This window comes from Python bivittatus, unplaced genomic scaffold (assembly GCF_059951505.1).
Source record: "Python bivittatus isolate LINGU-HERP-01145 unplaced genomic scaffold, Pbiv_v1 ctg000610_np1212, whole genome shotgun sequence".
NCBI classification, from domain to species: Eukaryota; Metazoa; Chordata; class Lepidosauria; order Squamata; family Pythonidae; genus Python; species Python bivittatus.
In genome coordinates, this window is record NW_028277088.1 from 57,741,901 (window position 1) to 57,886,079 (window position 144,179).

At 39.2% G+C, this 144,179-nt stretch overlaps 2 long non-coding RNA genes across 8 annotated transcripts; both read right to left on the minus strand.

The window, feature by feature from the left end:
* Nucleotides 1-7,829: 7,829 nt before the first annotated feature.
* On the minus strand, nt 7,830-88,933 carry LOC112542415 (uncharacterized). Of its 7 annotated transcripts, XR_015797753.1 has the most exons (10): nt 88,645-88,933; nt 86,791-86,921; nt 86,300-86,358; nt 35,600-35,664; nt 26,862-26,994; nt 26,223-26,249; nt 22,001-22,051; nt 14,264-14,304; nt 12,372-12,422; nt 7,830-11,910 (listed from the first exon to the last, which is right to left on the minus strand). It is a non-coding gene; the product is annotated as an uncharacterized LOC112542415 (long non-coding RNA). The 7 variants fall into 7 exon arrangements; XR_015797750.1 differs by lacking the exon at nt 14,264-14,304; XR_015797749.1 differs by having other exon boundaries at nt 7,830-12,422.
* An 8,648-nt stretch (nt 88,934-97,581) lies between these two features.
* Nucleotides 97,582-120,018, minus strand: LOC148214638 (uncharacterized). Its single transcript, XR_015797755.1, has 3 exons — nt 119,979-120,018; nt 100,455-104,983; nt 97,582-99,814 (listed from the first exon to the last, which is right to left on the minus strand). It is a non-coding gene; the product is annotated as an uncharacterized LOC148214638 (long non-coding RNA).
* Nucleotides 120,019-144,179: the final 24,161 nt, after the last annotated feature.

The window sequence follows — 144,179 nt, forward strand, 5'->3', positions numbered from 1 at the left end:
AAAGCTCTGGTCTCACTATATAATGATGAGATGGAAATAGTTCTTGATGCAGTCCTAGCATGTTCTCTTTGGCACTATGGACCCAGAAATGCTTCCTGGTTTCTGAAAGATCAATGGAAAATGAGTCAAGAGAACACCAATGAAGAGTCTCAGAAATTACTGTGGCATGGATGCAATATGGCCATGAAAAAGACTGAAGAAAGACTCTCTTCCATTTCATCCTTGAGATACTGGCCAGGGTGGATGTTCCATGTAGTAAAGAGGTTAGGATAAGTCTAAGAGCAGAAGAGGGCAGAACACTTAGCCATCTGTTATAACAAAGTTGCTAAGTATTTGAGGCAAAAGTAATTTGCATCAAAGTATAGGATAATCTATTTCTCTCGTTTGTCTTAACCTTAAGTAATTAGAGCCAGAATATTAGTGCCCTTGTGCTCTGGCATTTTAGTAGTAGAGTTCACAATCAAGTCCTTTTCCTTTTGATTTGGCCACTGCTGCTGTGGCTTATTCCACTGAGTTACTTTCTGGTCTCTCTATGCTCTTGAAATATCTGTATTGTATAATCTGCTTCTAGTGCAGGCTTGCTCAGAATGATGGCACAGCTCTTTCACAAGCTCTCTCAAGATCTTGCACAGACTTGGCCAAAGTTCTTGCCTCTCTTTGTTGCCATAATGCTTCCATTGTTGGGTGTGCCCTATTTGCAAAGTCCCTAAGCAGAGGAATCTTTAGAAGATTTATGCAGGTGGGCCATTTACTCCAAAAGTATCTAAGGTACTTAATTATTAAACCCCACACTGTTTTTCTCCTTTCCCCTCCTCTTTGCAGCCATGCTAATTTAGAAATTATATATGTTTGGGGAAGGAGGCACAGACCAAAACATCAACAGAAGTGCAAAATGGCTATACAGCTCCAAATTATAAGAAAACTATTTTTGCTGAAAATTTCCTGAAGCCAATTATTGTTTACCCTACTGAGTTGAGATGAGATGAACTGAGATTGCAGTATCCAAACTGATTTTGTTCTTTTACACACAATAGATTTCTTCATAGAAGAAACAGTCCTTATTTTGTATGTATGTATTTGTTTACAAGAATGCCATTACTCCTGCTATTTCATTTCAGAAGCTGTTTGGTCAGACTTTGTTTTCCCCCCATCTAAACAGGTTGTCTTACATTTCAAAAAAGAGTTTGAATTTGGAATGGGAAGAGATTTCACAAACATCAAGCTCAACTCTATTGAGAATAAAGGTATGCATGCATTATTGTTTATAATACACCCGTTTTACTCTGGATTATTTCTAGATGATGATGTAGAGCATTTACAGTGGCACTTGAAAGATCTGGCAGAAAGAACGCACAGGGAAGCAAGGTGGTATTTTGCACAGACTCCACTTCTCAAATGTTTGATAGTACAAAAGAAAGAGTAACCTTTCATTTTAATTCAACCTCTTCATTTAATAAATTATTTAGTATTTAAATATATGAGATACTTTTGTAAAAAAAAGAAAAGCAGCTGACAGAAGTACAAATGAGGGAACAAGGGGAAAAAACTCTTACCTTAAAACAATTCACAATATAAATTCAAGGTCTTCTCAGGACTGTCTTCTCCAAGCAGAATTGATCCTGCCAAGTGCATTCATCATACGAGAAGCTCTTGATAATCTTGTATTTCCCTTAGATAAAGTGGCCTGAAGCTAAGAAGCCTGCCACCAGCAGTCACCAAAAGCTTTGGCTAGCTAACCTCCTCCTAACTGTTCTCTGGGAATGGCAGCAGCACATACTCAATGCTGCCAAAGTGTCATGCCACTTGTGTGGAGGCTTTGTAGGTCAGTGGTATGTCCTGAGAGCTTGCAAAACACTCTGCCCACTGCCACAGAAAAGGCCAGTGCTTACCAGCACTACAGCTGATGTAGAGGAGGCTACTGAGCACCAAAGGGCCTGGCTGCCACTGCAGGAGATACCACTAAATTACTCTCGATTGTGGTTGGGAGGAGGCAAGTAACTTGCTCTGAGCACTTGCCAAAGGCTCTTTCCAATGCCATAGAGAGGGCATTCATTGCTAGCCTTTTCATTGTCAAGCTTCAACCAGACCAAAGGTTCAAAGGTTCACAGGTAGAGATTCAAGGACATAGTTCTTGATAGGAGAGTTTTATTGCAAAATACAAGAGAGCCATTCATAGCAAGAAAACCAGCTACAGCAAACTGTAAAACCTAATATGATGGAGTAGCCAGTGGAAAAGTCACTCCTATGACCCTCTGGAATATTAAACAGATTTGGCACAATCTGGCCTCAGTTGCCTGTCTCTAGGGCATCTTTTGTACACCCACCCTTGAATCCTGTCAGATAGTGCTTTTCCATGATGAGTGATATTGGTATACCCTGTTACATTTTTGTGGGATCAGTTATTATTCCTAAGAAGTCATTTTTCAGTCCTTTACTTTCCTGATTTATTTATCTACTACTCATAGTCAGTACCAGTCAGCAGCCACTCCTATGGCACTGCTGATGTCATTTTGGCCTTCCCTTTCCTGCTTTCCCATGGCTTCTCCTCCTTTTCTGTTTTACTTTACTTTGCTCAGGAACTGCCTCAGGCCAGGCTCCACCATCTGGCTACTGTTATCTCTCTCTCTGTGCAGTTGCTGCATTTTCCCAGTGTCAGTTTCCATCATCTGGCTGCCTGCTGTCTCTGCAGCTGGTCCACTTTATTATAGCCACCTCTACTAGTACTGAAAATTTTAGTCCCAAGCAACCCATAAGTCAACTTGAGTGCAGATCCATATAGAAATTATGCAGCGAGCTTCTATCTTTCAGGAGGAAAGGAACAATCACATCCAAGATTGGTGTGCTATTAGTTAAAACAAATGGAGACAGCATGCACCAGCTATTCCTACTTTGCTCTGTACCGAGAATGAGTACGGCAGGTGCACTAGGACGAAATATGCTTCTGAAGCAGGAAGCCAAGACATGGAATATTCAGAAAAGTGGAGGTGTAAACATTAAAGAGTTACGCCAAGAAGGGGACTAAAAGCTGCACCCTTAAGCTGTTCTTGTCCTGTGTTCATGCTGGTTTGACTCTAGGTAAACCCTGTATAGACTGAGACAATGGCAGCAGTTTGCAAAGTATTTAGTTTGGACTCAGGTTACCACTGCCTCCATTTGACAATTTTCCTGCTGTTGTGCCCGCCCAACTTTCCACATCTCTATATGTGTTTATATGAATATATGTGTGTGTGTGTAAAATTAAATTGATATGTACAAAGTTGAAGCATCATAAGACAAATATCCAATTGCATTTATTTCAGGAGATATATCTACTTTTATATTATTATATATATAAAACTAAACCTATATATAGAATGTAAAGTCAAAGCATCATATGTATATATGCACAACCACCAATTTTAATTTTAATTTTTTTTTTTTTTACCATCCTGTAGGTCTCATATTAGGAGCTAATATTAGCAGAGATGCTACAATAGTTATAATACTTGCCTAACGGCTACAGGATTGCTGGTTCAAAACCCAGTGGAAACATTTTTTAAAGAAAATATTATTCTTTCCATCGGCTACCTACTTTTCTATTCTGGTTTAAAAAAATCAGTCCACTGGTGCACCATTTCCTCCTTTTTCCAAGCACTGGAATGCAGTGGTGCAATGGTGAATATCTATCTCTGTCTCCACACACACACACAGACACACAAGTGTATAAGTCCCAAAAGACATTAGAGGCCTATATGGTGGCCACTATAGGAATTGGTCTATCAGAAAGTGAAGTGCAGTAGGCAAAGTGGACAGCAGTGTCTGAACTGACATAAATGGAAAAACAGTATTTTGAAAGCAGAGCAAGAAATTTCACCTGAAGGCTGCATTCCCAATGGGGGAATGGTGATTATAGAGTGATGCCTTCCAGAAATGGTTGCTGGATTGTACTGGCAATGAGGCATTCTGGCAGTGAGGACAAGCTCTAAGAATTACTGTTGCTTATCTTTCCTCAGTTTCCCAATGGGAAGCACCACAGTGTCATTCTTTCTCTCTCACACACACAGGCACATGAGAGGGAGGGAGGGAGAGAGAGAGAGAGAGAGAGATAAAGCACAGAGATGAGATAGTATTGGCACATGGACTGACACTTTCCAAAAGCAATATGAGAGCACTTGATAGACTCATGCTTTGGGACTGGAAACAACTTCCCTGCCACACGGCTTACCTCTTCCCTTATCCAGCTGTCTATTAAATGCTAAATCTCAATAGAAATAGAGAAACATCCCAGGCTGAGATAGCTCATTTCAATTTCACTCAGCAAAAAAGCTGTTCAAAAGCTCTGGCATCCTTCTCAATAAAGAATGAATGAGGGGGTTATATAACACCCTAATCCTCTTTAATACTGCCACAGAGCCTATCTCTACAGAGTTACATCAACATATGGCCTTGTGATGGATGGATCAATCTTCTTCAAAATCTTTGCTTCTCTCCACAATATCTTGAGGGCTTTTGAGAAGTTGGCCATGGATTGAGCAATGAAAAAGGTATACAGTTAGGATGAGCAAGGTTCATTCAACTGTTGTTGCGATGGTCATTTGACTCAATCTTGACTCCTTGTGACTACATGGACAGCTCCATTAAGTTTTCTTGGCCCCAATGTTTGAAATGGTTTACCAATACCTTCTTCATAGAGTGACTGGTACAAACTCACCACCCTGGCTTCATGCCCAAGGGAGGACTAAAATTCAGGTTTCCCCACTTCTAGTTCAGTGCCTTTAACCGCTATACCATACTATCTCTCTTCATTCATTTTTCACTCCCTAAAGTTAAAAGGGAGCTCTCAGAATGGTGTAGAAGTTCAACATACAAAAGTGGAATAAACAGTGCAAAATGCCTATGATGGGTCATGGCAGATTCATAAAAATGTGTATTCCATGATTTATTTATTTATTTATCAATTTTGTCACCACCCATCTCATTGCTGTTGCCTACAGTTGTGGCCAGCCAAGTATCTACACAAGGCTTTGGGGGAAGCGTTTTGCTCCACTTTTCTTCCAAAACAACTGTTTCACCTACCTTTAGAAAGATTGGCATGGACATGCATATTTGCAATATTTCAGCTTAAGCCTGTTTCAGAAATTCTGGGGTTATTGCTTGGGGTGAGTGTGAAAGGGAATAAAAAAGGGCCTGGCTGATGCTTAAAGCACTTTCTCAATCTTAGGTAAGAATAAAGGAAAGAAAGACATATCCTGAGGGATTTTTTTTAAAAAAAGCTAATCATGGAAAGTGCTACCTGATTTGGATTGCAAAACTCTAGGCAACTACTGTATTAGATAGCAGCAAAGAGACAGAGAAAGCTCTGCTCCCATCAAGCAGTTGCCTGGAGTTTTCCAGTTCAGGTCTGGTAACCCTAATTGTGGGACTTTGTTTTTTACTGGCTTAAGAATTTCCCCCACCCCTGAGTTAAAGTGCTGTCTGGCCTTGAGCTGGCAGAAAACTAAATTGGCATGAATGTTGCTTTCCCCATTTCCAGTTTTAATTGTCCTCTGCCCTGGTGTCCTGATTTCATGTGTGCAAGCATACTAAGTAAAGTGATTGGAGCCTCCTCCCCGCCTGAGCATCTCCAGCTGTGAGAAATGATCCAGTAATCATTGCATTAGCGTGTGCCTCTATCTATCTATCTATCTATCTATCTATCTATCTATCTATCTATCTATCTATCTATCTATCTATCTTCTTTATCATCTGTCAAATGAAGACTGACTTATTAAGAATGAAAAAGAAATGATGAAAGCATACATGCCCTTCCTTCCAAACTATGCATTTTACTCCAGATCCTGCTCCTATTAAAGTGGTTTATAATCCTGGCTTGTCTAGATGAGAGCAAGATCCCCCTTCCCTTTTGGGTGCAGTTGAACCAGACCTGTAGAATCAAATCAACCTGCAAAGCCATTTCCCCATTCCTTCTGAGTCCGTTGCTTAATGCAAAGGAGCAAGCTCTGTGCAGGCTAAATGACTCACTAATGTCATATGGAAGTATAGAGAAGGTGGCATGAGGAACTGCTGGGTACCAAAGTTTTGTGTAGCTTCAGACTTGCTACAGACTGCTAGATCCTATGCTTTCTGTCCAAGCATGAATCCACAGCTCCGCAGAGTCTGTTGAAAGTGGCATGGCAGGGCCCTCTCCCTCGCTCCCTTCTTGGCTTTTATTCTGCTCTGACTGACCATAATGGAGAAAAGGATGTTTTCTGTTGCTGCTTCAACAAAGCCCTCTTCAAATAAGCCCTCGATAAATAAATAACAAATAAACAAAGCCCTCTTCAAATAAGCCTCTGCATAAGGATAAGGATGAAAATCTCAGGGCATTTTAGAAATGAGGAAGTCAAAAGGGGGAGGGAGAAAAGGTCCATCCTCATGTCCCACCTAATCATAGCATGAACATACCCCTGTAATTGGTTTTTTTTTTCTGCAGCATTCTGATGCCATTGCTTCTGTCTCATCCTCAATTCATTGCTGATGCAGTGACAGCAATGAGTTGTCATTATCTCTTCTTTTAAAGTAGTGTTTTCCCTCTTCTCCCAAAACGGTTTTGGCCATGGATATGATTTAGCAGGCTTCGCTAATGATATGGTTGTGGATGCAGTCAGGGCTTAGTACCCATCCAGCTCCCCTTGGCTACATATCCCCTCCTCTCCAGTCACAAGGAACTTCACTCTATGGACATGTTAGCTTGGGCTGCAGGAACGACCAATCAGCTGGCTTCCGCAGAGGTATCTACCCATGTAATGCCTGGCTGGCTCTTTTCGGAGCAATTTTCAAGTCTTCTTTGGGCTTCTTAAAAACACAGGTTTGCTGCTGGACCTGGTTTTTGCACAAAAGTTGATTCACACCAGGAAAGTCAGCCAAGTTCCAGACTGTCAGAGGGGCAGTAGGAGTTTGTGGCAGAAAGGCCTGAGCTGGACGGAGAGGAACAGGCACCGCCACATCAGCCTGAATCGCCCAATCAGCAGGTCTCTGTTGATATCCACTTCGCTCTCTCCCATCCGCCTCCCCACCAAAGGAAAAACATTCACTATCAAGTGCACATTTAAAAGTGATAAATATTTTAGAAGAGCCCAAAAAAAGAGTTATTGCCTGCAGTAACTGACAATATTAGTAGATGAAACATGAACAGTGTGATTCATATTTTTAATTTAGTTTACAGCCTGGCAAAGCAAAATAGACATATGTTTGATATTAATGCTGCACTCAAATTGTAAAAGAAAAATGGATTTGATATCAACAATTGTCTACTTCATAGTTTTTGGCATGTCATGTTATTGAAAATATTTTATGCCAAATAAGTAATTTATTCACAAAGGTGATTAACAAAATTGAAAGATGTGCATCATAACTAATAAAGCTTCAACCATAGCTTTAAAAACATATGTTGATGATTTTATGTGTGTGTGTGTGTGTGCGTGTGTGTGTGTGCAGTGTGTGAAGTTGGTTCAGCAACTGAACAATAACTGTTGATCCGATAGAACTTTCTTCTGCAATGCCTGAGAACATATTCAGGAGTTTCACTGACATTTTAAAATTGTACCATTTTGATGAGCAATGTTTGTCAAAAAATCTGATAGCATTTTATTCTGAATGCACCAGCACAATGCTGGGCAGAAAATCAGCTGTTTCACAAAAGCTCATTGAAATTTTCCAGAGATCATTATATGGTACTGCTTAAGCCATCACTTGCAATTCACTCTGGATGACGCTATCAACAAAGGAAAAAGAAGTAAAGTACTTCAGGTTATTTTTGGAGACAATAGACTCTATTGTCTAAATAAAAATTAAGCAGAATTCCAGGAAATTGCAGAAGATTTAGAAACTGAAATTAAATTTGAATGTGTTCTATGCTCATGTAGCAAACATGTAGTATAACAGCAGCACTTGCTCTCTGGAGAACATATTTCTGTTCTATATGTATATTATGATAATTAAGAAAGATATTCTGGAGGAGCTTAAGTGATTTAATTCTAGTGATTTATTCTTAAAAAGAGATTTCCATGCATTCAAATACAATAAATCTTAAGAACTTACAAACAGCTGAAAAGTTTATATGACACACTATTAGAGCAATGTTGGCTGTTAAGGAAAATGTTGGTCAACACAAAGTGGAATACAATTCAAAATTAGCAGTTCAAAGAAAGCACCATCTTTTCGAAGGGAAAAAGAAAAACTAACACACTATGTAATTGGCAATTTAATAACTTAATTTGGATTTTAATGGATGAAATAAAAAGAAAATGTATTTTTAGGACATCTCCCTCTGCCTTGTGGACATGACAGAGACTCTGTTCAGCTTCCCTGTTTACATAATCCCATCATTCCTAAGGCAACTATTCCCTTCCCAGAAGTCCCTCCTAATCCTTTCCTTGCCCTAGCAAAAGAAGTATGACTCACCTTAGCAAAGACAAAATGACATTGACTAGAGGCAGCAGAGATCCAGCCCCATGCAATTGTGTAAGGTAGAGGTTCCCAAACTTTCTTGCCAACAGTCCCATCTATTAAGCAGTAAATTATCCCACAGCACCCCTGTGAGACTTCTGCAGTGCCTTGGGGTGCTGCCGCATACAGTTTGGGAACAACAGGTTCTTAAGAGGCAATTAAGAGCACATGCCTAATCTCATCAGTGTTCCTCCTCTCCTTAACAAGAGACAGTGGCTACTTCCAGCACTGCTGCTGGTTTTCCATAACAATAAAACAGTTCTCTTTACACAATCAAACTTATCCAGTTTCCCCTATATCAGGGTTTCCCAAACCCTGAGGTGTTCCTTGGGGAGGTACAGACAGACCAGGGGAGATATGAAGAATCTTTTAGTTACGTTGTTACAATAAATCCACATTTCATTGTATTGCTTCCATTGTTCATTTGTGTTCATTGTGGTGTTTGGATTTTGAGGGGAGGTGCATCCATTAAGATTACACTAAAGGGAGGTGTGATGGGGAAAAGTTTAGGAACCTCTGTCCTATTTGGTCCCAAGATACTGACAGAAATCAGAGCCATAGAATTTCCCACTCTACTATTCAAATTCTTATAAAAGATCTTATCTTTCTATTGTTCTTGTTCCTCTTCCTTTATAATCTGGAACCCAACAATCATTGTCTCAATAAAGTGTGGCCTTCCTCTGCAGAGTTGTGTTCCATTTTTCACCTTCCATGAACACCTTATCAACAAATCATTTTATTTTTAAACTAAGAAACAATGACCAGGAAAACTGCAGTGTTAATCAGTAATAAGAATAGCTTATAAAAGGATATACTTGCCCATGGTTTTAAACCTACTTTAAACCTTTCTGATGTACAATTATCAGAAAGGTTTAAAGTAGATTAGAGATTGTATGGTTTTGAATAACTACATTTATTCCTGACTAGAAACCCCTTATAGACTTTTTGCATGAAACAGAAAAAAATGATTTGTGGTTTTGATGTTTAGAAAAAAACCTAAATAATAGAAAAAGAGAGAGCTTTTCTTTTTGTAACCATGGAGCAAGAGACAATTTTGTAACCATACTTGTATTTGCTTCAAAGAAAATCAGAAGCTTCTTCTATTACTTTTTATCTTTTCTTTTTGCAGTTTTGTCTTTCTTTTTTCTCTCTTTTCCTTTCTTCTTTCTTTACTTTATAGTAGTTTTTGTTAGTTTTTATCTTCTTTTTAAAATCTTAAATAAAATTTGTAAATATAAAAAGCAATAAGCATAGCTTTTAGTTCTTCTTAGTTTGTTGGGTCTAACTGTAGAAATATGAAAAGATTCATATTTTGGATATGGGTAAAGAAGCATATCTTAAGTTGTCATATGAAACTGGACAACCTGGTTACCATCATTACTCCCCTTCTGTAATCAGAGCATTATTGACCCCATTACTGCATATTGTTTAAATTGGGTTACATTTGAATGGCAGCTTCAGATACTACAGTTTTGCTGCTTTTAAAATGGAGTCTGGCTGACCTATAAGGGGTGTCAATCATTCTGATTTGAAAACCATGTGATAACAGCATTCTCTTCTCTAAAAATAAAGGATTGTGAAATAGAAGTTTTTGATACATGTATTCTCAAAATCACGGTGTTATTCCTATGCAAAAAATATATGACAAAATAAACACATTAGTTTTTAATTTATACTCTCATAGAGCCATGTTTCTCTATACACTGTCAAAACCATCAGTAAAAAATAACTCTCTGCAACCAACCGTTTCTTGAATTCTGTAGTGGATGTAGAAAAAGACAGACTTATGAGACTAGCTGAGAAAATGGAGAGAGGAAAAAAAGCAGACCAGGAAAAAGTTTTACTCTTGTTTTTTCTGATTAGCCTTTTTTCTCCTGCTCCATTTTCTCAGCTAGACTCATAAGTTTGTCTCCTTCTAAGCCCACTATAAGCTTCAAAAAATTCTCCAGGAACTAAAATGTGTTCCTTCCTACAGAAATAGAGTTGTTCACTTACAACTACTAGTCTGTATCAGACCCTGATATGCACACACACACACACTTTTCTTTATCTTGCTAGGAATGCAATTACATGTTTAGGATCATATCTCACTGTAATTATGTACGGTAATCTCTCTGTAGCACCACTCTCAGAACTGCAGTAGTTTCTTGCTTTTTGGACTTATTATTTTTGCTATCTATGTGATTTATTTCCCTTCTGAAATGTTTCTGAATGTTTCAGGCTGCTGGGGGATAGAAGAAGAAGAAGGAAGAGGAGGAGGAGGAGGAGGAAGCAGCAGAGGTGGTGGCGATAGTAGCAGTGGCTGTCGCCTCTATGTTCTCTGCTCAGAACACATCTGGAAAAGCAAATGGATGCCTATGTCACTGTCTCTTTTTCAATTGGCTGGAATGGAGAACTTACCCAGAAATTAACATGCTTGAATTTTGGATCAACTCCTAAATAACCTGAGATAGACTTTATAACTTATCCATGAGAACCTATGGGGAAGCACAACCTTGGTATGATGAACATGCTGGAGACCTCACCTTTGCACCAGAGATCAAGTATTAGTCCTTAGAGAAGCAAATTCCAGACTGCTTGAGAAGGGCCATATCAAAAGGTGGCATTTCCAGAAGCCTGATTTAAACCCTGATCTTCCACATGAACTCTCTTAAGCTGTACTACACATGAGCAGGTTTTTAAGGACTGAAGCTGGCAAGGCAATAACTAATAATTCTCTGGCCAGACAAAATAGTTAGTTAGGTAAATATGGAACAGATATATTTGATTCTCAAGACTGGGAAAAGAACAGCAAAAAATAAATATATTTTTCTGCCCTAAAGTCCTAGAAGAACTGGAACCAATAAGGTCAGTTTTGCACAGAAAATATGGTTAGTTGCATAAAAGATCCTTTATTTCTTTTCAGTGTTGCTTTGTTCACTTTTAAGTAGCATTATATCTGCTTCCATTCTAGCTCTTTGTTTAGACCATTTATTTACAGGTATGATTTGTAGCTTGATATTCAGATCTCACTTACAAGTAACCTGGCATAGCTAAACTATTTTCTCAATCTCAGATTTTTATTTTATTCCCTTTATTAAAATCTTCTCTTGTTTCTTATTCCAGTATGAACTTTTGTCCTTAACCCCATGCATTCCAAAACACTTTTGGCTTGGTAACCGTGGTTAAATAGGAAAAAAAATACTGGACCCATTTACTTAGAAGCTTATTCCTGAGAAGGGGGACTTCCAGTTCTCTTCCATTTAGATTCAGGTAAGTGGGTACATGTCCTTATTCAAGAATATCTTGTTGCAGTCTAACTACATCTCAGGTAGAACTCTTTCAGCTGAGGTCATAGCTGCATCCAGAACTTAGAAGTAGTGTGAGTGTGGAGATCCAAGATGATATTTGGTAGGCTTGTGCTGATGCTTGCCTGGGGCACACACAACCAGCATTCCCTCCCCGCTACAAAATATAATGACACATCAAATCACCATTATTTATTTTGCAGTATTTATATGCTGTGCCACTCGAATACATGCACAAAATGCTGTACAGTACATTCTGTATTCAGCTTTTTCCAGATTGTACTTTTTTTCTGCTAGGAGAAGAATTGTGGAGTCCTTGGGGTTCTCTGAGCTTGGTTCTTTTCTTGCAGACGTTTTGTTACCCGTCTAGTCAGGTAACAAAACATCTGCAAGAAAACAACCAAGCTCAGAGAACCCCAAGGACTCCACAGTTCAACCCTGAGCTACATATATTCTCTTCTATTGGTAGTAGAAGAATATTGTGAATTAACTAGACATTCAGGTAGATCATCCACTTATTTGGAGGAAAATCTGTATATGATTCAGGCAAGTGAATATTTCGATCCTGATTGTGATGTGTAATGTCACTGGGATGGAGATCTATGTAGCTGTTTGTACCTGAGATTATAAATGCTTGCAAAGCGAAGTGGTCCAGCTTGTCAACAGCAGCTGTAATGACAATTATGAGGATGAGGAATCTAATCGTTGTTGGATAAGCAGTACCTACCTCAGCATATTTTTTTTGCCCAGCACATTTTTGGACAACTTTTATAGTTTCTGTCACTCAACCATCAGACATATACTTATTCACTGATTTTCTATTCTTGGTAAAGTGGTATATTAAGTATCCTACAGACAGCAAGGGCTATTAATGAGATTATTCATTCTCTCAGTCATTCTCTTCCTCTTTTGTATTAATGAACAAGCTTAACAACTATAAAATAAGTTTGTCCTTAGTTTGCAACTGGTTGAGTAAAACCAAGTTTAAATACTGAACTGCAGGTAATGACATCTTTAAAGGAGGAGCCAGACTTAAACGCTGAACTGCAAACAATTAAATCTTTACTACTTGCAAGATTCTGTAGGGTAGGTTTCTGCAAAATAGCCACTACCTGTCCCAAGCACATCCCATTAGAGATGCTATTATGATACAGGCATCCATAATTGCATTTCCAATATCTTCTCTGAAACTTAGAATAATTTAACAATTTGATTTATATGAGTAGGGTCTAGGGACAAATAAAATTAGCTTTGTTTTTAGGCATGTATTGTTAATGTATTTTGATTCCATAGTCCCATCTGCACTGAATATCTGTCTTAGTAAACTGTAGGACAATTTTCCCAGGAGTGTGTTTGAACTGGAGACCAGGACACATTGCACTGGAGCACAAATTGGTTTGTTGACTGCACTGGAGGCCTGTCAAGACTGGTCTAAAGAAGGGAGGGATTACAGTTATGCAAATTAGAGTCTATGTGTGATTAGATACAGTAGCAACGTATTTGATTGGGTCTAAACAATGGCAAGTATTTGATTGGATATTATGTGCCTAGTGAGGTCGGTGAACAAATAGGGGTAACCATGAGGTAATGAGGCAGGACTGCAAAAAGAATGGGATTTTGAAAGACAAAGAGACAGTATTTCATGAACCTAGTTCTGGGAAAGTGCATTTGGGTTCAGTGTTTTTAGCTTGACACCCAAACCTCTCCTTCATGAGACTTGCTATCTTAAAGACATGCTACTTCACTGTAGTTCTACAGATACAGTATTGCATCAATTCTGCCATAACAGTTGTAATGAAGTGGGGCCTCCAACCATACCAATTCTTTTGGGTCTGGACAGCATAGGTTATTAAACAGATGTATGTTTTCAGGAAGTCAAAAATGAAATGATAATAATCATTACAAGAATTTATTAAAGAATATTGGAGGTCAATAGCATGCAGAGTAATCACTTAATGTTCAGTTCCTACAATCACCAGTCGATCCCGTAGCACAGAAAGCTTAAACAGGTAACAGCCTAAAGAAATTCCTAAGTAGTTAGGATCTCAAGGCTAATAATGAGATTTAACATTAACACATACTAATAACAGTCCACCAATCAATGCATTCAAGCCAGCTGCAAGAAGAGTATAAAAAGGCAAGCAGAGAAAGGAGGAGCTAGTGGGGTATCAAGGTCCTTTTACAGCCTAAAACAGTGTTTCTCAACCTTGGCCACTTTAAGCTGTGTGGACTTCAACTCCCAGAATTCCTCAGCCAGCTTGGCTGGGGAGTTCTGGGAGTTGAAGTCCACACAGCTTAAAGTGGCCAAGGTTGAGAAACACTGGCCTAGAAGAATTCAGTAAAGATCAGATTAAGGAGCTTTAAAGCTGTAGCATTACACAGACACATGTGCTAAGGGAAACATTTTTGAACAGGAACAGCTTAGCTGGGGAATAGCAAAATGAAAAGTTATTTTCTTGGGAGAAAAAGATTCCTGGATTGAGGAAAGAGAGGGAAAGAAACACCTTTACCTGCACAGCTATCTTGGGCATGATGAAAGCTGGCTTACCTTCTTGGGATAAAGAAAAGAAAAAGTGAAAAGGAAAGTTGCTTCATTTCTTCTTTCCCTCTGACTAGCTGGACCAGTGACAGCATTTTTATCTCTTCCTTGGGGAATATTACACATACATTTACATACGTACATATATACATATTTACTTCAGAATGTTAGATCATTAAGTTGTTAAATAGAAGAAAAGAAAACATCTACTTTGTCCTTCCCCTTGGACATGGGGAAGGATAAGAATGAGACTGATGATCAGTGAGATGCAGGGTTCCCTAAGAATGAATGAATGAATGAATGAATGAATGAATGAATGAATGAATGAATGAATTTAAAGTTTGGCAACATCAGCAGGATCTGATGAACCCTACCATTACAAATCAGTCCAATGTCTTAAACTACCATTTACATTCAATACTGGAAAAATAAAAACAAGTATATAAGCTATCTATAACATAGATATATAATCTAGCCTTCCCTTTTTGCTTACAAAGAAAGGGTCAAATTAGCACAGATCTTACTTGATAACTATTTCCACCAGTCTTGCTGTTCTACCTGTAATTTTACAAGGGTTAATTAGAGAAGTGGACATGTCCATTTTTTTCCCTAAAAAGATAATGATGAGGGTCATGAGGGAATTTCAACTTACTTTATCAGACGGGAGGCCATTTTTTTAAAATTTCACACTTCAGGGTATTTTCTTTTGCAGTTCAGTTCATAGAGCAGGACTGTGTCAAATGATGGCTCCTATCAATGTTGCTGAGACAGTGGGGAATCATTCCTTATTTGTCTTCCTGAGCTCTTTAGAAGAAGGGCAGGGTAAACAACTGATTATTAATAACTCTTATTATTAATGCAGGCAAGGTAAACTCTTCTGACTGACTGAGAAGTAATCTAGGGGAATCAGGTAAAGATGGCTGGTTAAGTAAGGGGTCTCTTTTTAGAGAGAAAAGAATTGTAAGAGGAATATAAACATCCTCTGGGAGAATAGATATTAGAATTCAGAATTTAAAGAAGTGAAAAGTGTTTGAGAAGTCTTAAGAAAGACCAAAACAGAAAAGGGAGTTCACCCCAGCATCCCTGAGTTACTAAACAATTGATCTCATCATGGAAGGAAAATTTTGAATGGTTAGCTTGAGTATCCCAGGAATAAAGATGAATTATATTAATACTGTACAGAAACTGAGAGTTGTTGAAATTGCACTATAAGAAACCTAGACTTCTGAGAAAGACTATAACCACATCCTTAAATATCTCTTTCTGAAAGAAATTATTTTATTATTCTTCATTTCTTTTAACTTTCATAAATTGGTGGGGGGAGTATTAAAGGAGTCTGTTTAATGAGCTCTCACCTATTATTGCTCTTGCTGCCAGAAAAAATAACATCATTTAGAATGAAGCAATTTCCTAATGAGAAAAGTTATACTTCGTCTTTGATCATGAAAGATGGCAAAAGTAAGGAAACAGTTCTGGAGGAAAAGATTTCCTCGAAAGAGAAAATAAAATCTGAGCCCTGGACAGAGATGGGGAGGCCTGGAAAAAAGCCGGAAAAATTGGGGAAAAAGCAGGGTTTTTTCCGTTTTTTTTCCAAAGCTGTTTTTTTCCGGAAAATTTTTTTTAAAAAGTGTGTGGAATATGTTCTTTTCCAGTGATAAATAATATATCTATGACATGGTATTCAAACTATATAACATGAAGACCTTAATGAAAGATTTCTGAGACTTTTTGTAAAGTCTTAAATTATTGCAAGTTCTCTCAGCTGAAGACAAGCAAATCCTGGAATAGAATTCAAGTAACACTGTACTTCTCAATGCAGTTCTCAAACAGGAGAAATATGCATGTGTGCCACTAGGGGGCACTGCAGGGAAAAGCCTCCAGTTTAGTTTACTTGTGTACCTTGGACCTCCTACAGTTGAGTAATTGTTGGTATACAGGAGATGATAGTTTCTGTCCTCCTCTCAGGCCTTAACTGACAGGTAAGAGTAAATTTGTCTGGCAAATTAGTTTCACTTTTGTAACCCTTAAATGATTCCTATTAATGTTCTCCACCATCACAGCATAATGTTTACCTATAGTCTGGTCAGTAAATTGGTTTTTCTTTTCCTCCTCTCAGTAAAATGGTGAGACCAACATCTAGAGTTTGGAAACATTTCCACAGTGCAATTTCTGCTGAGAGCAAAGCTGCAATTTGCAAATATTGTGAGAAGAAATATTCTTTTCCAAATGCTACAAGGATGACAAAACACATTCTTGCATGCCAGAGGTGACCTAAAGACATTAAAAAATACTTTATGGAATTAAATGATGAGGACCAGAATGAAAGTGCAAGTAGCTTTTCCTTCCAGAGTTCTAATTCCAGACACACTATTTCTGCTGCTTCTGGGTCATTACAAAGTGTTTCTTCACCAGCATCATCTTCAAGTAAAGAAGTGTTGCAAACCACTGCCTCACAAAAATGCACCATACCTTCATTTATAGATAAAATGACACCTGAAAATCAGGAGAAAATTGATCATGCCCTTGCAAGAGCAATATATGCTTCTGGATCAGCATTGTCAATAACTGAAAATGCATATTGGCAGGAAGCTTTTAAATTATTACGACCATCATATCATTTGCCAAGCAGACATTCCTTGAGCAAGCCTCTTTTGGAGTCAGACTATTGAGCGTGTGATGGAATCTGTAGAAGGAAAAATCAGTGAAGCACTATGTCTTGCAGTACTTACAGATGGATGGACAAATGTTCGGGGAGAAGGAATCATCAACTTTGTGATAACAACACCTCAACCAGTCTTTTATAGAACCATTGAAACTGGAGAGAACAGACATACTGCAGAGTATATCAGCAGTGAAATATGTGCAGTTTTAGAGAAAATTGAGAGTGGTAAAGTATTTGCTTTGCTGACTGACAATGCAAGTAACATGAAAGCTGCATGGGAAATCATAATGGACAAGTATCCACGTATTACTGCAATAGGATTTGCATCTCATGGACTAAACTTACTTCTTAGTGACTTCATGAAACTGGACACCCTTCAAAGGATTTATAGAAGAACTAAAGAAGTTATCAAATATGTAAAAGCTACTCATGCTGTCACCACAGTCTTCAAGAAGAAGCAAGAAGAAAAAAATGCACAGAATAAAATAGTGACACTGAAGCTCTGTAGTAAAACATGCTGGGGTGGAGTGGCGATCTCCTTTGAAAGTTTACTAAAAAACAAAGGAGCTCTTCAAGCAACAGTAATAATTGAGGATCTTAAAATTCCCAGAAATATAAGGAACACTGTGCTTGATGAGGACGTGTTATGAGTTCAGCTGCAGAACTTCCTACAGATTTTAACACCAATTTTTTCAGCAAGCCGTTCATCTGAATCAGACACTGCACTTTTGTCAGAAATTCCTAACCACATGGCTATGATAAAAACATCTATTTTTGAAAACCTAAGTGCATCTCTACTTACAACTGCTGAAAAAAGTAAAGGGAAAGATTTTATTAAGAAACGGGAAGAATTTTGTTGCCATCCAATACATGCTGCTGCAAATCTACTGGATCCAAGATTCAAAGGCAGTGGTGTGAGTGATGAGAACACAGCTGCTGCATTTGACTGGATTACGAAACAAGCTGCGCACTTAGGACCTGATGTTGGAAAAGTACTTTCAGATGTTGCAGAATATAGAACATCTTCAGGGATTTGGGCCAGGAATACATTCTGGGATTCTGCAAAACATATCCCTCCTGCAACATGGTGGCAAGGTCTCTGCACCACACAGCCTCTGACACCTCTTGCATCTCGCTTACTGCAGATTCCTGCATCTTCTGCTGCATGTGAAAGAATCTGGTCTATGTTTGGTAATATTCATACCAAATCAAGAAACAAACTGACCTGTGAAAGGGTAGAAAAGCTTGTTTCAATCTGTGTAAACCTAAAGTTTTTAGAAGTCCATGAGAAAAATGACAGGAGGGGGACGAAGAAGAAGAAGAAACGGAAAATGATAGCAGTAGTTCAGAAAATGAGATAGAATAAACTGCATGTATATGTTGTGTCTTCGGTTTCTTTTTTTTTAAAGCACCACTCAAAGGATAGATCTTCTATGGAGCTTAAATATTGAGGTGGACCTTAACTTTATGTGCTGTTGGTGCTAAGGGGCAAAACTGATTATTTTTTATGTTGATGGTTTCTTGCTTTTTTTGTTGCTTTTGAGGGAAAGGGGGGTGGTTACCTGTTTTATTGCAAGCATAATACTTTTATATACACTGCATTTCACGCAATTTGTAAAACTACCCCACACTGAACTTGTTTTCAATTTTTTCGAAATTTCAATTTTTTCCGGAAAAGAACAGGGGAAAAAAACGTTTTTTCTCATGGCTTCAAAATTTCTGGAAATTTTACATCTCTAGCCCTGGATCACTGTTAGTTCTATAAGGGATTTACCATCAGGGTTTTTAATTATATGGGAAATTTGCATGAATGAAAAATTCCCCACCATAAGTATTCATCTGGGACTCATAAGAAGGAACACACTACACTGAGGGCAGAATCCCACAGTTTCTTTGTATTAATGAGGCTGTTTCACAATAGCAAATTATTTGAATTATTTGGGAAATCTTTTTTAGGACATTGTGGGGTCAAGTTTTATACTCTTCTATATTCCTACTGGTTAAGCTTCAAATGAGTTTTCTGTGGCTTTGGTACCTGTACAGAACCTAGGAGCTTTTCGATTTGTTATTAAAAGAAAAATAGCTCTCTTCCCTCCAGTGGTTCATTCCTGGCGACAGTTTTTTATGTTTTAAATAAGCTACTACTCAGCATAGGAAAGAAAAGTGACTAATATGAACAATAAATAACCATGCTACATTTATTTTAAACTGATCATTTTTTTATCAAGAAACTTAATAATGCTTGAAAGTTCAATATACCTTAAACCACATAATTAAAAGATCATTTCATTATCCCATTCTGAAATAGAGAATAGGGCTGCTTAGCAGTGTTAAACGAGGGAAACTTTCATAAAGTGCATAGTTAGCATTTATCTCATTCTATGCAGCTTTTAAAAATAAATCAATCACTACTTCTACATTAAAAAAAATTAAAACATCTTAATTATTTTACAGTATTATGCTGCTGTGATTGTCATCGGCTACACCTTTGTAATCATATGGCCAGCTTTTCTTACCTGAGAGTGATATGAGCTATAACTAACCTTAACACTTTAATGGTGTTCTACCAGTGGGAAAGTTAATCTTACCTTGGATGACCTGCCCAGGGTATACACTAAGCATTCAAAATCTGACCAATACCTCTACATTTCCGGCAAGAAACTGGAATAGCCCACTACAAAGGATGAACTCTACCTATCCAAAAACTTTTTCATTAAGTTTGATTGTTCCCTGTCCAGGCAACCATTGGCCCCTGTTGATCTTGACTGAGACAGTTGAATTAAGAAACGTGTTAATAGCCCTTGACAAGTCTTTTGGGGTCTTGAACAATAGTTCTTTTCCTATGATAGTAGGAATTTCATTTTGAGTTAAATAGAATGTCAAAGTGATCAATCTTCTGTCAGTGTTTAGCACAGAAGGCAAGAACTGTTGTTACCATATTCTTCTCAAAACTGTTAAGTGAGTAAATCTCTGTTTGAAGAAAGGTTTAACACAAACTTCCAGGTCCAAAATAAAACACTGTGGCCCAATGCCAGGATCATGGGTATCTAGGAACTGGTCAAAATGCAAGCAAAATTCCACATAGCCTATTTATTGTGTCTTGTGTGTGGCCATCATATATGAGAGTGGCTTTATCCTGCTGTGTAAATAAATAACCCTTTCTACTCAAGGATTTTCCGGTTTGTTCTATAAGACAGGTTGAGTCTCACCCTGACTTATATAAGGTAATCACTTAACCTTGGCTCACCTGACCATTCTTCAACCACCTGATCTACAGAATGATAGTCAGATTTCCTGTCAGAATCCTCACAATCAATCAGCTTGCTTGCTAGCTTCATTTCTGCCATTACAAAGAGAAAGGGGGTGGGGGTGGGGGTGGGGGGTGGTTGGGAAAGAATTGAAAGGTGAGCTGTTACAGCCATTAGAAGCAGATGGACTGTTATCTGGTTCTAAGGAAAGCCCAAGGCTGTAGGCCTACCAACATGAGACTGGGAGAGGACTGTGAGCAAAGGGGGGCTGCAAGATGGAAAGGGGTAAAAGCAACTTTTTGGCGCGTGCAGGCTTAGTTTCAGCAGTGCTTTAGATCTGTACACTACTTCTCAATAAATGAACTTTTCTTTGAACCTATGTTGGTTTCAACGGGAGTTGCTTTCATTGGGAACTGAGCATTGCAGTTTCTTACATTTCCATTGTAATAATTAACTTTTAATACTCTGAAAGACATATCATCTTTCAATATGTAACTACTGTTAGTGATTCTAAATGCTCCCAAATGATAATTAAATAGACAAAGGAAAACAAGCAGAGAAGGAAGAGTCCTCCAAATACTATGCACCAAAGATAAAGAAGCTAGAGGTCTTATCCACTCTAGGCCGATGCACTTATGATCAGCCTGTCACATTATCCATATTGCTTATTTGAAAATTCTACAATAGGTTGGGATGGTTGTTTATTCTTACAAAAAAGATAAAGGCTATCAAATACCTTTCATTTATTCAAACAGTCAGCCCCCCGCCCCCGCTTCTTCAGATGTAAACATTTGAACATTACATAATTAGTTGGAAATGGCAGGCTAGTGAAAAATTATTGTAATGAAATCATTCATAGATTTCAATTTTTTTTTACCACAATGCCTGATGCAATTGTGTTTGAGTATGCCCAAAAACCTTCTTTAGCTACTAAAGATGGCCTGGAGAACTTTCCACATAAGTAGGGTTGGGCCAGGGATGCAATAACAGTGCATATTGAAGGGGATGAAAGGGGGGGGGATTTTCTTAGCCTTGCTCTCACTATCTCGCCTCTGTATTTTGCTTGAGCTAGGAAGAAACTGCCTGAAGGACATGTACACAGAAGACCTTGGGGGGGAGGGGGGAGAGTGCAGGAAAAAGGTCTTGAGGGTAAAGGGGGGACACTGGTTCAAACTGCCTTAAACTGCCTTATTAGTTGCAATCTATTGTCCTTGCAATGCTATAAAAACTGGGTTTGAAATCTTGTTGGGGTGTGGAGCTGACCAGAACTTTCGCTGCCTGTGTTTTGGGTTGCTGCCCACCCACCTGTTCACTCGGCCGATTAAAGAGCTCTTTTCTTTTTAAGAGCCTCTGCCTGAATTCCTGATTTTGGATTTTCTGAGATTCAGGTCTACAAACCTTACAATATGATGTTCTTACCAGTCATCCAAGCTTGGTCTCTGTTGCAATAGTTCACAGCTCCTACTGCCTGGTGAGGGGAGGGAGGTTTAGGGATAACAGTAAGGCAACCAGGGGAGTATTAAAATGTGAGGCGGAAATTGGATGGCTGGGATGTGCCACATGGTAAAAGTAGGGATAGGAAGGCACTTTCTGGAGAAAACTGAGCATCAGAGAAGTCTGTTGGGCATCTGACTAAAGGGCAGGAATGAATGGGAAGAAAGTGTAAGTTTAAATGTATATATGTTTTAGAAATGGGAAGAGAGATTATGGATTTTAAAAATATATTTTTGTATTCTGAGGCTCTGAGTTTTAGCTGTGTTATTTAAGTAGAGAAGAAGGGAAGCAGTGGAATAATTACCTGTAACCTCCTTGTCACTCAGTGACAGGATCCCAGTGCTTGCAGTTGATTCTGTAAAACCACATTAAGTAAAAGAGAAAACATTGATACAACACAACAGCATAAGCCTCTCAGAAAACACTGGAGCACTGGTAGCATTACAGCATCAGAGTGAAATGAGTGTTCATAACATAATTTGATGAACAGTTCCCACCATAGAAATGAGGCAGAAAAACTTTAATCAGTTATGAACTGCTGCTCAGCACTTCATTCAATTCATGAAGAATTGCCTTCTTTAATAAGCTTGTATGATGTTCATCAATATTTTTCATCACATGGGATATGCCTACTCAAAATATGCAGTAAAAGTAGTGGTGTCAATTTCCAGTATTTTCTCCTACAGAAACTTTTACTGTAATGGTTTGAAATCTAAACCTCATTCAGGAATGATACAAGAAATGCAGATGCAGTGCAACCAAGAATACTTTAAACTAGGCAAATATACTTGGTATGAATGTTTTAAAAGATTGGAAGAGAAAACTGAAACTGAGAATTTATTTGATCTTAGCGTTTTCTCTACTGTTAAGGATACAAACTTTAGATTAAAAATCGATGTGGTTGAAACTGGTTAATTTTCTAATGTTATTTTGGTCCTGCAGTAGTACTGCAACAAATTAAAAGATATATTAGAGTTGGCTTTTACTTCAGACTGTGACTAGTCACTTCGGCATTCTATTAATTCTTGTACTTATCTCAGTAAACACTGAGGCTTTGGTAATATGCAAAGTTAATATTTAAGTTTTAACAAATTAATTTTAGCAGCCAATGGTGCTGCTTCAAAGCACATAACTCTGTCTTGATTTGACACAGACCAGTGAACTGATTAATCTAAATTATTTTTACTTTTCCTGAAATTCACTTTTTGCTCTTGAGATTCCATTTGGATAATAAGCATTATTTTAGGCATGTTCTTCTTATTTTTATATGTGTATACATCTTGTTGGACTAGATTTTTGCACTGAATTTCAATCAGTCACCAGGCATTTCAAAGATTCAGGGAGGGCTAGATCAGATGATGTCTACTAGGAGAGTAGGCCATTACAGGACAGCTGATGTGAAAAATGAGCTTGTCAACAGGAGGGCTTGCAAAATCATTTCTATAGATAAAGTAATCATACAAAAGTAGAATTGATTCTCATTACTGCACACAAGAATGCGACATTCAGTGGTTGCTAGAAGATTATTTCTAACACACTGAAACCTAAAACTCATTGCCCTAGAAGGGAGGCTCATTGCAATGCAGAAAGCAATCCAATTTTAGGCAAGGCATGCCTCAAGGAGTTTAAGCAATGATTTCTTCAGATTCTGGAACTGTTATTGTTAATTTAAGCTCAGGGTATATAAAATAAGACACGTGGATGGGCTACAAGCTACATTTTTGCCAGATTAAACAGAACAATCTTATATATGCCTATTCAGAACTGAGTCCTTCTAATTCAGTGGTGTCTGCTGCCAGGTTATAGAGTATATGCTTACACAGAAAAATTTACTAGCATTTGTGTGTCGTATCAGGTATCTTTCTGGAAAACACCTGCCCTGTTAGACAAAAGAGAAATGTCCAGAATGATGCATAGTCTGTATTACATTGCATATATTTCTGCCTTTCATTGGAATTCTGCTCTTTGAAATAAATGATGACTGACTACATATTTTAGCTATTTTTTTGGTAAATTAACTGACTCCATTAAAATGATTTAAACAAATCAGTTCTATTAATAAAACAGATGGCAAGACAATCATCATTGTAATCTGGCAAATTACAACAGATTTCCCATTTTTTTCCAGAGGGGACAATAGACACATTTTATACTGAAGTATGTCATGGGCAGGCTCAGGAAATGGCTGTTAGAGGAGGTATTGCCCAGGCCCCAAAATAGCTGCCTTAGTGATCATGTCAGGCACAAAACATCCATATATCACAAGGCAAACTGGTGAAGGTGCCCTGGCAGCCCTGTCCAGAGACTCCCTCCCTCTAGTTTGCTCTGTCTTTTCTGGGCAGGTTGGAAATCAAGCAGTGGACTGAAAGACCCCAACCTCCATTTTACATTTTCCCTTATTAATTCTGGGGGGATAAAATCACCTCCAGATGCTTTACCTGGTTTTAATTGGACATTAAGATCTTTAACCTCAGCTATGGATACCGGCGGCCAACCTGACTTGACCTTGGAGAAGGTCATTAGTAAAATATGAAGAGATGAAATTCATATTTTGTTTACCCCAAACCCCACTCCCATACAATGCTTTTATACAATAGCAACTTTGGTGAAGATTAGTCTGCCCTTCGAAAAAAATCTTTAAAAAACTTTTTAAAAAGTAGTCTGCATCTCTACATCAGAAGTCACTGGAAGACAGATAACTTCTGATTTGCTAGCTAGATCCAAGAGATCAGTGATCCACATTTTGCTTGATTGGGAAAGCTTAGGGCCAGTCTCCCCAAAGAAGCTAGTTTTTATTTATCCTCCATATTTTTAAAAATTAAGAATAGCTCCCAGAAGAAGAAACCAGAAAAAGCCTCTCTTCATGGGATCAATTTAGCAGACACTTTAGGGTTAGTCACATGGTGACTTTTGATGCAGTTAGAAGCATTAGTAAGAACACTGAACTCAGCTGAGGACTACAGAAAGCATATTACGAAATTATAGCTGTTACATAAATTATGTGGCTTACAGGTTATCAGAGAACATTACCAATTTAATTGTAAGTACAGAGGGGACTATTTGTATCAGAATCTCTATAATCCATTTGAAAATCCCCCCTTGTGCAACAATTAATGAGAGAACTCACAGGGATTTTCCCCCTTGTCTCATTTTCCCTTGTGTTCCAATGCCTGTAAGAATGTCTACTCATAACAGATTTTCTAGTTTTTTATAAGAATGGTGTGTACAAAAGATGTGCATTGTTTGTTTAACACTGTAATCATAGCTAATCCTTGCTTTGGAAGTCATTTGCAAAAGAGTACAAAAGGTAAGACAATATAAGATTGTTTATTGCTAGTCACATAAAATGCATAACATATCAGGCTGTAGCAAACACTTGGAAAGGTGCTAGATGGGAAAATCTACAAATCAGCAATCAAAATAATTCTTTTAAGACCATCTGGGAGCTGATTATTTTAATTTTGTCTGATTATTTTGGAAATGTATTTTCCATACAGTGGGCAGCATTCTGGAATGTTGTAAACTGATGCACTATAAAAAGTCAGTTAATTTAGGATTCTGTGGAGACTACCCATGACAGACCGCAACCTGTAAGAGGACAACAACAGATGCTTAACAGCAGTAAGGTATCTTCTTTTCAGTTAAATGGTTGTATATGCAGATGAATTGCTTCAACATGAGGATAATAAAGCTGGAGATTTTATGTTCTGTTATTAGCAATGAGCTGCAAACCAAGAGCAAGAGAAGACACACCCTATGGCTGTACTGTTAAAAATATTGTGACACCAGCTTTACTGCTAGAGATTGTTGTATGAGGATTTTTTTTTTAAAATATGTTCACCCTTTCCCACAGACAACCCGGCTTTTGGTTTGATTTTTTTGCATTTTTGGAATGGAAGGGCAGCAAACATCTGTGTTCAATGTACTAGCAGCTTAATATACTTAGTTTACTGCTCCTTTGTTTTTATAAGTGTGAAAAATTGCACTATGGTAGTTTGGCAATTTGCCATAGCATTTCAGTGTTGCAATCTTGAGGTGCTTTAGCCTTAGCCTAAAATACGGGTCTGGGGCCAGGTGTAGTAGCCAAAGTATAGATATGACATGGATTAAGCATTCTTCAGATGTAATACGAGCAGATATTCTATATCTGGCCTGTAAAAGTCCAGAGGGGCTACTAGATGGCAGTAAGGAGATATAAAAAGCTGTACTGTTTGTTGCCTTCTAGTGCTTGTACATTGTCTTGCAGCTCTAATATGGAATGCCTAGCTACTGATAAGAAAATCCTTGGGGCTTAATGGAACAATAGAGTGTAGAGGAGTCACTGACCTTGTTGGAATGTCCAGGACACCAAAGAAAATATCTGTTGGTAAAATAAGATGGCACACTGCGATGGCATACTTTTCAGAGCAATATGGGTGCAATGCTGATGGAAAATCTCATAAAGTACAGTAGCAAACATGCATTTCTTTCTAACTGCAATGTGTCTCTGTGTTTGTATGAGGGAGACAATCCTTAGCCTTTCTTACCTGCTGTCACCTATGTCCTCCTCATGCCTGTAGAAATATAATGGAGATAGTCAGATCATGAGCTATGGCCTGCTGATTTTCACATTGTTGTCTTGAGCACTGTTTGTCATTGTCTTGATTTTGTCTATTTTTTACCTTTCTTATTTTTGCCAAACAGACTGCAGGTGACTGTACAGCATTCAGTTTGGTTATTCCTGGGTCAGTACAGGAAAATGGGGTGGGGGTGTTACGTGCAAATTATCACATCCTTCTCTAAAGTCTTATAAAAGTGGAAGACAAAGTAGGCTAAAATCAATCAAAAGTATTCCTTCAATCCCAGGGTTCTTATTTGGCAGAAATGTGTCCCAAGCTGCTCCCCACCTCCAATCCCAGTTCCAGGACAGCAAGAAACAATGCAACAACTTTTTTTTTTTTAAATAGCTCCTTTTTCAGCGCTGATATAGGAGCATACTAGGCATTGAAAATAATATTAGTGATCCTGTGATAGCAATAGGAAAATAGATCACTATTCTATGAAAAACCACTTCTACAAGAGAAGCATATTTGCCTTCCAGTGTTCTGGAACAAAATATGAAATAGCACATCATTTCTCAGATGATAAATTTAAAGACAACAGTACTAAAGGTAATTCCTTTGCACCTGTAATTAGATATAAATGTTGCATTCCTCCAGATCTTGAGAAGGTCCAGGGTTTCCAATGCTTCCAGGACAATCTTCATCTAGGGTGGACAATTGTGCAGGCAATGATCTTGTGTGTCTAGATGGAGATGAACTAGTGAAGATATGCAGGAGAAGGAAAATCAGCAGACTAGGACATTATTCAAATAACATTCCAAAATGACCCGAGACTAAATAGTAAATACCTTCAAAATGTTGTACCTATGAAAGGTTCTAGCTGTAAGATGATTAATTGTGGGAAAACTGGATTTTCTATCATATGAACAATACCATGAGAGGAATAACCATATACAGAACTGTTTGCAAACAATTAACTATGTCGTATGAACAACATAATACATTTGGTTATACAGAGAGGAATAGTGCTATAGTAAACTGTGAGAAAAAGCTTTTAGAAGCTGGAAACAAATTAGAAGTTGTTATGAAAAGAAAATTGAGAAATGATTAAAATGAGTTTATTACAATAAACTGAATAAGCTTTTATATAGCAATAGATGTTATACAAAGTTATTTAGGTGCTGAAAAATAATATCAGGGAACCATCAATCAAATTAAAAACAAAAATATCAAACTTTGGTTTGGTTTACTTATAACTAAGGATCTCTTGGAACTTTCTTGCTTGATGATGTAATATTTAATAATTTACATTTGAATATATGAAAAGTTTCCATGGAAACAGATAGTGCTTGAGGGTGATAGGACAAAAATGTCTTTGATGTTTGATCTATGATATCTCATTTTCATCTGCAAGTTGTCATATTACAATTAAGATTTGATGATGTATGAATTGAATACTGATCTTTCAATTTCCAGGCATGACTTTTGATAGCAGCTACAATTAATATCTGATATCCTCAGTGTATTACTTAAGATGAGTTCATTTTAATTCTGTTTATCATTCTCAGTGAATGGTTGAAGTAAGTGCAATAGTGAATGCAATAAATAATTAATAAATATTACTGTCATTTAAAACAGTTGTAAGCTTATTCTTTTAATTCTCAAATTCTTATTTTGATTTAGATTGTGCTACAGGATCTCTTGGGATTAAGTCATTAGAATTTCACCACTAATAATTTGTAAAAAATATATGTGAGAAGGTACTTATCAGTAATAAGTGAAGGAGTATATCTGGAAACAACTGTACTTTACTAGGTATTTTAAAAAAAGGTATTTTTATTGTCTTTTTCCTTTATCAACTTCTCAGTTTAACATTCTGGTATTCCTGAAAGGATCCCATCCAAGTAGTAACGATATCTGATTCTGCTTAGTTTTCAAAGCCAGATAAATTCAGCCAACAGCTAGTGAGACTAGTTATTTTGGACTTAAATCATGGAAAACATAGTAACTTTATGTATGTTGCCCTTAGCAGCTTGGAGAGAGATTGGGACAGGAGTGTAATAAATTATACCAAATAAATATACTAGGCTTTGTTAGTATTTCTGTTTTGATAATCAGCAAAATTACCTGAATGTATAGAACACTACTCTCTAAATCAGTGTTTCTCAATCTTAGCAACATTAAGATGTGTGAACTCCCAGAATTCTCCACACATCTCAAGGTTGCCAAGGTTGAGAAACCCTGATCTAAGTAATTGGATGGAAAGTAACTGGTTTACTAAAGCTTATCTATTTTTTAAATCCCCATAAGGAAGAAAGGATAATAAATTTCATGGAACCTGCAGAAATGATTCTGTCATAAGTGAATGACTCATATGATAATATTACCATGTCATTTGTGCAGTGTGAAGTGGCTGAATGAAGAGTTATCTGGGATTAACAAATTTGGGCTGAAAAAATGCAGACACCCATCAATGATTCAAAATGTTGAATAAATATGTTCCAGAATCAAATGGATCAACATTCCTAGAATAGTACTACTTCAGGCTACCAGATCTAGGATATAAAAATCTGGATTTTCTGTATCCTTTGCTGTCATCTGGCTGTCAACTCAATTTTTGTAGCCTGGAGCTGGTAGTCATAAGTCACCATTTGAACAATTCAAAGTAAACGTTAGTGAGAGAGAGCTAGTTTTCAGATGCTGCCTCAAGCATTAGAGGACCAACCATAGTTCAGATAATACAGATAGATAAATAATACAGGCTACATAATACCAATAATATAACCATTACAGAACACAATCTGCCACTGAAAATGGCAGCTCCACATTTGCTATATGTCATTTTGTTGGAAAGATTAGCAGTGCAAAATGTTTAACAAGATACCACATTGAGAATTTTCCTCCCCTTTGCAATGCACACATACTCTACTTTGTAGGTCAGGCCTACATTTATTATGACAATTCATTTTGCCTAGTTAAATAGATAACAGTTCATATTTAAAATGAGTAAGAATGTACATGGAATTGGTATGATCAGTATTTTTAAATGTTCTTGCAGTTTATGAACAAATAGGTTGATTGGAATACAGTTCTTCAGTTTTTGCATTTCTTCAAAATTCTGTTATGTGTTTTTCTCCCTTCAAGGAACTGTAAAAGTATGCATATAATGATAAAAATCTATATAAAAATACTTATTTTGTGAAAATATATTTTTATATATAACTCAAGGTGGCAAACATACCTAATACTCCTGCCTCCTATTTTCCCCACAACAACAACCCTGTGAGGTGGGTTGGGCTGAGAGATGGTGACTGGCCCAAAGTTAGCCAGCTGCCTTCCACACCTAAGGCAGGCCTAGAACTCAGTCTCCTGCTGTCTAGGCCAGCACCTTAACCGTTATACCAAACTGGCTACAATCAGCATTCCTCTTGATTTGACCCTTATTCACTAAAGTAATATTAGGTGATTTTTTATGATGCCACATGAAAAAAGAAACATCACCAATACAACTTTTGTCCAGAAAGGTACATCCTGGCACAACAGGGACCTGTTCTGGATCAAAATGAAAACTGCATTGCAAATGTGAAAACCTTTGAATTCTATGTTGAGTTCTGTCTAATCCAGCACCCACTCCTCTTCTTTGGAAATCAACACAGTTTTAAGTAGAGAGCATGATCAATAGGGCCATTTCATTTCAAGCTCGAAACCAAATCGGAGTAGTAAATAAAATCCAAATTAAATGTCTTTTCACATAGCACAACATATGCAGAATAAACATATGTGGGAATGAAAACAGAAGCAGCAAATTCAGACACTAATTTATGCACCTTAATTAATGTAGTTGAACAGCGGCTGTGCCAGTTCCACTGCGTGCAAAGAAAGCTCTGTTGTATGGGGGGTGCGTGGCTGGGGGAAACCCAACCTCTATGCAGATAGCTAAATGCATAATGGGTCAAGATGAAGCTTTCTCCCCCACATACAGTGGTACCTCGGTTCATAAACTTAATTTGTTCCATGATTCTGGTCGCGACCCGAATCAAATGTTCCCATAAGGTTCAATGTAAATACGGTTAATCCGTTCTGACCCCTCCGAATTTGGTCGCAACCCGATTTTGGTCGCGTCCTGAATCAAATTTCCCCATAAGGTTCAATGTAATTACGGTTAATCCGTTCTGAACCATATGTTGTTGTTTTTTAAACCGCAAAAATATGAAACAAAATATAGTATGAAGAGAGATAACGCTAACCTTGGTCGATGCGACTTCTGGCGTGGAGGACAGGAAGGCGGGTGGGGAGGCAGTTATTGCTTGAAGGGAGAGTCCCCCTCCCTACAGGAAGCCATGACCATGTGGCATGGGAGGGAAAATGGCCGCGGATCCTCTTCATCACCCGATCCGGCGTTCGCGAATGGAGGCAAAATTTTGCGAACGGAGCTGTTCGTGACCCGAATTGGTCGTGAACAGAAGCGTTCGTGACCCAAGGTACCACTGTATTTGTTCTGTACGTGTATTAATGGGATGAGATAGGATGGAGTGAAGCGATTGAAAATACTCTCAAACTCAGGAACAAAGGCACAGTTCCTAGAGCTTTCTTTATACAAGCAAACAATTCTAAAAATATGATTACATCTGTTCTACCATGTCCCATTACTGATTCTTTGACTTAATTTAAATTGTTTTTGTGGAATAAGAGCCAGTGCATGTCTAGCGCAAGGAGAAGGGCATAAACACTCTACACACATTCTAGCATGGTTTTGATCTGAACACAGTTTAGCTCTCTCATTTTTGGTATGATTAATTCATTTAATCTAAAACAATGACTAATGAGTATGAATTACAGCCAACCACCAAGTGACGTCAGAAATTTAATTGTGAAGGCAGGTGCTTATACTATAAAATTAAAGCAAGTGTTAATGGGCTAGAGAGGGTGGGAGAACTTGGGATGCAGTTTGAGATATTTTTGCTTTCACGTGTATGTAGGAACATAGTAACAGTAATTTTCAAAGCAGCAAATGGAAAGAAAAGCTCACTTTTAAATTATTCAAAGAAAATGTGCAAATAACCCTGTGACAATCTCATTTTGCAATCAGCAGCTGCCTGAATTGATGACAAGGTTCTCCCACACAGAATTTGCTTTCTGAAAATGTGCGTACTGTATTACTAGACATGGAAATATGTCTTATAAGTGCATTATAAAAACAGCAGTCCTGTAGCAAATCCTTCCTTTCTGTAGTATCTGGTACAACTCACTTAGTGTCCTAGTGGACATTACAGTATAGATATATTTTCCCACCTCTACTCAGTGTTGCTAGCCAGTCTTGCTAATTTGAATTGACTTGAAACTACATATCTCATGGTTTAAATATCCAGCCTAATGTTTTAAATGTCTGCTTTCTTCCTTACTTCCTGCTTTTATATTATTTGACCTGAAGAAGATTTCTGGAGACCTTACCCATATGCTTTTCTGTTAATTGGATTGGTCTTTCTAAGGGGTCACTCAGATATGGCTTTACATGGTCTGAATTTTTTTCCCCTACAGGGATCAATATGATTAGGATTGATTTTTGCAAGACTTGTTTGCTGTGAATCCATTGTAGTATCTTCAAAAGAACCACACGTGTTTGATGCACAGTAAGTGACTGTTAAAGACTACGACTGCAATACTATAGTCATTTAAGCTGGGAATTAGTCCAAGTCAGCTCATAAGGTTGTGTATTCATTCCCACTGGCCTGACTTGGACTGATTCACAACACATAGGGTTGTGCAGTTATCACAACACAACATATAGGGTTATGTTGATCCTTTTCCCAAGCTGAAATAACTTATCTTTTTATATGAAGCTAGGTTTTGCTGGGGTTTGGAGTACCAAGATGAGAGATTAGAATACATGGAAAATCAATGTGATGCATAGGGGTGTGTATTTGTGTCTGTCACATTTTTCTTTGAAAGACAAGGTATCACAGCTTTTTAAAGCATCTGTAAGAGGGCAACATGTGTATTAAAATCCATTAGGCTTTAAGTATCGATACTGAGCATCAGACTGAATGACCCTGATGCCATTCCACTTGAAAATGAATTAACACTGGAATATGATCTGTGAGAGAGCATATAGAGAGATATCTGTGGAAGCTTTTTCGTTGCCCTTTCCTCCAACTTTTATGGCTGACTTAATTTTCCTGCTGTTTTTACTTTATCTGTCAAAAAGGAAAGGAAAGAAAGTATATATTAACACTTAGCACTGTAATAAAACCTTCCCATTTCTCTCTTTGCCTCATCCTCATATCCTAACTGTGGCACAAATATGTCTGGCTACCATTTTTAAAAGACATGGCCCCATCACATTGTCTTCATCTCATGTCCTGCTTACAACTGAGGCAACATAAGCTCTATAGCTACCTCCAATTTCCCCCAGTTCCCATTAGTCACATCCCCTCTCTAGTTAGCTTAGACTGTGTGAGACATCTGCCTGCATAATGCTTGACCATGGGTTTAGCTATATTTTGAAAGAGTGCTAGATCTGTTAAAAGAAAAAGAAAAAAAGATTTAGTGCTCTTTGACTTGTGCTCAAAAGCAGGATTAATACTATCTTGAGGCAGCATTAGTCAAACTCCAATTTCCAAAAGAGAGATGGGTTCTCCCAGCTGTATGTCCCTAGTTCTGTCACAACTGACTACACTATGGCTGTACTTTCTATTGTTTTTATTATTACGTGGGGAGTGGGGGGGGGATGGATTTTTACTTATTCCATGAGCTTCTGGGTTCTGCCAGCTACCAATCAATGCACTGGGTTGTGCTGAACATATTTCTGCTTGTATAGTTGCTGCAGGTTCAGATAACAGAGAGGGGATGGACAAGAGACACTGGAACAAAAGCAGTTAACGAAGTTTCATTGAATAATTCTGGATACTTATGTAGGAGAGATCCCCACCCCACCCCACCAACCTCAGCTGCATTGAGCGGAAATAGCAGTGGAAAGGTTTGCCATGGCACACAGATTACAAGGGCTGCCTTTGTTGGGCAGGTTTTATAGCCCTTCAACCTTTTCTCTCTCTCTTTCTCTCTCCTGTACTCCCCCTCCCCGCAAGTTACTTACACTTCTTTCAGGAACATAAGTCAGGAAATAGTTGGATAGTTTAGTATCAGCAGGAGAAGCTTACATATTAGCAAGGATTAGCTATATTGTTAAGGGTCTAGCAGGTATTGGGTGCCTAGTTAAGGCAAAAGCAGGAAATAATTGTCTAACTGGGGTCAGAGCAGGAAGTTTGTTAACTCACAGCTCACACAAAGCAAAGAAGCAGTGCGGTGTGCCAGTTTGGGAAACAAACAGGAAAAGACGAGCTTGTTTAAGTAAGTCTCTGGGTGCTAATTAAAAGTAGGGTTCAGTCACAAGACAGAGCCACTCACCATTTTTATTCTCTAAAAAAGCTCATGGGACACATTTGGAACCCAGGGGTGTTCTTGCAGATAAATATGGTGCTGGAGGCTTGTGGGAATAGAGCTTACAGAATATGAGCAAATTTGAACTTGAAATATTACTCATCTCTATCTTTGAATAGCTATCAAATAGAAGGCACTTCTACACCACCAGTTTCCACCTCCTAATGTCTTAAAAGTGGCTTGAAGTTATCCGTGCCATCTTCCTTGCTTACTCCTAAAATCCTGAGAACACCACAAGTCCATCAGAGAGTGCAGAAACTGGCATACATCAGTATTCTGTCTCTCCCCCATCTTATTTCATGCTGTGCATTTTGAAGTTACATTTTAAAGAGTTGTATAATAGCTTCTTGGCAAGACACTACAGATCAGCTACAGGAAAGGGGGTGGGGGTGGGGTCAAGATTGCACTGAGTCCAGGAATTGGAAAGTGAGTGACTCAAGAGTTTGCATCCTTGGGAGACCACCCTTCCATCAGCTTTCCATAACTTCAGCATAATAAAGCCATTTGAAGTTAAGCACAGCACAGTAGCATATACTGTAGGTGTCTGAGATACCATATACTGTATGAATGTCTGCACATGGTTTCTTTGGTTACCAAATATAAGGCAGGACACCATCCAAAAGCCATTCTTCATCAAGAATCTTCTGGCAGAATCAAGCAGAAAAGTATTTATTTATTTGATAACAATAAAATATCAAAATTTTACCTCCCATATAATTTCCCCTTTCCACAAGAAATATTCTCTTGTTCAACTAGTTGAGGCCAAAAAGTGCAATAGTGATGAGTTTGTGAGTTTTTTGCACAAGTGGAAGAGTCCTTTATCACAAATTCCCTTCACGATAGCCTAGAAATAGACAGTTTTGCATTATAAATGCAGCTTGTGTAGCTTTGCCCACAGACACTGGAGAAAAGGCTTCCCCAAATTCTTCCGTTTCACTGCAATGTGTTTCTGTATCAGAGTTGTGACAATTTCCCATGATGGTCAAAGGGGAGAACAGCGGATCAGAGATAAAGCAATCAGCGCATGATTGGGAACTCCCAGCTTTGCGAGCAACAGAAAGACCCAACAACTATAACAACAACGCCATCGATAGAAAGCAATCAAGAATACAAAAGAGCTGGACTGAATCTGCCATTTGAGTAAAGGGGGGGATTACTGTGGGTAATCTGTAACCAAGCAACAGGGGCTAAGCACGGAACGGGGAACTATAAATTGTATTGTAAAATGTGTCAACCCAGTCCTGGCTTTGTCTGTAATTACATACATTACACTTGAGTAAACTTCTTTGCTGAACACACGTGTCACGAGAGTTTCTCTGAGTCGAACGGGATAAACCTTACAGATTGGTGGTATCAAAATACAGCTACTGGGCTTTGGGCAGAATTAGTTCTAATAATTACCATGTAGATTTACAACCCACTCTTCAAAGGCTTTACTGGGATAAATTACATGAAATGTTAAATCACATAAAATATCTAATACAGTAAATTGAAAGATACACTAAGGAAATGTTTTAACAGGTCATTGGAAAGTTTACCAAATAGCTCAGTGCCTAAAGAAAAATCCAGAAGAGAGCAAGCAACCAAGAGCAAGCAAACATGAGAAAGGCAGTCCAAACGTTGAACATGCTTCAACGATCTTCAATGAGCATTGTCATCTGTAAAGTGCAGTGGCCTTTGCATAGATACTGCAATAAATTGATCTGGGTTATTTTCAAATTATGAGGTGATTGAAGGCCTTCCCTTTCTGTTTGTTTTCTTCTTTCTCCCTTACAGTTTAAAAAAAAAAAGCTGCAGGATGGCCAGCTCAATAAAAGCTGGTCTGAATAATTTGACCAAGTCTCAGTCAAGACTGACAATTGCCCAAGTAAAGGTTATACCTGGACAGGGAAACTAATGGAATCTAGGCATCTGTGAAAGTTTACCTTGTCATAGCAGCGATCTGAAGGTTATTTCATCCAGCCCTAGAAGTCCTCATGAAGGGGTCATTCTGAATGGGTGAGGGAAGCAGAACAAATAGGAGAGTAAATGGATTTATGGCAAATGGATTTCTATGCAAAAATTTGTATTTTACATTAATAGCTTGATATAAACATATTTATGAAGGCATACTGATTTCAGTTCAGTATCCAAAGAAAGTGTTGATACATAATACATTTATTCTCCATAAATCCACACTAGAAAAAGCCACACTTCTGGATTCACAAACTGTTTTGCAGTATCTTATCAATGCATATTGCCTATCATTTTTTCAGCAGCATATTTATCAATAGCATTTAAAGCAGGAGTGGACCAAATACAGTTCTGGGTGTTGGGTCAGGGAACACACATGCCTTATATATTCATCAGAACTTCTCAGGATACTTCATCCAGAATGTTTTGCACCAGTTTCCATTATATTGCAGCTAAGCTAAAATAAATTCACTGAGCTGTGGAAGAGGAACAATCTCATGAAATCACAGGGTAACATAGTCAATTATTTGCAGTAATGCAAATAATTCTGGGTCTTTTTGTGTATGACTTATTTTTCTAAAGTATACTTTTCTGGCCTAGTGGCTTTTGCTAGAGCTTTGGCTTAGCTCTTTTTGCTTCAGGTGGTGTATTTAGGCAAAATTATTCTTTTTGCCACAACTGTTTTCCTTCTGGGGGCATAGAATTATTTGTGCAAACTATTGGGGAAGAGATATTAATTAAATTCTATCCAACTTATTGCCATGTCTAATATAAGGAAATCCAGCTGCTGGATAGCTCTGATATTAGTAGCTTCCTATGCAGAGTCATATTTGCTACGTACCATATCTTGCTAATCTTACATAAACTTGTAGTCCTAGTTAGCCCAATGATGTGTTTTGTCTCTTTTTTACTGATCTGGTTGCAAAAGATCACATAAACGTTGCTAGGTGCTATATGAGAATCCTGTTGTTCATATACCTTTTTTTTTTTTTTTTACACTTTATTCTTGCAACCGAAAGAAGATGTAAGTGGAATGTGAGATACCATTATGGTGAGCAATTACAGTACTTCTATAGCACTGTTCCTAAAAGCACTGAACTGTTTGCTAATGCTGTTTCAGCACCCCTAGCTAACCATCCCTCCAATTTCTGAAATGTGTTCTTAAAGGAATAATTTAGCAAACCAAAACTAAATGAGGAAATAGAAAAGGAAATATTGGGAATGGAAGGATACCCTTCTCTGTTCTCCAACTTTGCCATGATCACTGTATGTTCTTGGAGAATAGAACAGAAATACATGCTGGCTTTGCTGAAGTGAGAAGAAGAGTGTTTTCCAACCACTTCTATTCTCTTGCTGTCTTGGCACTCACGTGTACCTCGCAGCCTCCTTTCCCCCCATTTCAGTTTGAACTATTTTTCACTGCTAACTTGGAACACCTTTTTATTCCAGGATAGGCAGCCTTTGAGGAGGGCATCTATGTATGAAAGAGCAGAGAACAGTTTCTTTCTTCTCATGATCCTCCCCACCTTTCTCTTTAAGGAAGTTTAACATTCCTTTGGGTCTGGTATGACAGACCCAAAGAAGTGACACACCCTTGGGTCTGCTTGTTACTTTTGATGTGGGGACTCCCCATTCAGACCAGGTGAATGGGCAGGCCATTTTCAATCTGGCTATTTGTCTCTATTACCTCAAGGCATTGCCTATAAATACATCCCAAAGAACCCAAATTATGAATCAGAAAGATTTATAGAAAGTTATTATGAAAAATGCTAGAGATGCTGTGGAAATCTGTTTAGTATCTTGCACAAGTAATAATAATTATTATTTTCACATGATCCATACTTTGTGGCTGAATTTTTAAAGCAGATTGTATCAGCGCAGTAATTCCTATCTACATCTAGCTTTACTTAATGTGATTATATAGGTCTACCAAGTCTGGGTTGCTAAAAATCCAGGGGTGTTTGATTTTCTTTGCTGCTTTCTAGTGTTTATCTTGGTTTTTTCAGCCCTGATCTGGTAGCCCTAAAATAATTGCCAGGATTAGTTTTTAAAATTACCATATGCATCACCTGATTCTGTCTGTTCTGCTGGAGGATTTTTTCATTTTTTGTTGCAATGTTTTCAGTACCAGCTGGCTTTGATCTGTATTAAGGCCAGGATACAGAGTACAGTTTGAAAACATTATTTTCAAACTGACTTCTGGGGAAGAAATGGCAGACTAAAGATGGCTCCATGAAAACCAGAGCCAATGATTGCAGCAAAGAACAAAAAGCCAGTGAGTAAACAAGCTTTTCTAACCTCTCCGGACAAAGAGAAGATGGGAGATTGCCCACAAGTGCTCCAGAGATTTCTCCTCATGGGGAGACTGCAAGACAGTGGTATTGTCAAGTCCACGATGTCCAACTCTCAGTTCTGAAGCATTCTCACACAACCAGGCTTGGGTCAGATAAATACTTCTTTATTAAGAGGTACATGTAGCTTGTAAACAGAACATTGCTAAAACTAACGCCTTGGGCAAACCTCCCTCTATTTATCCCCCCTCCCCTTATTGCCTGGCATCGTGAAGCCTCTTCACCTGTTGTTGACCTCTCTCCTTCCTCCCCGAGCTTCTTCCTGGTTCTTTGGGCCCCAGCTGCCTGGCTGGCAATCAAGCCAGTCTAAATTGCCCATATATGGTTAAGCTGCTTCCCAACTCCCCTTACAACCATTAACAGCCACCCCCCCTCCTTATTTACAAGTGGCAGAAACAAATCAATCCAACTCCCAATGAATGCAATACAATGGAAAACAACAACAGTTGGGTGATGCAGGTTCTGACATACTGCCCCCCCCCAAAAACCCCTCTTCACCACGCTGCCCAGGTGCCCTAGAAATAAGAAAAGAGGAACTGGAATTATGAAAACATACATCCTATAGAGTTCAACACGTTCACCTGGGTTTGTTAGGATACTTCTTATAAAAGTCCAAAATTAAGTCAGAAACTCTAACATGTCTTTTGGAAACCCATTCAGCCAGAGATTTAGGGAAATGTTTCCAATGTACTAAATACTGAATGTCTCCTTTGAAGTTTCTAGAGTCCAATATTTCCCTGATCTCAAAGTGTTGTTCCCCCTTGATCATAATAGGTTCAGGAGGGGCCACTACCGGCCTCCATTTATCAGATTCCTTGTAGGGTTTTAATAGTTCACTGTGGAAGACAGGATTAATCTTCTTGAGGGTTTTGGGGAGTTTCAAGCGTACAGACACGGGGTTAATTACTCTATCCACCGTGAAAGGTCCTGTGTATTTATTATCAAGCTTTCTACAAGGCCTGGAAGATTTCAGATTCTTGGTAGATAACCACACTTTGTCCCCCACTTTCCACGGTTCATGTGGTGCTCTCTTCTTATCTGCTTGTGTTTTATAACTTTCTCTAGCTTTTGCAATCGCTTTTTCTGCGATAGGCCACAATCCCCTTATCCTGTCACCCCATTCATCTACTGTTTTAACCCCTGTTTGAGTGTGGGGAAGTTCAGGTATAGGTACAAATTCTTGCCCTGATACAATCTGGAAAGGGGACAGCCCAGTACTATTGTGTACAGCATTATTGTAAGCCACTTCAGCATAAGGTAATAAGTCCACCCAATTGTCCTGTTGATGGTTTATGAAGCATCGCAAATACTGTTCCAACCCCGCATGCCTCCTCTCTGTCGCTCCGTCCGTCTGAGGATGAAAGGAAGAGCTCATTGCTTGCTTAGACCCCAAAAGGGTTAAAAATGCCTTCCAGAATTTAGAGGAGAACTGGACCCCCCGGTCACAGATCACTCTTTCAGGACAACCGTGTAATCTGTATATGTGTTGTATAAACAAGGCAGCCAGTTCAGGCGCTGAAGGAATGGCTTTGCACGGGATGAAGTAAGTTTGTTTAGAGAAGAGATCAGTAACAGTCCAAATCACAGTCATTTTCCTGCTCTCTGGCAGGCCTACAATAAAATCCATGCTTATTTCTTTCCATGGTTTTTCAGGGCAGGCCACAGTTTGTAATAACCCATGGGGTTTCCCCCCTTGCCTTTTGGCCATAGCGCATACAGGACAGGTAGTTACATATTCTGCCACATCTCTCCTGAGCGAAGGCCACCAAAATTGCCTGCGGAGTAGATGTAAAGTTTTGACAAAGCCAAAGTGTCCTGCTGTTTTATCATCATGGCACCTTTGTAGTACCATTTTGCAAGCCTCCTGGGGCACGTACAGTCTATCTGCATTCCACCATGCCCCCTCCCTCTAGGTTAGTTCCTCCTTATTCTCCTGGAACCACTCATCCTGTTCCAGGAATCGATTTAAGTCCATTAAGAATTCTGATTTGAGGAGGGTTTTGGTGGCATTACTTTGTGATCTAGTGACTGCAGCTGCCAGTTCTGGCCCCTGCTGGTTTGGGATTACAGCTGACACCACCTTCTCCCTTTGGCTATTGTGCTGGGGCAGCCTGGAGAGCGCATCTGCTAAGAAATTCCTCCCTCCTGGGATGTATTTTAAAGTGAAATTAAATCTGCTGAAGAATTGCACCCATCTTATCTGTTTAGGAGACAACTTTCTGGGTGCTGTCAAAGCCTCCAAATTTTTATGATCCGTCCAAACCTCAAAAGTTTCTTCCGCTCCCTCCAGCAAATGCCACCAATTCGTTAAAGCCCATTTCACTGCGAAAGCTTCCTTTTCCCATACTAGCCACCTCTGCTCAGGTTCAGTGAACTTGCGAGATAAGTAAGCACATGGTTTTAACACACCTTCCTCATCCCTCTGTAAGAGGACTGCTCCAGTGGCTACGTCTGAGGCATCTGCCTGAATAACAAAAGGCTTTGCTGGGTCTGGGTGTTTTAGGATGGGTTCAACAGTGAATAATTTCTTGAGGGTTTCAAAAGCCTCCTGACATTCTGCTGTCCATTTTAAAGGGGCGCTGGGGGCTTTTGCAGCTGCCAAGGGTTTGTCCTTCATTTTCAAAAGATCAGTCAGAGGGAGGGCTACTTGTGCAAAATTAGGAATAAACTGTCTGTAAAAGTTGGCAAAGCCAAGGAAACTTTGCAGTTGTCTCCTGGTTCTTGTGGCCTCCCAAGCTAAGACATCCTGCACCTTATTGGGATCCATTTCCACTCCTTTATTAGATATTCTGTAGCCCAGATAGTCAATGCAATCCTTATGGAACTCACACTTGGATAATTTTGCATACAACTGCGCATTTAGCAGTTTCTCCAGCACTTTCCTGACCAATTTCACGTGTTCCTCCATTGTTTCGGTGTAGATTAAAATGTCATCCAAGTATACCAACACTCCATGGTAGAGGAACTCATGCAAGACCTCATTAATCAGCTGCATGAATACCCCGGGTGCACCTTTTAATCCGAATGGGAGGACTCGATACATGTAGTGTCCCAGGGCGCAGCGGAATGCGGTCCTCCATTCGTGCCCAGCTTTTATACGCACCCTGAAATATGCCTCTCTCAAATCTAGTTTGGTAAAAACTTTTCCTTTTGCCAAATGGCCTAACAAATCTTTTATTAATGGGAGAGGGTATTTGTTCTCTGTGCATATTGCATTTAACCCCCTATAGTCTGTGCATAAGCGTAAAGTCCCATCTTTCTTTTCTCTGAAAAGTACTGGTGCTGCCAGGGGGGATTTGGTGGGCACTATAAAGCCTCTGCTCAAGTTTTTGTCAATGAATTCCCTCAACGCCCCCATTTCCTTTTGGGTCATTGAGTACATCTTTGGGGTTGGGTACTTTGCTCCTGGCACCATCTCAATTTCGCAGTCTGTGGGGCGATGTGGTGGTAGCTGGTCAGATTCCTCTTCGCTAAAGACTTTCGCCAAGTCCCTATATTGCCAGGAGATTTCCTCCCCTCCCCCCATGTGGGGCTTCCTCCCTTGGCGCTGCTCCTTCAGGGCTGCTGCCCCCAGCTCCCCTTGGGGGTTGGGCTCCGCCTGCACAGTCCCACGCCAGCCATCCGGAAAGGTCAGCGTCTTCTCCCGCCAGCTGATGCGGGGGTCCCACTGTTCCAGCCAGGACATTCCCAGAATGAGGGGGTAACTAGCCAGCGGTGCGACCAGGCACCTTAAAGCCTCCCGGTGCGCTCCGACTCTTAACTCAAAAGCCTCTGTGTAGTAGCGGACCGCACCTCCCCCCACCGCTGTTCCATCCACTTGCCTGAAGATTATGGGCATCTTCAGCCGGTGCACTTTCAAATTTAATCCGTTGACGAGCACGGGGCTGATCAAACTCCGGGAGCAACCTGAATCAAGCAATGCTGTGAGCCGGGCCTGACGAGTCGATCGCGGAGCACAGATCACTACCTTATACATCATGGGACTCACCCGGATGTCCTCGATCGATTTGCTCAGGATCGGCTGGTCGCGCCTTGGGCTCTCCTCCCTCTCGCCAGAGCTCTCCCGTCCGTCCTCGCTGTCTGAGAAGTAGGCAATTCTCAGCCTCTCTTCTTCACCTCTCGCCGCTGTGCTTCTCCGTGGGGCTTTCATCGCTCTTGCAGGTTTCTCGGCTTTTTTCCCTTTCTCCGCGGATTGTAGCCTTGGGTTCTGGGGGCAGGCCGCCACGAAGGGCTCCTTCTCGCCGCACATGAAGCAGGCTTTCCCCGCAGCCTGCGACCTTGCCGAGGGGGTTAACTCCTTCCTTGCCAGTTTCCGCCCCGTTTGCCTTGCGGCGCTAGGGGGCCGCCATCTCGCCTCCGCGCCACGCGGTTTGAATCTGGCCAGTTGCGCCTCCAACACGGAGACGTGGGTGATCCACCCTGCCAATGTCTCCGGGCACCCCCGCACCACGGCCCTCTCGAAGAGCCGTGGGTCCAGCCCCTCCTGGAATAGCCGCACAAGGAACGCTTCTGGCCAGTCGGCCAGCTTCGCCACCAAGTGCTTGAACTCCAGCGCGTACTCTGTCACCGAGCGCAGCCCCTGCTTCAGCTCCTGGATTGCCTCCGCTGCGTGCGAGCGGGCACATTGGTCCTCGAACCGGTCCCGTAGGGCGGTGATGAAGCGGTCAAAGTCCCCCAGTTCTGGGGCCTCCGCTTCCTTCAAGTCGTTCACCCACTCAGCTGCCACGCCCACCAGGAAGCAGGACACATACAGCACCCTCCAGGCATCGCTGGCAAACAGGCGCCCACACGTGCCCATGCAGATTCTCACCTAGTTCAGGAAGGCGGGCAGTTGGGCAGGGTCTGCGTCGTAATTTTCTACAAACCCCCATCTCCGCAACAGGTCCCCTTCCGCCTGTTGAGGTCGTTGGGCAGCTTGCTCCTGGTCCGCTCCCCCGCCGCGTCCTGCGGGGGTCTGGGCCGGGGCCTGATGAGGGGGAAGGGTCGGTGGTTCCAGCAGAGCCATTGGGGAGGGCTGGTCGATCAGTGCCAGGCCCTGAAGGGGGTTGGAAGGTTGCACGGAAGGTTGCGCCAGAATCCTTAGCTTATCCAACTCATTCCTCAGTGCGCGCACTTCGCCTTCCAGCTTCCTCACCCATTGTCCCTCATCCCATGGCATTGTCACTGTGGTTGTGGTCCCCATGGCCCTCAACCATCGAGGGCGGGCTGGCACCTCAGGGGTGAACCCTCCAGTGTCTTCCCAGATGCTCAGGTCTCTTGGTGGGTCCCAGCGGTGGGCCAGTCGCCTCGTTGGGGTCTTCGGTCTGGCGCCCGCTAGAGCTTCATTGAGGGGGATTAGATGCTCCTCCTCTTCTGCTGGCGCCTCTGGTGAACTTTTCTGCAGCTCCTCAGAGGCCATGTTAAGTTGCTGGAAATTCCTCGCAGAGTTTCCTCTCGGGTGAAATCCAGTACCAGGGAGTTTTAGCAAAATGTCAAGTCCATGATGTCCAACTCTCAGTTCTGAAGCATTCTCACACAACCAGGCTTGGGTCTTAATAAAGAAGTATTTATCTGAGGGAGGTTTACCCAAGGCGTTAGTTTTAGCAATGTTCTGTTTACAAGCTACATGTACCTCTTAATGTAGCTTGTAAACAGAACATTGCTAAAACTAACGCCTTGGGTAAACCTCCCTCTATTTATCTCCCCTCCCCTTATTGCCTGGCGTCCTGAAGCCTCTTCACCTGTTGTTGACCTCTCTCCTTCCTCCCTGAGCTTCTTCCTGGTTCTTTGGGCCCCAGCTGCCTGGCCGGCAATCAAGCCAGTCTAAATTGCCCATATATGGTTAAGCTGCTTCCCAACTCCCCTTACAACCATTAGCAGCCACCACCCCCCTCCTTATTTACAAGTGGCAGAAACAAATCAATCCAACTCCCAACGAATGCAATACAATGGAAAACAACAACAGTTGGGTGATGCAGGTTCTAACAGGTATCTGGCAGGTTTTGGGCATTGAGAAACAAGGGAATAGCCATCTTGCTCAAACCATGGTCAGTGCCTTTAAAAGCACACTAAGTTCACATACTTCCTTTTCTAATCACATTTGAAAATTGCTTATTAGCTACTTTTCAGTTATTAGAAACCTTTGTATCAACAAGTTTGAAAACAGTGGTTAAGTCTGCCTTCAATCCTTAATGAAAGAAAAATTTAACTACAAGCTTAAAACTTTAAAAAATTGAAATAAACAGCAAAAAGCTAATTAAGACTTAGATTTTAGAAAGTTATAAGTGATCAAAGGACCAGATAAATTTGAAATAAGATTTTGGAATTAATTAATAAAAGAATCCTTCCTATGGAAAAGTCAATTTGTTTTGAAGACAAAAGAGATAAACAATTACAAAAATTGGATACTAGAGGGAACTAAAGATTTTAATTAAAGAAGAAGAACACATAAACCTGATTAACAGCTACAGAATGACACAAAATATTATAACATTGGACATACTGCAGAATACTTTTGAAAAATGGAATCAGATGTTAATATCAACAATGTCAATAGCAATGTCTGCTTCTGTGGATAGACTGTGTCCAAAAGATGTTTTGGAAGAAATGGCAGAAGAGGAACAAGTTTTATCTGACAAGACAGAGATGGCATTGAAAGTCAATCTACAAATGACAGGTTATAAGAATGACATGGAAAAACATGTTTCATTGGACATACAAAATATATCAGTCGATGCTAGATAATAAACCAAGACAGTGACCTGGGTAATTCTTTTATATTGAATTTACAAAAGAGATTTGTTAAAGTTCAGATGAATCTTGTGAGAAGGGGTTAAAAATAAATGAAAAGAAATCAAGTTCTATGACGTTACTTGAATGAACTAAAGATTAAGATTGTTAGAAGTAAAAGGAAGGAATATAAACTTGGTTTATTTGATCAAGGTTAAAATAGATATGTTGTTATTTCTGGCAACCCTTAATGGACTTTTGCTGACATTAGGACTGCAAGGATGCTGCTTTATGGATTTGTTTATAGATAAGAAATGGAACATGGATTGAAGAGATCATTGGCGGTAAATTAAGAGGAGATGGAAAGTTACTAAAATTGTTTATACTTGTGATGAAGGTTGGAAGTCACTTCTTTATATATTTCTTTTCCTTTTCTTTATTATATTCTTTCTTTTCTTTAGGTTTTTTCTTTTTCTTTAGGTTTTTTCTTTTTCTTTCCCTTTGCACTTTTTACTCTTTTTTTCTACTCTTCTTTCTTTCTTTTAGTTTGTATTATTAGTTTTTCCTATTGTAAGTATAATCTTTAATAAAACTATTTCCTTTTTTAAAAAAAAGAAACATTATTTTCAAACTGAAATAAAAAGCAATATAGTATCCCTGTCCACATACAGCACATGACTGGTCTGGTCAGGTTTCCTTGCCCCATCAATGCAGCTGCTTCTTACTAAGGACATAAAGAGACTCCTTAGAAAATGCAGTTAATGTTCATTCTACCTCATAATCTAGATTTTCAGTAAAATAGTATTTAATGTTTTGCGACTTCACTACTGTGTAGGAAATACATTGAATTTATTGCACTGGTGTTCTCTGCTGAGTATTTGACAGATTTACAAACCCATGCCATCAGGATTTGCAGCCATCCTGCACATTATCCTGGTAATGCCTACTGAGAGATATTTAGGGAGCAACACCAGTTAAGGCTGCTTTATTACCTGCTTTGAAGGTAAAATTTACTTTCCCCCCCCAGTTTTCTCCTCTTATTTCAAAATCTAATTTAGGTGATTTACAGAGCAACTATATCATCATATTTAAACTTACGAATTCTATTTTGAATCTTAATGCTAACAATGAACTTTGTACCAACTCTTATACAGCCAAAATGGCACCATTCGTGCACAAGTATTAGTAAGCTTGAGAAAACCCAAAATTTGCAGAAGTACAAAACAGCTTTTGGGAGGAGAAACTTTGGGGTGGGGACAAAGATTCCACAAAAGGCCCATGGGGTTATGTATGGTAAAAGGTTATAGTAAGCTGTAGATGTTACTTGGGGGGACTGACAGGTAGAAACTGAATTTGGAGTCAATTTGTTGCAATAAATAAGGTGTGGGACTAGAAACTGGGACACCAAGTTCTAGTTCTCCCTTCGCATGAAAGCCGGCTGGGTCACTCTCAGCCCAACCACTTCACAGGTTTGTTGCTGTAGGGAAAATAGGTAGGAATGTTATATACACTCCCTTAAATTATACAAATAAGGTCAGGATATAAATCTAACAATATTTTTTTTTTTAAAAAAAAAGGGGGTTGGGAGAGAGTTGGAAAGTCAACCCTGGCTGAATCCTGAAGAAAATATTTCACACCAGAACACTGTGTTGTAGGTGCCACTGGCTCTATATTATTACCAGTTTGTTTTGTGTTATTTGCCCAAACTCTGGATTCAAATTATACATAATGATGATTTAAAATGCACAGACATTGAATGTATTAGGGATGAAAATTACATTAATCTGCCCACACAGATTATCTTCCTACATCACTTTCTCCAGCAACTTTTTTATCCACCAGGCTTACTCAGAGACTCCATCCTCACTTGCCTCCAATCTGCTCCATTCTTCCTCCTTCTGTGTTGACCCTTGGTTAATTTCTCCCTCTTCTTCCTTACACACTGCACTTGTACCTCCGTTCTTCTTGTACTTTTTACCCTTGTGAGCCATTCAGATCTCACTGCAGATGGATTTTGAAATCCCTCAAGGTAAAAATTAGGTTCATGTGAACCAAACAGTTTAGATAACACCCCTTGACTATTATGCAGAAACTCATATGCAAGCCAGTTATAAGATTAACAACAGTCATGTGCACTTGAACTTTTAAGGAGGTCCAAAGAAAAATGTTACATTTTAGGTGTTCTGTTCTGACTTCAGAGATGGAACAATTAAAGGTAATGATTGCTGCTGAGCCAAGGGTATTTACAGTGATGACAAAAGATGCAATTGTCTTCTATTGAAAATAACCAAAGGGCTGAAAAGAGGGGAGAAGGAGGAAGGGGGGGGGGTCAAACAAAAGAAACCTAAGACTGTTACAGAAAGTGGGATGGACAAAACTCTAAAAAGCCTTGGGATGATGATAACATATGAATCCCAGTTATCTCCCTTCTTAGTTAAAACAGGAAAGATGACAGCTTCTAACAGCTTCAGAAACAAAAATACTCAAGAGAAAGAGAGAGATTGAGATTCAGCCAATTATTACAAAATTCTCTTTTCAAGAGGTTAATTGGAATTAACATCTGTATAAGGCCTTAGTATTGGCCTAATGTCGACATAGCAATAAACTATTGTGATGGAAAAATGATAAAATAAAGCTGGAAAGTCTCCCCCCACTTGCCTCTCCTGCCTCAAACTCTTTACTCCCCCTCCCCTTTGCCTCTCTTTTTGCCCCCCCTCCCCCGTCTCTCCTGCAATCTCTTTTCTCCACTTCCTTCTGCCATTCTTTGCTCATGCAAAACAGGATCAGCTCCAAGCTATTGCATGACCCAAAAGTGACCATATTCCCCTGCCAAAAATAGCCCTCTTAACACTATCATACTGAAACAATGGGAGGGCCATCACCTGTCTGCTTAAGGGTTTGCCTTATCTCACAATAGAAGAACCATTTATCCCCCATTTAACACCTGTCCAAACCTGTCCTCAAATCAGATCCCTCAGATTTCCTGCCTCTCAACCTCAAAAGTGTATAAAATCTATGCTTTTCCATTGTTCGGGGTTCCTCTTTCTTGAAAGCAGGCAGCAATGATCATTGCAATAAACATGGTTCTTCTCCTCAGAGTTGTGCTCCTGTCTTTGGCAAAAATTCCACGACACTCTCATTAAATGTTACAGAAATGACAGCTTAAACTAATTGCAATGTGAAATTACATTAGAATTTATAGTTGATTTTTGATACATTAAAACATGCCTAGAAAAGATGGTTTGATATTGACTGTCTTCTTTTAATAAACCATAATTTAAATGAGAAATAGCAACAATCTGTGCCTTCTAGAAGTTGCTGAACTCCAAATCCCATTAGGCAAAAGTAGAGGGCAACTTTTGGTGATTATAATAAATTCAGCAATAAATAATGTTTATATCAAGCTACTAACTTAGCAGTTTCTGAAGGAGTACACTTGTATTTCTCTGAGAAGTTTCACCCCACATAACTTCTGCAGATTAAAGTTTGTGTAAGTCACTACAGTACACTCAAACATTATTAAGATATCATTCTAAATTTGCTAAGAATGGGACCTTCACCTATGCTAATATCCTAAATTTATATGTGTATGTAACAACTTTTCTTTATATAGGGGGCAATCAAACATGCAGATATTCTTTGTATGATCTAGGGCTACCAAATTTAGGCTGAAGAAATCCAGGCAACCACTAGATGACAGCAAAGTTTTGCCATCTTGCAGTTGTCCAGATTTTTGCAGCCAAGATCTGGTAGACCTAGAATAGTTGAAGAAGTACAGTCCTAGTAGAGCTGCTTTACTAGTGCATTTTAACCAGGATTTCAAATGTAAACATACTGTTAGATATTAGCCCATCCTGAATCCTCAGCCTCTAATTGCACAACAGTCTATCAGAAAATAAGAATGCATTTATTAGCTTGTGCAAAACAATTTGGGTTTGTGTTAATGGGGAGATTTGCACTACAGAAGCAAAATGAGTCTCCTCCCTGAGGTGAAAAGAAGAATTTGCTACAATAAGCACTTTGTGTCACCTCACAGCCTCAACCAGCGTTTCCAGAAGTACCAAAACAGACTTCTGCACAGGGACAGACATGCAGAGAAGTTCCTTTCAGCTGCAAGACAACACAAAAAAGCAGGGCCATTGCATTGTCAAACCGCTTTGATGGGATGACTTGATCACCTCACCGTGAAATTGTATCCCTCCCTGTATAACATTGCACAACCCTAGTATTTATTTGATAAGGAAAGAAAGCCAGATCACTCATTAGCAGCTTCTAACACCTCATGAGCAACCAGTTGTGTTTTGTTTTTTAAGTATCCTTTACAAGCTGCAATTAGTTAAGAATGTAGTTTAGCAATTCAGATACTCCAGCTTTCCATTAGCACATACGTTTCATGAACATTAATTACAGCTCAAAAAATGATTGATGTTATAAAAGAATATTCTTAGCTTAATTTATTACTCTTTTCACTGACTTTCATTGCCATGGATGTTTCTGAATATCCCTGAAATGTCACTGAATGCTATATTATAATGATTCATTTAATTATCTCATTTTTTATGCTGGCTCATTTTAGGCAGCTCAACAAAAGAATGGACTTGAAATGTGGGTGGGAATTGTTATCCCAAACATAATCCTCCTTAGCCCCATTCAGATCATCTACTTCCAGAGTGCTCACCATACAAGGACCCTCAATCAACCTCACGCCTGCCTGCATTGCTCAGAAGACATTGGGCTCCTGTGGATACATATGTGATCAGTGGAACTCTCTTGCCCTACAGCTGAATGTGTGCCAAGATCCAGCATTAGCAAAGGCCCTGTTTCACAAGGACGCCAATGCACATGCAGTGATGCATTTGGAGGCTCTTCTCTGCAAATATCCATGCTGAACATGTGAATGTCTGCAGGAGAAAGGCATCCTTTGAGTTATATCAATAGTGGGCAGGAGGCTTCTCTCCAGAGCTCACCTGGACAGCTTTCTGGGCACAGATCACTTGACCCTTTGGAGGCCCTGTTCTGCTTCAAAAGAAGAGGAGAGGAGCTAAGCCTGCCTCTTCAAATTTCCGGGAAGTCTCAGACAAGGAAACCAGCAGTGTCCAATATGGTGCTCCAGCAAGCAGGAAATGGTGTGAAATGTTGAGGGGTGATGGATAGCGTGGTCAATATTGCTGATTGCCATTGTTAAGGATGTGTCACTTTTCTTATTTTTTGTCAATACTGCAGTAATGGTCAGTTCCTACATGGCAAATCAACTGTCCTGATATTGCAATAAAATGCTCAAGCTGTCTGTAGTTCTTAGGCAAAAAAAATGCCAATTGCTTAATTAGAGAGGCAGAACTAGACATAACACATAATAAACTGACCAATTGTTTTTGTCCCTTAACAACTGACAAGTCATTTGTGTAAGACTATTTCATTTCATCGTCATCTTTTATACATTTCATTACCAAATTGATCTTTTAACGGGGGTTTTCTTCTCAGGTGACATGCCTGGAAAATTTTGAGAAAAGACCAAAATATTTACGTAATTACTTGAGAGAGGATGACCATAGAAATGCTGAAGTTCATTTCAGAAAAAAAATCTGAACCCTTGCTTCATGTGTGGCAGATTCATTGTTCAGAATCATAGGCTTTGCTTACTAAGCTACCATTTTAAAATAGAAAACAAAAGGAGTCTTTGTTGCCTCTTTTTCTTCTAAGCAGAAGGGGTTATGCATGGCTTAAAACTTGTTCCTGGTTTCTCTTAGCATGTCAGTCCCATCTGTGTTGTCTTCTTATATTGTTATAGCTCTAACAAATCTTCAAGAGCGTTGTAGCACTTTTCTTGACAACATCTGATGTTCTTTGGAGTTAATCTCCATGCAGAACCGATTGCTTTGTGTTCTTATTATACCCCCCCCCCCCGCCAAAGCACATCACCAGTAAAACCAGCACCCGCTGGAAATTTTGAAGGATACCAAAAAGGCTGGGGATAGGAACAGCAATCAGACTTACAGTGAGATTCTTTGTTGGCTGCCTTTCAATATTCCTTTTTAACTATTTCCTTGGGCCTGGGCCAGGTGGATGGCATTTTTCAAGATAAGACATGTGGGAAAAAATGGGGGTTATCTCTTATTACATTTATCTTCCACTTTGTTTTGATGAAACCCCAGATAGCATGCACTGACCAGACTCAATCAAGGTTAGCTTCAGCAGAACTGCTTTGTTATGATAAGTCCTGAGACTATGTCCTCCATCAAGAAAAGTAAAACGAGTGAGAAACTTAGCAAATGGTGCCTCCTCTTCCTGCTTCCTCTCTGGTTGGTTTCTGTTTTCTCTCTTCTTAGCCACTTATGGCAAATCTTCAACCTCTTTAACTGGTAATATACTGAAGCTGCATTCACACAAATGTTGAGATATGTAGCTAGCATTCCAGATTTAGGCTAGGACTAGCCTGTTATACCATAATGTTAATTTTGAGCTGCATCTGCTATAGTCCCCTAGCTATACCCTCAAAGTAAACACAGGCAACTGCTCATCCAAGTGCATGTGTCTCTGGTTATCATGGAAGTAAGATCCCATGATCTGTTTGACAGTTCTCTTCTTCAGATGCAGTTGTTGCCTAGAGTCCCCAGGTAGGAAAACTGACTTTGAATGTTGAATGTCTGGACAACCCAATGTTCCCCACCCCTGCCCTACACACAAACACAGGTCTAACTTACAGGCAAAATTACTTTTTTATTTAGCTAAACAAACTCACAAAGCTGCCTCTAAGTCCACAATATCCCTTCTCCTATAGTAGGTATGCTAATGGAAGTCCACGTACCCTGGCTTTACCCCTAATGAAAGATACAGTTTATGAATAGAGAAAACCAATTTGTGATCTATTTCTGATAGATCCAGCTCTGGTTTATAGCTCTCAGTGGTTCTGAGGTTCTTGTGCCATAATAAAGCAGGGCCTATCTCATGGCATTAGTCAGTATACATCCTAAGACTTAAGAACATTGACAGACTAATACAGGGAGAGTTACTCTGTTTTTTCATACCTCCTAGTCCCAAATTATTTGTGGATACATACAATATTCTGCTGCATTCTGTTCCAGAAATCCAAACAATCCTTGTTTCCTGAGTTTGCCAGTCTCAAAGGGCTTGACATCAATTTTGAAAGCCTGCCAAGACAATTCTCCAGGCCAATTTATACCTAGGGTAATTAATGTGGAGTTACTATGTGTCTCTTTCTCACATTTTTCCCCTCCCCCAAAGTAAGGGAGCTTTTCTGTAATGGGCATTGCCCTTCCTCTGCATTCCTAGTGTTTGTTAGACATTCCATCGGACAGAGAAAACATTCGGTGTGTGTGTGTGTGTGTGTGTGTGTGTGTTTCTTTTCCTGTTTGCCCTTCCCAGTTTTTTCTTCTTTGTGGTATCCAAACGATGAATCTGTCAGATTCAGCCCAGCATGGCCAAGCAGCAGCACTGTTTCAGTTTCACCACCACTAGTCAGTTTCACCGCCTCAGGCATAAGCTGCAGGGAAAGGTAAACAGGCAACCGCAAGTCAATTGCTGACAGGTGGTGGCAATTAACCCCGGGGTGAGAACAAAGGGGAAAGAGATACCTTGTAACACAGCCCGCTTCCCCAAATGCCCCAGGCAATGGCAACCACAGTACTCAAGGAACTCGGCAATGCAGCAATGATTTACAAAAACCTTTGGTTTTACCCATAGGAGAAAAGCTCCATGAGCACGGCGATTACGAGACAAAGGAAGCAGGCTGAATCTGCCATTAGAAGAAGGGAGGGGGAGTGCATCAACAGAAGGGCGACCCAAGTATGGGCAGAGGCGGAAGCCAGGGGTACTGCAGGTCAAGGGGGGAAATCCCATATAAACACTGTAAGGAATGTGCCAAACCAATCCTGGCTTTGTCTGTAACCATTAAGCATTACACCCGAGTAAAGTAACTTTTGTCTGAGCCTGTGTCTCACAAGGTTTTTATTCAGCGTTGAATGCAGCGATCCTTACAGAATCTACATTAAATATTGTGAAAAAGAAAAAAAGTTCTGATGAGACTATAAAAGAAAAGAAATTATTTAGCTGTGATTAATAGCCTTTCATAGAAAATCAGAGGTTTTTAAAAAAGTTCTCAGAATGTGATCTCCACAATCAGGGCATTCATCCTAACAGGACCCAAAATCCTAACAATAAGCTGAGTGTTATTTGTCCAAAGCACCAACATGAATAATAAAATGTACTACCAGAACAGAAATAACTTAAAAAGAGGTGGGTAGGTAATGTCAGATTCAGCCTAGGAAGCACACACTGCAGCGCAGAGCTGTTAGTTAGTTTCACCACCTCAGGCAACAGGGCAAGGAAACAATGTAACCGCAAGTTAACTACCGACAGGGGGCGGACAGTTAACTCGCAGCAGGGAGCCAATTAGAAGTGGCAACACTGTAGTGCAGCCGGCTCCCCAGGCACCCCGGGCAACTCAGGCTTATGATACACTGGGAGCGCAGCAATCCAGAGGCGATCGGCAGGCAATTCAAAACCAGATTACAACAGCCACTCCAACTCACCATAAGAAAGGTTCAAGGAATGCAAGGGCAAGACAGACAAAGGACAAAGATCATAACACAATCAAAACCAGCTGAATCTGCCATCAAGACGAGGGGAAGGAAGATCGCAATGGACAGATGGATAGCCCAGGGCAAGGGCAAGGGGCGGAACTGAGGGGTAACTGTGTCAAGGGCAGAACCCTATAAAACTGCTGTAAGAAACAGTACCAAGCCAATCCTGGCTTTGTCTGTAACTGCTACGCATTACACCTGAATAAACTAGCTTTTGTCCGAGCCTGTGCCTCACAAGGTTTCTGTTCAGTGCCAAATGCAGCAAACCTTACAGGTAACTATATCAATTGACAAAAATCATTGGTAAGGTGATGGATAATATCTATAGGAACATGAAGAAAAATGAAGATCCCACTTTAGAGGGATAATTCAATGTTCAGTTGAACAGAACAATGATGTGAAAGGAAATAAAATGGCCGACACCTTGAGGAAACCATTGGAGTGGCTTTCTCCACCATTATTTAACTTTTTCCTATAGAGGTGGGGGGGGGCAAGGAAAACAAAATTATATTTAACTGGATTTTATACTGTGTGGAATTATAGCTGCAAACTAATTGTCCTTATACCTCCTTCTTATTACTATATCTAAAAGTTCAAATTTCAGTGTCATTGTCATTAAATGAAATATTGTAATGCACTATCTCAATATTAACAGGAAGGAGGTGGTAGAAGTCTCAAAACACTTAAAAATAGTAATAAAAAACAGTACATTCTGTTTTCTGAACTTTTAAACATTTAAATCATCATGTGCTATTTGGTTTCATGGTCAATTAAGTTCTGCTTTTGATCGTATTTAAATTAGCTATGTGCATAGGATTCATCATTTACGACTTTTAAATTAATTTAAGAAGCAGTTTCTAATTAACATTTATTCAATTGAAATACTGGTACTGAATGGCTTCTAATTACATTTCATGATCACTTAAGATTAGTGACTCAATAATGGCCCTTAAATTTATTTTTCTGAAAAGAATGGTCTCATCTGAATTCTTAACTGAGTGATTTAATAAGAATTATTAGTGACTGATAATAAGATTAATTCATGGATATTTGTCTGCTGAAAAACCAGAAGAACTTTTGGCTTTTCCTAATGATCATCTCTCATTCCATTTTTGTTTATGTGCCATGTCTTAAATATTTAAAGATTGAAAACAGGGAGTGTTTGGTAAGCTATGCTGTGAGCCTATTAGGATAAAAACCAAAATAAAATATTTAATAAATAAGGAATAACTATTTAAAAAATAAGGAATAACTATGATGAAAACTTGGTTATCAATATTTAATCTGAATTATAAATAATTTGAAAGGTATAATACTAGGTTTGTTTTAGATTGTAGTTTATTTGGGTGGAACTATTTAAATTATTAACTACCTGCAGCATTATGGGAGAAGTTTTTAGCTACTGATATAGATAGAAGATTACTTTATTTAATATATATATTATATGAAGTCACCTATATACAACTAAGGATAAATCAGAGTGGTTCCTTAACAAAGCAGATTAAAACCTTAAAAGGTGTCTGCCAGGACTGTTTACTGGCCCCTTTCCTTTTTAACTTTTATATAAACAATATTGTAGAAGATTTAAATAATCCTTCTTTCCATGCTCCATCCATTGGAAGTAAAAAGCTCCCTACATTACTGTATGCAGATGATATGGTACTTATGTCGACAATTGGAATGAGAAGAACTCTGACAGAATTTGCCACGTATTGTAAGAAAGACCACTTGCAGATAAATTATTCTAAAACCAAGGTAGTAGTATTTGCCCAAAGACCAAAGAGACATAGATGGACTCTAGATGGTAGGGAGATAGAACAAGTGAGGTCATTTAAGTACCTGGGTATCCAGTTTACTGAAACATTGTCTTGGAACTCACATATAGCATCAACAAAAATAACAGCCATGAGATCTATGACGGCTATTTGTTCCTTGTTCTATTCAAAAGGAGGATGCTTAGTTCAACCCGCACTCAAGATCTTCCAGGGAAAACAATATCACAGTTGATATATGGGGCCCCAATTTGGGGGTTTAGTAAATTAGAAGAATTAGAAGTGGTCCAGAATAAATTTGTGAGATCAATCCTAGCATTACCTTCATGTATACCAGTGGCAATGTTGAGATTAGAAATCGGCCTCCCATCGATCAATACAAGAGTAAAGAAGGCAATAATCCTATATTATAGGAAATTAGTTCTCATCCCCAATAATTATCTGGCAAAAAAATGCCTCTACAAAAATTTTAATAGCAACAGATGGGCGATTCTGTGTCAAAAACTATTCTTTCAATTATCCCTAGACCAGGAACTGTTTAAAGACACAAACTACCATACATTATTGAGGTATTATTTATTTTTTAAAGATTTTAGACAGGATAGAGATCAGGTATGCAGGCTTAAGTTGGCCAAGTGGTATCATCTTTTTAAAAATCGGCAAGGAATGTCATATTACTTACACTATTCCATACCCCAGTCCCTGAGACAAGCTTTTACAGAACTTCGTTTTCAAACAATGCCAACAGCCTATTTAGATGGAAGATATAGAGGGTTACCAATTACACACCATTTATGTATTTGTAATACCTCATAGGTAGAAGATCTGACTCATTATTTATTACATTGCAGATTATATCAAGAGCCGAGAGTTAGATTTATTATGCCTTTGCTAAGTCAGTTGAATCAGACTAATCTAGAAAAAAATTATTTTTTGTTGTCTGATGAAAATGAATATGTAACCAATCAAGTTGCATTGTTTGCAATGGCTGCAAGAAAGATATAGAGGCAAATGTTGACAAATAGTGTGGCAAATACTAGAGGGGATGGACTGAATTGATATGGATTGCTGTAATTTCAAATGAATTTTGCTAAAAACTATGGTTGCAAACAAACGTATGAAACTGAAACTGATCTACCTGCAGCAAAATACATGTTTAATTTTTTTTTTCTGGAATTAATTTTTAAAGTATCTGTAAGCTGTTATTCCCTAACATTATTTTCCCCATTTTAGGTATTTTTAGAAACACTTAAAAATAAGAAATTATCATGTTAAAATTGGTTATGATTAGTCTACTATAAATCATTTCCTGAAAACCTTAGTTTAGTCTTTGTGCAAAAGGAACAACAAACTAACCAACAAGAATATGTGCTGCCTCCATATTTTTCAATGATATGCCAATTTCCACATAATCTCAATACTATAAATGTTTAGGATTACAGAAAATACATAGTACCACATGAATTCAGACCAGCCTTCCACCACAGAACTGACAGTATTGGAAAGTTGTTTAATAATTAATGTAGATACTATGTATAAAATAAGCTGGAACTTATTGGTTCTTTCTGAATTGATAGTTGTAATATCATTTTCACCTTTTTAACCAGGTGGTGCTGCAATGCACCTACAAGCAGACAGAAAGTTCCCATCTCTTAGAAATAAACATGGTAGAGTAGCATGCCAGAGACCAATTCTTAGATCCCCCAAATTCAAGAATGCCAGCACACTTTCCCCTGTTTCAGTTTCTTTGTATTCAGCATCCTAGGAAAAGTGTTCCCTTTTCCTGTGGCACAAGGAAATCACATTAAACCTGCTATCAAGATCCTAAGTCATATGGGTCTTTCTATTAAAAGAGTACATTGGACTCAGCCAACGTCTCATATCCAAGATGAAATGGGATACCTTGGGATAAATTTTCATTTTGGGGGTTAATGTGAATTGGAGCTATCAGTTTCTCTAGGAGAGCAGCTCTGTAGTAAGCTTGCCAAATGTCAAAAGTGTAACAGCTGCCACATTCATTGCTGAATAAAGACTTCGTGAGACGCAGGCTCGTACAAAAGCAATTTACTCAGGTGTAATGCAGGTGGTTACAATGAAAACCAGGTTTGGCTTGGCACAGGTTATATAGCATTTTATAGTCTCCCCATTTCCCGTGCTTAGCAAGTCCCGCCTGCTGACCACCCCTGACTGCCCCTGACCGCCTTTGCCCATCTTTGGCTCGCCCCTCGCCCCCGGCTCTCCCTGCCTCAGGCCGATGGCAGGTTCAGCCAGGGTCCTTTGTTTTCGTCTGTCTTGCTTGCGTGGCAGGTCCTGTGAGGCTGACTCACGATTGTGCTTGATGGGCGGTTGAGTGCAGCTTGAGCTGCAGAGTTCTTCCTCTCTATTGTTGGCTGCTTGCCTGCAGCGGCTGGGGGAAGTCCCACTTATTACAAAGTAATTGATTCCTGCCGCAGATTGATTGCCACCCCCTGTTGGCAGTTTACTTGCAGTTTAGTGCTTCCTCTTTCGATCACCTGCGCCTGAGGCAAGGAAACTTAGCTAGGCAGAATGACGGCTAGCTTGAATGGCGTGTGCTGAGCCAGGCTGAACCTGACAAAAATCTGGGACAAGCTGGGGGGTGGGTGGGATAGAGGAGGCTTTGGTTGTTGAAGTAAAACACCATGATGGTGGGGAGAAGAGGGAGATTGCACTCCTGAAAATAAGATCCACTACACTCAGGAAAGGCCATCGTCGCTCTTCATAACTTCTTCAAAATAGATGTATTGCCAAAGAAAAACCCTAGGAGCATCTCCCTTAGTTAAGGAAGAGAATTAACATCCTACAGAGAAGCTGTGTGTTGGTAAACCTAATGTTAATCTAATCCAAGGAAAGAAAGGGCAAAAGGGCATGTATGTGGTGGTCTTCCATGTATGAAAATATGCATGTGTGTATGCATGTGAATGAGTAAGTGTGCATGTATGGTTCCTGACTTAAATGGCCCTGATGCTCTATAAAAAGAATTGCAAAGTTGTGCTCAACCTACAGCTTCTACTGAAAGGCGATTTTTAAAATTAAAGCAGAGGAGAGTGTTAGGTACCTGGTGAGTAATCATATACAGTGGAACCTCGGGTTACAAATTTAATTCATTCCGTGACTCTAGTCGCACCCCGAATTGGTCGCAACCTGAAGGAAATTTCCCCATAAGGTTCAATGTAATTACCGTTAATCCGTCCTGGCCTGGAGGACAGGGAGGCGGCTATTGCTTGGAGGGAGAGTCCCCCTCCCTACGACCACGTGTCAGGGGCGGAAAATGGCCGCAGACCACGTGTCAGGGGCGGAAAAATGGCCGCGGACCACGTGTCAGGGGCGGAAAAATGGCCACGGACCATGTGTCAGGGGCGGAAAATGGCCACAGACCACGTGTCAGGGGCGGAAAAATGGCTGCGGACCATGTGTCAGGGGTGGAAAAATGGCCGCGGACCGTGTCACGGGAGAGAAAATGGCCATGAATCCTGCTCGTACCCCAAGGCGGAGTTCGCAAATCAAGGTAAATTTTTGCAGCCGGAGCTGGTCGTAACCCGAAAAGTTCGTTAACAGAGGCGTTCGTAACCCGAGGTATCACTGTAATTTATATTTAATTAATTTAATCAAATTTAACTTTTTTATTAAATCAAATGTAGTTTTTATCTTTAACATACCCACTTGCTGGAGTGAAGTCCCTGACACATCATTCAAAGCTCATGTGCTGCCTCCAGGGTGAAAAAGGCTGTCCACCCCAGCTGGATATGAAAGCAAGGCATGGTGTTGATTGTAACTTCAAGGGGGGATAAAATCAAGCTTGCTAGAAATCTCATAAGGGACAGGCTGATTCACAGATGATCTGAATGATAATGTCAGCTCTCCCAAAGTAATGCTATATTGTCTCTCTGACTGAGCACTGGGATGCTTGAGATAATACATGAAATCGGAGAGCACTCAGGTAGTGGACAACTTAAAAGGAGGTAAAAGAGTAGGACAGAAGGATACAAAGGCTGCAGAGATGGCAAAGAAAGTGAATCGTTACATGTTAGTCTTCACTGTAGGAAATACTCATCTGAAATAGTAATTTCAGAAAGATTTTGAAGAATTAAGGCAAATAGTGACGAAACTCTAGACTGTACCAACCAACAATCTAAATATGATCCCTTTCACCTTCCATTCTCCCCAAAATTCTAATGAAATTTTTAGACACAACCTCACTGGATCTTTTAGGAGCAGTGTGTGCTTTATCTGTTTTTTTAAAATGTACGAGGTTCTTGACTTCCCCCCTTTATCTCCAGTAAAGCATCAACGGCATCACCACGTGCATTTTCTTTCTTTTCATGGAATACACACAAACACACAAACACACAAACACACACACACATGTAACTATATAGTATTACTATATGATCTTCTCACAGCAAAATTATTCTGTGTTCACAATTTTATGTACACTCTTTTTCTTTGATTCTTTTTTTAAAATGAGCATGTGATATACAATGTTTCATAGTCACATTGTCATTCCAGGAAGTGCTGCAAAGATGAGACAATTTGTGCTCTTGTGAACACAAAGGGAACTGTTACTGAAAACAAAAATGAACAAACAAAAAACATTCAGCCACCTCATACATTTTCAGAAGTAAAGAAAATGGGGATTTTGATCCTGCTAACTGTGGATCAGTAAGATAGGAATGAATAATCAACACCATTCTCAGCAATACTGATGGCAAAATTCTTTATTATCTTTAGTTGTTACTAACTTTTGCTGCATTCTGGTAATTCTTAGCACATACTGTATGTTCATATATATTCACTCTTTTATATTTCTTTCTTTAAATAGGGAACACTTAAAATAGGACAAGAGGCTATATTAGCAACCTTAATTTATCCACCTGGAAAAATAAAATATTTCTTGAAAACAATTTAAATTCATTTGGCCAACTGCCAAGAGGGAGTCAGAAAAAAAGGACATTAATAATTTTGATTTCATATAAAAGGCAGCATATTGCAAATATTATTCTTAATGAGTATTTGATTTATGCAGTTGTCAAGGGACTGTGATATATTAGCCAATATTTCAGTTTATATACTTCATTTTATATTTACACAGAAGGCTGCAATCTCACTTACTGGGGACAAAGCACTGTTGTGCTGAATGGAACTTAATTCTGAAAAGTTTTGTATAACATTGTGCTGTAAGAATCTCTGCCTCTCAGACTCTCTCTCTCTCACACACACATAGACACAACTTACATTTGCCAGAGAACACAGTTTTAAAGCCCAAAATAGGGTTATTTTGTGCAAAATGCCAAGAGTCTCTAGTAGAGGTTGGGAAGCGAATTAGGATGTTGGGAAGGTACTTTGTGCTCACATTATTTTATGATGAGCAACCATCAGTCATATATTTGTTTGAATTTATTATATTACCCTTTTCTCCTAGTGCTAGCTCAAATGTTTCCAGTCTGGATGGTACTGAAGACACACGTCCTGGAGCTTCCTCAGCATCCACTAAAAGTCTGCCAGAAAGGCAGTTTCAGGACTATCTGCAGTCTTCACTGAAGCCACCAACCTGAATGACCTTCAGCACCACCCAGGTTGGAACATTTGGACTAGCACCAGGGAAGGATACTGAAAAGAGCCTTCTCCTGAAACACTGACCTGAAGCAATTCCAGCCCACCCAAATTGCTTTGTCAAGGCAAAGTGAGTGGTCTGTTTACCTTGGTGAAATGAATCAGGTCACCTCTATGGCCTAAATCACTTCATTAAAGTGACTCTGTATTGTTTCACAGAGGTTTCAGCCTAACAGCAGGAGGCAAGTCCTTATGAAATGCCTCTTTCCTCCAAGCACACCTTTCAGGACTCTTTTTCTGTTCAACCCAAACACCCCCTTCCTCTATTTGACTACAAGAATCTGTTTTCACAATCCTTCCTGATGACAGTCCCTGGCAGATTAAGACAAACTTCTGCCTAACAATTCAATTCTGAACACTGAATTTTTTCTAGCTAAGTTGTTCCCACTCCAATAAAGGTAAATTTTAAAAGTTAAAAAAAAAAAATTAAATTTGTGCCTCATTTAACCTCATTCTGCTGTATGCTTGATAAGTGGGTTAATTCAACAAGGTATATTTCTGCTGTTCTGTCAAGTTTCTTTGGTATGGAAGAATCAAAATGTAATCTTGACTGTGAATCATTCCTGAGCATACAGCATCTGGTAACATTGCATGTGTGGATATTTTTTTGACAAGAGAAAAAGTAGTGATAGTGTATTCCATTCAGAACACACCCATTTTGTATAAGAGTCACTTTTCAGAATCTCCTCTCATATGAACATATTCTTAATATATGCATGAGCGTCCCAAAAAAGTGATGTTGTTGTATACAGTTTTATGGCAGAAAGTGGAAACAAAGTTTAACATGAACTCTATAATATGCTTAACATTATTTTTTAAAAACACTTTAAAAATCCACCTCTATACGTATATATAACAGATATTGTCTATTGCTATATCTATTTCAGGTCTCCATGTGGGGGAATCTATTTATATCTGGAAGCAAGTTGATTGTAGGGATAAAAGTATAGATTTTGTATTAATCATAAATTAAAGTTTCACATCCAATAGCTATAAACTGCAAAAAATAATACCTTTATTAACTGTTCAAAACATCTAACCCATTTTTTAATTCCATATTTTTCCCATTTATAGCTCATTTACCTTTATTTGGAGTTAATGAAATTTAATTTGCAACAAGAAATAATAAAAGGCATTCATTCATGCAGAGAAAGACTTTAAAAAGTCTTTAAAAAGCATGTCACATCATGCATTCTCCTCTTTAAACTGGGATGAGCAATATTTTGAAAGCCATTCTTTGCTTTGGAGGGTGTGGGATTTTGTCTCCACTCAACAAAATGGATAAAATCATAATAATCAGATCAATCAAACCAATCAAACCCATTATCAGTACCAATTAGACATTAAGTATATAGGACAGTAATCAAAACCACCCTCACCCAGCACACTTCCATCAAGAAAATAAATTTAACATGTTACAAATAAGCAGAATGGTGAAGAGACAGAACAGGGATTGGCCACCACCAAAAGAAGTTGTGGATTAAAGAATATGGTTGTTAGAGAGAGAGAAACAGAAAGAGTAGAAGGACTCTAAGGGAGAGATCAACTTTTATGTACAGTATATGAAAATCTGATGTAAGGTGAGGAGTGGTATAGCATGCCAGTTTGGATATATCTACAACTGCTTTTACTTTAACCTGGTCTGTTTTAATGCCATCTTTTGTTAGCATTTCTTCTAGATACTGTTATTTCTTGAACTTTAAAACAACATTTGTTCATTTAATATTTGATATTAATTTTTCCATTCTGTTCAATCCTGCTTTCACTTTTGATCTCAATGCTCTTGGTACATTTCTTATATTATGTACTTGTGTAATTTTATTAAGATTGAAGTCTCATGTGAAAACATCTTCATACCTATTTAACCATGGAGATAACTTCTGTTTCAGTGATAGTCAATCCTACTAACGTGGTCAGTATAGAATTATTTTTAACTTTTCAAATAGTCCAAAAAGTCATCCATTCTAGGTGCAGGATGGTTCTTCAGTAGTTCAGTGTACTGTAATGTTTTTAGTCCATATATATATTTCAAAGTAAGTTCACAGCCACTCAGTGTGGCCATTGCATTCTCAGTATATGATTTTAGATGCACAGTTACTGGCTGAAGATGGGACTTGGGTTTCAATCTGTTGTAGTCAGTTTTGGCCATTAGATTGGTTTGTTTATCAGTATCAATTTTATAAGCAATGGGGATTTCTTTAGTGGCTATTGTTTTAACTGGACCTTTTTTCTTATGTCACACATTATCCACATCAATTGACTCTATGAAGAAATAATCTTCAATTTCATATTCCTTTGGCATTTTTCATGTATATTTCTTGAAATGTTTTTGTAGTTTTGCATATTTTAGCCATGTTATACTTTTCCACACTTGTGACATTTCTACCCATATGCTGAACATTATTTGTAGACATGCTTCATATTACATTAGTTGCATACACATTGCCCTGCTTCCAAACTTTATTTTAACCTGCTGATGGTTTCTTTGTTGTGGCTGAAATCTTATATCTGACTAGAAGTTGCTGATCTCCCTCCTTTCTATACATCGTTATAACAAGTGACAGCCAACACCAGAGTAATGTCCTTTCAATGTCCCACAACGTTTGATTGTGAATTCTGCTGCTTGACATATCAGTAACATTTTCTATGGACAAATTTGCCTCTCTAAGTAAGCTGCTTTTTACTCTTTTATTTCTTATTCCCCAAACAATTTGAATTTTGACTAAAAGTTTACTCAATATACTCAAGTTTACTATTTAATTTCAGATGTTACAAATTCAGTTATCTAAATCTTTTTTTTGTAGGAGTGATCTGACAAGATACTGTTCATACATAACATTTTTTCATAGCACACAGTCAGCCTCACATTTCTTCCTGTATCCATAAGTGTCTTATGTACATACCAAAGTATTTTCTGCAGCCATGTCCAGAAGAGTGCTATTTTCTGTTCATCCTCTTTTCATAGCAGCCGATTGCTCTCAAGTACAGTAGGAATCATTGTTGAAAGCATCATCATAGGCCTTCCATATGGCCAGTAGACTTATGTTCTGGTGGTGGCCTCAAAGCATCTATTAAAATATCCATATCACTTATATCTATGGTATACTACTATGAATTCTGATAATTGTGTGACATACAACATATTGCTTTTTGAAATTTGTGTGTGTGGGGGGGGGGAGGGTCTATATCATGTTTGCTTTCCTATGAAATCTATCACACTCTCACATTTCTAAAAGCATTGGTGCAGCTATACTACTGTTGAAATGCAGGACGACAAACTTTGGATGTTATTATCTTCCATCAACTGGACTGGAGTTTCCTGACCCAAAGGCAGTGCTTTGATGCAAGCTACCACATAGTCTCTAGCAGTATAATCTTTGCCTTAGAGAGACCAAAACCAAAGGATACAAATGAATGGAGGAGTATTCTATGTTTGTAGTGTTGCTTTTGGAAAAAAAAGGTGTTTCTTTTTAAAAGGTTTTCACCCAGAAAGTTAAATTCTTGCTGAATGAATTCCAAATTAATCTGAAAGGACAAGACATTGGAAAGCAGTACTAATAAAACGTCTGTCTTGTTTTTTAAAATAGAAAAAAAAAACTTCAATCCTCATCTTCCAGACCACTACTCCTTTATGCTGCTGAGATTAGAAACCTGGTACAAATTGATTCATGTTAGAATTGAAGTAGACTTTTGTGAAAAAATGATTCATTTCTTTCAAGAAGGAACAATCTGTTCTCTGAGCTGCGCTATCTCTTTTGAGGATCAGCAAAATCACTTCTCTATTTTGCCCTTCATATTACCAGATCTCTCTTCCAAGTTGCAGACTTGATTTTCTGATATCTCTCCATGAAAATACCGTAACCATTAGATGTGTTTTGTTTTGAGGTAACATTATGGAGAAGCCTTTTAAAGTTTGTTGTTCTGTGTTTTTTTCCCTTCTTGCTCTTCAATTGATGGAGTTGTTATTCACCAAATATTGGCTTCTAAAACACTAAAAATTGGAGAGATTTGTATACCTCCTCGCATTGACACTGAAGTGCCTTAAGTGCTCTACTTGCCAAGGCAAAAAAGTCCACATCTCCCCAGAATGCAACTATCAAGTGCTGTCAGAGTTTCACTTTTAGAGGAAATGCATTAGGATGATATTTCAAAGAGTCATCCAGAGTTCCAGATGCTTGGGAGCAGATGAAGCATCATACTTAAAAGAAAGAACATTATCTTGTAAGCAATTTCATTCAGTCTGCTTTAAGCCATAATACTCTGCAATATTACTAGGGCCAGCTGGAACTGCTAAAAGCAGACATGTCATGCCTGTGGATTAATTTGCTTAGCTTCTATCATGGCTATTCCCAAGCATAGCTGGCAATATTTCTCCACTCTTACTGCATCCTTTAATTGGCACCCACCAATCCTTTTCAGGGTAACCTGGACCTTTTCAGAAGGCCAACCAGGAAGATCATTTACTGGGGTACTGCAAAGAATTTGTTAGATATCTGGAGGATAAAGTTGCTCAGAGCTGCTCAGAGCTACAAGCCAGCTGGGCACATGCTATTGAGATGACTGAGGTTATCCCTGTGGATGATTTTGAACCTGCTAATTCTATGGAAGGGGATACAGCTTTTTGTAGTATCAGCTCTGTCATCCTTGGCCTGGATCTTTGTCCCTCCTCTCTGGTAAAAGCTTCCAGGGGAGTAACAGGAGGCTGGGACAGAGTGGCAGTTAAGCCATCCAAGGGAATAATGCTGCCTACCTTGAAGAAGGCAATGGTATACAACCTCAAGAAATTGTCACTTGATCCAGCTGTTTTAGGCACCTACCAGTTTTAGGCAGTTTTTCAGGTAGGTGGCCCCAATAAGTGTGCGGAAGAGGTTGAGCCCTAGAGCTCTTTGTTATGGGGTGCCACCAAGTTCAACCTTTTCACCCCTTTTATCTACATGAAGTCATTGGGTAAGGTCATCTATCAGCATGAAATCAATTATCATCAGTACTCTGATGATACCCAATAGTAATCTCAAACTCTGGCCAAACAAAAGATGAGGTCAAGGGTTTTTTTTCATGGTGTCTGGATGCTGTTAGGGATCTGGATGGGGAAGAACAGGTTTAGATTAAATCCCATGAAAATGGAGTAACTATGGTTTCATAAAGTTCCATCTTTAGTTCTAGTTGGGATTATGTTTGCCTTTATAACTGGCACACAATCTGAGGCTCCACCTTTTGAAGGAGCAGGGGCAACTGTGGCCAGGAAGACCTTTGTACAATTCCATGTGGTGTGCTGCTTACAGCCCTTTCTGACTGGGAGGCTCTGCTTACAGTCACTCATGTTTTTTCACCTCTGACTTGGACTATTTCAGCATGTTGTACATGGAACTGCTCTTGATGACCCCTGGAAGGTACAAACTAGTCCAGAAGTCAGTAATTCAAGTAGTTAATGGGTATGTCAGTTCATCCATGGAACATCTGTAGTTTGAGAGCTGCACTAGTTACAAGCTACCAGTTAGCTTCCAGGTGCAATTCAAAGTACTGGTTGCTACCTCTTGGGATCTAGGAATATTAGAGACCATCTATCTGTTCATCTATGAGTTATTTATTTATTTATTAAACCAATTTATATTTATGAAAGAAGTTTGCTTTAGATCCTGATTCCTCTGAACTGTTACCATCAAGGACTATAGAGGTGGCCTTCTCCAACACTGTTCTCCTCTGGAACAGCATACCAGCTAAGATTAAAGTTGGCCAACTTTATGTGTTACAAAAGCCATAAGACTGGGTTCTTCCAAACAGCCTTTGAGGGATTATCTGAGTCTTTGTTCACTTCAAGAAGAAGTTGTGTATTGCCTACTAGTGATTGTGGTGATATATTTTATTATTTACTGTTGTGCTTTTCCTTTCTTTAAGCTTTTTTTACATCTGGGGTTGTAAGCTACTCAGGGTTGCTTTTGATTGGAGAGACCTATCAATTTCAGTAAGTAAATAAATAAAAAGAATCAATGTGAGTCAAACTTGATCCAGAGAACTCTACAACATTGTAATTCAGACACCTCATCTGGTCCAACTGAGTGAATCTGAGCAACTGCTTCTGGAAAATTGTGAGAATATTCCTCACAGCAGCCCCACAGATAATCTTATGACTCAACCATGCCCAACAGGGCACCAGATCATCTTAAATAGTGCCACCATGTGACTATCAACAGACAAAATAACACCAAGAAAGTGTAAGGTTTACCCCGTTTGTCTCAGAGAAACTCTTGTGACACATGTGTTCAGCAAAGAAGTTTACTCAAGCGTAACGTAAGTAAGTACAGACAAAGCCAGGGTTGGCTTGGCACATCTTACAATGTATGTTATAGCTTCCCCGTTCCCGCACTTTTTCCCGTTGCTTAGTTACAGATTACCCGTAGTAATCCCCCCTCGCCCAAATGGCAGATTCAGCCTGGTGCTTTGTCTTTCTGATTGCCATCTATGGGTTGTGCTGTTGTTGTCTTTGTTGGTTTCCCGGTTGCGCACAAAGCCGGGAGTTCTCAATCGCTCGTTGATTGCTTCGCTTCAGAGTCTCTGCACGTTCCTTTGTCTCCAGCGCTTGAGGGAAGCCGGTGCTGATACAAAGTATCCACTTGCGGTTTGAGTTAAGCGCCGCCACCTGCCAGTAATCAGTTCGCGGTTTCACTTCCCTTTTTTCTCTGCTAGTGCCTGGGTGGTGAAATTGACTAGGCAAAGTTGAGCGTTGCTTTCGCCGTGCCGTGCCGTGCTGGCTGAATCTGACAAAAAGAATGTCATTTTGCTGCCCTTATCACCACAAAGTAATCCCTAATATGGGTTCTTTCTCATATTTGGTCAGATTCACTCTTTGTCTTCTTCCAATAAATGGCATTCTAGGCCTCTTCTTGTGTTTCATCTCCCAAGCTCCTCACAATACCAAGGTGTATCCCAGGATTGGTGCAACGGGAGAGTCCGCACAGGGGTAATACAATCTAAAGCCTCCGTCACTCGCCCATTCCAGGCTACAACCAAGGCCTCAGCCAGATTGCTCAGCAGATCCTCAGGAAACCCAAGCTCCCTCTGAAACCAACCTGGTTGCAATGAGCTGATCTAACATACTATCTGTCTCCATGAGATGGAGTGGCACCAGCAAGCCAAAAAGCAACCAGACAGTGATCATGGCAATGACTTAATGGCAATGTCCTCCAAATCCAGATCACATTGTAACTACCCTGAGACAAAAATCAGATCTAACATGCAATCCCTGCCCCCAGCCCCACCCCTTGATGACTTGGGACAGTCAAGAACTCCTAAGCTGCCCTGGACTCAACAACACCAAGTAGCAAATTGAACTTCTCAAGAACCAATAGCCTCAGAGTCTCTTTTGCCAGCCCAGCAAGAGAATACAGCAGCTCAGGCAAGGATGATGCTGTGCATCAAGGAGTGTGGTACACCACTAGCAATCCCAACTGTTCCCTAGAACCCAGCTTCAACCAGAGGACCTCACATGTGATTATCTGTGGAGCAAAAGCCTCTGAAAGCCTTCAATGACTTGCAGATAATAAATGCCTCCACTTCCCCTTCCCTGGAGTTTCAGCTGGTGCCAAACCTGAAACCCATGTGGGCACATTTCTGACAGGGGAACACCCACTCCAGGCTCACCCAGGTTTCAGTAATACAAGCCAGGTCAGCCATCCTATCCATAATCAAATAGTGAATGAGGACAGATTTATTACAGATCAATCTGGCATTCAAAAGCAACAGCTGGATTCTGGGGCCACTGAGGGAAGATCAGGGCAAATGGAATAAATAAATATTATTAAAATTCTCTCGGGGAATTTTATAAATTTATTTTTATGTATTTTAGACTTTTCAAGAACATAATGGTGGGATTTGGGACTAATATTCAAAGATAGCTGAATATATATACACACAGAACTTTTGGGGACAGATTTCCACTCTAGCAGATTTATGTCTCATTTAAATAAGACATCCAAATATAAATTGCTGGTACATTTAGGGGCTAAGTGGAATTTTGCTTTTTTTTTTTTTTTTTTTTAATAATTGCTAGTCAGGGATTTGGGGCTTTTGCTTGTTATCAGAACAAAAGCACCCCCCATGCTCAACAGCAGCAAAGGAGGCTACTAAAAGGCCCTTCCTCACATGGAGCATTTTTTGGCCTGGCCAGATCCCCTCAGTCCTATATTCATCCCAGAATAATGGAAAGAGAAGAGAAGAAGTCTCTGAGAGAACCATGGGCTGCTGTGAGCACTACCCATTTCCAGGCAGTTCTTCTCTGGAAAGAAAGAAAAGTCAAGAGCTCAGCTACCTTTTGCATTTTGAAGAAATCAGATTATTTTCTGTGGAGGGCAACCCCATGTTCCTGCTAAAATGTATCCTGCCATGGGTCTCCTGAGAGCAAAAACTAACCCATTAATCTGTTTCCAGCAAAACCTATTATGATTTTTTAATTATTACTTATTTACATCCATAGTGTGGAGAATGTGCTAAGACCAAGGTAGGAATCAACAAAACATGAGTTGTCACTGAATTAGTGGAGCAAGAGAGGTGCAGAGCAGGCTTTGAGTAGGGAGATACTAATCTGATGAATTAATAACATTTTCTTCATGAGAATTTCCCATCTTCCCTTCAGAAGTATGACTTTAAAAAATGAGCAGATCTTTTTTCTGCTAATCCAATATTAAATGTAGGTGGTTTCTTGAAGGAATAACTCCAGTTAAGGGCTTTTTGTATGAGAGAGAAGGGCAAGAGGAGAGGAAGGAAAATAGCTTTCAGTGAGAATCATTTTTGGAACCATTCTGCACATATTGAACTGAAAATTGGACCCACTGTTGGCTCCACCTTTGCCATCGCTTCCCCAGATACTGAACTGATCACATGGAATCTCTATGCAGAAGCATTAGCTCACTTTCTTTTCAGACATCCAAACATTACACTCAGTGGACATACATGGGAACACAATATTGGGGGCAGAGTCAGCAGCATTGCCCCTTTTTCACTTAAGCCCATTAGTCCTCTATGTGTAAATAACACAGGATCTGGACTAATGTAAGCACAGAAACAAGAAATAAAAATGATTCTCCCTCTTGCAAAATTTCTCTTTTGGGGAAGATTTCTGTCCAATTCCAAGCACGGGGTCAAATAAAAAAAGCCTAGTGATACAATAAATGAAATCCCTTGGCTCTTGTATAACCTCACAGATCCTTCTAGCCAGCTTCCCTAATAATGCTGAAAGCATCAACGGATAGAATAACAGTGGGTCTCTGGGGTAGGGAACTGTCATTGAGGAATGAAGCACAAGATGCTTAGATCTGATCACCGCGGTCCCTAATTCAAGAATCCTGACATTTTATATTGCAATGATGTGACATGACAAAGCTCTAACCCAATTCTGTCTGGAAATTTAATAGGTCAAGCTCGATAGCTCTCAAATAAAGAATTATTTCAATGAGTGCACAATATGACAGAAAGGCTGTCTCTATTAAATTTTAACTTAGAAACTTAGAAACAACCCACAGGGTATTAATAATAATAATAATAGTAAACAATATGGTAAGGCATAATTTACAGAAACCCATACCGGATCGGTCATTGCCCGGGTCAAAAAGGACCATGCTAGGTGTTCTAGTTTCTGGACATCTGGTGACAAGTGGGCTATAGGACTCAGGACTGTTGGTTGAGCAACCAGGGCCAGCAGCTGCAGGACTACTGGAAGAAAAGTTGTTTACCCGTCACAAATATACAAAGACTGAAAACAAAGAAATAATGACTTCCTATTACAAATCAAGTCCAACAAGAAGAGGATATCTGAAAAGAATCCACCAGTTCTGGAAAGAACAAAATACAGAATCAGAAATAACAGAACAAAGGCTAGCAGTTCAACATTGATTTATAACAAGAAATAAAGTATTCACAGAATTGGAAGAACTGCAAAGGTCTACCCAGGGCAAAGAAATCGAAGCCTCGCCAGAAGTAGCTCAGGCAGTAGAGCCTTCTCCTCAGAAAGAACCAAGCCATCTAACTAAAAAGCAAGAGGAATTGAAACAAAGAATAACTGAGCATCTAGAACAGCACGAAAACAACAGAATAAAGTTGTCTACATTGAAGCTTGTTACAAAGAAGAAGCTAGCACAAGTATTAAATGATGCCAATACTGTAATATCAAATATAAGCACCAGTTACTGCAAGAAACAAACCAACTGATGTATAGCGTGGCTGCACTTATAACTGAATACATTGCATGCAAAATCGATAAACAAGAAAAAAAGCCAAACAGTGCACCATCAAAATGGAATATGAGGTTGGATAATAAGATCAGCATGCTAAGATCAGATGCAAGCAAGCTAGAACAGATGAAAGAAAAGCTGAAAAACAAAAAGAACAAAGAATACCTGATCAAATTAAATGTTAATTGTTTTGATTAAATGTTAATTAAAAACATGACCCTGCCTGATCAAGATTTGCTGATGAGCAAGACGAGTTTCAGGACTGAAAAAAAAGTGAGATATTTGGGGGTGATTTTATCTACTAAGAATAGTGTGTTGTTCCAGAATAATTATGGCAAAAATTGGAATGAAGTGAAAAAAGATTTGGTAAGATGGGAAAAATTACAATTGTCTGTCCTGGGGAGAATTTCAGTGATTAAAATGAATGTTTTGTCTAGGATGTTTCTTTTTCAGACTATACCACTTTTGACTACAGATTTACCATTTAAACAGTGGCAGAGAGATATATCTAAGTTCATTTGGCAAGGCAAAAAACTGAGAATTAAATATAAATTGTTACAAGATGCCAAGGAACAAGGAGGTTTGGGTTTGCCTAATTTATTTTGATGCTTGTTGTTTACTTTGGATGAAGGAGTGGATAACCTTGGAGAATAAAGAATCACTACTACTTGAAGATCATGAATTAAGATTCAGGTGGCATGCCTATCTGTGGTATGATAAAGTTAAAGTTAATAAGGATTTTAAGAACCATTATATTAGGAATGCCTTACTGCGGATCTGGAAAAAATATAAGGTAAGACTGTCTCCTAATGTACCTTTGTGGTTGTCACCTCAGGAAGCATTTACTAGAAGAGAAAATGTGGGAGAAATGAAGTGGTTAAAACATAAAGATTAAATTTTGAGGAGGGTGAACCAAGTTTTAAAACAAGAGAACATTTAGAATTAGAAGATTTTACATGTCACTGGTTTACTCATATGCAATTGTTTGAACATTTTAAGTTGGATAAAAAGAACTATAGATTTGTTAATGAAATATCTTATTTTGAGACTCAACTCTGTATAAATGATGAGCATGTTATTGCTAAAATGTATAAGATGTTGTTACAGATGAACAAGTCAAGGACTGTATGATTAAATGGGCTGAAAATCTGGGATACAATATCATGTTGGAACTATGGGAAAATATGTGAAACAAAGGTTTGAAATTTACATTGAATTATAACTTAAAAGAGAATTTTTATAAAATGATGTACCGCTGGTATTTAACTCCTGATAAGTTATCAAAAATGTATACTGGTATAACAAATGTTTGTTGGAAATGATAACAGCAGAAATGGTGGACAAAAGGGCAAGGAGGAAAAAGGCAAGAATTGGTCAGCACCAGGTGAATATGAACTGCATGATTTTTGATTGAAACATCTCACTGCTCTGTACCCACTCATTGCCAAGCAGTTTAACAACATACTGCAAGGAGATGAAATTGAAGATTGGTTAACATCTGGCAAAACCTACCTGATAATGAAAGATTCAACAAAAGGGGCAGCACAAGGCAACTACAGGCCAATTACCTGCTTGACAACAATTTTCAAATTGCTAACTGGTGTGGTAGCTGATGCGGTCCAACAGAATCTAGTTGAAAACAAGCTCTTTCATCTGAGCAGAAAGGAAACTGCCCAAAGAACAGAGGGACAAAAGATCAACTCCTAACTGACAAGATGATTTTGGAAAACTGCAAGAGAAGGAAGACCAATTTGAATGTAGCTTGGATTGATTGCACTCAACTACCTGCCACATGATTGGATAATCAATTGCCTAGAAATAACAGGAGTCAATAGAAACTTCAGAAGCTTTGTGCAAAGATCAATGGTACAATGGAAGATACAGTCGCTGGTCAATGGCGATATACTGGGAGAGGTTAACATCAAGAGAGGAATCTTTCAAGGAGACTCCAATTATCACTACGGTTTGTCACTGCAATGATTCCTCTCTCAACAATACTAAATAATGACTATGAAACATCAAAAACTTCTGCCAGGTTATCCCACCTCCTATAAGTGGACGATCTGAAGCTGTATGGAAAACCACCATCTGAAATGGAATCGCTGCTTAATACTGCCAAATATACAGTCAAGATATTGCAATGGAATTTGGACTGGACAAATGTCCCACCCTTACCATCAATATGAGAAAAATAGTGAAAACTGAAGGAATCAAGATGCCCAATGGAAATAACATCAAGAGTCTGGATGAAGAAGATCACTACAAATACCTGGGCATCCTTCAAGCTGATAACATCAAGCACACTGAAGTCAAGAAAAAGGTTGGTAGTGAATACATCAGAAGAGTGAAGAAGATCTTAAAGTCCAAACTCAGTGGCAGAAATACCATCAAGGTGATTAAGACCTGGGCAATTCTGGTCATTAGATATCAGCTGGAATGGTGGACTGGACTCAAGCTGAACTAACAGCCCTGGATAGAAAGACTAGAAAAAAAAGAAAAAAGAAAAAAAATGACTATGAATCATGCTGTTCATCCATGCAGCAACGCTGACAGACTCTACTTACCAAGGAGCATAGGTGGGCGTGGAATGTTACAAGTACACCAGACAGTTGAAGAAGAAAAAAGGGGATTAGAAGAATATCTGAAGAACAGTGAAGAAGATGCACTAAAGCTAGTACACGATGAAGGCTTACTGAATACCGAAGAGACCAAACTGGCCTATAAGAAAGACCAAATGAAGAATAGAAAAGAGACATGGCAAGGCAAAGTATTACATGGCCAGTACACAAAGAAACTAGCAGGCAAAGCAGATAACAACAAGACCTGGCAATGGCTAAGAGCAGGAAAGTTGAAGAAAGAGACAGAAGGGCTAATTCTGGCTGCACAAGACCAAGCCTTAAGAACAAATGCATACAAAGCCAGAATTGAGAAGAGAGCAACAGACAGCAAATGCCGTCTCTGCAAAGGAGCTTGAAGAAACAGTGGACCACCTAGTTAGCTGCTGCAAGAAGATTGCACAGACTGCATGGCAAAGTAGCAACAATGGTGCACTGGAATATCTGCAAGAAATACTGTTTTCCTGCAAGCAAGAACTAGTGGGATCACAACACAGACAAAGTAATAGAAAATGAAGATGCTAAAGTATTCTGGGACTTTAGAATTGAGACAGACAAGCACCTGCCCCACAACACCCCAGACTTAACATTTGTTGATACAAAAGACAAAAAAGTCTGGATAGTGGACACTGCAATACCTGGAGACAGCAGAATAGAGGAGAAAGAACTGGAAAAAATCACAAAATATAAAGACCTGCAAATAGAAGTAGAATTACTATGGCAAAAGAAAGCAAAGATAGTACCAATAATAATATGCACCTTGGGTACAATCCCAAAACATCTGGAGCACCACTTGAAGACCATTGGCACTGACAAAATCACCATTAGTCAATTGCAAAAGGCAGCTTTATTTGGAACAGCTTACAACCTGCAACAATGCCCTTAATATTATTAAACAACAAGATCTGCCTAACCTAGGTCATTGGGAAGGACTCAATAGTTGGATAAAAATGCCAAATCCAATCTAAACAACCGGCTGACTGTGCGGCCAACCATAATAATAGCATTCCTGTTCAGAAAACATAGCTTTCTCATATGTTGCCTTGCCCAGGCTCTTCCAGTTTTCAGACAGGAATCTTTCCCAGCCTTCCTGGGAGATGCCAGAGAGTCAACCTGCAGCCATTTTCAGGTACAGCATCTGCTTTGGTACTGAGTTATGTGCAATATTAAAACTCTCATGCTGCTCTGCTTGGTCCTTACTGTGATTTTTACTACATTGATTTACTTTGTCTAAAAACTGTGGGTATGCATGTATCCTTGTATTAAGACAAGCAAATCCCTCCTTTCAGAAGTGTTCATAAAGAAAGGTAGATTCAGGCAGCAGCTAAGCTCACAATTGCTGCCCCAAAGGGTCTATTCCTGTCAGGTTATCAATAGTCTCTAACATTACATTGTTTCAACTGGCATAACATTAGGAAATAAAATCAGGAATATAGTTCTTGCTTTACTGGAACTTCCAGGAAAACTAACTCCACCAAGTCTGCAAGAATTGCAACATAGAGAGCAGCCCATGGCAATTAAGCAACAATAATACAAGACCACAGATCAGCTTCATCAAGCAATAGTAACAATACCTAAGACTCCTAAGAAAGCCAGATTGGTTGGGCTATGTTTCTGGCAGTTAGAATAACAGTGTAGCAGACACTGGCAGTGAGAGGGCAGGATGGGAGCAGTGATCTGCCTCCAAAGTGTTTCCTAATCTACCTAATCATCTACTTAATTGACACAAAGCTATTTTATTCAAACCTCTTCTTTTATTCAAAAACAGCAACAGCCCAGGTTTGTACTTATCTCTTCCACCATTAGGAGACTACATGTGTATGATTTGTATGAGGGAAGCATGTAAATGGAAGGAAAAGATGGGTTATGTCAAGAGGAAAGACAATGTGAAAGAAGAAACTCCCCTAAATTCTACTTCTCATCTTCCCACCATTTAGAAGCATTGTACATTGGCCTTAATAGAACAAATTTTAAAATGATGTATGTGCGACATCATTTTTATGACTATATCTCAAGTAAAACTAGGAAAGTGCATGGGTATGGCAGATGTGATATTAGGTGGCAACGTTTATAAGTAATAGAGCTAATATGTGCCATATCATTCCAGAGGTAACAAGGCATTGAAACTAAAAATGGGGGGGGGGCGATAATATAAATATGACACAAGATAGGTATAGATGAAAGCCACACCAAGAATTAAACTTAGTTGAAAGGTGAGTTTGTAAATAAAAAGAACAAACAAGGTTTTCATTCCCAAACAATATAGCCTAGAAAAATTGGTTAATGGACTAGTACAAATCCTTTAGTACAAATCTATCTGTGATTTCCAGAGGACTAACGCACTTCTATAAAATGGCTTTAAGAGGTTGTAGACTATAAAGGAAGAGGGAATTTAACCAGTTTGATCAGAAGGAAAATATATGCATAAGGTGCGGGTGGTGATAATTGTGTTATTGACATTCAGAATTGACTAAAAGATCTTAATACTTGCAATCAATCACACCATGGAGGAAATGTAATTAAAATAGTACTCTAGAAAACGGTAATGAAGAACAAGTACAAACACATGTTAAGTGCCAGACCATAATAAGTTACAATGGAAGAGGCAGCCTTTATATGCCATCCAGTCTATCTCCTAAAAGCTACAATTGTGCCTTTCTGGCTGCTGTATTATTCTGGCTCGGGCTGCGTACTTTCCCAGCTGGCCATGTTTTGCATAATTTGGCTGGAGGGCAATGGCATTTCTGCCAATGATATTTAAAATGGAAAATAAAAGTAGTCATTATTCCTAGCTTCTGCCCACCTGATATTGCTCTGCTTTTTTCAGTGGAATTTAAACTGGGCAGGATGTTCAGAAGAGATGTATGGAAGAACCTGCTATTTATTCAGATCATCAGTAGGTTAAAAGGGTAAAAGAACAGAAACCCTGCCAGAGACACACATTGAACGGACAAGAATTAATATTTCACTCTAACACTTAGAATTAATAGGAGTTTTAGTAAAGGGAAGATTCACCAAGGCACAAGAAGGTTCGTTCTGAATTCTGGATGACTGATGTATGAAACAGGCACCTGATGAGGAAGTTCTTTGAATATTTAAATATAAAACTCTATAATAGAAAATACGGTATAAAAATTGAGCAACCCTGTTATTCAAAATCAAGAGGTAGTTCTGCAGAAGAAAAATATATTATAAAAGAGGTAAATATTAAAGAATTTGACATCAGATGTTTGAAATTACATTTCAAACAAGATATAGATTTATATCTATATAAGATTTAAGGTGTATGTGCTGGGTTTGCAGCTGTTGTATCAGAAATGTGATTCAGGATTAAATTATTTGATTATCTTGAAAGAGAGGAGATTTTCCATGTTTTAATTCTAGAGGAATTTATTAGAAGTTAAGATTGTTGAGACCAAATTCATAGATAGTATTTATTCATGTCCATTAACCCTCTCTCTGTGTGTGTATATTTATGCATGTTTGTGTATATTCCAATTAATTCTAGAATGATGCACATTTTAGCTAGATCATGTCATGTATGCATATCGATCAAGTACCCAGGAAACCGTGTTTTCATTCTTTAAAAAGTTGAAGGATGAAATATTTCCCTTTGCAAAGAAACTCCTATATTTCCTAGAAGTTGCTTTATTGAAAGTTTTCATTTTTAATTACAACAAATAATGGATCCAAAAGCACAATAGCTAGGCTGCAACCCAGGAAAGATTTCTAGATATATACTTTGTGTTGTTGTTGTTCAGTCGTTAAGTCGTGTCTGACTCTTCGTGACCCCATGAACCATATTGCACCAGGCCTTCCTGTCTTTCACTGCCTCCCTGAGTTGGCTCAGTTTCATGCTCATTGCTTCAGTGATGCTATCTAACCATCTCATCCTCTGCCGTCCTCTTCTCCTTTTGCCTTCAATCTTTCCCAGCATCAGGGTCTTTTCCAAAGACTCCTCTCTTCGCATTAGGTGACCAAAGTATCTGAGCTTGAGCTTCATTATCAGTCCTTCCAATGAGCAATCAGGGTTGATTTCCTTTAAGATTGACTGGTTTGACCTCCTAGCAGTCCAGGGGACTCTCAAGAGTCTTCTCCAGCACCACAGTTCAAAGGCATCAATTCTTCAGCGCTCAGCCTTCTTTATGGTCCAGCTCTCACAGCCATACATTACTACTGGAAAAACCATAGCTTTGACTATGCGGATCTTTGTCGGCAAGGTGACGTCTCTGCTTTTTAATATGCTATCTAGGTTTGCCATAGCTTTCCTCCCAAGGAGCAAGCGTCTTTTAATTTCATGGCTGCAGTCTCCGTCTGCGGTGATCTTGGAGCCCAAATAAATGAAGTCTGTTACTGCTTCCATTTCTACCCCTTCTATTTGCCAGGAATACTTTGTGTTACAAAGTTCTATTTGCTAGTCAGAATCAGTGTCTACTCCAGTACTGAAATATGGGCTCTTCATCCTGTCTGTGAGCCAATGGAAAAGTAAACCAATATTTTATTATTTCTGGTAGCTCTTAATGGACTTTTGCTGAATAGAACTGAATGATGAGTTTTTATAATTTGTTTATTGATAAGAGATGAGTTATGGGAAGAAGAGATTTTTATTATTATTATTATTATTATTATTATTAAAATACTAGAGAAGGTGTTACGTGATGGAAGTTCTTTATACTTGTCTGGAGGGAGGGGGGAGTCACTTTTATATTTCTTCTTTTTTTCTTTTTTTCTTTCTCTTTGGACTTTTTCTTTTCCTCACTTTTTGTATTTCTCTTAGTTTGTATTGCTCTTTTATCTTTGTATTTGTAAACTTTAATAACGTTATTACAAAAAAAAGAGACAAGTAAACTGACATAGATTCTGCTGTCCCCATTAACAATCCCAATTGCCTTTGTTCTGCTTTGCAGCCGGAGGACAGCATTCTCATTTCCTGTGCAGTCACCTGCCAGTGGGAGAGCCCCCTGCTGTGATTGGCAATAGTTTGAAGATGCTAAACGTACAACTTTATGACAAGTAAGTGCAGAAATTGAAGGAAAGATAATTTGCCCTAGTATCACTAGTATGAGGACTTACAGTAACTATAATTTTGCTTTTGGATTGTGAAAGGGAATGGGGCTGCTTCAGACACTCATGCCTTAGTCTCACTGAAACCAATGGAATTTAACAAGACAACCTTGTCTTCTTAATTTCAGTGAGACTGGATCATTATTTAGTTTTCTAATTTTTTTGGCTTTATTTATACAGTAGCTTTTTTTATGAAAGGCACACTAGAAATATTGGGCTGGATTCTGACTTGATCATAATTAGAATAGACCTACTAAAATAAATAGGACAAGTCTCATTGATTTTAGTAAGTTAGTAAGCATGACTAAGTTTTGGTTCAATTTATTGTATCACTGATATCAGAGCTACTTGATATATCAAGTAATTTCTGTACAGTAGCTAGAGGTGTTTTCAATAAGCTCTGCTGGGAATCTAGCTCCATAAGTTTTCTTCTCCCTTCATTGTTACCTATTTACAATCATTCTATCAGGCTGCAGAAAAAAATGGTGGCAAATGTTCCTCCACCATCAAGGCTGAAAGATGACCACTTGGGGGGTTTCTTTGCTCCAAGAACAGTTTTCATTCCAGCTGCACATCTTAACAAGAACTAGGGTCCAGATTTACTTTTTTCTTCCTCCCTTCCACATTAGCAATGTTTATTACTTGTTCTGGAAGCCGTTTTTTCTTAAGAGTAGGGGTAAATGCTTTAAATAAATAACAACTATTTATGTATGACATGTAGGTACTTTAAATTCTGCCCAACTTATATTTTTACATGGTACCTTTCCTGCTGCAGTCTGTCTAAGAATCTAAAGTTAGAAATGGATTGTTCTTGATCTCTGTTGTAGGAAGGAAATAATGATTTGTTGAGATAGAAAAGGTTACTTTAACATTTACCAATTCTCAGTGGAGTAGAAAATAATTTGAATCTTTTCCCTTTGCAGATGAGATGCTGCCCTTGTGAAGTCTATGAATTTTAACAACAGATATTACATGCACTATCAAGCTATCACAATATTTGTTTTCTGTATTCAGAAATGTACTTAAGTCCAGCAGAAAATAAAACACAATCTACTTATTTAGTATTTTGAAGTGCTAATTACATGTGGTTAATGTACAACAAAACGTGGGCTTTTGTTTGTTTTTGTTTCCCCTTCTTTTATAATTTATCTTAATTTATCCATCCAATAAACGATGTATACACAGGGGAACAAATAGTGCCTATAAGAATATCTATAGAACTTCTCAATGAAGTAGTAAATAATTTTTTAAAAAAATTGTGCTTGAAAAGATAATTCATTTATCAAAAGTCCAGAAAACTCACTCAGTGGATTCTAGAACAGGAACCAGGAATTAAGAATAATATAATGCAGACTTCTGAAAATCAAAGAAAAGTCAGCCTCAGCTTGTATTATCTATGCTATAGAAAATAATGACTGCTCCCGCTTTAAGGGCCTTGTAGCCTGCTGGTCCAGGCAAGTTTTTAAAGCCATGGACACTACCATTTCTGTTCTATACCTCCTTTCCTCCTCCTCCTCATTAGTTGATTTAACATTTTTATACCAGGATCATTTTGTACTCTGATGCCTAACTATTTAGTTGAGCTCTTAAATTAACCTGGCCTTTGAGATACCTCACTAGTTGAGTATCAAAATCAAAATGCTCCCTTTAAATTCTCTTCCCCTTTGTTTTTCTTTCTCTCTTAGATGTAGTGCCCTTTTCTTATTTTTAAAAGTTACAAGGTTGAGAGGCACATACATCTTCTGATAGTCATGGTCTAAATGTCCAGCTTTTAGACTGTTTCTCCCTATTTCTTGTTGAACATCTGCTTTTTCTCCAGTTTCCACTCAGTTCAAAACATCTTTTCTTTCATTGACCTTTTCTTACATCTTTTCTTTCATTAATCCTTCCCTGCCCTTAGCACAATCTCTCTTTTGTTATCTAATTAAAGCATCTCTGATTGAAAAATTCAATATTAACCATTAATAGTTATTAGGGATGCACATTTCTTTCTAAAACAAATGCATTCCCATATTTTTCTATGTGAAATGAACAAAATATAGAAGCAAATTAAAATCCTTTTGTTTCTTTTAACAGGGATTTCTGAAACCAACAAGAGTCACTGTGTTGCTTTTTATTCCTTAACAAATTGAGATGTCATGTTAATGACATCAAGAGAATGTGTTGGCAGTGACATTTTGAATTGCTCTGAAAGTCTCACGGATGTTGTCCTTTGTGAATCTGGTTAGGAAGTGAGGTTTGTTTCTTCAATTTAATAGGTCAGATCTTTTGGGGGAATAGTTGAACAGAAGACTATGTCATGTTAATTACTGAAAAAAACCAGATTCCAACACTCTGCACTTCTATTATAGTCAATATAGAAACAATGAAAAATGAAAAGTGAAGCAATAAAGGAGGAACAAAACAAATGACAGAATGACAAGTAGAAAATGATAGGAATGCAAAGTGCAATAATAAATACCACAAAGGTTCAGGTTTACTCACCCAATTGTGCACATCCCAATGACTCAAGACTTATGATTTAGATGTATAAACCGATTGACTAGCACTACATTTGAATGGATGAGAAAATGTTATCTATCAGAGAGACAATGTTTTTATAGGACATGGGCCACACTTAGCATTTGAGTGACATGCTGGGGCCACACTCTGAAAAGTAGTAGGTGATGTCACAAAAGCAAAACAAAACAAATCCTAAATTTGATTTTATTTGAACTCATTGCATTGTAATTACGTACGTTCCGCTTGAGTAAACTTCTTTGTTGAACACACGTGTCACGAGAGTTTCTCTAGACGAACGGGGTAAACCTTTTACTTCAATCACGCTTTAAGTACTTTTGCTTCCACATTAAACATTCATGAGTACTTGCAGGAAATTGTCTGAGAGAAAGGCTGCAATGCAGGATGTAGTTGCAATGTGTGAGTACAATAAATATCACTATGGTACACCTGCTCATTTTTAATGTGTATCCTTTGTTGCATAGTGTTAATTTCAGTGAAAGAAAGAGCACAGTAGTCTAAAGCATGCCTGTGATGTTTTTCATAATATTTTCAGTTGCTTGCTTGCTTTCTTCCTTTTTTTTTTTTTTTTGCTTTTTTAAAACTTCATTTATTATTATTATTATTATTATTATTATTATTATTATTATTTTTATGGCTTGTGAAGAAAATAGATCTCCACCTTCTAGAAAAGAAACATGGGAAACTGCAAAGTCAGTGTCAGGTTCAGCCTGGCACAGCACATACCATTCAATCTAGCCGCCATTCCACCTAGCTAATTTCAAACGTGCCTAGTCAGTTTCCTTGCCTCAGGTGCAGGTGATCGAAAGGGGAACCGCAAAACCGCAAGTAAACTGCCGACAGGTGGCGGCAATCAACCCGCGGCAGGAATCAGTTACTTTGCAACAAACGGGACTTCCCCCAACCGCCGCAGGTAAGCAGCCAACAATAGAGACAAAGAACCCCGCAGCTCAAGCTGCGCTCAACCGCCCATCAAGAGCAATCGTGACTCAGCCTCACGGGACCTGCCACGCAAGCAAAGCAGCCGAAAACAAAGGACCCTGGCTGAACCTGCCATCGGCCTGGGGTGGGGAAAGCCAAGGGCCAGGGGCGAGCCAAGGATGGGCAAAGGCGGTTAGCAGGCGGGGCTTGTAAGCGCGGGAAACGGAGAGACTATAAAATACTATGTAATCTGTGTCAAGCCAACCCTAGCTTTGTAACCACATGGATTACACCTGAATAAATTGCTTTCATACGAGCCTGAGTCTTACAGAGTCTTTATTCAGCGTCGAATGCAGCAATTCTTACAGTCAGAGCATTGGTCCATTTAATTCAGTATTATCTACATTGGCCGGGTTATATATTGTACTAAAACATGGTTTGTTTTAAAATGGCATGGGTAGTAAGTACTGAGTTAGATTCACATGCATAATGTCACGTCATCAAGAATAGTTTGTAGAAAGCAAATTGCATTATGATATAATGTGATGTATGAACCCAGCCACTGATTGGCCAGATTTTAGATCTGGAAACATCTGCAGAAAAAGCAATTGCTTTTCTACTTAACTGTAGGCCCTTCTTTTTAATCTTGGTGAACACTGGTGAATGTTCTTTGGAAATGGCAGGGAGGTTTATGGGGAATTACTTGGGCAAAGTGATGGGAAAAGGAAGAATGCATACACTGGGGTAGAAGTTAGAACTCTTTGTTGGTTAGCTACCTTTTTTATTGGCTACTTCATACAAAATTTCAAAATTCCCTGGTGAAGTAAGTGATGCCATGGCCACCCTTTCATGGTGCCTGGAGGCTGTAAGGGTCTGGATGGGGAACAACAGGCTTCTGCTGAACCCTGGTAAGACGGAGTGGCTGTGGGTTAATGGCTCCTCTGTATCCAAGATGTTGTCATCATTGGTGCTGGATGGGGTGGCACTGCCCCAGACAGACCCAGTGCATAATCTGGGGGTCCTCCTAGACTCACAGCTCCTGCTTGAAGAGCAGGTGGCAGCCGTGGCAAGGAGGGCCTTTGCACAACTTCGGGTTGTGCATCAGTTACGCCCTTTCCTGGATCGGAATGCCCTTCGAACAGTCACTCACGCCCTTGTTATCTCCCAGATAGACTACTGCAATGCACTCTACATGGGGCTACCCTTGAAGAGATCCGGAAGCTACAGCTGGTCCAGAATGCAGCCGCGCGGGCTATTGAAAGAAAGAGCACAGTAGTCTAAAGCATGCCTGTGATGTTTTTTATAATATTTTCGCTTGCTTGCTTGCTTGCTTGCTTGCTTGCTTGCTTGCTTGCTTGCTTCCTTCCTTCCTTCCTTCCTTCCTTCCTTCCTTCCTTCCTTTCTGTTTTTTCGCAAGGAGGGCCCATGTTATGCTTCTGCTCCGCAAGCTGCATTGGGTGCCAGTTTGCTTCCGGGTCCAATTCAAGGTGTTGGTTATCACCTTTAAAGCCCTACATGGCATGGGACCAGGTTACCTAAGGGACCACCTCTCCCCTATGACTTCAACCTGTCCCACCTGATCACACAGAGAGGACATGCTTCGGACCCCCTCAGTGAAAGAACTTCAATTAGCTGGGTTCAGAAGGTGGCCCTTCTCTGTGGTAGCCCCTTCTCTTTGGAACATTCTGCCCCCGGAGGTGCGATTGGCCCCCTCACTCCTGGCTTTCCATAAGGCTTTGAAGACCTGGTTCTGCCACCTGGCCTGGGGTGGGGAGGGAATACCTCAAGCATGGGGATGGCTAGCCCCATAGAGGCCTTCTGTCTTCAGCCTCAGATTTTTCATCCTCTTGGACTTTCCTTCTCCTTTTTAGTAATGTTCTTAACTAATGTTTTATGTATTTATATGTATTTATGTTTTTAATGTTTGTTGTGAATCGCCCAGAGTTCCCCCTCTGGGGGGAGATGGGCGGTTGAAAAATTTAATAAATAAATAAAAATAATAATAAAATCTGCATTATTTGAATTTTGAACTGCACAGATACACTGCATGTCTCTGAGACTACAGATTTTGTATTAAAATTAGTGTAACTTTTTTGGAAGTTCTGTCACTGAAGAGTCTGGACATGATATGGACATGATGAGCTTGACATACTTGCTTTAAAAGAGAAAGAGCGCTGAGAATGTGGAGGCTCTGAAAACCATACCCTTCCAGACATCCATGGTAGTGGATCTGAAATAATGTGAGTTAGGACTAGCAGATCTAGGACATAAGAAACCACTAAATAGTTGCAAATAGGTACAGAAAAATCAAACTTTGCTGTCATCTATATTTGACAGCCAAAATCCAATATCCCTAAATTAGATATGAACACAAACAGAAAATTCATTGTTTCATGCCACAATAATCATACAGTACAATGATGGTAATTAATTTGTCAAGTATAACTTTGTTTTGTTTCTCATTTTTGCAACACTGAATTCATCTTCTCCAGTGTCCCAAAGATTTTTTTTTTAAAAAAAAGGTGGACTAAAGTTTTTACACAGTTTAATGTACATTGCCGACAGTAATGTTTTTGAAATGAAAAAATTGGATTAGATGTTATAGAGAAAGGCATGATGGAAAGTAGGAATCTCTGAGTATCATATGAGAGCATGTGGGAGGAATGTATGGAAAACAGAAAATGTTTGTGGTTGTTTCCTACCACCCAATATACAATGATTTTTACATTTTTTAAAAAAAGTTTATATTCCCTTAGAAAACAAGGAGAGTAACAATTTAAACCCTTTTTTATAGCCTATCTAATAGATAGCACAATACCCAGCAAAGAGCAATGTATATGAAGAGCAACAGCAGAAAAGCGCACTTCTCTGGATATTGACTGAGCCTTGTCCTCTTTGTGCACAACAGAGTACACACAGTTCTGCATTTAACAACATGTCAACAATGCTAAAAAAAACCCAAATGAAAGTAATACATTTGTTGCATTAACTCACCCAGCTGATTAATATTTTATTATATTTTATTGATTTTTATTCTCAGCTGCCCTTTCAGTGTTGAATTATATGTTTACTGTGTGTTTTAAGATTTTATATTGTGGATTTTGTTTAAATTTTGTTTGCTGCTGAGAGGAAAGAAAGAAAGAAAGAAAGAAAGAAAGAAAGAAAGAAAGAAAGAAAGAAAGAAAGAAAGAAAGAAAGAAAGAAAGAAAGAAAGAAAGAAAGAAAGAAAGAAAGAAATTTAGCATCTAGCCTGAAAATTCAGCATTGAAAAGACCATGCACAGAGTGCATGTAGCAAAGCTCAACAGAAAAAAGCAGTATATTCATATTTATTTATTTATATTTTCTATAGTGTTGAAACTACCAAAGACCCATAGCGGTTTACAGCTAGTTATTGAACTTTTGTAACACAATAAGTATGCTGTAAGTAAGCTAATTTAAAAATTAATAAAATCTAAACATCATATTTAAACTATTAAAATTAACCATACCAGTGAAGGTCACAATTGAGTGACCACAGGACTGATCTCCCCTCCCGTATAACCACTGATTAGAATCACCCATTAAGGAAGGAATAGAATGGAATCACTGCAGAACAGTGTCCCCAACCCCCCACCTTCACAGGTACTCCAGAAGGATAAGATGGTTGATGGTACTGAAAGGTCTAATAGGTCCCATCAAAGGTTATCCACCATAGAAAACAACGTTCAGTCCCATGCACATGCCTGAATCCAGGCTGAAAGGGATCCAGATAGTTTGCTTCCTATGGGGCACTCTGTAGCTCAACACCATTTATGCTCATTAAAGTTCAGTGAATAAAAGCAACTGTAACATTTTCTTCAGAAATCTATATGTACTTTCACAGGAATAATTGTATTTAAATATTTTAGGATAAAGTTGCCCTTCCACTCCATAATTTATGTTTTTTTTAAACTCCTAGTGAATAAACCAACAGGAAATAACACAGCCGTCTTACAAAGACTGCAGTATTCTCAAAAGCATTGAAACTGTGACATTTTGTATGTAAGTGAAAAATAACCTTTGGACAGAATTCTGGGCCATCCACAGTACTGTTTTATCCTTCCAGTTTCCTGAGTAGCTGAAAGTATTCAGCCAGCTTTTACAAGCTTAGTTTGTTTATAGGCAGGAGGAGGGTTGGAATTGTGGATTTTTTGGTGGGTGAGGGTGGATCCTCATATCTACATTTTCAAACACACAAATGGAGAAAGATGAAAGAAATAAATGTTAAAACAGTTATTATGGCTTACCCTTAGAATACCAGTCTTCTAAAACAGTAGGATATTGTTTCAGGTCCACAAGTTTGAATCTACAATGAGAATGCGAAGAAAATTATTTTGAAGGTTGCCAAATGCCTGTAAGGCTGGATCTTAATACATTTAAGCATTTCTGAGAACAAGTTTACCTCTACTCATTTACTAGTTTGGAATAATCACTAATCACTGTACAAAATAATTCTACAGAGGAGGATTGTTTTGTATAACCAAACATATCCTGCTTTTCACAGTTGCCCTACAGTGTAAGTATGATATTGTAGGTTTTACTGTGTCAGAGACCTTGTTTTCATGGCACCATCTTAATAAGATCAGCAGTCAAGAGTTTTGTATGTGAAATGCTTGTAAATAAAACGTTTCATAAAGCTTTATTACTATATGTATACTAGCCTTGGACCCTTGGTCTGGATAAGGTCTGAACTGAGGTGTAGGGATGAATCTGTAATTTGGGATATATTGTTACTTACATGATGTGAAGCAGATGGCTTTTATCCACAGTGTCCTAATTCGACCCTTCCAGGAAACTTCAGCCTTGGATTCTAGACTCCAGTGTGCTGCAAATGTTGCAGCCAAAGAACAGCCAAAAATACTTCTGCTACTGGAAGAAAGGAGAGGGAAAAGGAGTGTTGACTGTGTCCATCCTCAGCTCATATTTACCCTTGCAATCAGGCCATGTTGTGTGCCCCAAAACTCCATACTTAACATGTGGTAAGATCATGAGGACGGGATAGAGAAAATTCTTTCTAGCTGGTTAGAGAGATCAAGAAATGTCAAGGCTGGAATGGACATTATGGCAAGAAATTATGGGCATTATGAATGCTGAAAGTTTTGAGAATCATGCAAAAGTAATCTGAGCAAGTATTTCTAAGGTGAGAAGATAAAACAAAAATATAGTGTCAAATGCCTAAGCACTAGGCTGTGCTGTAGTCAGACAAAGGGTTGCAGTCCACACTAGGAGACACCAGGATCACTATCATCAGAAGGAATGAGCAGAAGACAGTTGCTTGGGGAAAGGGATATTGTTCCCCTCTTCCTTGCACTAGAATACATGCCTGCATTCTCTGAGGCAAAACAGCTTTTATGATTCTGTGATGGAGGATGCATGAAGTTCCATACCTTTATGGACCCTATACAGAGTTCAGCTAGACAGATTGTTCAGAGATTGTTCACAGATGGCCAGACTAAAGGCCACTAAGAGTTTAAAAAGTCTTTTTGAAAAGTAGAGTCTGAATGTGCCATGGTCCTTTCTATGAGGCGTACCAGAGAAAAATTGTACTCACTTGCTGCGCTCCAACTATTCTCAGTTAAAAAAGAAAAAGAAGGAAAAAAACCTTAAGGCAGGATTTAAAAAATCCATTATAAGGAGAATGGTCCTGGTAAAAACAAGCTCTATTACGCCCCAGAACCAAGAATGAGTCAGAATGGACTAGCCCCAAATTGATGAAGGGTGGGCTGGACTATCCCTTGAGCCTTAAATCCAGTCATCAAAGAGGAGTTGTGGTCTCTAAACTACCCTAATGCATGCCATCAAATGTTGAATATACAAACAAAACACACACCCCAGCATATACACACAGCCCCAATATTCATTAAACTCGAGAAAAACTATATTTTATCATTCCTGTGAATGGTATGTAAGAAATTTCAACAATTTGAAACTTTTACTCTTCATTGCTTCAAGGAGTAGACACTTATTTTTCCTAGAAGTTGTCCTAATAATCAAAGGTTTGCTGAATGAGTTGCTGAATTATCGCTGAACAGCTTGATTCACTTGTTCAAAACATCCATAACAACATCCTGTACATCCCCCAAGTTAAAAGCATTTGTACAAATTGCACAAGAAATTTCTAATTTCAGGAGATGAAATTTATGTTTAGATACTTTAACCTGAGCATTTGGAGTCTCATTTGCTTATGAGTTATCAAGATCACTGTCAATTTCTCATCAGTTCAACATTCTCCATTAATGCCTGATTCCCCTATTTTAAATTTAAACTTATTGGTATAATGAGATCAGTTTCTAAAGCTGACAGGTTTGGTCAGCTTGAAATTTTATTGAAAATATGGGCTTGTAGATACCAAGTATTGTCTCAACTGCTGGCATATAAATAGAGGATTTTGATGACCCAAAGTTTCAAAGCTTTTTATGGGTTCTTATGGGTGCCACACTTCCCTTTTTTATTAGCAGAACCTAGTAAAGTGAGTGCCAACCCATACCACATATCGGGGCTTTAACGCCCAAATGCTGGACGAGGCGTGATTCCATGCTAGAGGAAGAGAACAGGGATGGGAGAAGGAGAGGGAGGAGGAAGAGGCACTTACCTTATTTCACAGTTATCTGAAACTTTGAAAATAGATAATGTTTTAAGTTACTATTGTGTTCTGCCTGAAATAATTCTATAGGTATCTTACAGAGGGAAAATATTTTCCAAGCTACAGTTTTGAACTACTTGGAATACAGTCAAAGCATTAGTGCTCTCAGGCAGTTCTGCAACTGCTGGCTCTGGTTGCTCTGAGTCCTGTAGCCTACTTGATTGCTGCTGCTGCTGCTGCTGCTGCTGCTGCTGCTGATGATGATGATGATGATGATGATGATGATGATGATGATGATGACGACTTCTAGAAGACCAAAAATGAAAATATTATTGATACTCCATCAATACAATTTATTAAAGAATATTTGAGGGTAAAGGCCTACAAGGCAATCAAATAATCACTTGAATGGCATTCATTCACCATTATCATTCACCATTATCAGTTTGTATGTTCACCCAGAAATTGGTTGATAGTCTACCAGCTAATATATAGATCTGAACAGCCTATGGGAAATTTAATATATGCAGTTCAATGAGAGAAAGATGAAGAATGAGTTAAACAAAAGGCAGGGAAGAAGCAGGTTTCAAGAAGTAATTTGCTTTGATGGAGCATACACAAGAGTTTGACTTCAGTCCAGTATTTATTGCTCAGCCAGGAGGAAGCAGTTCCGCATCAAGGCATCAAGGCCCCAGCACAAAAGGCAGGAAGTTTAAAGTTTAGCATTCATGCACACCCATACACTTGCTGGTAGGGGAGGGGAGGGGGACTTTGCATGAGAATAATGAAGTTTGATGTTTTTGGAAGGAAAAGGGAAAGAAGAGATTGGAGCAGAGAAATATAAAGAATCATTTTTCCTGGCAGCACTGTGCTACTTTATCTTGCATTGTTGAGATGGATGTGGTAAAAGCCTGATTAGAAGCTTCTTTGGATAAAGAGAAGAGAATCATGAGAAAAAGGAAGGAGAATTGCTTCTTTGAGCAGAAGTCCCTTATCTTTTCTGACTGGCTAGATGAGTGGGGGGCATGAAGTTACAGTGGTTCGCCTCTTTCTCCACAGCCATTTCCAATCACTGGAGTTGGAAGAGATCGAGTGTCAAACTCCTGATTTTTGGGGTCCCAGAGGGCTTAATTCTCTCACTTCTCCTGTTTAATATCTCCATGAAGCTACTAGGGGAAATCATCCTTCAGTTCAGAGTCAGGTATCATTGGTCCATAGATGATACTCAGCTGTATATCTCAACACTGACTGGCCAAGCAATGCCTGCCTGGAGGCCATTGGGGGCTGGATGGGGAGGAACAGACTCAACTTCAAACTTAGCAAGATCAAGGGGCTCTGGGTGCTTCTCTCTGTTCTGGGGACTCGCCACCTTTGGTCCTGAATAGAGTTGTACCACCCACCCACCCAGCCTTACCAATTTGGGACTGGTAAGCAATCTAGGGGTCTTCCTGGACTTTCAGATTCTGCTCAAGGAACAGGTAGCAGCTATAGCCAGGAAGGCGTTTGAATAAGTCCAACTTGTGTGCCTGTTGTACCTGTTCCTGGACAAAGCAAACCTCCTTACAGTCACCCATGCTTGTTGCAGTGTGCTCTACATGGGGCTGCCCTCGAAGACCATTTGAAAGCTACAACTGATCCAGAACACAGCAACACAAGCAGTGTTGGGCAAGCCTTGCTATGCCCATGTAACACTGGGCTGCACTGGTAAGTATGCTCCCGAATGCAATTTAAGGTGCTATAAAGCCATACATGACATAAGACTGTCTGTCTCTCATAATGCCTGCCTGCCTGTCTCATGCAAGCTGACTCTGTCCCATCAATCAAGCAATATCATCCAACAGGACCTAAGAAGCAGACTTTCTCCGTTGTAGCACCTGCCCTCTGAAACAGCATCACCCTAGAGTTTTGAATGGCCCCACCCTACCTGCCTTCTAAGAACGTGGCTCTTTTCCCAGGCTACATACCAGGTTAGAGTATGTGGTAATTACTTTAGTTTGGGGGTGTTATGGGATGGTGTTTTTATTTGTTCCCATGTGGTGACCGTGTACTTTTTTTAATATTCTGTTGCTTTCTTTCTTTTAATCTTGTGCAGCCACAGAGATTCATTTTGGAAGTGGGTATCCTAGAGATCTGACAGATAGATAAATAAACAAATTAATTAATAGTTGTCAAACAGAAAGAAAAAAAAGGAAAAAAAACCCGTTTTTTCTTTCTTCTTCCTGCACTAAGGTAAGGGGAACACATCTAGGACATCTTAATTATTATTTTAATCAAATCAAATTTATTTTTACAATCAAAGATCAGCGTAAAAAAAAATAAAATCAAAAGATGAAATTAATAAAATAAAAGTTGTGGTATGAGCCCAGCCTGACAAATTTGTCACATTTGCACCAAATGTTGCCCACATTTTCACTGCACTCCCACAAAATTTGGCTACTGTGTAGCTGGAGTCTGAAAGAAGAACATGAGCATCATATACTTCTGTTCTTCCTGGGAGATGTGGCAGCAGGGGTAGTATATAATTCTTATGCAGATCCTTGTAAAAATTACAGTGAAACAATGCATGTTTCTAATGCTATCCAATGCATGTTGGATGGTTTCTGTTTTCCAAAGTCACATGGGCAGGTGCATTCTGTTAGTGTGATTTTAGTGAATCTGCTCTGTAATAAAGTCGATGGGAGCACGTTGTGCAGAGCTCTAAATAAATCCTTCTTTAACCTGAAGGTGTTTTGCTATTCAGGGCTCTGCTGTTCTGGGAAAGGATGCTAACTTCAGTTTGGTAGTCAGTATCATTCAACCTCTGGAGGACTGTCTTTTTTCGCCTGACCAAAATCAGATGATAGAAGCAAACCCATGGCAAGCCTAGAGCACCTCAATCTCTGATTCGCTGCTCATATCCATGGTGAGGGTGGCCATCCTTAAAAATTAGCAGAATCAGGCCGTTAAGCAGGAATGTGGCCTTTAGCCTATATGTGTGTGATACGTGTGATACAAGTGGCAATTTCTATGTGTGTGATACATATGATACGAGTAGCAACACATAGTATATATGTGTCTTGTGTGTGATACAGGTGGCAACTCCTGGCCAGCCTGATGACAGCTGGTGGGGGAGTGGCTGATGGATGGGTTGGTAAAGGGAAGCTGTTGTCTGTATTTCCTGTAGCACTGAGAGTGAGTGCTAAAGTGCCTGGGGACCCAGATACCCTGCCCCCCGGATGTATGAGATTGGTGGAGAGATGTGGGGATCCCCTGTTTTGGAAACTGGGAGGTCTGGGTTAGGGGATTTTGGGGTCTTGGGGGGTTAGGAGTGGGTTCGTACATCTCAGTGGTAATGGGTATGGGGAGATATGGCGGGAGACAGTAGGTAGGTCATTCTTGGGGAATGCAACCCTAGAGTCTTTTACCAGTCTCTCGTTCCAGTTTCCTGAACTTAGACCCTTTTCCTGGTCAGCAGACCCACAGAGGACCTGACTTTCAGCTGCTGCTACTAAATGCCAGGTCAGCCTGTTAGAAGGCCTTCCTCCTATGTGTCCTAATCATAGGTGACAGGGCTGACTTGGTGTGCATTACTGAGACCTGACTGGGTCCAGAAGGGGGAGTCCCCCTTTCGGAGATGTGCCCAGCTGGGTTTCGGGTATGGTATCAGGCAAGATTCCAGGGCAGGGGTGGGGATGTGGCAATTATCATGCAGGAATCTCTTACGGCTTTCACGACACTGCTCCACAAGTTACTGGAGGTGAGACCTTGTTCCTTAAGTGGGGCTGTAGGGCCCAGTTGGGTCTGTTGCTACTGTACCAACCTCCCTGCTGCATAGTGACCTCCCTGCATGAGTTCCTCAACCATATCTCAGGGTTGGAGGTGGAGTTTCCTAGGTTTATGATCCTGGGGGACTTCAACCTGTCTTCTCTGGGGGCAGGATCTGAGGTTGCACAGGAGTTCACAGCCACCATGACATAAATCTTTTATAGATATACAGGGTCCTATATTGTTAGGGATGGATATAACACTGCCTACACACACACACACATACACACACACACATACATATACATATACATACACATACACACACACACACACACACACACACACACATATATATATATGGCTTGTATAACAGTAATTTTAAAACCTGGTAAAGAATATAAATTTTGTACAAGTTACAGCTGTATCTCAATAAGTAATGATGATACAAAGATATTAACTGCTTTATTGGCCACGTGATTGCAGAAGTTTTTACCAGATATCATTTACCTCTCAGTCTGAATTTATTAAAAATAAACAAGCGTCAGATAATTTACATTTATTAATTGTTATTTTGGATATAGTTGGAGATAGAATTCAATTGTATTCCATTGTACTATTATCTTTAGATGCTGAAAAAGCTTTTGATATGGTTCACATTAATTTTCTTAAGCAAGTGATGAGTTTTATTTTATTAAATGGATGGACATTTATTACAAACAACCCTGTACTTAAGTTATAATAAATGGATTGATTTCAGAAGCTTTGGAGTATAGCGTGGTACACATCTAGGTTGCCCACTTTCCATGCAGCTTTTTTATTTAATTTTGGAATGTTTAAAAATTTCTATTAGGCAATATAGTGATATTACTGGTATCATGATGGTGGGTTTCAGCTATAAATTATTTTTATGTGCTGATGATATTTTAGCAGTTTTAGATAACTACACTAATTCATTGCCAAATTTTGTATAGGTGATTCAACATTTTTGTAAGCATTTAGGATATAAATAAATTGAGGAAAGTCTTTTTTTATTTCCATTAGGCTCCGAAGTTTTAATAGCATAATGCAAAGATTTACATTTTGTAATTGACACAAAAACCAGGAAAGAAATACATGAAAAACTACAGAACAAAACAAATAAACTAGCACTAGCAAACAAACAAAGAATAGAAAAGAGGGAAACTATTGATATAGATCACATATTAATAAAATTTCAAACAGATTTCTAAACCTATCTTAGGAAAATAATCATTAATGATTGTCTAACATTATAAAATATCATAAAATCTATGCCACAGAAAAGCATACTGAATCATTTTTTGATTAGTAGATAAAATTATCTTTTCAAAAACAGGTCACACATCTCTTGAATCCAGTCCTTAATTTCAGGAATATTACTACTTTTCCAGGGCCAATATACCAATAACTCCTCAAAAATAGTCAAATTGAAATATTTCAGGAAGTAATTTAACATGGCATGGACATCTTTAACTCTAAAAAAGTTTCGTTATAGATCTACTTATATGCATTAAAATATTATTCTAAAAAATATAAAGGATTCACAAGACCAAATCTTATCAGTCAGTAACCCATCACATTTTTTACATTGCCAACAGAGAAAATAAGTTTCCATCCCTTCAAATGTTATTTGGGGTGTCCAGTAAATTCAGAATAACATATTTTGATGAATCAGTTTTGATTTTAAATCCACTGAAGCATTTTTTTAAAGTCCTATAGCTATTGATGTTCTGTTATTGGGTGTTCCAATTCTTTAATCCGTGAACAATAAACCACAATCAGGTTTGTAAGATTCAGTTACTATAGCATATCTCAATAAAGCATAATTCTAGTGTTCTTCTGGAGTTGATTTTCTGGTCTGAGCTACCTAGTGGACTGACATCAATCTTGCAAGCCACATTGTACGTTATTCCCATTCCTTCTTGTGCCCAAGTGAATCAAGGAGGATCCTGCCTGAGTCACTTCCAAATACTGTCTTGCTTCCCAGGACTTAATGAACATTTCAGCCCTCTTTACCTATGTAATAGTTCTTGTGTATTTCTGTAAAGGTCGTCTCCCTTACTCTTTACAGTTGCTCCTGATGCACATGGACATGACCTCTGGGATAATGAAATTTAGTTGAATTTGTCCTCCAAGATTGCTCATGGGAAAGCATTGAAAAGGGCTCTAGAAAACCCATCGGTACTTAGGACAGGTGCAAGAATGTAAATGTTTACTGGGAAGGCCTCTGAATTTCTTTCAGAGATCCTTGTGTTTTGGATTAAATCATTGTGCAATTCAATATCCTTAGCCATTGTCTAATTAACTTCTTGATCTTTTCTAGTCCTAAAGGTAACAAGAAGTTAGCTGACATCATAGTAGCTCAATGTACTTGTGATATTCATCCACCATTTGGATTTAAACCTATTTTGCCGAATGAATGATAGTAGCCCCATAGAAGCTAAATTAAGACTAAACCGGATAAGATTAGTTGTCAGGCTCTGGCTGGCAGGATGTTTCTGTAGCTTTCCAGCCTAACTTACAGATCTGGTAGTCTCTCATCCTAGTAGTAACCACATCTGACCCTGCTTAGATTTTCATAATCAGCCAAGGTCCATTATGAGCTACCATCTAGCTACAGCGCCCTGACCTACAAAACTACTTACAGTTGTGCAGAACATTATCAAGCAAGGATATATTCTTGTTCCCCTTCTATTCAGCTTTTACATTAACCAAATTGTGCAAGCACCATCTAAGCATGAATTTCACTCTCCTTCATTAAATCACAGTTTAATCTCCTTCCTTCTCTATGTTAATGACACCGTTATTCACTCTTTAACTCAAGTTGGCCTTTGTTACAGCCTCCAGGCATTAGCCACACTGAAGAGCTGAAACTAAACTACTTTTTTAAAAGGTGTTGATTTTCACAAAGAGACACTACCATTTTAAGTGGGAAATTAATGCCTTCCTAATTGAGCAAATAAAGGTGTTTAAATACTTTAGGCAGTCCTCTACTTCCTGGATGTATTGAACCCTTAAATTTACTGTTTCTGCTTAGAAGACCACCAGTTAAGTCATCAGATATGCCAGCTGCAGTAGAAGTATTTCAGTTCCTACTGCCATTATACTATTAATGCAAAAGTGCTAAATCTTCTATTGCTTGGTTCTCACTTCTGTGTTTCCTTCAATTGATCTCACTTGGAAGTCATTCAGTCCAAAATTTATTAGCATTTTGTTTGGACATTTTTTGCTCTACCCTGAATTACCTCCTGTGACTGAAACCATAGTCGCTTATTTGAGAATCTGCTACCTAAAGTTTTGATTGAGGGTTAGGGTTAGGGTTCTGGAACAATTATCTGGCTCATCTCAATATGGTTACCAGCAAGTTCACTTCCATTGCCAAACACCTTTCTTTTTATGGAGTCTTTGCCCTAGTTCTAATATTGCTTGGCCCTGACAGAGCTATGGAAGAACATTCCTAATGCAAAGTATTGCTGTATTAGTTCAGAGGCTGCCATAGCACGCATTTCCCTTCGCTACTCCCTTTATTGTGCTTGGTATTTATTGTGCTTTGTGCTCAGATTCTATATCCCCACTTCTCACCTGCTGCCTATATTGGTCAGAATTAGAAGATGTTTTCTTCCAACTCACAGACTTTGCAATGAAGATTTCCATGAAAGTAGTGAAGTTCTGCTCAATTTTTATTACCATTAGGTGATTTAAGACCTGAGCTTTATTCTGGGGGGAGGGGGGTACCTTATTATTTTTGCAGAGCTTAGAATATTATTGCCGAGATCTGTTACTCATCTTTTATTGTGTATTATATTGGGATGTGGGGGTTGTCTCCAACCATAAATCAATACAGTAAGATGCATTTCTATTTTCTCTCCCAGGGGACATTTGTGGAAATGTGTATTCTTCTCCACAGCTACTGAGAAATCCCAGGAAAACAACATTGTTTTAAAGATTTGCAGACAGATGTTATGTTCGTGCTTCTGTGTGCTTTGAAACATCTCTTTGGAATCAAATCTGAAGTGTTGCATAATGTTACTTAATACTTCAATTCTCTCTCTTCTTTTTGGTATCTTTTCTTATTTTTTCAGATTTGTCAGCACAGCTGACAAGTTCAATTTGCTTTTCCCCTTAGGATTAGAATACTCTTGATCAATGGTACTTTTTAAGTTAATGAAGATCATTTTTAGGTTCTTACTTGCTGGAAAAGTTGAAGTTGATTCTTGAGGAAATTTTCTACATAGAAATGGATGGCTATTTCTCACTAAATTTTAAGCTGTTAACTTTGCTAATCTGAAGGACAATATTGTAGAACCTTATTTTCTTTCCAAGTTTTTAAAGTGTATTGCCGAGGAAGTCTAGAGCAAATAAATCAGTTGCTTTCACCCCCACCAGTTATTCCAGGAGGTGACTCACATTAGATTCTCTCCAGGTAGAAGGAATTGTACTGTTTTTCTAGCCAGAACATCTCTGTCTCACCATAATCCTTATGTCCAGAAATAAAGTTATTGGCATTGTGTGCCCTATAATACTGTTCAGAACCCTACACATTAAAAGATACAGCACATTTCAGCTGGCCGAATCTCAAACAGGTAGTCGTTGTTTAGGGACCACAACAGGAACTGGCAACTTGGTTACTAAGTGATGTAGTCGCTAAGTGGAAAATCATGTGACCATGACTGTGCTTCCAATTTTATTTTAGCTTTCCTTTTTCCCCGCTCCCCTGCCCTTTGGAATGCTCACCCCAGTGCTGGGATAATGAGCAAAAATGGAATTAATGTTTGTATTTGCATTCATTGGACAGGAATGGATTGCAAGAAAGTAAGCAGGCACACAGTGGAGAATGCACATGGAACAGAATGCACTAGCAGCGGCCTGTGAGAACATCAGTGCTCCAGGGTTTTCCTTATTCCACAACTCCTTGAGAGCTTGAAAAGTTATTTTCAGTTCTCTTTCCTTAAGCATTCAGATGCCTCAATTTATTCCTCAGTGTCCACGATATCATCATATATTGAATCTGTCACATGTGACCTATTTATATGCAAAAAAATAATGTTTTATATGTTTTAAAGTATTATCAGATTTTTGATATTTGTACTCTATGTGGGGACTTCCATGCTAGCTTCTCTAAATATCAAATAAACAAATAAATAAATGGCTCAGACTTCTCAGATGACACAAAGAAATAGAACTGAGTGTCATTGGCATGATAACACTCATTTGTAAAGTAAAAAATGACATAATTCAATGGCTTCATATAGGTATTTTATTAGAGAGAATTTTATTCATTCTTTGATGTTAGATTTAGGGTGCTCAAGATGGCTAACAAAAATAAAATACAATCCCATAAAAATAAAGAACCAAATTTAAACATAATTGGAAATAAATAAATCAGTGATAAAATAATAATTAAAAACCATTCAAAATATTGTATCTTCATATAATTTATAAGAATGGATAGAAATTGGGGCCAAATGTAGCTATCTTGGGGGATTGTACTCAACAGTTTGGGAGCAACACAGAAGAATGGCTTCTATAAGTAGTGGTAACCTTACTCCAAAACTCCATCGGTTTCATATAAAAACAAAGCATCACAGTGGACAAGGTGAAATCTGTGGGACACCATAGAACAATTTTGGGATAATAATTTCCCAATTATAGTTTCACAGCCAAGTGAAGCAGAATGATTGCTTTAAAGTCCCAAGCCACTAAACAATTCATAAGGATAATTTAATGGTATCAAAATTGAGAACTGGGTTGCATTACCCTCATCCATTCCTAATATAGGAAATAATATAACAATAGACCATTTCATCAGTAGTGATATTTACAGCATTACCTCAGCCATTGCTGAGGTGATGTAAAGCCTGTTCTCATTATTATTACATGGGAATGATGGTATTTGGATGACTGTAAAAGACGCAACAAGTCACTAATGGAGAAATTGCCTTTATCTCATACGCTGGCTGAAAATCCAGTTGAAATAGACCAAGAAAATTAATATCCTCTAGCTATGTGCGAAATTACAAGGCATCACCTTTTTGATCACCCTTCAAGCAATAGTATATTTGAGACTAGTTTATAGTTATCTAGTTTCTACAACTTAAGGAAAATTTTCTTTAATATAATTGCCTCTTTTTAGAAAGAAGAAAAATGCTGTCCCATAGGGAGGGCTTAGTTGCTTCTCTTAATAACTGGGCCATTCACTCAACCAGGAAGATCAAGAATAGGTAAGTAGAAGTAACTACCCATCCACATCCTTGAGATGTAGAGCTGAAATAAATCCAAAAGTGGTCATTAAGCTTATAGTGCTATGATCTGCCCCAACATTGGCGTTCAAATCAAGGTGGGTTGAATCAGTTTTATTGGCAGAGTAATGCAGTTTCTTCATAATAGATGCCAGTGGTCTGGCTGCCTCCACACAGCATCCTGGTAAAACAAAGCGTTATAGAAAAGCATCACCAGTTTATTTTATGCAGTCACAATGGTGACAGAGACATAAATATTTTTCATTGCCCTCACTACTAGAAAAGACACCTATAAGGAGACTCTAATCCATGTTTAGTCTGATTCATCCCAAGAGTTCCGCCAAGAACTTATCATTATTTTCAAACATTAAATCACAGAGCTAACTCTAGCCCTACGAGAAGGGAAGAATATTAGCATCAACTACTTATATTCCAAAGATTGGCCAAACAGCCTCCTTCACTAGATGGAGCAGAAAAATTCCATCTAGGTTCCTGGGCTGGACCATTTTAAATAATCTTCTACTCCTTCAGAGATCTATTCCAACAATCGTGGTAAAGCTAACCTGAGAATGTTCTATCAGAGACACTGGAGGCAAACATCTCCACTTTCAAATCACAATGCACACCAGAACAAAATACTAAATCAAGAATGTGCTACAGTGCACATATTGGGTCAAACTGAGACTGGCCCAAGGCTACCCTAGCGGACACGAAATCCTGTGGCACCTTTCACTGGGTAAACTTAGCATGAACATAAAAATATTCCAGAACTGAAACTTTAGATGATTCAGTGCCATTCCTGCAACCACTCTGTAATGCTCAGGAAAAGAGAGAATAGTTGAATAGTAAACCAACAGAATCCCTACATTCTGCTGGTCACTTAACTGCAACAACATCTACCTAAAATTAGCCATCTTCTGGGTTGAGGCTCTTTTAGACTACATCTCCCCATCTAGCCTGCTATGCCATGGAATAACCTGGCAAACAGAATGAGAGAGGGAATTCCCATTTTCCCTTTGCCAGGATTCTTTGGTACATCAGTCATACTTTTCATCAAGAATTGAGTACTGGATGAGTAATGTTTCCAAACATCAGATCTGGCATTAAAAAGCAGAATCTTTAGGCTGGAATGTCCTCCTTTGCTGCCATCAAATCTTCTTTGATTCGACTGCAATCTGAAAGAAGAACACAGCCAATATGCTCTGTTCCACTGCCTGCAATGGCCATGCTGGAACACACACACACACACACACACACACACACACACACACACTGAAATGGCAGTCAGATTTGCATATGTTTACATATTGATTTTGAAAGAGGTTTCAAAAATCAGAATCAGTGCAGACATGTATACATAGACTTTTCTCCAAGCTCTGCAGTGATGGAAAATAATTCAACAATGAAATGCTTCTGTTTCTCAAAAAGCTTCTGCTTCCAATATATCCAGTGAAGAGTTTAATAATAATAATAATAATAATAATAATAATAATAATAATAATAATAAGCAGCAGCAGCAGCAGCAGCAGCAGCAGCAGCAGCAGCTATTCCAACAGAATTGCCACAACTCACAGTCTAATTGGGAAAACAGAAAGCCTTCTCCAAAAAAGAAGCCTTCAAATTCAATGGACAATTTCACTGAAAATATTCAGTCATTGCCACTTATATTTAAAAAGCATTAGCAGTGATATACATTGAACTGGCCATAAACCTGTACAGTTTTGTCAGCTGCACAGTAAGAATTGGTGGATACCCCTTTTTCATTCTTACAACAAACTTCCTTTACCAGGATCTTTATAGTTTAAATAAACTTACTATTTTGTGGTAGCCTCTATTATTTTCTCCATCACTGTATTTCATTCTTCACTTAAGCCTGGGTGTCATTCTTCTGTATCAATGGAAAACTGTCTGAATGGAATAAATGGGAGCTTCAACTGCACATATTTGCAGTGAGACATAAAAGGTTCTAGAACTTTCTAAAGGTGACACTTTTGGGGCGGAGCCTGCTTTTCCATCATTGAAAGCAGGGCTCTCACTAGCTGCTCAGTTTCTATTATGTGATACTGTAATATTTATATCACAGCTTAATAGCTAATAAACTTATCATAGGAAAAGGGGATATGTGGCTGCACAGAGGATCACATACAAAAAAATCAGTTAAAGGAAGTATCTTGTTAGTTTTCTTCATGGTCTGCGCAGCACATTTATGGTTAATTAAGAAGCTTCATTTCTGGAGACAAGACAGCTTTCCTAGGACAGTACCATTAAAAATGTTCCTCATTCAAAAGAAGTATCAATTTTAGCATGAGACACAAATTTTATGAAAAAGAAGAATGCTGAACTTACTTGGCTGTTTTACCTTTATCTTGTATGGTAACCCTTTGAACAAATATTGACCTCTGGGTAAACTCTGAAAAAAACTGGGAATCTCATGACAGGCAAAAAAGTGCTGCAACTTGCAATAAGTTTTCATACAATCTAAAAACCCCAACAGTGCTCACTGCAGATTTTCCATTTCATAGTGTAGTGTTGTTATTAGTTGGAAACCTAAATCTATAGGCTGACCTAGATAAAAGTAAAAAAAACAATCTTAAGAAAAAAGTGACGTCTGCCCAAGGGTAACCATTATCCTATGCCAGAAAAAAATATGATAAATTAGTCAGAAGGCCAGATAACTCATTGGCATAATGAACAGATGCAACTTTGAGAACAGCAAGCTTAAATGAAGAGAATGAAGTTGCAAGTCCTTTCTCCCCAAGAAAGAAATGAGACTAGAATGTTTTATAAAGTGTACATCTTTAAAAAAGGAACAAAAGAATACAGTGTGGTAGCACTGCATCATTGGTTTCATAGTGGTCTCAATGATATCTGAAACAGTTCATTAAACCCGAACCTTCCTTACTGTTCAGGAAGATTCCATTGTTGGGTGGAATACTAGTCTCTGGCAATGGGAAAGGAGGTTGTCTATAGGTGACTTGTTCCGGATCAGTCATATATACACATACAGAATTTAGTTGCTAGAGCTTTACTTTGGATTTTAGCAATTACAGGCAGTGGAAGGCAGGGCATGTCTGCAAACACATGCGTATTTTAGCAAAGTGAGCTTGCCTGCAAACAGGTTCCAACAGTGAGAGTCCAAAGCAGCAGGCAGAAGCCTTGTTGGATCATGGCCCAGAATCTAGGCATTATGGGTAGTAATCAACCAGTACAGGTTCACAGTGACAAAGTTTTGGGAGGCAAGAGGTTCAAGGCTTCAGGCGCACAGAGTCCAGGTAGAATGGCTGATTCCAACAAGAATCTCATGGACTAACAATGGCTTTTAAGTAGATCCTATGCCAGGTGGGGGCCAATGAAGTCCAAGAATGCCCTTGCTGGGCAAGGAGACTTGCAGAGCGCCTTTGCTCTGCTTGGCATAACATGTGGTACAGGTGTACCTGAGGGCTAGGCAGTCACCCCAGTTCCTCGTCCTCTGACTGCAGCTGCTCTTGATCAACTGTATTAGTCACAGATGCCTGACTGCTCACAACCTCCTCAGGCTGATGTTTGTCCAGCACTTCCAGAACAGGCTCCTTACCATCAGAATCCTTTGAATTTGAACAAGCCACAACAATAGAGAAGATGCAGAAATATGCAATTAAAGTATATATGTGTAAGTTGGAATTAGATTGCACATTTGTAGTCTGATCCACCATGATGCAATTGGACTAATATTGTGGTGATCAGAGGACTCAGGGAAGAACACATAGAATGTTAAATTTGTTCATTTGCAAAAAAAAAACAAACCCCATCTCCCATTGCTATCTTGATCTCATTCTGCTTCAATACAACATACACGGATACTTTTCTAGGAGGCTAAGAAAGCCATATAAGAGTGACCAACTATATGAAGATCTTTGCATCTATAATCAGGACAATCCCACCATTGTTCTCTAAACAAACAATAAACTACTAATATAAAATGATATCAAAAGATACAAAATTGAGTATGCTCAGACTTGATGATTTCATATTATTCTGTTTTCACAAATAGGTATCTTGGCTTCATGGTCATAGGGCAAGTACCTCTGATTGCAGACAGAGTCTATACATACCCCAAGGTACCTTATCAAGTTTGTGGCAGGAGAACCAACTCTTCTAGAAGGGAGAGTTCATGCCGATCTGCTGCAGAGTTGACATATATTAGAATATCATAATTCTATATATACATTCTTGCATAACTGCCAAACTGAATGGCAGAACCTGGAACTGGAATACGCAACATTCAACAGTCAATTGCAGACAGATTATACTATAGCTAAATTGACAGGAGGGAATATACTTCTTAAAACTATTATGGCAAGCTAGTTTTTCTGAGAAGACAGAAAATTTGAGAAAGCAATATCATATAGAGCTTCTTGGTGGTTATGAAGTAATTTGCCCTAAAAAGATTTAATATAGATCAATGAATTCCATCTTTTTTCAAGATAGTGATAGTTTGATGGCACCCTTTCACATGAAGTCTGATATTGCTGCAATAAGCTGGGAAGGGGAGGACCACCAAAGCTGTAATACTTAATGGTGGTAAATCAGGGAAATAGGAAGACTCAAAGAGTCAAAGGTGCCACATTACCTCATGTGTAGAATTCCACTGAAAAGCAGGCTAGATCATGGAAAGGTAGTGTAGAGGAATGAGGAGACACCCTTGAAGAAGGTACGCAGGAACAATAAAGGGAAATAAAAAACAATTCAAGATTGGCAAAAAGTTCGTGGTGTGGACCCCTTTTTCCCATTGGTAAGTACAAGAAATACCCATGCAAAAAGGGCTATTTAGCCAGCTGAGGCAATTTGTCGAATCCTCCACATGCACACTTCAAAGTTATTTAGCAGGCTTTGCAGATTGCATCATTGTATTGTTGATCAAACCATTAAGATAAAAAGGACAACACCAGCTCCCTAATCTAACAACTGCCAAGGGGGGAGAGGGTGAAACAATAGCTTCCTAAAAGTAATGTTCTTGTAAATGTTCTTCTTGGGTTCTGAAGGTATTGAGCAGATATGCCATCACACCATCCCCAGGTGCTGTCTCTAACAGACTCTGTCTTTCCAAAATATAACCTTGGCAGGGATTCCACACTAAAGTTATGGTCAACTCCCCGATAAGAAGTGCTACATCTCCAGGTGTTGTTGGTTATATTCCCTGTCTCATAAGAACAGTATAAAAAGATGGCAAAAGTCTCCAGATAGTTGGAACTACAGCACAGACCCAAGTCTCAGAAGGGTGCTGTACAACTACTGGCATCAAGCCATCAGCTGTTATTCTTGGGGTTCTTGGCATGCTGAAGGTACATGGATTAGTATATCTTTCTCTCTTAACTGTCTTAATATTTATTCAATAAAATCCTCTTTGGCATTTCACCCTAGTTTGAGCCTAGAGGTAGTCCTCGAGTTATGACCATTCATTCAGAAACTTTGAAGTTACAATGAAAAAGCTGAAAAAATGGACTTACAACAGGTCTCTGAAGTTATGGCCATTGGAACACCCCCATGGTCATGTGATCACAAACTGGGCACTTGGCAACCTGTTCACACTAATTACCGGTTGCCAAGCACCCTGCCCTAACACGATTGCCATGTGCAACCTTCCCTGCCAACTTCCCACAAGCAAAGTCAATGGAGAAGCTGACAAGGGAGGTTGCAAGTTGCTTGGATAAATCTTCCCTACCCACCACACGCTTTCCTTCCCCCTTTGCTTACGTGCACATACCACATCCCCTTCACACTGCACTGTGGCTCTGGAGCTTTGCAGGAGGAAGGAGAAATCCTCACAAATGGCCAGCAGCTTCCAATGTGAGCTGCAGACAGTGCGCTGGAAGCGCCCCTGGAGAGTCTAGTGCCCAGAAGTGCCCTTGGAGAGTCCTAGAGCAAGCGAAGGAGGAAAGGAGGGCACATAGCTTGCAAGTGAGCAAAGGAAGAAGGAGGGCTAAGAAGCCCCAGAGCCACTGCTTGCCACTCCTCAAGGCATGGTGCAGGGCAGCCAAAAGAGCAGAGATGGGAGGGGAGATAGGCAGGTAGGGGGAGTTGGAGGTAGTCCCTTACCTTACTGAGGCTCAGGACTGGGAGGAACCAAGCCCGGAATGGCTTGGATTAGGGTGGGTCCTCAGCTAACGACCAGTAGAATTTGCTTAATGACGGGAATGCTGGGATTGTTGTCGCTAAGTGATGTGGTCACATAATGTTTATGACCACATCGCTTAGTGATGGAAATTCTGGTCTCAATTATGGTTGTAAGTCAAAGACTACCTGTATTGCCTTTGAATCCTAATGAACCTATTAGCTTCCCACTAGCCACTAGGATGTCAACACACCTAGGAAAAGAGAAAGTGTTGTTATTTCATTCAGCAATGAAGTATCATACCTGTATTTCTTATATTGTCTGTTTCCTAGCCCAGCCTACTTCTAAAGGCTGACAGTCTGTTAGTAGGTTGAGTATGAAACCTACTAACAAATGGAACTAGAAACTATCCCAAGAAACCTTAAGCCTAAGGGTGTACAATCTGAAGCTCCAGCGCCCTGTACAGTTCCTGAAAGCCTAAGATGATGCTTCCAGAGCTTCACAATAATTAAATGCATGCAAGTAAACATATTAATTTGATTTCATTTGATTTCATTTTACTTACTTATAAATGTAAAATAAAGTAAAACTTTGTTTTTGTCCAGACTCTAATAATTTGGGGATATATGGCTTCTGCATGTTACTCAATGACCAAGTACAACCCTAGTTCCCCAAAGGTTGGGCACCCCATACTGTCATCAGGTATAAGCTAGATGCTAAGTTTGATGTACAGTATGCTATTGCACCTATCTTCTGTCTTAGACATCATAGATCTTCAAAATACAACAACAAAAAATTGCATACATATAAATTAGAGAAAAATACAAGGACCAATCTAGACATACCAACAGAAAGTAGAAATAGATAACTGAATATAGTGTATAATAACCAAGCTGAATAATTCACACAGGTAGGCCAATTTGATTAGATGTGCCTTGACAGGCTTGTTTTTTTCAATGATACCTTGACACTGCTATATAAATTATTACAAATTGAATTCAGTATCTTCAGAATGAATGAAAAAGTCAGGTCAAGGCCTAGATCTATAGAAATGATACAGGAACAAAAATCTCACAATATTCAGTTCATTGCTTTGAACCAGGTTACATGGTTTAAGACTTGATCATCTGTTTTTATTATATGAGTCCTTCTGTTTTTTCTGCAATTTGGGTATATAAAATATATTCTCATAAATTTTAGTTATATTATTAATACTTTTGCTTGCATTAAATTGTTGCTTCTCTATTCTTAGAAGTCAGAGTTATTGCTTATTTTGCGTTAAACTAAACAGGGGAATGGATCACAATTTTTGCTGCTGGAGGACAAGCCTTCCTCTTTTTGGAAAAGCAGTCCAGGCCCCTCCAAAGGAGGCAGGACATATTGTCAGTGATCTGGAGATGTCACCAGAGCAGGTGTGGATTACATTCTTGGCAACTTCTTTTTGTCCTTGTCTCACACAGAGAGGCAGAGAAAGGCTTAGCACACCTATTTGTTAACAAAAAAAAAAAAAGGAAAAACCACACTGCTGAAAATTCCCATTTTGCCAGTGAATGTTATGATTGTGGAGAGCTCTGGGGGCTGCACAAATGGCTTTGGAGCTTGTGCACTGTGGTTTCTTATCCCATGGATAAGAAATCTCATGGAGGGAAGGAAGGATTCTTAATCTAAAACTGTATCTCTGGAGAAGAGCTGGATGATCTCAACCATAAATGCTGTCAATGGGCAGTAGATTTTAAAATGCAGTGTGAAGACTGTATATTCACTGTAATAGTGTTAGGAAGAAGCAATTTGCACTACTTTTATTATTTAATACATATTAATTATATAATATGTAATTTTGTTATAAACATATTCTCCTGTGTATAAAGTATAGACATAACAAGAAAATCTCTAAAAATAGTCCTATTATGTTGGTATTATGAGGGAAATGAGACCATTTGTAGCTCCCCAAAGTGTATACATTTCTTGATTTCTTGGTTTGCAAAGAAAACAAACCAGGACTTGTTGATATGCAATGTTTGAAATGGTCTTTTATGCCCTTGGCAAAGTTCTGCTTTGATTTTCCGTCTAAGAATGGTCACAAATAATTGCCGTGAAAATGAGTGATACAAGAATTGTAAAGTGCATTTTATCATCTGATGAAGTGCTATGTAAGGACAGAATAGATATTAGTAATGGCAATACTTAAGTGGTTTAGCATTGATTTCCTGTTCAGATTGAAAACAAGAAAAATAGAGTTCAGTTTACAGAGAGAATCTAAGCATGTGTCTCACTGGCAGCAAAATTCTTCGTAGAACATCCAAAATAAGGTTTTGCATTTTTTAATTATAAGATTATAGTTTCAAAAAAAATCTTGTGTTGGGAACTTATCTTGTTCAGTGAGACTTCAGAATCCCAGGAAATTGAAGCAGTCAAGGACCATACCTTAATCCATTTATTACTTAGACAATATAGATAAGACATGGAATGTTAGTTCAAATTTCACCACTGTCTTGGAATTGTCAGGATCTACGCAAACCAGATTCTTTGATTGTTTATATGCTTTAATTACTAATTATATTTTTGCTTTAATTGGTAAACATAGATCAATAGAGTAATGCTGGGAATGTTATTCTAACCATTTGCTTGACCTGCCATAAGGGGGGGAAGGAGGAGGCCAGGTGCCGTTATCTCTCTCTTGAGCCAGACATCCAAGGCCAGGATGTGTGAGAACTGGTGGAAGGCGCGAAGAGCTGCAAGCGGGAATAGAAACCTAGAAGGGGGGGAAGTTGGGCTTAAAAAGACAAGGCTTTGCTATGTTGGGGCAGACTCAACAAACTATGATGCTGTGCGCTTCTCCTAAAATAAAGAAATCTGTAATGGAACTCTTTGGACTCCAGAGGATTTATTGAACTTTGGGATTGAGTGTGCAGACTCTGACATTTTGTTGAGTCTCACCCCACTTTACGAGGGATTTACCGGGAACCCACCACCGTGGAGAAATCCCTCGAAAAGCCGACCGCGGCTGCGGGAATGGAGGAGGCATCTCCTAGAGGGAGGAGCCCAGCCATTTGAAGTATGGACAGACCACAAGAATTTGGAGTCTCTTACAGCTCCAAGAAAGCTGTCTCCTAAGCAAGTACGCTGGGCCCAATTCTTCAGTCGCTTTAACTTCACTTTAAAATTCATACCAGGGGGAAAAACTTTTAGCTGATGCACTGTCAAGATTGCCTCAGCATAACAGCCAAAGAGAACAGGTGGTAGCCCCGGTAATCCTTAAAGCACCACCTCAACTAGAACCTGGCTCAGTAGCTCTAACCAGGTCTCAGACAAAACTCCACAAACAAAAACCTACCACCAACCTACTCCAAAAGATAAATGCTGCTTTGGATTCTGATGAATGGTTCCAGAATAATAAAAATACTTTAACCCATGAGGACCAAGCTTGGTGGATGGGAGACAAGCTTTATGTGCCACTTTCATTTCGTAAACAAATTCTAGAAAGGGGACATGATGACAAGGCTTCAGGCCATTTTGGATTTATAAAAACCTTACACCTTCTGCGCAGGCAATTTTGGTGGCCAACAATGAGAAAAGACATTTCTGACTATGTTTCTACATGCCCTGTGTGTGCAATGTCAAAGAAGAGAGGGGGAAAACCTCTTGGCCTTCTTCAATCTGTATCATCTCCAAAAAACCTTGGGAAGAAATTTCCATGGACTTTATTGTAGACCTACCTCTGAGTAATCACAACACAGTGATTTGGGTTGTGGTGGATCTATTTTCTAAACAAGCACATTTTATTCCATGTTCATCAATTCCAACTGCTAAAAAATTAGCTAAACTGTTCATTGCACACATTTACCGCCTCCATGGCGCCCCCAAGAGGGTGATTTCAGATCGCGGGCCACAGTTCACCTCCAAATTTTGGAGGGAATTTCTTACATTACTTGGATCTAATCAAGCTTTGAGTTCCAGTTTTCATCCGGAGACTGACGGATCTACGGAGAAAATTAACTCTTTATTGGAACAATATTTAAGATGTTTCACAAATCATCAGCAGGATGATTGGTCTGAGCTCCTTCCTTTTGCTGAAGTAGCTTATAACAACACAGTGCATCAAAGCACTGGTTTTACACCATACAAAATAGCATCTGGCCAGGACTTTCCACCTTTCCCAGAATTGCCTCTTAAAAACCTGCCTGAACTCTCAGCAGACCAATGGATAAACAACATTATAACTTTATGGCCACTAATTGTGAAATCTCTAGAAAGAGCAAAAAGCCAGCATAAAAAATTCGCCGATAGAAAACGTACTGCAAACCCACCTTGGAAGGTAGGCGACCTGGTCTGGCTTTCTACAAAAAACTTAAAATCTTCCCAACCATCCAAAAAACTTGCTCCAAAATATGTGGGGCCTTTCCCAATTGAGAAAGTTATAAACCCTGTGGCATTTAAATTAACTTTGCCAAAACATTATAGAAATATTCATCCTGTTTTCCATGCAAATTTGTTGAAAGCATTCAAACCCTCTGAAACATGGCATCCTGATCCATCTCCACCAACACCTATCATAATTGAAGGACAAAGTCACTTTGAAGTAAAAAACGTTTTGGACTCTAGAAGACATAAAGGCAAACTCCAGTACCTGATTCAGTGGAAGCATTTTCCCAAAACCCATCACGAATGGGTGGACAGTATTAATGTTAAAGCACCTAAATTACTTCTTCGTTTTCACTCAAAGTACCCTGACAAGCCTAAGTAAACATTTTGATGTTCATTCTTGTATTTCTATTTTCTTTTTCAGATTTTCTTCCGAATGTAGGCACATTCGTTCTGTTGGAGGGCGGCATGTCAGGATCTACGCAAACCAGATTCTTTGATTGTTTATATGCTTTAATTACTAATTATATTTTTGCTTTAATTGGTAAACATAGATCAATAGAGTAATGCTGGGAATGTTATTCTAACCGTTTGCTTGACCTGCCATAAGGGGGGGAAGGAGGAGGCCAGGTGCCGTTATCTCTCTCTTGAGCCAGACATCCAAGGCCAGGATGTGTGAGAACTGGTGGAAGGCGCGAAGAGCTGCAAGCGGGAATAGAAACCTAGAAGGGGGGGAAGTTGGGCTTAAAAAGACAAGGCTTTGCTATGTTGGGGCAGACTCAACAAACTATGATGCTGTGCGCTTCTCCTAAAATAAAGAAATCTGTAATGGAACTCTTTGGACTCCAGAGGATTTATTGAACTTTGGGATTGAGTGTGCAGACTCTGACATTTTGTTGAGTCTCACCCCACTTTACGAGGGATTTACCGGGAACCCACCACCGTGGAGATATCCCTCGAAAAGCCGACCGCGGCTGCGGGAATGGAGGAGGCATCTCCTAGAGGGAGGAGCCCAGCCATTTGAAGTATGGACAGACCACAAGAATTTGGAGTCTCTTACAGCTCCAAGAAAGCTGTCTCCTAAGCAAGTACGCTGGGCCCAATTCTTCAGTCGCTTTAACTTCACTTTAAAATTCATACCAGGTGGGAAAAACTTTTTAGCTGATGCACTGTCAAGATTGCCTCAGCATAACAGCCAAAGAGAACAGGTGGTAGCCCCGGTAATCCTTAAAGCACCACCTCAACTAGAACCTGGCTCAGTAGCTCTAACCAGGTCTCAGACAAAACTCCACAAACAAAAACCTACCACCGACCTACTCCAAAAGATAAATGCTGCTTTGGATTCTGATGAATGGTTCCAGAATAATAAAAATACTTTAACCCATGAGGACCAAGCTTGGTGGATGGGAGACAAGCTTTATGTGCCACTTTCATTTCGTAAACAAATTCTAGAAAGGGGACATGATGACAAGGCTTCAGGCCATTTTGGATTTATAAAAACCTTACACCTTCTGCGCAGGCAATTTTGGTGGCCAACAATGAGAAAAGACATTTCTGACTATGTTTCTACATGCCCTGTGTGTGCAATGTCAAAGAAGAGAGGGGGAAAACCTCTTGGCCTTCTTCAATCTGTATCATCTCCAAAAAAACCTTGGGAAGAAATTTCCATGGACTTTATTGTAGACCTACCTCTGAGTAATCACAACACAGTGATTTGGGTTGTGGTGGATCTATTTTCTAAACAAGCACATTTTATTCCATGTTCATCAATTCCAACTGCTAAAAAATTAGCTAAACTGTTCATTGCACACATTTACCGCCTCCATGGCGCCCCCAAGAGGGTGATTTCAGATCGCGGGCCACAGTTCACCTCCAAATTTTGGAGGGAATTTCTTACATTACTTGGATCTAATCAAGCTTTGAGTTCCAGTTTTCATCCGGAGACTGACGGATCTACGGAGAAAATTAACTCTTTATTGGAACAATATTTAAGATGTTTCACAAATCATCAGCAGGATGATTGGTCTGAGCTCCTTCCTTTTGCTGAAGTAGCTTATAACAACACAGTGCATCAAAGCACTGGTTTTACACCATACAAAATAGCATCTGGCCAGGACTTTCCACCTTTCCCAGAATTGCCTCTTAAAAACCTGCCTGAACTCTCAGCAGACCAATGGATAAACAACATTATAACTTTATGGCCACTAATTGTGAAATCTCTAGAAAGAGCAAAAGCCAGCATAAAAATTCGCCGATAGAAAACGTACTGCAAACCCACCTTGGAAGGTAGGCGACCTGGTCTGGCTTTCTACAAAAAACTTAAAATCTTCCCAACCATCCAAAAAACTTGCTCCAAAATATGTGGGGCCTTTCCCAATTGAGAAAGTTATAAACCCTGTGGCATTTAAATTAACTTTGCCAAAACATTATAGAAATATTCATCCTGTTTTCCATGCAAATTTGTTGAAAGCATTCAAACCCTCTGAAACATGGCATCCTGATCCATCTCCACCAACACCTATCATAATTGAAGGACAAAGTCACTTTGAAGTAAAAACGTTTTGGACTCTAGAAGACATAAAGGCAAACTCCAGTACCTGATTCAGTGGAAGCATTTTCCCAAAACCCATCACGAATGGGTGGACAGTATTAATGTTAAAGCACCTAAATTACTTCTTCGTTTTCACTCAAAGTACCCTGACAAGCCTAAGTAAACATTTTGATGTTCATTCTTGTATTTCTATTTTCTTTTTCAGATTTTCTTCCGAATGTAGGCACATTCGTTCTGTTGGAGGGCGGCATGTCAGGATCTACGCAAACCAGATTCTTTGATTGTTTATATGCTTTAATTACTAATTATATTTTTGCTTTAATTGGTAAACATAGATCAATAGAGTAATGCTGGGAATGTTATTCTAACCGTTTGCTTGACCTGCCATAAGGGGGGGAAGGAGGAGGCCAGGTGCCGTTATCTCTCTCTTGAGCCAGACATCCAAGGCCAGGATGTGTGAGAACTGGTGGAAGGCGCGAAGAGCTGCAAGCGGGAATAGAAACCTAGAAGGGGGGGAAGTTGGGCTTAAAAAGACAAGGCTTTGCTATGTTGGGGCAGACTCAACAAACTATGATGCTGTGCGCTTCTCCTAAAATAAAGAAATCTGTAATGGAACTCTTTGGACTCCAGAGGATTTATTGAACTTTGGGATTGAGTGTGCAGACTCTGACATTTTGTTGAGTCTCACCCCACTTTACGAGGGATTTACCGGGAACCCACCACCGTGGAGATATCCCTCGAAAAGCCGACCGCGGCTGCGGGAATGGAGGAGGCATCTCCTAGAGGGAGGAGCCCAGCCATTTGAAGTATGGACAGACCACAAGAATTTGGAGTCTCTTACAGCTCCAAGAAAGCTGTCTCCTAAGCAAGTACGCTGGGCCCAATTCTTCAGTCGCTTTAACTTCACTTTAAAATTCATACCAGGGGGGAAAAACTTTTTAGCTGATGCACTGTCAAGATTGCCTCAGCATAACAGCCAAAGAGAACAGGTGGTAGCCCCGGTAATCCTTAAAGCACCACCTCAACTAGAACCTGGCTCAGTAGCTCTAACCAGGTCTCAGACAAAACTCCACAAACAAAAACCTACCACCGACCTACTCCAAAAGATAAATGCTGCTTTGGATTCTGATGAATGGTTCCAGAATAATAAAAATACTTTAACCCATGAGGACCAAGCTTGGTGGATGGGAGACAAGCTTTATGTGCCACTTTCATTTCGTAAACAAATTCTAGAAAGGGGACATGATGACAAGGCTTCAGGCCATTTTGGATTTATAAAAACCTTACACCTTCTGCGCAGGCAATTTTGGTGGCCAACAATGAGAAAAGACATTTCTGACTATGTTTCTACATGCCCTGTGTGTGCAATGTCAAAGAAGAGAGGGGGAAAACCTCTTGGCCTTCTTCAATCTGTATCATCTCCAAAAAAACCTTGGGAAGAAATTTCCATGGACTTTATTGTAGACCTACCTCTGAGTAATCACAACACAGTGATTTGGGTTGTGGTGGATCTATTTTCTAAACAAGCACATTTTATTCCATGTTCATCAATTCCAACTGCTAAAAAATTAGCTAAACTGTTCATTGCACACATTTACCGCCTCCATGGCGCCCCAAGAGGGTGATTTCAGATCGCGGGCCACAGTTCACCTCCAAATTTTGGAGGGAATTTCTTACATTACTTGGATCTAATCAAGCTTTGAGTTCCAGTTTTCATCCGGAGACTGACGGATCTACGGAGAAAATTAACTCTTTATTGGAACAATATTTAAGATGTTTCACAAATCATCAGCAGGATGATTGGTCTGAGCTCCTTCCTTTTGCTGAAGTAGCTTATAACAACACAGTGCATCAAAGCACTGGTTTTACACCATACAAAATAGCATCTGGCCAGGACTTTCCACCTTTCCCAGAATTGCCTCTTAAAAACCTGCCTGAACTCTCAGCAGACCAATGGATAAACAACATTATAACTTTATGGCCACTAATTGTGAAATCTCTAGAAAGAGCAAAAAGCCAGCATAAAAAATTCGCCGATAGAAAACGTACTGCAAACCCACCTTGGAAGGTAGGCGACCTGGTCTGGCTTTCTACAAAAACTTAAAATCTTCCCAACCATCCAAAAAACTTGCTCCAAAATATGTGGGGCCTTTCCCAATTGAGAAAGTTATAAACCCTGTGGCATTTAAATTAACTTTGCCAAAACATTATAGAAATATTCATCCTGTTTTCCATGCAAATTTGTTGAAAGCATTCAAACCCTCTGAAACATGGCATCCTGATCCATCTCCACCAACACCTATCATAATTGAAGGACAAAGTCACTTTGAAGTAAAAAACGTTTTGGACTCTAGAAGACATAAAGGCAAACTCCAGTACCTGATTCAGTGGAAGCATTTTCCCAAAACCCATCACGAATGGGTGGACAGTATTAATGTTAAAGCACCTAAATTACTTCTTCGTTTTCACTCAAAGTACCCTGACAAGCCTAAGTAAACATTTTGATGTTCATTCTTGTATTTCTATTTTCTTTTTCAGATTTTCTTCCGAATGTAGGCACATTCGTTCTGTTGGAGGGCGGCATGTCAGGATCTACGCAAACCAGATTCTTTGATTGTTTATATGCTTTAATTACTAATTATATTTTTGCTTTAATTGGTAAACATAGATCAATAGAGTAATGCTGGGAATGTTATTCTAACCGTTTGCTTGACCTGCCATAAGGGGGGGAAGGAGGAGGCCAGGTGCCGTTATCTCTCTCTTGAGCCAGACATCCAAGGCCAGGATGTGTGAGAACTGGTGGAAGGCGCGAAGAGCTGCAAGCGGGAATAGAAACCTAGAAGGGGGAAGTTGGGCTTAAAAGACAAGGCTTTGCTATGTTGGGGCAGACTCAACAAACTATGATGCTGTGCGCTTCTCCTAAAATAAAGAAATCTGTAATGGAACTCTTTGGACTCCAGAGGATTTATTGAACTTTGGGATTGAGTGTGCAGACTCTGACATTTTGTTGAGTCTCACCCCACTTTACGAGGGATTTACCGGGAACCCACCACCGTGGAGATATCCCTCGAAAAGCCGACCGCGGCTGCGGGAATGGAGGAGGCATCTCCTAGAGGGAGGAGCCCAGCCATTTGAAGTATGGACAGACCACAAGAATTTGGAGTCTCTTACAGCTCCAAGAAAGCTGTCTCCTAAGCAAGTACGCTGGGCCCAATTCTTCAGTCGCTTTAACTTCACTTTAAAATTCATACCAGGGGGAAAAACTTTTAGCTGATGCACTGTCAAGATTGCCTCAGCATAACAGCCAAAGAGAACAGGTGGTAGCCCCGGTAATCCTTAAAGCACCACCTCAACTAGAACCTGGCTCAGTAGCTCTAACCAGGTCTCAGACAAAACTCCACAAACAAAAACCTACCACCGACCTACTCCAAAAGATAAATGCTGCTTTGGATTCTGATGAATGGTTCCAGAATAATAAAAATACTTTAACCCATGAGGACCAAGCTTGGTGGATGGGAGACAAGCTTTATGTGCCACTTTCATTTCGTAAACAAATTCTAGAAAGGGGACATGATGACAAGGCTTCAGGCCATTTTGGATTTATAAAAACCTTACACCTTCTGCGCAGGCAATTTTGGTGGCCAACAATGAGAAAAGACATTTCTGACTATGTTTCTACATGCCCTGTGTGTGCAATGTCAAAGAAGAGAGGGGGAAAACCTCTTGGCCTTCTTCAATCTGTATCATCTCCAAAAAAACCTTGGGAAGAAATTTCCATGGACTTTATTGTAGACCTACCTCTGAGTAATCACAACACAGTGATTTGGGTTGTGGTGGATCTATTTTCTAAACAAGCACATTTTATTCCATGTTCATCAATTCCAACTGCTAAAAAATTAGCTAAACTGTTCATTGCACACATTTACCGCCTCCATGGCGCCCCCAAGAGGGTGATTTCAGATCGCGGGCCACAGTTCACCTCCAAATTTTGGAGGGAATTTCTTACATTACTTGGATCTAATCAAGCTTTGAGTTCCAGTTTTCATCCGGAGACTGACGGATCTACGGAGAAAATTAACTCTTTATTGGAACAATATTTAAGATGTTTCACAAATCATCAGCAGGATGATTGGTCTGAGCTCCTTCCTTTTGCTGAAGTAGCTTATAACAACACAGTGCATCAAAGCACTGGTTTTACACCATACAAAATAGCATCTGGCCAGGACTTTCCACCTTTCCCAGAATTGCCTCTTAAAAACCTGCCTGAACTCTCAGCAGACCAATGGATAAACAACATTATAACTTTATGGCCACTAATTGTGAAATCTCTAGAAAGAGCAAAAAGCCAGCATAAAAAATTCGCCGATAGAAAACGTACTGCAAACCCACCTTGGAAGGTAGGCGACCTGGTCTGGCTTTCTACAAAAAACTTAAAATCTTCCCAACCATCCAAAAAACTTGCTCCAAAATATGTGGGGCCTTTCCCAATTGAGAAAGTTATAAACCCTGTGGCATTTAAATTAACTTTGCCAAAACATTATAGAAATATTCATCCTGTTTTCCATGCAAATTTGTTGAAAGCATTCAAACCCTCTGAAACATGGCATCCTGATCCATCTCCACCAACACCTATCATAATTGAAGGACAAAGTCACTTTGAAGTAAAAAACGTTTTGGACTCTAGAAGACATAAAGGCAAACTCCAGTACCTGATTCAGTGGAAGCATTTTCCCAAAACCCATCACGAATGGGTGGACAGTATTAATGTTAAAGCACCTAAATTACTTCTTCGTTTTCACTCAAAGTACCCTGACAAGCCTAAGTAAACATTTTGATGTTCATTCTTGTATTTCTATTTTCTTTTTCAGATTTTCTTCCGAATGTAGGCACATTCGTTCTGTTGGAGGGCGGCATGTCAGGATCTACGCAAACCAGATTCTTTGATTGTTTATATGCTTTAATTACTAATTATATTTTTGCTTTAATTGGTAAACATAGATCAATAGAGTAATGCTGGGAATGTTATTCTAACCGTTTGCTTGACCTGCCATAAGGGGGGGAAGGAGGAGGCCAGGTGCCGTTATCTCTCTCTTGAGCCAGACATCCAAGGCCAGGATGTGTGAGAACTGGTGGAAGGCGCGAAGAGCTGCAAGCGGGAATAGAAACCTAGAAGGGGGGGAAGTTGGGCTTAAAAAGACAAGGCTTTGCTATGTTGGGGCAGACTCAACAAACTATGATGCTGTGCGCTTCTCCTAAAATAAAGAAATCTGTAATGGAACTCTTTGGACTCCAGAGGATTTATTGAACTTTGGGATTGAGTGTGCAGACTCTGACATTTTGTTGAGTCTCACCCCACTTTACGAGGGATTTACCGGGAACCCACCACCGTGGAGATATCCCTCGAAAAGCCGACCGCGGCTGCGGGAATGGAGGAGGCATCTCCTAGAGGGAGGAGCCCAGCCATTTGAAGTATGGACAGACCACAAGAATTTGGAGTCTCTTACAGCTCCAAGAAAGCTGTCTCCTAAGCAAGTACGCTGGGCCCAATTCTTCAGTCGCTTTAACTTCACTTTAAAATTCATACCAGGGGGGAAAAACTTTTTAGCTGATGCACTGTCAAGATTGCCTCAGCATAACAGCCAAAGAGAACAGGTGGTAGCCCCGGTAATCCTTAAAGCACCACCTCAACTAGAACCTGGCTCAGTAGCTCTAACCAGGTCTCAGACAAAACTCCACAAACAAAAACCTACCACCGACCTACTCCAAAAGATAAATGCTGCTTTGGATTCTGATGAATGGTTCCAGAATAATAAAAATACTTTAACCCATGAGGACCAAGCTTGGTGGATGGGAGACAAGCTTTATGTGCCACTTTCATTTCGTAAACAAATTCTAGAAAGGGGACATGATGACAAGGCTTCAGGCCATTTTGGATTTATAAAAACCTTACACCTTCTGCGCAGGCAATTTTGGTGGCCAACAATGAGAAAAGACATTTCTGACTATGTTTCTACATGCCCTGTGTGTGCAATGTCAAAGAAGAGAGGGGGAAAACCTCTTGGCCTTCTTCAATCTGTATCATCTCCAAAAACCTTGGGAAGAAATTTCCATGGACTTTATTGTAGACCTACCTCTGAGTAATCACAACACAGTGATTTGGGTTGTGGTGGATCTATTTTCTAAACAAGCACATTTTATTCCATGCTCATCAATTCCAACTGCTAAAAAATTAGCTAAACTGTTCATTGCACACATTTACCGCCTCCATGGCGCCCCCAAGAGGGTGATTTCAGATCGCGGGCCACAGTTCACCTCCAAATTTTGGAGGGAATTTCTTACATTACTTGGATCTAATCAAGCTTTGAGTTCCAGTTTTCATCCGGAGACTGACGGATCTACGGAGAAAATTAACTCTTTATTGGAACAATATTTAAGATGTTTCACAAATCATCAGCAGGATGATTGGTCTGAGCTCCTTCCTTTTGCTGAAGTAGCTTATAACAACACAGTGCATCAAAGCACTGGTTTTACACCATACAAAATAGCATCTGGCCAGGACTTTCCACCTTTCCCAGAATTGCCTCTTAAAAACCTGCCTGAACTCTCAGCAGACCAATGGATAAACAACATTATAACTTTATGGCCACTAATTGTGAAATCTCTAGAAAGAGCAAAAAGCCAGCATAAAAAATTCGCCGATAGAAAACGTACTGCAAACCCACCTTGGAAGGTAGGCGACCTGGTCTGGCTTTCTACAAAAAACTTAAAATCTTCCCAACCATCCAAAAAACTTGCTCCAAAATATGTGGGGCCTTTCCCAATTGAGAAAGTTATAAACCCTGTGGCATTTAAATTAACTTTGCCAAAACATTATAGAAATATTCATCCTGTTTTCCATGCAAATTTGTTGAAAGCATTCAAACCCTCTGAAACATGGCATCCTGATCCATCTCCACCAACACCTATCATAATTGAAGGACAAAGTCACTTTGAAGTAAAAAACGTTTTGGACTCTAGAAGACATAAAGGCAAACTCCAGTACCTGATTCAGTGGAAGCATTTTCCCAAAACCCATCACGAATGGGTGGACAGTATTAATGTTAAAGCACCTAAATTACTTCTTCGTTTTCACTCAAAGTACCCTGACAAGCCTAAGTAAACATTTTGATGTTCATTCTTGTATTTCTATTTTCTTTTTCAGATTTTCTTCCGAATGTAGGCACATTCGTTCTGTTGGAGGGCGGCATGTCAGGATCTACGCAAACCAGATTCTTTGATTGTTTATATGCTTTAATTACTAATTATATTTTTGCTTTAATTGGTAAACATAGATCAATAGAGTAATGCTGGGAATGTTATTCTAACCGTTTGCTTGACCTGCCATAAGGGGGGGAAGGAGGAGGCCAGGTGCCGTTATCTCTCTCTTGAGCCAGACATCCAAGGCCAGGATGTGTGAGAACTGGTGGAAGGCGCGAAGAGCTGCAAGCGGGAATAGAAACCTAGAAGGGGGGGAAGTTGGGCTTAAAAAGACAAGGCTTTGCTATGTTGGGGCAGACTCAACAAACTATGATGCTGTGCGCTTCTCCTAAAATAAAGAAATCTGTAATGGAACTCTTTGGACTCCAGAGGATTTATTGAACTTTGGGATTGAGTGTGCAGACTCTGACAGGAATTCATGGAGTTCTGATTAGTTTTTTTCACAGGAACAGATGTAATGAATTTATTTCAATTATAGCACTGAAGCTACCATTCAACATCATATATACCCAACTGGTAACCAAAACCTCATGGACTGATACAGTTGGAAGAGACTTTGATGGACATGTACACCTATCTACTGCTTAGCTATAGGTGCAACATTCCTTCTCACTCCTACACATCTTCAACATAGGGTTTTGTTAATTCTATGACACTAAAAAGATTAGAAGTCCCATAACAGTTATACTGCAGTTTCTTGCAGTCCTTTGCTGATTCTTGAAAATACTCCAATAATAAATAAACTAATAAAAAATGTTGGAGGAATGTACTGATTCTGGACTTGCTGAACAAATAGTTAAATCATACCATTCTGTTGGCTGATAAAAACTCTTATTTTAAAATTCTGAAAACCTATAGTCCTTCGTAATGTATAAAATTGGACTTACGATTGATATGTAATCCTCTCCTCCCTGCAAAAACACTCCACTAATCTTCAAGTAAAGCATTTTGATAAAATACTCTTTCACTGAATAACAGCACAATCTTAGGCAATCTATATAAGAAATAAATCCCACTGAGTTCAAGGAATTTTCAAGAAAACCTGCAACTTGATTCATACATTCACACACATACTTACTGCCTGCATTTATGTTCTTTCATCCTTTCCTCAGTTGTTGGACATGTCCACCCTGATTTTTATTAATCAAAATTTAAAGGAAGATACATAATAAACGTTATAATTTAGCTCAAATTATTGAAATCTGCTTTAAAAACTAATTTTAATTTATGAAAACATACATATTTTTAAAAATTCTGATGTTTTGTCAACATCCACACCTGGTTTTAACATTCATTTAGGAATCAGCTCTGAAGGATTCACTCCATCAAGCAAAAAAAAAAAAAAAAAGTGATACATGAAAATCCTTCAGATATTCAAAATGGCAAGATTTTGTATGTATGGCATAGGGCCTGGATATCTGAGGGACCACTTGTCTCCAATATGTTCCAATATGTTCCAGCAGAGTGGGGGCACTCCAGGTCCCTTCTGTTAAACGTCATCTTGCAGGACCAAGGAAGCATGTCATCTCTCTTGCAGCCCCCGCCCTCTGGAACAGCATCCTCCCAGAGATAAGGACAGTGCCCTCTCTCCTTGGCTTCTGGAAAGTTTGAAAACCTGGCTTTGGTCCCAGGCCTGGGGTGGATGATAATGATTTGTCTAGGGCCCCTGTTTTGTTTTGTTGATTTTCTGAGTTTTTAGATCATTTTAGTCTGGAGTGTCTGTCTGATTTAATGTTTTTAGATGTTTGCATGTTTCTTCTAGTTTTGTACACCACCCAGAGGCCGTTGGAGTTGGGCAGCTTATACCTTGAAATAAATAAATAATATTGCTTCACACTGGAACATTTTGAATAGGAGAGTGCAGATCTGGTGCTGCTTTAAAATCTTTCAGAATCCTGGAAGATTTCTTCATTCCTTCCTAGCATACTGGTACTTTCCCTTGTCAAATTTGGGCTGCACCAATAATTTATTCTTAAAGAAAAGACATATTTCAAGACAGTAAAGAATGAGTTTGCATTAGTCTCTGTAAAGAAAAAGAATATCCTTCCAGATTAATCCACAGAAGGTTGAAAGAAGTTGACAGCAGAAATTCCCAGCGTTATTCATATCAGAATAGAGAGCCTTTTGCTATCTCTCCCCATGTTAGGAAAATCCATTTAGAATACGTTTCAGAAACACCATCTTGATTCTCCGTGTATTAAAACTGGCCTCAAGACTGCTCTCAGAACAGGCTGATTACTCAACAGCAGAAATGCTCCAGAAAGCAATCTGACACTCATTTTCAGCTAGGGCGGCCTCCCCACCCCCAGCTATGTTATATTGTGCCTACTGTCAGTTTACTTTGGGTGACAGTTAGGAATACTACTGGGCTAATGATTGCTGCTCGGTAGCTGGTTAAAATGGCAGCAGAAACTCCTTTTTTTAAAAAGGATAAAGTCCCTTGCTGTTCTATCTTATAATAGTTAGTCTTGTTGTCAAAACGAATACCTGCATTTTGCTTATCCCTGAAGGTTGCCACAAATCCTGCCTCACTTTTGAGGAAAGCAAAATGGATCTACAAAAATGGGGAGGGAGGCACAATTAAATTAACTGCCTTTGTAACATGCTTCTATAGATAAAACATCTGAAGAACGTTGAGGGAAATGAAGTTTCTCCAAACTAGCATAGCTTTTCACTAGATTTTAATCAGATTTCACTTACAGCAAAATCTGAAGAGAATGTCCAGTAAGAGGTACTGAAATGTCTATTTACCCCAAATTCCTATCTCCTCACTACCCTCCATTTGCAGATTTATTACTGGAGGCTCCGGCACATTATTCTCTCCTAAGTATGTACAATGGGGGGGGGGGTTGAAGTCCCTTTCTCCTTTCCATGTCCATGAGGCCATGATCAAAAGAAAACCCCACACTTTCTTAGTGGCAAGTTTCAGTGCTTACCACGATCTCTACTTTGGTCTGCTCTATCCCTGCAAGTTGTGACCCGGTGACTATCCCTTTCTTACCTGCACCTTCCTAAGAATGCTGCTTCACTAACATGGCCAAGAATAGGAAGTACAAAACCAAAAAGGGAACAAAATAAAAAATGAAAAATCTTATCCCAATGACCAGTGTAACTTACCTGACCATAGTGAAAGTCAGCTAGTCTTGCTTTGCAGATATGGGACAATGGATGGGTGCAAAGCTGCCTACAAACATCTCTAGGGAGGTACTTCCTGTCAGATTCAGCCTAGGAAGCACACACCGCAGTGCAGAGCCATTGGTCAGTTTCACTGCCTCAGGCAATAGGGCAAGGAAACAAGGCAACTGCAAGTTAACTACCAACAGGGGGCGGGCAATTAACTCACCACAGGGAGTTGCGGCTCCCCAGGCGCCCCGGGCAACTCCGGCTTATGATACACTGGGAGCGCAGCAATCCAGAGGCAATCGGCAGGTAATTCAAAACCAGATTAAAACAGCCACTCCAACTCACCGTAAGAAAGGCTCAAGGAATGCAAGGGCAAGACGGATAAAGGAAGAAGATCATACACAATCGAAACCGGCTGAATCTGCCATCAAGGCGAGGGGAAGGAAGATCGCAACGGACAGATGGGCAGCCCAGGGCAAGGGCAAGGGGCGGAACCGAGGGGTAACTATGGGTCAAGGGGGGAAGCCTATGAAATTGCTGTAAGAAACCGCGCCAAGCCAATCCTGGCTTTGTCTATAACCGCTACGCATTACACCTGAATAAACTAGCTTTGGTCCGAGCCTGTGCCTCACGAGGTTTCTGTTCAGCGCCGAATGCAGCAAACCTTACACTTTCCAGTTTTAAATATCGAGTGCCACCTGTTTTCTTCAGCAATTTCCCAGGTAACATAATTGGAATCCCAAATATTGCATCTATTGATATAGGTTGATGACCGACCTCTTGTCCCATTTTATTTTTAAAGCTTTACAAATATTATTTTAACTTTAAACAACATTTTAAAAAGGTAACTAACATGCTACAAAACAAATTACCAGCCTCTAGAATCATTTTTATTTGCAAAGATGTCCTTGGATTCCACAACTCCAATAGGTATTTGTCAGGAATAAAAACAGTGGGTGGCTGCAGCTGAGTGCTTTGCTTGTAAATATGGCCAGTGATCACAGTTGTGTCCAGCAACATCCACTGGGGCAGCCACAACATACTCTCAAAATGTCAAAGGGTCTGAAAAGGATAAGGACCTCTGTGGTTTAAGTTTGATACCTTCCAACACATTGTAGACACATCTTTTTTTTTTTTTGAAAAGGTAAACAACAGCAACAAGAGTCAGACTGTGAAGGAGTTAACTTTTTTTTTTTCACTTTTAGGACAGCACCCCCCACCCCTCAACCAATGCTTGCTACAGAACTGTGATAAGGACAGTTTTAAATAGACCGGTTCACTATAGTTGTGTCCATTAATACTGCATGACCTTCTTCTCAGCTATGTTTACTCTTGCTGTCTCTCATATTTTTCTTATTCAATGAAGAACTTTTGCTGGGCCACAATTAAAGCCTTCTTTAAAATGACTATCCCAAAATCAAAGTTTCTGAAAGCAATGGGATGTAAAGCTCATATAAGGATATCCTGATTATGACCTAGCTCATATAGGTAAATATGTAGTGAATGAAATATGATCCAGTCATAGCCCAACTCTCATTTTGGTGGCCATTGCAGGTCTGAGAATCTTGAATCTATAAAGTGTGAGAATGTGTCCAAAATTCCATTGACATATACAGTTCTTGCAGAATATTGTACAAATTAATAGTGGAAGTTGGAGTAAATCTGAGAACTTCTTATAATAAACCGAAGAATTGCAAGGAAAACCAAAAGAGGGTCAGTAAGATACATATTATGAGGCAGATGTTCCACCCACATCTCAGGGAGTTAACTGTACCTGAAAGTATAATTCAAAGCAGATCTTTGTGAAACTCCAAGAAATATTAAAGGAAGTTAAAATACCTATAATTAAATTAATTATTTTAAAAATATTTTCATATACTCCTAACTATAGACATATCTCTATTTCTCTCTCTCTCTCTTTCTTCTCTCTCACAAAAAAATTGAGTGCAGCTATCAAGAAATGTTGGTGAATGCTGTTAAATGTGGGTGGACGGATAGATGATCAATGGTAAAGACAGAAAAGGCACAAGAAGATCCAATATTGGTTTGGCTGGAAAAAGGGAACACTGGCCATTCCAACAGCAAGTCTTTTAGCATGCAAACTTTGGGACAGAGAGAGGTGCATCCAAAATCATAGTGTATCGTGCCAGAGCAGTATGAGAATTGGTTAGACACCAAATGTTATTTCCTTTCTGTTAACATCTGACAGAACATTTGGGTTTCACTGGTGCAAATTCTGTTAGGTCTGATTGATTCTCTAATGAATGTACACTCATGTATAAATTGACCACAACTGAGTCATGCACTGGAAGATTTCTTGTCTCTTCCAGTGTAGCTGCAAATAATGGACAGGTTTTTTTAAAAAAACATATAACCCTAATTATTGTATGAGTTTTTAAGTATAAAAAGAGGTAGATAAATCCTATTCAGAGAAATATTTCTAACTCCATGAAGCACAGTCAAGGGTTTTAAATCAGCTAAGGAGACCATATACCGTAGATAAAGCAGGCCTCCTTCTTCAACACGTATGTAGGCACAATGACTAGGGAAATGATTTGGGGAGGTGGGGAAGGGGAAAGAGGCTTGAAGCCTGGTGGTCCAGGACCTTCAGAAGTCTGATTCAGAGCCTCTAATCACTCAGCTCTGTTCTGAGTCTGCTCTAAAACATACCAAGGTGTTTTTCAACAACTTTACCCAAGTTTAGTTACTTCCAGATATTTTAACTTCATTTTCCAAATTCTCAGCATGGCAATAGTGGGTGTGAATTCAAGGAGTTGAAATCTACACATCTAAAGGGGAAGGCTGTTCTACTACACACAAAGTTCCCATGATTGGTGTACACTCCTAAACCACAACCTTAACCATTATACCACACTTTATCTCTTTTGTTGAAATGTTTTAATAAAGCACTAACTCTGGATAGGTTTTATTTATCCTTAATGATGTTAGTACATAGACAAATCTGATGACATATATATGACGGGGTATCCCACTCTATCCCATTCAGTTTGTTAGCACTGATTGGCTAGTATTTTAACTTATTTATAAAGTAATTATATCTCACCTCTTCTGACTGAAGAAAGAACCCCTAGGATGACCCACATGAGTAATCCAAGAAAATTGGCTTTCACTCTAAATGCAAATGCAGCATTCTGATTTACAATCCACTGATGCCATTTCATTCACTATCAATTTGAGTGATTTACAATAAGGAAGAAGAAAGAAATAGCCATAAAATAAAACAATATTGAAGGAACCGCAGATAAAACAAATGGCATCAAAGAAGATTTAATTTTAAAAGTGCATTTTGTAATCAATTGGCTTAAGAAAAAATATTTTGTCCTGAAAAGACCATCTTCAGCCTAAAAATAGTACTTTCATCTCCAAATGTTTGTCATAGTTGTATTGGTCATAGCCATTAAGAACAGCTTTAGGATTCCAATTCTTTCTTTGCCCAAAGCACACCCTGGCAATGCACAAGTACATAATCAGCTGTGACTTCATTTGAGAGTGCCATTCACCAGACTTTGGCAACATGTTGCAATGGAGCACAAGTGGTGGAGGGGTGCAGCAGGAAAGTAAGATACAGACGTTTAAAAGAGGTAAGATGTAGGCAGTGACAGCAGGAAATGGAAGATAATTGACTTGGATAACTGGGTTCACTCACAGCTAGGAAGCCATGTAAATCAGGAGCTGGTACTATAATAGGCTGTCTTTTCCTGCAAACACCTGGGCAAAGGCAGTCTTGCAAGTATGATCTACCAGAATCTAAAGGTTGCAAAGTCTCCAGGAAATGAGTCAAAAGGAAATTTGCGAGCTAGTACCTGTAGAGAACAGCATTTTGTTGGGGATGGATTCAGATTGGATTAAGGCATCTCAGGTCATGAAAGAGGCCAAGGTGCCAATCAAGGAGGAAACTCTGCCCATACCCCTTGCCTGGCCTATGTGTTAATGGAAACTTGGTTGCCTTAGGGCTTAAAGTAACATATAATGTAATCATCTATAATGCAACGTCATAATAAAGTATTTCAGCAGGCTTTTCATAAGCATTTGTCTTCCTTTTGGAGAGCACCTGGTTGGGCATTTGAGCTGCACTCCCTGTAGGGAAGAAGGCAAAAGAGACCCTTCGCTAAGAAGATACTGTTGACAAGATGCTTGACAGGCTGCTCAACTGAGAACAAAGAAGTTTGTAATTCTTCCTTCTAATACATACCAGTTTACTGTCGCTGTAAATTTTGGTATACCAAAATTTGTTATGCTTTTACCATCCACTTCTAGTCTCACTACCACTTCATTTTCCTTATATCCATTCCTTTCAACCTTAGGGATAATTCATGACTATTCAATAAAAGAGGAGAGAGAATATTAATTGGTTTATACCTTCATCATTAAACATAAAGATGGTGGATGCTGCTTCTTTCACCCTCTCTAGTGTGTGTGTGTGTGTGTGTGTGTGTGTGTGTGTGTGTATGAAGTATCAGTGAATGTCATAACATTAGAGGGACTTATCTTGCATAGTAATTTATGGCTTGAGGAGTCAACTTCAAATCCAAACTTCTGCAGGAGAAGTGTTTTGTGTCCCAGGTCACAGGCAGTGGAAACCTCCTATACAATTTTACAAGTGCAGAGAGAGGAGTGGAATAATCAAAAGCTGGCAGTTAAGGCTTGGGAGTGGCACAGGTCAGAGAAACTAGCTGATGGAATATTCATGGGACAATAAATACAGCTTCTTGTTGTAACCCTGCTCTTGATATCCATTGTCCAACTGTTCTTTTTTTCTCTCCCTTGCACTATGATCTCCTAGAAAACCCTCTTAAGAAGTAGGTCAGGGACATGTTAGAACCACATGAAGTCTGAAGTATAACATAGCAAAACATGCATTAATACTAAACCCTTCCAAGCAAAGCTGAGGGTTTTGTTTTTTTAATAAGAGGAGTTATCAAAATTGGCTTCAGGCAAATTCACTTGTTATTTAGCACGGTTATCAATTCTCTGCTGAATTTCACACCACTCCAGCAAAACAGCAACAACAAGAAACAGCAGCTTCACTGGGGTTAATGGCACTTATATAGAAATGTGAGTTACATTTTATAAGTTTCCAGAGTAGTGCTCAATGCATCCAAGCTATCCTAAATTACACTAACCTCTCCAATTCAACCATTGCAAGGCTTTTTTTTTTAATAAGCAAGCAAATAGCAATGGGCACATACTTTTCCCTTTCCCTTTCCAATGATTCCCTTGTCCAATCATTCATTCCTTTCTCTTTTTTTATTTTTCTCTTCCTTTCCCCCTTTTCTCAGCTTTCTACTCCTGCTTCTCTGTCATATGGAAAGATTTCATAATATGAAGTAGTAAGTAATTGTCTCACACAACATAAATTGCATTGGACTATTTCTGTGTCTCCCATATTCTTCTATTCAGTGTTCCTCTGTTACCTGGAAATGTACAGTTTGCTTTTGTTATGCCTATTCCAGTACAGTATTCTAATGCTGATTTTTTCCCAATCTATGAGATAAATTAAAACTACATTTGCATTTATAAGTTCTTTAGGCTTAATATTTCTCAAACTAAAACCTAACCCTCCCACATTCCTTAGCAAATTATTGCTTAAACAAATGAGATATTTTAAAATACATTTAAAGTAATTAAAGTTATATAGCATTCTGAGATTTAAGGATTAATATAGTCACTATTACCTGTATAATGTACACAGTATAAAATATATAATATTATATAGTATATTTAACACACACACATATTTATACACACACATATACATCCACACACGTATGCTCACAGATATAGATATATAGATATATTCTAAAAGACAGACAGATATGGTAAATAGTTTGTACTATACCTGTAATACACTATTTCAGATTTATTCATGCAACTTCCCACCCCCCACACAAAAAGGAAAAGTGACACACAGGTTGCAGCAACAATACAAAGGATTTGGGAAGGGTTAATTAGTTGGTGATAGTGGGGTAAAATAAAGAATAATTAAAAGGGAGTGAAAGAGCACCAAAAAAACTACAAAGAGGTCGAACACAGAGACTAAAATACAGAGAAATGTTTATAAGCCAACTCAGACTATTAGGATAAAGTTTAAAAGACATGACATTCTTTCTCTCTCTTGAAGTAAATCTGCCTAAACAAATTCCAGCTGCAGTATAAGAGACAAAGAACAGAACAGAGGCACAAAACACAGTAACACATCTCTTTTCCAAGTACTCTGACACTAGGATTTCTGGAGGTGATAAAACACATTCCCTAGTCAGTCAATATCAGCCCATCACACCACTCAAGTCCTGTCACTCCAGCTTTCTCTACTTGTGTTTGAAGGAAATCTGCATCATCATTACTAAGGACAAGTCCATTCCTAACTGACTCAAATGAATACACTTCAGTTCAGTGCTTCAAGTGGATTTAGAAACCCAATTCAGTTTGGAGATTCAATCAAATTGCCCTCAAATTGAATGTCCAGATGGAATCTTCCAACACCTGTAATTAATAATAATCCCATCTACTTCCTTTTGCTTCTTATAAAGGTAAATTATTAGCTTATAAACCTCAGCCAGAATGTGTTAGAAGTGTGGAATTCACAATAAAAGAAATCCGTGTATAAATAAATTACTGTGAAACACTTCACAAAAGTTTTAAAAACTCTCCAACCCAGTTAACTAGTGCAGGCTGAAATATTATGAGAATCTGAATTTTTATCTAGGGACTGAATAAACCATATCTATCCAATATGGGAAAACCTATAATAAAACAAACTGTCCTAACTGTCTGAGTAATATTTTTTTTGCTATGTAAAGAAAGAGAAAACCAAGATCCACAGATGCCTTGTACATTTTCAGGAGAAATGTTCTCCCTATCACTGGAGCAGCAAATTTATCTCCAGATATTTCATTAAAAATCTGGATGTAGTACTTCCATGGTAGAAATCTCTTCTGCAAAACAGAAGTAAAATGGATGGATCTGTGCCTCCCTAATTCTTAGCAGCCAATTCAAAACAACGATATTTCCTGAAATTTCATCTGTACTACCCATTCATGAATACAGGAATTAACAAGCAGTTCTTGTGGCAACACTCTGTGAATTGATCTGTATCTGCTCTCACGCAGAGTGTTCAAGTAGTCTGTCTGAAAAAGTCCATGGCATCTTTCTCAACACAACCCCCCATAAACCATTACCGAGAAGGGAAAAAGCAGCCAAGAACTCCGAAGGCTAATTCCTTCAGACAAGATTTGAATGTTGTGAAAGCCAGCAGCAGTTGGCAAACATTCTATTTATTAGGGCCAGACCAGGAAGGAAGGACTGTTATTCTTGTCATAGCATTGCAAGGATGGAAGATAAGTCTGCTGTGGATTTTTATGTACGTTGGTGCAATCCACCAAGATGGACAGCAGTGAACTATCATTTTAGTTAATGATTTGAATGAAGAAATGGAGGAAATATTTATCAAATGTATTGATGATACAAAATCAGGTGAGATAGCCATTATCCTGGAAGACAGAAATAAAATTAAAAACCAACCAGATAGGGTGGACAATTGGGCTGAAAGTAGGCAAAGGATGAGGGACACCTGGCTTGCTAATGGTATGGGCAATCAAGATGGTAGAATAGTACGGACTGCAAACTGTACATGAGCCATCAATGCAAAGTGGCTACAAAGAAGGCAAATGTAATTTTAGTTGCTTCCAAAGAAATATAATTTCCAAATCAGGAAGTAACTGTTCCACTCTGTTCTGTTTTGGCCAGCCCCAACCTCAAATTCTGTGTCCAGCTCTGAGCTTTGGAGAAATTGGGACAGTGTTTGAGAAGGGCAACAAAGATGATTAGGGGACTTATGAGTAAGGATTGAAGATGCTGGGTGCGTTTAGCTTTGAGAAAATATTACTTTACTACCTCTTAAATACCTGCATGGATGTTACATAGGTGACTAAGATACGGTCTCTCTACTTCCAGAGTGCATGTCAAGTCCACGATGTCCAACTCTCAGTTCTGAAGCATTCTCACACAACCAGGCTTGGGTCAGATAAATACTTCTTTATTAAGAGGTACATGTAGCTTGTAAACAGAACATTGCTAAAACTAACGCCTTGGGCAAACCTCCCTCTATTTACCCCCCCTCCCCTTATTGCGTGGTGTCCTGACTCCTCTTCACCTGTTGTTGACCTCTCTCCTTCCTCCCCGAGCTTCTTCCTGGTTCTTTGGGCCCCAGCTGCCTGGCCAGCAATCAAGCCAGTCTAAATTGCCCATATATGGTTAAGCTGCTTCCCAACTCCCCTTACAACCATTAACAGCCACACACCCCCCCTCCTTATTTACAAGTGGCAGAAACAAATCAATCCAACTCCCAACGAATGCAATACAATGGAAAACAACAACAGTTGGGTGATGCAGGTTCTGACAGTGCAAGACACAGAATAACAAATTTAAGTTACGGGAAGGCAAATTCTAACAGAATGTTGGAAAAAGCTTCCCAAGAGCAGTTGGAGCATGGAACATATTCCATAACTTTCTTTTGAGCATTTCCTGTCCCATAAGACACTTTCCAGAATATCATTCATTATATAGTCATCTCCAGAACACAACTAAAAAGTCTCTGAGTTTGTCCAGCATGATGTGTAATCTAGTACTAGTCATCAGCTGAATCTAGTAACATCTAAATCCATCTAATTCAGCTTTCAACCACTGCCATTCTTTTTACCATCTACAGTATATATATTTTTAAAAAGAATCATTTAAAAATACAACTGCAAATGTTTAAAAGTAGGTGATACTAAACTATGTAGAAGTTGTAGGCTATATTTTATATTCCTTAAAATCATCTCAGTATAATCTTGGGCATTAATGATAATTTGTATGCAAAGAAGAAATTAAGTGACTTTCCTGGGCTGTAGGGTAGTGAAACATAATTGAATACACAGGTTTATAATATGGGGTAACATACACTGGTAGAAAAATGCAATTATGGAAACAGATTTATTCTTGGCATCCACAAATATAAAAGGTGCTCACTTACTAAGAAGTAGGATGACAGAGACTATCAATATGACCTCAAGAAGAAAAAATACTGTAACCAGAAGAAAAGAAGAGGGTAGCTATGCTGCAAAGATGCAGCCTATCAAAATGGTGCCTTTGGAAAGAGACATATTTGACAGCTAGTTGACGACTGAGAACGAGGAGGAAAGGGGGGGGGGGGGAGAGAGATGAAAAAGAAAACAGCCAAGGCTGAGCTCTTTGAAAGAGCTGGATAGCATTGATTCATGATTTAAAAACCAAAGATTGTCTTGGCAATACACACACACACAGTTAATCAATTCCTTTTCTTTCTTGTAAAAGCTTCTTTCAGCCTGCTTTCATGAATGAGGGAGAGACTAGGTATGACATTACCAGAGCATTCTTCAAATGTGAATCAGCCAAACTAAGTACGTGGATGTGATTGAGTGATTTTGCGCAAAGACCCAAAAGGCAGGTAATGGTACAAGATCATACCTCTACCCATTGTTTTTCCTCTAAGAGACCCTTCTGTGGCCATTTTATTTTCCTTAGTTTATTTCTAGTTTTTCCCAATTACTCAGTTATTTTCATTTTGATTTCTGGACTCAAAGCTCCTTTACATTCTGCCTCAGCTCCTGCCAATTCACCTCTTCAATTTTTTATTTGTTTATAATATTCCTCCCCTGCCAGTCCACAGACCATAGGCAGCTGTCCCAAACTCCCCAAAGTTCTGTCTTGTGCCAGCAAGTTCTGCACCAAACCCTAATTTGCACCTCCCGTTATCACCTATGGACCACATCCAGTTTTAGACTGCACTGTGGCTGGTCATCACCTTTAAATCCCCAGCTTTCCATCATAGGATATTAAAACCCTACGTGTGGAGATGTCCAGGGAAAGAAAAAGTCAAGATGGCAGCCACAGCTGTGTGATCAAAGTGCCACCCTATAAAGGAGTACAGGGGTAACCTTCAAGAAGGAATGTAAGAACTGTTAAGTAAATGACAACTCAGTCCTTGGAAAGGAAAAAGTATAAGCAAGAATCTCAAAGTAACCCTGCCTTGACCCTGTTTGGTGTCAAGGGGCTAGAGGGATACAGTCAGAGTCTGCACACTCATTTCCCAAGTTCAGTAAATCCTCTGGACTCTATTTGGTTCCATCAAAGATTTCTTTATTAAGAAGCAGCATACAGCATCTATAGATTGTTGAGTCTAATTTTCCCCACCCTAAAGCTTTCCTTTTAACCCCCCCCCCCACCCCCCCCACTCTACTTCCCCGCTTGAAATTCTTCACGCCTTTCTCCTGGTCTCACGAGTGCTTGACCTTGTTGGCGCCTCTGCCAAGATAACGGTTGCACCTGGCTCTGAATGTTTTCATTCCTCTTCTCTCCCGACTTTTATGGCAGGAACAAGCAAGCAGGCCTACAATTAACCACTCTAACATTTAACCCTGTCAACTATGCATCCCTATTCTACATTTTAATTATGCTTTGATCGCTAGCTTGCGCAGATCCTGACAGATACTCTGACAGATTTTCAAGATTCTGTTATTATATCCTATAACAATAACATGGAATTCCAATAGTCCTTGCATCGTCTGTTCCATGATTTAGCCTACCTCAAATGATTGACGTACCCCTGTTTACATGCATTGCAACTTCCATCTTCACCACCACCACCACCATCCTGCAGATTATCCCTTTATATGTGGTATGGGCTACATCTTTGCTGCCTTAATAGTGGTCTTTTTTCCCCCTCCCTCAGACTATTTTTAGGGGAAGCCATCCTGGTTCTACACACTTTTAAAGCTAATCTGGGTTCTATATTTCTCAGTAGCAGGATTTAATTCAGTCTGTGATATGAGTCCAGCTCCTCACAGAGCTGCTTGAAGCAGTTACCACCGTCTTCAACAAGATTAGTCTACCTAGCATAAAATCAATACCTTCTAAAAGAAGACGGCAGAATGACACATCTGTCAGTCAGTTATCTCATATATGAAAAAGAACATTGTTAGCTGCAAAGATATATTTTGTTCCAGTTAGGCAAGCCTGAAAGTGCATTGTTCTACAGACAGTGAATATGCCATCAAAGAATAAGGAATGATTCACAAAATGTATACTGTGGAGAGAGTTTACAACATCTTAACCATTGCCTTGATATTCACTACCAAATATGTCAGTGATTCAGCTCTCCCTTAGATAGTCTCTCCTACATGCCCTTTTTTTAGGGCCTGCCTTTTCTCTTTTCTTCAGCCCTTATGATTAGGCGGCAGGTACATCTAAATGTCAGCTTTTTTGGCCAACTGCTTTTGGTCAGAGTAGCATTAAGTTGAGGATATAGGAAATTTAAAACAATGCTGAAAAGCTTCAGGAAGTTTGCCATAACAGCCCTGCCACTGTTAATCAGATAATCCCCCGCATACCCTAAAACAATTTCTATCAAAACAAATTTGAAATTATCAGTTAAACAAAACAATTTCAAATTATCCATCTGAAAGTATCTGCAATTTCTCCTGAGCAGCAAACACATCACACTAGGATGGTCCAAATGTCCATTTTTAATGGAGTTCACTATACTTTGTTTCTCAGATTGTATGAAATCTAAATTGTTCTCATAATTTAATAGTTGGTTCATATAGACAAGATTCCTATAGCAAGATGTGTGGTATCAGAACATTCTGGGTATGTTTGTGCATTCTTTCTCCACTCACCTATGAGTAGTAATAGACCCCTTACTGTATTGTCGAAGGCTTTCACGGCCGGCATACGATGGCTGGTGTGGGTCTTCCAGGCTGTGTGGCCGTGTTCTTGAAGTTTTGTTTCCTAACGTTTCGCCAGCACCTGTGACCGGCATCTTCAGAGTGCAGGAGCACAGACAGGAGCAGTTCTCTCTGTGCCCAGGTGATGTGACCCTTTTGTGGGTATTTATAGAGATCTGAGGGGGAGGGGAAACATTAGGAAACAAAACTTCCAGAACACGGCCACACAGCCCGGAAGACCCACACCAGCCATCAGACCCCTTACTCTTTCCTGTTAGGTTGCTGGTTTCAATCTAAAGTGTTCCTTTGGCCAGTTAGGCTTGAGACTGGGAGTGTGATCATTTCTGGCATTCTGGCAGATGACAGTATGCCCCTATAAGTTTGCAGAACTCAAGACTATTTTTGTAAGACAGCACTGTGAGCAGTTACCATCAGGACAATGTGCAAGGGAGAGTGTGGTTGGGGATTTTAGTTTTTATTCTTTGGAGTAAGGAAGGATGAGATAGATAGAATAGGATAGGGAATGGTACAGTTGGATGAATGGCTATTGTGCAGGAATGGGAAATAGGTATGCTTTGGATAGGTATAAATAGAATGGATAGTGGAAAGAAGGAACAGAAAAGAAAGGAGAAGATCTAAGAACAGTACCAGAGGATGTTGGCTTGGATGGAGGACCCTAATTCAAATAGTAGATACTGATAGCCATTTAGAAGAAAGGACAATTCCTATGGAGGGGTTGTGACATAAGGACCATTGGATTGCTCAGAAATATTATCTGCATGTACTTTTGAGCCATACTTGGACTCTGATTCTTTCCAATACGTCAGAAAAGCCATGGCAGCATTTCAAGTGGGGGCTCAGCTGCTCTCATTGACCTGGTGGTGCTCCTGAGACAAAATGTTGCATGGTAACAGTGGTACATCAGGATAAGCATTGTTCCCATTCTTTATGATATCAACTAATTCCCAAAGAGCATTCTGTCCTTGGACCGCTGCCCTGCATGTGGAATTTATATACATATCGGAGACAAGATACTCAAATAAATACATATTTTGAAGAAATTACACTGAAGTACACTTTTAAAGATGAATATCAATATAAAGGCTTGAGAGTTTTGTTTTTTGTTTTTTTTAATTTCAGAGACGTATGGGAATAGAACAGAATTCTGTGTCATGTGAAAGTGGCACAGGACAGAAAAAAGAAAGATTATTATGGTCCACTTTCCCTTTCTATGCAGCTCAATTCAACAAGAGCAGTCTGGTGCCATTTCCATGTGGCATTCTCGGACTTAATTGTCAGTTTTATGCTTTGTACTTACTCAAAATGGTAATAGAAGTTTTCTGATTGAAATTCGTGTGCTACTGTCAGCAGTTTATGCCCATTAGGGAGGTAGCATGCAGAGAATATTTGGGAATAAATTGACAATTTTCTATCCTATCAGTAATTACCCAGTTCACCACTTTAGTAGTTCCATGTAAATATATTTTTGCAACCACAGCAGTGTGTAATTGGTAAAATTCAGCATATTAGTTCCATAAATAAAATGGAAATGGATGCAATAAAACCTTCGCTTTGCTTCAGCACATCCATGCCGTTGTTTGTGCCTCAGCTTAAACCTTGCCAATTAGCTCAAATGACTGAGTGATCACTCAAACGATTAAGGAATAACAAGGAAGAAGCCCAGATTTACATGGCAAGAAGATTACACACTTAGCTAAGTAGGCAAGCATAGGTTTACCTAATGACAAAACAAGAAACTCAGTATTCCACACCACAAGGAGACAGAAGGGAAGATGCTTCAAGAGGGATTCAGAAAATAACAACAGTTGAGCTGTTCATAAAGATTTGTGGTTAGAGCACTCTTCTACAAAGATGGTGTGTTTCTTCTCATTTGTTTTCTTCTGTAAAACTTCTCTCCCGATACCTCCAAACATTTCCACTATAAATTATTTCAAGAATGAAAACAATTTTATGCATTTTTAAGAAAAGGAAAATGATATATGAATATCACAAGCAATAGTCAGGATAGTATGAACCATAATTAATTTCTAAGAATGAAAATAGTTTTAAATGTATTCAAATTTTTAGCTGAAAAGAAGATAGCTAATAGAAGAATTAGAATTCTCTCCCATAAGACCGCCATTTAAATCACTCAGCAATCACTCTACAAAGTTGGGGCGTAGAATAAATGGGTGTGCTTCTAAATATTTTTTAAGATGAAATTGGAAGAAGGGAACCTGCTCATTCCAGCACTGGAGAACTATATATGAAGAGGCAAAATAACATAAAAACTAGTATTATGAGGCAGCACACCTCTTTTCTCCCAGATCTTCCCAATGTTTATGGTTGGGCAGAAATTTAACAGAAAAATAATTGTTGAGATAGCCCAAGGCAGGAGTAGATTGTACCCCTCCAGATCCAGGGGTACAACCCCTCTCAGTAGAGCAGGTAGAAGTTGGCACCCAACAATGTTAAACAAACACAGCTGTTTCCTTTAATGGGCTTTGGGTCCTCATAATCTGCCTTCTTTACTTTCTCAAGCCAGTACATTCATGTAGCCCAGCTCTGAATCTACAAGATGGTCAGTGGTTTTCTTTTTCTTTTTCTTTATATATCAATACTCAGAAAAACATCATGTCAACTGGTTCCCTTTTCAGGTACATAAATCATTCACCCTGTTTTAATAATAATAATAATAATAATAATAATAATAATAAGAAGAAGAAGAAGAAGAAGAAGAAGAAGAAGAAGAAGAAGTAAGAGTATTGCTCCTAATATTGATTTATCTCACATCATAACAGTTCATCTTTAACTTACAATATCTAAAGTGTCAAAGTAGTTCTTTGTATAAATCATTGATCAGCAAGATGGTCAGTGGTTTTCACTCTGTCTAGAACTGGTCAAGGAAAAATGGCATCCCCATTCTTCCTCTTTACCCATCCTTGGCAAGCATTAAGACCCATTACTTGCCTAGCTAAGTTTTACAACTTTACAACTTTGATTGGTGAGGTTTACTCCAACATCCTATCATATACTGGGTGAAATGGAATTGGCTTCTTGTGCTGTGTTCCCTGGTATCTCCACCAGCATCCTGAGTATGTGTCAGTTTTCTGCATCTATCTTCAAGTTTCTGGGATGCAGGCAAGACTACATTTTTAGATTAGATATCTTATTTTGCATAGAAGAGCGTGAGCATGTGTGGGGTAAAACTGGTTTTCGGTTGTACTTATGGCATTTGCCATAATCCCTGATTGCTTATTGGAAGGATCGATAATGAAGCTCAAGCTCAGATATTTTGGTCACCTAATGCGAAGAGAGATCTCTTTGGAGAAGACCCTGATGCTGGGAAAGATTGAAGGCAAAAGGAGAAGAGGACGGCAGAGGATGAGATGGTTAGATAGCATCACTGAAGCAATGAGCATGAAACTGAACAAACTCAGGGAGGCAGTGAAGGACAGGAATGCCTGGCGCAATATGGTTCATGGGGTCACGAAGAGTCGGACACGACTTAACGACTAAACAACAACAACAATGGCATTTGGCCAAAATCTGTCCAAACTGATTTCTTCTGTCTTTACCATTAGAAGGGAATGCTGCATGTGGAATGAATATGACTGCTATATCTTCTCTATCTTACTGAAAAGCATTATGTGAAAGCCTTGATTAACCAAAGCAATGAAGGGTGGCAAAGGTCAATATGTCTGAGCCCATATGGTGATGACCATGGTATATAGAAAATTATAATCTGGAATATAAGAGAAGGAAATGGTAAAGAGCATGAATCAGACAGCAAAACAGATATGTAGTTTGTCAGTGAACCTAAGAAAAAGAGGAATGTGGGGACAAATTGTGCAACATTCTGAATAAATTCAATCCAGAGGAAAGATTATTAAGTTCGGTGACAGTGAATGGAAGAGTGGGAATGAGACGAGAGAGCACAGAAAAACTGATTGGACCATTTTGGAGACCTGAGAAAAAGGTGACTGTTTGCTGAGTATCTGTTAGCTGCAGTAAAGATCTGTTTGTTTTGAATATATGGTTTCAGCTTACATACAAAGGAATATATGATTGATGATTATGTGCCACCACATCATTGTCGACTCTTAACAACCACACAGATAGATTTTCTCCATGATGATCAGTCCCTAACCTGGTCCTTCAGTTCTTCCAATGGTGCACTCATTGGTATTGTAACTGAATCTGTCCACCTTGCTGCTGGTCATCCTCTTCTCTGTTCTTGCACCTTTTCCAGCATTAGAGCCTTTTCCAGAGAGCTAGGTCTTTGAATAATGTGTCCGGAAGTAGGATAATGTGAGTCTGGTCATTTGTGCCTCGAGTGAAAACTCTGGGTTGATTTGTCAATGACCTATCTGTTTTCTTGGCTGTCCACAGTATTCTTAGGAATCTTCTCCAACACCAAAGTTCAAATGCATCAATACTCTTCTTATCTTGCTTCTTAAAAGTCCAACTGTCACAGAAAATAAGTTGGCTTGCACAATTCTGATCTTTTTAGGTATAGACACATCACAGCATTTTAATATCTTGTCCAATGCCTTCATGGCTGCCCTACCAAGTGTAAGGAATGCCCCGTTCATCAAGAGAAACTCCCATGACACGTGTGGTTCACAAAAAAGGTTTACTCAAGCATAACACAACAGTTACAAACAAAGCCAGGACCGGCTTGGCACATTTCGTGTTACAATTTATAGCTCTCCCCTTCCCGCGTTTCGCCCCATCGTCGAGTTACATGTTGCAGCTTGTCGGTGCCCCAATAATCCCCCTTAATGGTCCAGATGGCAGGTTCAGCCAGTGTCCCATTGTCCCTTGATTAGCTGCCCCTCCGGCGTGGGCTTGTTTCCTCGGGGTCCTTTCAGTTGCGCACAAAACCGAGGTTTGCTTGATCACACGGTGATCTCCTTTCTGCGGTTCGCAGCTTTGTTCTTTGTCTCGGCGCGCGCCGCTTATCAGGGTGGATACAAAACTTCCACTCTGCGGTTTCCTGTTAAGCGGGTGCAGGCGGCCCATTAATCAGTCGCGGCTCACACTTCCTCTTTCCCCTGGCTTGCAAGCGGGCGGTAGAATTGGCTCAGCGCGGCTGGCCGGTTTTCCTAGCAATGGCATGCCAGCTGAACCTGACACCAAGTGCACCGTGTGTTTCTTGACTGCTTGCTCCTTTACTGTTGATGGTTGATCCTAAAAGGCAGAAGTTGTTTGGTACTCTCTCCACTCCTTTTTAACATCTACATGAAACCACTGGGTGAGACCACCCGCCACCATGGGATGAGGTATCATCAATATGCAGATGATACATCTCCATATCCATCTCCATGCCGTGACCACCCTTTCATGGTGCCTGGAGGCTGTGGGGGTCTGGATGGGGAACAACAGGCTTCAGCTCACCCTGGTAAGACAGAGTGGCTATGGACTGGGGGTCCCTCAGTATCCAAGGATTTACCATCTTTGGTTTTGGACGGGGTTGCAGTGCCCCAGACAGACCCTGTGCATAATCTGGGTGGTCTTCCTGGACTCACGACTCCAGCTCAAAGAGCAGGTAGCAGTCATGGCCTGGAGGGCTTTTGCCCACCTTTGTGTGGTGTGCCAGTTATGCCCTTTCCTGGATCAGGAGGCTCTCCGGTCACTCACTCATGTCCTGGTCATCTCTCGGCTAGACTACTGCAATGTGCTCTACATGGGGCTACCTTTGAAGAGTACCTGGAAGCTACAGCTGGTTCAAAATGTGGCTGTGCGGACAATCTTGGATGCCCAAAAACTGCAGATATAACACCCTTTACTGTGTGAGCTGCATTGGGTCCCAGTCTGCTTCCGAGTCCGATTCAAAGTGTTGGTTATTACCTTTGAAGCTGTACATGGCATGGCTTCAGGTTACCTGAGGGACCATCTCACCCCCATCACATCAATCCATCCCACCTGGTCAGGCAGAGAGAGCATGTGGCAGACCCTGTCCATGAGAGAATGTCAGCTGGCGGGGCCCAGGAGGAGAGCCTTCTCTACTGTTGCCCCCACCCTTTGGAATATTCTCCCCCCAGAAGTGCGGTAGGCCCCTACCTCCTGGCCTTCTAGAAAGGATTAAAGACCTGGTTCTGCCAGCTTGTGTGGGGTAATAACAATCTCACCAAATCCTGAGGATGGCTGGTGCCTTGATGAGGCTCCCTGAGTGACTGCCAATTTTATATCTATTCTTGTATCTATTTGTTTTCTATTTATTAAGAGTATTGTATACTGTAATTTTAATTGATTTTAACTGTTTTGCCCAGAATTGTTTCAATGAGATGGGCAGTGATAAATTTGATAGGTAGGTAGGTAGGTAGGTAGGTAGGTAGGTAGATAGATAGATAGATAGATAGATAGATAGATAGATAGATAGATAGATAGATAGATAGATACATGTTTCTCATGAGGACAATGAGATGTTCTGGGATTCCCATTTTTCTGAGCACTTTTCACAGCTTGATGTGATTGACACAATCAAAGCCTTTCTGTTATCAATGAATCACATATTGATATTTGATATTCTTTGGCTTTCTCAATTATCCAGTGTGCATCAGCAATATTGTTTTGTGCTCCTCAGCCTCTTCTAAAGCCATCTGGCATCTCTTTTTCCATGTAGGGCTCTAATCTGCATTGGATGATCCTAAGCATTATTTTGCTAGCATGTGAAGTTAAGGATATTGTATGATAGATTGCACACTCTGTTAGGTCTCCTTTTTTTGCTATTGGAATGTAGACTGACCTCTTCCAATCTGTTGGTCACTGTATTGTTCTCCAGATTTGCTGGCTTAGCCTGGTTAGAACCTTGACTGATTCTTCTGTTGCTTACCATAGTTCTGTGGATAATCCATCAGTTCCTTAGTCTTCTGACTTGATGACGACTGGAGTGCTGATCAAATTTCATCTTTTAGGACTAGATGTTCTTGTAAGTAGGAAGAATATCTTCTAAAGTACTTTGGTTGTTGACATCTCTACTGTACAGTGTTTTCAGTATGCTCCTTCCATCTTTGTCTGATCTCCTTTGAATCAGATACTATCTGTCCATGGGAGTCCTTTAGCAAACCAATTTGAGGTTGGAACCTCCTTCTGAGATCTTTTGAAAGACTTTCCTTGTTTTTCCATGTCTGTTTCCATCCTCAGTGTCTTTACAAATTTTGTTATAATACAGATTCTTGTCTATCCTAACAGCTCTCTGAAACTCTTTGTTAAGTTCCTTTCTGAGATTCTTGTATTTCTTGGCTTTGGCATCTCTTCTCTTTTTGGCAATTTCTATGGTTTGTTCTGACTTCCAGTTTGTTTTCTTTTCTTTCTTCATTTTTGGCAGTCTCTTCACATTCATCCTTAACAATTTCTTTAAGTTCATTCCATAATTCCTCTGATACTCTGTCAATAAATTGCAGGACTTCAAAGCAATTCCTGTTGTTCTCCTTGAAAATGGTGGGTTTATGTTCAAGTTCATATCATGGAAATTGATTGGCTTTCTTCTTCTTTAGCTTAACTTGGAGCTTGCACATGAGCAGTTCATGATCTGTTCCACAGTCAGCACCTGGCCATGTCTTGGATGCTATAATTGAGTATGATGAAAGATCAGAGGTTCTGAATGTGAGACGAACTATTTCTTGATCATGGCAAAAGTGGATTGGGAAAAAGTATACACAGAAGAAAAGGTGTGAAACAAACTAGACTGAAACTAGATTTACTGCAAGAAGAATAATTTTTTCAGAAGTTTTTTCTGAAAAAATATTAAGAGAGAGATTAATCCCCCAGCAGAATGAATGGCAAGTGGACATAAGGAAACATGCTGTGGAAGCAGCTTGGAATAGCATGAAAATAATTATTACAGAGTGCCACTGATGTGTGCAGTATTGCTAATTAGAATAATGAAAATGGAAAGTTGGCGGAATGATAAAGTGAAAGAGAAATGAAAAAAAATGCATAAAAAGGTTGATTCATGCAAAAAAGGATGAAGAAAATGTTTGTTCAATGTATGTAGAGAGAAAAAATAATTGCAAAGAATATACTGAAAGAGAGCAAGTAACAGTTAAGGTTCAAAGAGTAAAGAAAAAGTAAGTGATTGTGATGGCAATGTTGGCAGTGGGTAAAATGTTCTACACAAAGAACTTCCAGCAGAGTGAGTGGAATTAAAAATAAACGTGATGAAACCATTTGGGAAGAAACTAAGGTGAGAGAGTGCTAGAAGGAGTATTTTTAGAAATCTCCATGAAATGATAGTGGGAATGGAATTTAACTGAATACTATAAACGTTAGGGAAGAAGAAAAAACTGATGAAAAGCAAGACAAATGCTGTGAGAATGTGGGACAATGGTAAGGATGCAGATATAGATGGTATAACTGGAGAAATGTTAAAATATGGATGTGGAGTATTTGTGCAACTTAATGTGTGAGTAAAGACTGCATCTCTGCTTGATGATCAGAGGAATGCTATTATCATTCCCTTATAAAAAGGGAAAGTTAACAAAAGTCTGTTAGTCTGGTAAGTGTCTGTTAGTCTGTGAAGTGTGCCCAAGACACTGTTTTTGACAGAATGTTGATTGAAAAGTTACAAGAAGTAACAGGAAGGAAACTGAGAAGTGCAGTGTAGCTATAGGCTGGACAGAGAGTGTCAGCCAGATTTTTTCTCTTCAATAAGTTGTTGACAAATGTATCAATGTGAGAAAATTTACCGTATGTTTTTTGGAAAAGTGTATGATAAAGTATGGAATGTTTTGCTAGAGTACAGAGTTGAAACATCATTTGTGTCACTTGTAAAAATGTCAATTGTTTGGACTGCTTCAGAACCATAAACTTGGTACGTTGGGCATGATGCCTGTAATTTTTTTTTTTATTGCATCTCAAGTCCACCAATTGGAGATCCAGAGAATCAAGATTTTATTGCACTGAAAGGAGCAATGGACTCAGTCCCCATTTCTTCAAGTCGCACTTTTCTCACCTACTGCTTTCTTCATCCATGAGTAAGAATTTCTGAAGCATTTCTGAACCTTTAGGTTTCCTAAGATCTGCAAGATACAGCATATCTGCATGATCCAGGGACTTGCTTTTGGGGCATAGCTCACCTCCTTACCCTTTTTTATACTGGAACATTTTAATTACAATGCTAGTAGTTTTTAAAAAATCTACAAAAAAAGCAATCTCAAAAAATATATGTTTGCTAGTTGATTCTATGGTTTTTTTTAAATTTTGTTTTGTGGGGCTCTTTTTCTTTTTTGCAGATGTTCTGCTTCTAGGCTATGCCTTGATAAACAATCCCAAGCAAAAAAAAAAAAAAAAAAGCAACTGAAATTAGCCTGTAGCAAAACCAGGCTGTCAAAAAATATCATTGTTCTTAAAAAGTGTTGCTCTATGTATCATTTTCTTGACAATTGTTAACAGGAATGAACCAGACATTTATTCCTAGTTCACACAAATGCCAGTTTGTCATTTGATGAAAGCAGAATTGAATATATTTTATGAAGATATTTGCATTGCTCTTTATGTTATAAAACCACAGTGGAAAGGAAGGTAATAGACTTATTAAATAATGAAATAAGCAGATGAAGATTTTTATGAATGAATCAACCTCATAGACAAATATACAGCTAGGCCTTTTATATGTCTTGTTTAAATTATTGTCTTCTCAGTTACTAAATGATAAGTAATGAATGATATTCTTGTATTTGTGTGACAACACTTTGTTCAGGTTACTCCTGAACTGCATTTTACATGCTTCTTTTAATTATTTTTTCCAGATCTACTGTACTGCAGCTGGCATTTAGGTCTGGTTTTGAAACTGGAATTGCTTGTGTTAACCTGAGGAACCCCCTTTGCCACAAGAAGAGTAGGCTTTTGGTTATATTTGGATCTCTCACTACTTTTCAATCAATAGTTTTCAACCCCATCAACCATGTCTTGTTTTGTTTTTTTCTAGTCTCTGAGTTAAGTTCTGGATGTACAAATTTAAGTAGTTCTACTCCATTCCTATTAGAATGGCAAGTTCCAGATTATACTGAGGGAATTATTGTTTGAACTTTTGGGAGTTATATTTGGGGTCAGTATTAACAACAGGTTCGGTAACCTGAGAGAGAGAGAGAGTAAAATATAAATGTACTTGTAACTGCTGTTAAGAAGATTGGAAACTGCTTTTTTATAACTTTTTCTTTTCATTCTCTTACTTTTTCTTTCTTTGCACCTTTTTCACCTACTTATTACTTTTACTTTCTTTAGTCTTTTTTCAAAATTTGTATTGTTTTTAGTCTTTATATCAAAGTTGGTTAATCTTTTGGAGGTCAGCTGTTGCATTTAATGTTCAGAATTGTGCTGGAATCCACACTACCAGAAAAGAGCATGATCTGGATGAATAATTGGACAGAACAAGAAAGGAACAG